The following is a 144,179-nucleotide window of genomic DNA, read 5'->3' as shown; positions in this document are numbered from 1 at the left end:
TATTGGAGGAAAGGTTAAATAACCTGTCTATATTCCCACAATGGATAAGTTTCCTCTCCCCCTGGGACTTGAACTTCAGTCTTCTGAGGTCACAATCAGTGATCTTGTCATTAAAACACAGGGTTCTTTTGAGAGCAATTCTAAAAATCTAAAAAAGTCATAACCTCAGAACAGATTCAGCTCTAGTTCTAAATCATAATTATTTGATAGGTGAATGCTGAATCTCTTAAAGTTCTATGAGTAAACAGTTGCCTTTTATAGATGATTAAAAACACTGCTGCTACATCATTAATTAAGTTTTGAAACTAACTATTCCACTGCAGTAATTGAGTATTTTTAGCAAGATTTTCCATGGTCTCTGTGTTTGTTACCAAAGAAATGAGTTATGGATACATCAATATGTAGTGGTCATTTTTATTGCTTTATGGGACTTCAGTCTTCTCATGGAAATTCATGTAGAACCAAAACAAGCCATTTTTAAAAGCACCAGCAGTCACACAAGATCTCTGAAGAGGGAAAATGTGATGGCTGGCTCTGATTTTTAAATCTTAGGTAAGGAAATGGGGATAGTAAATGCATGGACAAGCCCCTAGACTTCCTGAACAGCCTCACAAAGAAAATAGCTGGCGACATAGAAACAGACGTAAATAAAATATGCCGTGAAGAAAATGAGCTTCAAAATTGGAGCAAGCTCTCTAAAAGTTACAATGTGGGCTGCAAAAATAGAGCTCATATTTCAGCCTCAGAAGTTTGACATGCCCTGTGACCATCACTGCACGCAGGCAGGCAGGCAGCCAGGCAGGCTGTAACTTCACTCTCTGTAAAGTCAGTCTCTCAAAAGGAGAAAGAGCTCTGTTCTCCAGCGAGGTAGCATTTGGTGCTGCTTTCTTCTTGGCTGCCTTTCTTGGAAGTGGTGGGAGGCCTTCCCCTATCAGAGGTATCAGCAAAGACAGGACATAGAGCAGCTGAAACTTTAAGTTGGTCCCCATGTACAACTTGAGCCAGATCCAAGTCATGAGCTATAAATGTACAGACTGAAAACTGTAATTTGGGACAATTTTCACATGTAAAAATATATAATGGAAATATCTTAAAACGAGAATATTTAAGTAGGGTCCATGAATGCCCAAGGAATCAAAAAATAGATTTCATGGGTGCCTGAACTTGGATGACAAATAAAACAAAGTGTTTTAAAATTCCTTTTATCTTAACTTCAATCTAATTGGTTTCCTTTTAAATCTTTTGTATTTTATTTTAGGCTTTTAGAAACATCCTTCTGAGGAATCCATAGCCTTTCTAGACTACCAAATAGGCCCATGGCAAAAAACCATGAACCCCTGAAGTTTAGAGTTCATCTTGCTCACCCAATTCCTTCATTTTGCAGAGAGAAAAGTACATGAGGTCATGGAAAACATATTGCAAAGTCTAATTTCAGAAGACCTAGATTCAACTATTAGCTATGTCATTAACTAGCTCTATGCCTTAGTCAAAGAAGTCAACCTCTCTGAACATCAGAGGGAAAGATGGCTTGGTAATTTAACAACAAACAAGACACTCTTACATAAAATACCTCTTAGATAAAATTATAATTTCATTGTATTTTCATGTCCTGTAATTGTTAGCATTTTAGAGATTTCCTCAGAAAAAAAGGGAGAAACATATGGAGGGAGGAGATAAAATGATCACTTTAAAGAAGCAAAGATTTGAACTGTGAGTAAGATTAAGATAGCACAAGGAAAGAAGCCAAGTGAAAAGGGATGGGCTTGGATTGGTTTACCAAAGAAATTAGAATCCTCTTGGACTGATGGAAAAACTGAAGCTAGCCTCAGGGTAGTTGCTTTAACTGGGGAACATGTTTGAAAAAGACTCATCAATTTCTCAGTGTGGTTGATTAAGATCTTGTGAAATGTGAAAGCATAGAATGGTACAGCTAGAAGAGACTCTAGAAATGTTCTACAAAATCCAACTGTTTTAAAAATTATAATAATAGCTAATATTTATATAGTACCTATTAGATACTTTATAATTATTATCTCATTTGGTCCTCTGAACAAGTCTTTTTTTCTTTATTATAGCTTTTTTATTTACAAGATATATGCATAGGTAATTTTTCAGCACTGACAATTGCAAAACTTTTTGTTCCAATTTTTCCCCTCCTTCCCCCCATCCCTCCCCCAGATGGCAGGTAGACCAATACATGTTAAATATGTTAAAGTATATGTTAAATACAATATATATATATATGTGTATATATATATATATATATATATATATACACACATGTCCATCTAGTTATTTTGGTGCACAAGAAGAATTGGGCTTTGAAATAATGTACAATTAACCTGTGAAGGAAGTCAAAAATGCAAGCAGACAAAAACAGAGAGGTTAGGAATACTATGTAGTGGTTCACACTCATTTCCCAGAGTTCTTTCGCTGGGTATAGCTGGTTCTATTCATTATTGAACAAATGGAACTGATTTGGTTCATCTCATTACTCTGAACAAGTGTTCAAAGTAAGTGCTATTGTTTCCCCATTTTACAATTGAGGAAACTAAGGCAAACAGATAAGTGATGTGCCCAGGATCACACAGCTAGAAAGTGTCTGAGGCTGGATTTGAACTCAATTTTCCTATCTTCAGGTCTAGGGATCTATCTATTGTACACCTAACTATCTAGGTGTTACAACTAATGGCTAGAAAAAGAATGTTGCCAGTTTTTCTACAACACTCATTTTACTGATGGGGACATTGAAACAAACAGAGATTAAGTGACTTTCCTATGATCCATCATCCGAGGGTAGGGTTTAACTTAGATTTTTCTGATGGTAGGACCAACATCTTTATCCACTTCATCAACTGGCTAACTTTTATTTTGAATGCTGAATAACCTCTAGGGTAGATTTCAGAAGTGGGGTAAACAATGATTTCTTCTTTGCTTGGTCATTTGAAACCATGACTTGATCAGAGTTGGGGACTTGAGCATGCATATGGAAGAGGGTCTCCTGCAGAGGTGACAGAGAGACTTAGTCATTCCAAAGGGCTGGTGTCAAAAGCACAAGAGCAGATTATAAACTACTTTCCCTCATGGGTTAATTGTCAAGTGACATTTTATAATTTTTAAAGTGTGGTAAGGAAGGCAGAACTCAAACCAATGTGGGCTGCTGTTGTTCTTATAACATTTCATGGGTTAGCTAGGATATATGATACAAGCAGCTTGCATGATGGTCATTGAAAAGCGTGGCCAATAGATATAGATCATTGTACTTGATGGTGAGGAAGATACAAATTTTAAGTAAGATATAAATTCTACCCGCTTGGAGTTTATACTGTATAGGACACACCATCTCCAATAAATATGATACAAAGTATTTTGTAATAATCACATGAGATACAAATTGCTTTGTGAGGTTCAGGGATGGACAAATGGGAAAAATGTTACCAACGGTGGCAATCAGAGATAAGATATCACAGTGGAGATGACATTTGATTTGATCTTTACAAATCATATACCTTGGAAGTCAGTGAGAAAAGAGAGTAGAATGACTTCACAAGGACAGCATGAGAAGAGATGTGGAGATGAGAAAAGCCAGAGGGCATGGCTTCTCAAGACCAAAACCCCATCTCTACTCCCAATCACTAAGACAGTAACATCTGTAACTGTTTTTTTATAAAGTACCTTAAGACTCACAAAGGATTTTACATACAATATCTCATTTGAATCTTTGAGATAGATCTTACAAGTATGATTATCACTATCGTACAAAAGAAGAAATTGAGTCTCAGAGACATTGAGTGATTGCCTCTGTTTATGTAGTTGATCATTGTCAAAGATGGGATTTGAACGTTCGTCTGCCAGATGTCCAGTCCAGAATACTTCACAGCAAGTTCCACTGCCTTCTCTTTGTTTAAACAGATGAAGAATGAAATGAGCAGGAGAACGGTTTATATGACGACAACCCTGTAAAAATAAACAACTTTGAAAGAACTATAAGAATTCTGATCGTGATTCCAAAGGACTGTGATGAAATGTGCTATCCATTATGGAGAGGTGACAGATTTAAAGTGCAGAATGACACACATATTTTTGGGTGCAGCTGCTCAGGGAATTTATTTTGCTTGACTTTGTATATTTGTTAACAAGAAATTTGTTTTTTTCCTCCTAATGAATGGGGAATGCAGAGAGAAAATAGCTTTCTGTTAATTTTCAAAAATGGAGAAGGAAGGGGTGCTATAGATTTGGAAAATTGTCTGTACTTTTAGAGAAAGTCACTGTATTATTACTGTAATATTAGTTTTATTTAACTATTTTAATTTGTTGAGACCTCACAAGAAGTAGGAATAATCTGTAAATGTAATGTAAAAACAAAACACATCGACAAAAATATTTTTAAAAGAAAGAAATAAATAAATTGGATTCAGGCCATCTCAATATCGGCATTTTGGTTTCAGATTTGAACACTTCTGAGAAAGGTAGTTAAATGAGGGTCATTATTGAGGACATTATTAATCCATATTAAATAACAACAAAGTTGTCAGTATCAAAAATAATAGAGAAAAACTATTTTGAAAAAAAAACAATCATCTGTATCACAGAGACATCAGAAACACAGCTAATCGTTGATTCCCCCAGTGCTAAGGAAAGATCAATGTTCAATCAGAAGACATGAATTCAAACTTATCCTCTGATTCTCTATACCTATGCTACTTTGGGTCTGGTTCTAGATATATAATTTTTATGACTCTATGATATATGTATATTTGGCTTTGGGGAATTTCTAAACAAAATTAATTAAGCCAAAAGCGTAATTAATTAGGCATATGCCCATGCCACAAATTAAAATATTCTAGTGCTTATGAGCTGTAGGTAACACATGCGACTAGCTATCAAGAGATCCTCAGAATATTCTTAGCTTGGAAACCATGCTTTGTCATCTCTGTTTTGAGAAGAATGAAATAAACTATTTAATTTCTGAAACTTTAACTTGGGATAATCACCCATTAAATAGGTGTGTTACAAGCAAAGGGCATGTTTCAGCCTGATGAATGTTTTTCATCTTGTAGTTTGTAATTTCCCTGACATGCTCAACACTGGATGAGAAATTAAAGTAAATGAATCTTCTAAGTACTTAAAGTACAGAGATAGGAGTTTCATCTAGTTCAGCTTTGGGTTTGGGAAAGAGCATTGGATTTTGAGGTCATCAACCTATTAGTGGGAAAGTTGTTAAAAGAACATTAGAAACTCTGCCATTCATAGGCTGTGCAAGCTTATATGGTTATTGGCACATAGTAGGTGCCTGTTTGGTTGAATTAAAGTCATTTGGCTTCTCTAGACATAAGTTACCTCATTTCTTCCAAATTTCCTTATTTCTATATAGTTTATCACCATCCTTCCTGTCACTTTGGAATGACTTTCCAATCAGGAATCAATATTGACTCTTTTCTCTCCCTCTTCCCATTTATCTATTCAGTAAGCAAGTCTTTTTGCTTCTATATTTATATCTTCTTCATTTGACCTCAACTACACAGTCACCATCCTAATTCTCAAGCTATCATCATCTCTCACCTGAACAATGGCAAAAGATTCCTAAATGACTTTCCTGTCCTTTCTCTTTCTTTTCCAAACTACTCTTCACATGGTCTCTGAAACAATCATGTCACTCCCCTATGCAATAAACTCATACAGTATTCTCCCTTCCACACTCCACAATCCTACCAAATTGACCTTCCTTACATATATATATGGCAGCTTTTGTCCTTAACAAATGATTATTTTATTTCCCTTTCTCCCTCTTTCCCTCCTTCCTTCCCTTTCTTCCTTCCCTCCTTCCTTCCCATGGCTTTGTACATTATTTTTTTATCTCCACTGTCTTTGGCAAGGAAACTGAAAATGGGATCACAAAGAGTCAGATATGACTGAAAAAGACTAAGAAAAAATGGCACGGTACTGAAGGAAATACAAAACTTTCTATTAGCTGCTCTACTTGATTCAGATTCCATGAAACTTTCTGCTGCCCTCAAGTACTCTCCATCCCTAGACATTTAAATATGTCAGAGGCTGGATATGAACCCAGGCTTTCCAGATTCTTTATCCAACATTCTATATATTATGCCAAATTGCCTCACATACATGTATTTACACAACTGTAATACAAAATAATACATGTTAAGTAAATAAAAGGGATGGAAGTACTATGCCATGTTAGGTGGAGGTAGATGGAGGTAAGGAGAACCTTATCACCTCTTGGGTAAGCTATCTGCAAGACAGTAGGTTTGTGTTTTTGTTTTACAAATGTGCTTTTTAATTTTTGTTTCCCCTGTTACTTAAACTTGTGTGCACCTGACTTGTAAATGGCTAGAATAGAAAATGCACACTATTCTCTTAATGCTTATAACATGAGGCTTTTTTGGTAATGTGTTGTCTTTCCAAAAAGTTACCAAATCACAGAAACTCCGGTTTGCCAAGTATTGTTGAAGTTATGGAGTCCAACATATCCTTGAATAGTACCCAGCCAACCAAGTACTTATCTGGCCTTTTCTTAACAATTTCCAATGTGGGGAAACCCACTATCCCACTTCGGAACAGCTCTAATTGTTAAGAAATTTATCCTTAAGTCAAGCCTAAACCTGCCTTTTTACAGTTTCTACTCACTGCTCCTAGTTATGCCCTCTGGGAATAAGCAGAACATAGCTAAATTCTCTTCCAGCCTTTCATAGACAATTATCCTTTTCCCACTCAGTCTTGTCTTTTCTAGGCAAAATATCCTCATCAGTTTTAGCTGTTGCTTGTGAGCATGAATTCAAGGTATTCTACGGATCTGGTTTTCCTTCTCTGGAGAATCTCAAAAATTTATCATAATCAGTTCTGAAATTTGGTGCCCCAAATAGAATTAATTTTGCTTGATTTTGCATCATAGAATACAGCAAAACTATGATCTTTCTTCTGGAAATTATTCCTTTCTTTCTTTTTTTTAAATAGTATTTTATTTTTCCAAATACATACAAAAATAGTTTTCAACATTTACCTTTGCAAAATCTAGTGTCCCAAGTTTTTCTCCTCCTTTCCAAGGACTCCTCCCCATTTCCAAGACAGAAAATGACTAGATATAGATTAAATTTGCAATTCTTTTTTTACCAGATATAGGTTTTTTTAAGCTTTTTTATTTTGGAAATATATGCATAAATAGTTTTCAATATTCATCCTTGCAAAATGTTGTGTTCCAAATTTTTTTCTTCCTCCCTTCTCTCCACCCCCTCCCTTAGAAGTAATCCAATATATATTAAACATGTTCAATTCTTCTATATATGTTTGCACAGTTATCATGCTGCACAAGAAAAATCAGATCAAAAATAAAAAGAAAGAAAAAAGTGAGAAAGAAAACCAAAAGCAAGCAAACAACAAAGAAGGTGAAAAATACTATGTTGTGATCCACACTCAGCCCCACAGTCCTTTCACTAGTTGCAGATGATTCTCTCCATCACAAGTCTATTGGAATTGTCCTGACTCATCTCACTGTTGAAAAGAGACATGGCCATCAGAATTGATCATCACATAAAATTTGGCATAGTACTTCCATCCCTTTTATTTACTTAACATGTATTATTTTGTATTACAGTTGTGTAAATACGTGTATGTGAGGCAATTTGGCATAATATATAGAATGTTGGATAAAGAATCTGGAAAGCCTGGGTTCATATCCAGCCTCTGACATATTTAAATGTCTAGGGATGGAGAGTACTTGAGGGCAGCAGAAAGTTTCATGGAATCTGAATCAAGTAGAGCAGCTAATAGAAAGTTTTGTATTTCCTTCAGTACCGTGCCATTTTTTCTTAGTCTTTTTCAGTCATATCTGACTCTTTGTGATCCCATTTTCAGTTTCCTTGCCAAAGACAGTGGAGATAAAAAAAATAATGCACAAAGCCATGGGAAGGAAGGAGGGAAGGAAGAAAGGGAAGGAAAGAGGGAAAGAGGGAAAAAGGGAAATAAAATAATCATTTGTTAAGGACAAAAGCTGCCATATATATGTAAGGAAGGTCAATTTGGTAGGATTGTGGAGTGTGGAAGGGAGAATACTGTATGAGTTTATTGCATAGGGGAGTGACATGATTGTTTCAGAGACCATGTGAAGAGTAGTTTGGAAAAGAAAGAGAAAGGACAGGAAAGTCATTTAGGAATCTTTTGCCATTGTTCAGATGAGAGATGATGATAGCTTGAGAATTAGGATGGTGACTGTGTAGTTGAGGTCAAATGAAGAAGATATAAATATAGAAGCAAAAAGACTTGCTTACTGAATAGATAAATGGGAAGAGGGAGAGAAAAGAGTCAAGATTGATTCCTGATTGGAAAGTCATTCCAAAGTGACAGGAAGGATGGTGATAAACTATATAGAAATAAGGAAATTTGGAAGAAATGAGGTAACTTATGTCTAGAGAAGCCAAATGACTTTAATTCAACCAAACAGGCACCCACTATGTGCCAATAACCATACAAGCTTGCACAGCCTATGAATGGCAGAGTTTCTAATGTTCTTTTAACAGCTTTCCCACTAATAGGTTGATGACCTCAAAATCCAATGCTCTTTCCCAAACCCAAAGCTGAACTAGACGAAACTCCTATCTCTATACTTTAAGTGCTTAGAGGATTCATTTACTTTAATTTCTCATCCAGTGTTGAGCATGTCAGGGAAATTACAAACTACAAGATGATGGAAACTGAGGCCAGAGACATTAAGTGATATGCCTAACATTTATATATAAATATTTATGCAATATGATATATGCAATATATATGGAATGTGTATGCTAAATATACATAATATGTAATTATAACATATAACATATTCCTAATATACATGATATGCCTTATTGCACAGATAGTAAAGTACAAAGACAGTTTTCTAAACCCATTGAAATAGAATACTTTTATCTCTAACAATGCATTAATATTACCTGATAATAATAATAATTAATTGATATTATTTTATTGTCCATGACTTTCCTCATTAACTTCAGCTTTCTTGGAGCTTTTACACTTTACTTATTCTTAGAGTATTGAGCTGGGCTTTTGCATTAATCCTTCATTATCTGTCCTTGCTGCCACCTTTTATAATTGTCTTTTTAAAATTAATTTAAAATGTTTAATGTAATTAAATTTAAAAGCTTCTCAGGATGGACTCTCTTTGTCCATCAATATATTTCTCACCTAATCCAGGTTGGTAGAGTGGATGTTTGAGCTTGTTTTCAGGAGACCTGGGTTTGATTCATTACTCTAACACTTACCAATTGTGTGATCAGGAACAAACTATTTAACTCTTTGAGACCTCAGTTTCTTAAGCTATAAATTGGGGGTAATATTACAAGTACTACTTAATTTATAAGGATATTGTGAGGACAGTGTTATTTAAATGGGAGTTATTATTACCTATACCTTGATGATTCTTCATGATTCTCATCTATATCTTCACTTAAAACTTCCCTAGAAGACTTATATGACATTCAGAGAAGAGGGGAGAGTCTTCATTGCTCCTCAGGCTAGACTTCCGACTCACCAGACTTTGTCGACCATGCCACAGAAACTTCTTCACTCTGGAAGCTCATTCCAAACCTTGGAGTACTTTAAAAAAATCTTTAAAAATTATTTATAATAGCTTTTTATTTTTCCAAATACAAGCAAAGATAGTTTTCAGCATTTGCCTTTGTAAAACTTAGTGTTCCAAATTTTTCTTCTTTCATCTCCTCTCCTCCCCAGATAGCAAACAATCCAATATGTGTTAAACATGTGAATTCTTCTAAACATATTTCCATATTCGTCATATTGTACAAAAAAAATCAGATCAAAAGGGAAAAAAGAGAGGGGAAAAAACAATCAAACAACAACAAAAATCAAAATACTATGTTTTTATCCATATTCAATTTCCATAGTTTGCTCTCTGGATGAGGAAGGCTCTATCCATCACAGATCTTTTGGAATTGTCTTGAATTATCTCATTGCTGAAAAAAGCCACGTTCATCAGAATTGATCATCACATAATCTTGTTCTGCTGTATACAATGTTCCCTTGGTTCTATTCTTTGCACTTAGCATCAGTTCATGTAAGTCTCTCCAGGCCTCTCTGAAATCATCCTACTGGTTGTTTCTTTCAGAACAATGATATTCTATAACATTTATATACCATAATTTACTCAGCCATTCTCCAGCTGATGGGCATCCACTCAGTTTCCAGTTTTTTTCCACTACGAATAGGGCTGCCACAAACATTCTTCACATGTGGCTCCCTTTCCCTCCTTTAGCTCTTTTTGGGATACACAGTAGAGCCCCTGCTGGATGGAAGGGTATACACAATTTCATAGTCCTTTGGGCATAGTTTCCTGTATTACTTCTATTGGAAACATTATCTGCCCCTGCAGCCTCTCCCCCAATTGGCTGGTTCCTTCTAAAACTTCCATTTAAAGAAAAAGGCCCAGGCAGCCCTGATGACACATCAGATTTTCTCTATGCCTCCTCCCACAGCTGGTAAATTCACTTTCTCTTGTGTGTAAGTCTTTTCCTATTAAAATGTAAGCTCCTTGAGGGCAGAGTTCGTCTTTGTCTTTCTACTTGTATTTTTGATAACTAGAGAGAAAAGTATTTGGAGCAATTCGTTTTCATTACCTTCCATATGAAATTTTAAAGAAACTTAATTTTAAAAATATATTTGGAATAAGAAAATCTCTTTACATCTTTAATCATAGTAGGGATTATAATGGAAGAGATTTGTGTTATGTCCAAAATAATTGGTTTCCACAAGAATGATGGCTTTTGCTTATAAATGGTCTAGAATAGTCTGGTCAGTAAGAATTGATCTCTGGAAATTTATTGTGGTTTCTGTTTTTCTGGGACAGGAGGACAAACAACAACAAAAAAGTTGAAAACTGTCCAGAAAAAGACAACTAGAACATTGAAGGTCTCTTTCTGTGTCATATGAGAAATAGTTAAAGGAATTGGGAATTTGTAGCCTAGAGAAGAGGAGATTGGATAGGTGATGGCATGGAGCATGAAAGCTATCTTTAAAAACCTGTCATATGAAGAAAGGATTAGATTTATGTTGTTTGGCCCTAGAAGGGAGAACTTGGGAGCAGTGGCTAGAAATTCCAAAAAGGCCAAATCAGGCTGGACACCAGGCAACACTTCTTAGCAACTCAATATATCTCAGAGTCTAGTGGGTTGTCCAACTTAGAGAACTCTCTGTACAAGCTGGACAACCATTTGTCGGGTATCTTTTAGTGGGGATCCCTTTCCTACATGGTGGCTGAGTTCCTTTCCAACTCTTCAATCCTCTGATTCTGTTAAAACTACATCTCTATGTCTGTCTCTTTCTCCCTCTCTCTCCATCCTTCCTTCCCCTCCATCTTTTTGCACCATCTTTTCTTCATCCTCTTTATAATCAGAATACTTCTGATACTGGAAAGAAGTGGTTAGATTTGAGGGGTTTTATTTAGAGGTATAGAAGTATAGCCAGCATTAACAGCTAATTTCCCATGGGTCATAGGAGAGAATGAAAAATCAAAGTTTACTTTTAAGGTTTCAAGGTAAATGACTTGGGGAAAAGATGATGCTTATCAACAAAAATAAGGTAATTGGAAAAGGAGGCAGATTTTGGAGGGCAGATGATACATTCTGTTTTAGACATGTTAAATTTTAGCTGTCTCTGGAGATCCAAATGGAAACATCCAGCTGATACTTGGTGATGTGAGACTGGTATTCAGGGAAGACACACACACACACACACACACACACACACACACACACACACAGATAGAGGCAAAGAGATAAGAGAGGAGAAACAGAGAGACAGGGAGACAGGGGTCAGACAGAGAGACAGACCCAAAGAGAGAGCTAGACAAAGAAAGCATGCTATACATTTGGGAGAAATTCATAATAATGAAATTAATATGGAGAGAAGCATTGAGGAAAGGTAGGGGACAGGAAGGTAAGGGAAAAGAGATGAGATTAAAGAAGAGGAGAAAAGAAAGGAAAGAAGAGGAAAAGAGAGGGAAACTTCACATATGATATGGAAAAAGGAAGATGAACCAGGAAAGGAGATCAAGAGAGAGTAAACAGGTTATTTTCTTTTCTCTCAAACCAGATTTTCTTATTAACTTTCTTATTTTTCTTTCTTATTTTTTATTTATCTTCCTTATTTTTTTTTGTCAATAGCATGACCATCTTGCTTATCACCTCAAACTTATAACTGCAGCATATGGTTCAAAACCCAATTGCACAAAATTCTCCTCATTAGTGGAGGTTTATTATTGGATGTACAATGATTGGCCTTTAACCCTAACCTCCTATTTTCCCTCCTGGCAGGAATCAAAATCTCCCTCCAAGAAGGGTAGATAGAGGAGACTAAATAATGCTTCCCCACAAGCCATATTTTAGCAGACTAACATGGGCATACATAATCTACATAGTGCAATAATTAACTGGTCTCCCCAACTAAACTTTAGCTCCCATTTAATCTGTCCTATCCACTTAAAACACAACCCTATTCATGTCATTCCCCACCTCAAAAAGTTATCAAAGGCTCTTCATTGTTTACTGAATGAAATCTAAACTCTATATGCTGGCTTCCAAAGGTCTAGTCATTTTTACTCTCCTTATCTTCCATTAGAGACCAATACATATCCTGCTTTCCATCAAATTGGATTATTAGATGTGACCTAAACATATTATGCTCCTAGAATTCCAAACCTCAGAGGTCTTATTTAAAAAAAAAACTCTACCTATGAAAATTTTACTCTACCCCTCAAAATACAAAGACCACCTTCTTAATGAAACATTTTTTTTCTGATGTATCTTTCCTTTGCAAAACTCTATGGGAATTCACTTTTATATCAATCCTAGTAGCACTTGGGACCTCTTTTTGGAAACATCTCATATTCTCTGTATTGTGTTACAGTTATTTATTTACTTCATTCTCTTACTAGATTATAAGGTCTATAAAGGCAGAGAATATTTATTAGGGATTTTATTTTACTCTAGTGCTTAGTAGATTTCCTTGTGTAGATACTGAATTAAATGATGAAGATTTTAAACAGTCTATTATGTAGATATGATTTTAGAGTAACTGTGAAATAAAAACAGCAAATGAGCACAGATTTTTAATACTGAGCTGTAACCAGACTATGGTTATGATTTTCTTGGATTATTTTAGGCTTCATTGCACTTTCCTGCTTTTTAATGTAGACCAGTCATGGGTCAAAGTTGGAATTTATTTATGTATCTCTCTATCTGTGGACTGAAAAAATTCACTTACTTGCCCCTACTAGGTCCCCAAATGAAACAATTCACCATCCCAGGATCTTTGCATCTAGACTTGCTTGAGAGGAACAAAAAACTAAATTTATTAATTCTTTGAAAGGTTAGAATCTTATGACCTCAGTTTTATGTTATAGGAAAGTTCAGTCAAACGCCCCTTGTGTTTATTTTTTTAAGTTTCTGAGTGAATGTATATTTCTAGATGTTTAGAGATTGGCAGCCCTGGAAAATTAAGTTTATTTATCCCCAAGATATGTATCGGACAAACAGCTGCAAACTGCTTTCCCTCAGAATGGAGCTGGTTCATTCAACTCTGGCCTAGAAGGACCACCCTCCCTGAAACTGAAGGTAATTTAGTTTTCTGGCAAATTCTTTCTCAGCTTGGTATTGAGAAGACCCTGTTTGTGAGAAGTGCTGGGCAAATGGCCATTTACCACAAAGCATGTCATGGGTTGTATGTGTATCCTTTATCGTTCAAGGTAATAATGGAATAATTAGTAAAGGGAGAGCTTCCCTTGAGATGGACTCTCTTCTGGCTTGGATCTGTATACAGAGATTGACCAGCAACCTTTCTATCTGTAATGGGACCATCCATTCTTCTTCATTTAGAGGGAGCAGCTGGCTTCTCTCCTTGCTGTTCTGCTCCCATCTGCTGGGGCAGTCTACTTGATTATATTTCCGGAGATGGTTCCCTTTAGTCCTCTGATGCTAAGAAGAGGTCAGCATGCTAAGTTGTTTGGAAATTATCCTAGAGAAATTATCTCTGAGGCTTTCACTCTTTCCACTGATAATTTACCAGAACTGGGGGATTGCCCCTTGTTTCACACATGCTGTGATTTCTTGTTTGTAGAGGTACTTAAAACCCTAATGAAGAGCCCTGGACCACTTAGTGGACTTATCAATCCTTTGTGTTTTAAGGCTGGCCAAAAGAATGCTAATAAATACAAGATGATGTTAATCAGCCACTGCTCAGGGTGTTAAAAAAAACAAGCAAGAAATAAAATACAGCAATTGAAAGCTAAACTTGGCACAGGTTTTTAACTATTATTGTTTTGTTTCTGAGGATAGATCATGTTTATGAAGATGGATTGTTATTAGACTAGAACAGACTGAGTGCCTAGTTTTTCACTTAAGATTTTTTTCTCCTTTGAACTTTCTAAATGCTGCTGGAGAACCATGTTTTATCATCATTTCCTTCTGATATGGTTCAGGATTCTCTAAGTGAATTTCCTAACAAGACAGTTCAGTCTCCAAAGTGTCAAGCAGTATTTGCCTTGTGTGTTTTAGATATCATAGCTACTCTGCTCACCAAATTTTAATTGGCAGATCCTGACCTTGCATCCTAGAAGCAGACCCGACTCAAGTTAACAGAAATTTGAACTTTAAGGGTTGGAAGGATTTGGATGACAGTATTTAGGGTTGAAAAAGACTTTGGAGATCATATAGGCTGATACTTTAACTGGATAGTTAAGGAAACTGAGACTTGGAGATTGGAAAAGGTTTGCTTTGTATGGGGGACAAGGACCTGGCTAGACTAGAAAGCAGATGTATGGGAGTAGTGAGAGACACATTTGGACAGATAAGATAAAGTCAGGTTATATGAAATCTTGAACATACAGAGGATTCAGCTAAGAAGTGATTTAATAAGGCTATTTAACACTTGTTTTATTTGCTCACAAAAAGATAAATAAAAGTCAACTAAAAGAGAGGGAATAGAGCACAGCAGATAGAGAACCAGCAGAACAGAAAGAACTGGATTCAAATTCTCGGCTACAATCCATACTTGTGTGACCATGGGCAACTCATTCAATCTCTCTCAGGGTGCCTTGGGCTATTTTCTATTGTGCATATATACTATGTATTATGGACACATTGCTAATTTGTGGATTAGATTTCTTACTCAATGGATTGGAGTTCTCTATACCATTAAAAATAAGAGGTTTGTATACACACACATACACACACACACACAATACTAATGACATATAATTTGTAGGAAAATTTTAGTTACCCACAGGGAAGAGATTCTTGCCTATCAGAATGAGCAAATGAGCATTCAGGGAATGTTGGAAAGTCCTCATCCTTGAAAATTGTTCAGAGAAAAAATAAAGTCAAAGGTCCATCCATTAGAGTTAAAAATTTCAGGAAAAATTACTTTAATTTTTTAATTTATTTTTTTCCTCAGTAATATTTTATTTTTCCAAATATACATAAAGATAGGTTCCAATATTAATTTTTATAAGATTTCTTGTTCCAAATTTTTCCTCCCTCCTTCTATTTTCACCTCCTTCCTCAAGACAGCAAGCAATCTGATACAGGTTAAATCTGTGTAATCCTTTTAAACATATTTCCAAATTCATCATGTTGTACAAGAAAATTAGACTAAAAGAGAAAAATAAAAACAAGAAAAAAGCAAACAAACAAAAAGGTGAAACTACTTTACTTCAACTCATATTCAGTCTTCATAGTTCTTTCTCTAGATACAGATGGCATTTTCCATCCTAAGTCTATTGGAATTGTCTTGAATCACGATATTGCTGAGAAGAGCCAAGTCTATCACATTGATCAACATATAATCTTGTTGCTATGTACACTGTTATGATTCTACTCACTTTACTCAACCTCAGTTCATGTAGGTCCTTCCAGACTTTGCTGAAATCAGCCTGCTCATCATTTCTTCCAGAGTAATAATATTCCATTATATTCATAGACCATAACTTATTCAGCCATTCCCCAACTGATGGGCACCCACAAATTTCCACTTCCTTATCATCATAAAAAGAGCTGCTACAAACAAGAAATATATTTTAGTAATAGAAGGAGTCACTTCATTCAATGCTCTGATTTTTTTTTTTAGCTCATTCTATATAAAAGAAACTCATATTGGAGAAAGTCCCTTCATCAAAGTTGGCATGGTAATTGCTTTTTGAGAATTTCCTGGGAGATCGTTTCTACCTTTTGGTAACCAAATGAATTGTAGGCAGAAAGACATTTGTTGTTTTGACCTGGTGAGAATCTCACTATTATAGAATCAGGAGGAGTGTCACAGTGCAGAACATAACAAGGCATGGGGAGTATGCTCTTTGAATATGACTGCTTTTGGTTAGAGTTTTACAATATTTTTAGGATTAGTATGTCCTTTTATGGTTCTCAGTAAAAGTAAAATTAGCTCCCTCTTCCCTCTCCCAAGAAAAGAGAGAGTTTCCTGGGACACTGAGAGTTTAAGCAACTTGCCCAGAATCATAAAACTAGTATGTGTCACAGGTGAGACCAGAATCTCCGTCTTCCTGATTCCAAGTCCATATGTATATATGTATGTATGTGTGTGTGTGTGTGTGTACATATATATACATAAAATTGCTTTTATTTTTCAAAATACATATAAAGATAATTTTCAGCATTCACCCTTGCAAAATCTTGTGTTCCAAATTTTGCTCCCTCCCTCTCTACCTCCCTCTCCCCTAGACAACAAGCCATCCAATATAGGTTAAACATGTACAATTCTTTTAAACATATTTCCACATTAATTGACATTTTGTTTTTCTATTTTAATTTTGTGGAAGGGGAAACTAATGCTTAAAGCAACTGTGTTTAGTGGGCTTTATATAAATAAAGTTCACTGCAATTCTGTGATTCCATGACACATAAAAAGCATTGAACGTTATTACTGAGAGAGATTTTTAGAGATTGTCTAGCACTCAGTACACAGCACTTGGTACACAATAAGTGCTTAATAAACGCTTGATATTGATGTTAATTTGTCCAAAGGAGGAGACACATCATAAGATCATTAGACCCAGAAGGGATCTAAGAGGCCACCTACTCCATTTTACAGATGAGATAACTGAGACCCAGGGAAGTGAAATCTCTTTTCAGCTACACAGGAAACAAATGTTGAGAATGGGATTTGAACCCAGACCCCCTGGTTTGAGAGTCAGAACTCTTTGTTTCTTTACTTCCACTCCAGTACACAGGCTACCTCTGTGCACTCTGCTAAACCCTTGACAAACTTCTTTGGACATAAGGACAAATTCCACTTCTGACTGTGTCCAAATTCTAAAAGATAACCAAGGGTCTTAACTTTGGCGGGTGTGCAAAGGGTTTCCAGTAGGTCACGTTCGATTGTAGGCATTATGAAATGAAAGGAAGTTTGGAAATACGCTGACCTCCTCCTGAGGTAGGCTTGGAGAGGGCAGCTGCTGATTCATTCAGCAAATATTTCTTAGATTCCCACAATGTCAGAGCCAGGAGAGATCCTGAGGATGTAGGAAATTAGGGCTAGAAAGCACCTAAAGAAGAGGCCATTTACTCCAACCCCTCTGTTTTGCAAATGGATAAACTGAGGCCCAAAGGAATGAAATGACTTAGCTAAGATCCTGTGGCTAGTTACTGGTAGAGATGAGACTAGAACTCACAGTATAGAATTATAGATCCTGAGCAGGAAATCCCAGTTCAATACCCCTGTTTTTGCAGATGGAGAAACTAAGGCTTAGGTCATATGACTCCAGAGCCAGTGCTTTTTCCAGGTACTTCCAGGCAATATGGATGTATATGTAAAATGCAAATATATATGTGAGGCAGATGGTGCAGTGGGTAGTTTGGAATTAGGAACACTCTTCTTGAGTTCAAATCCTGATCTTAGACACTTACCAGCTGTGTGACCCTGGGCAAGTCACTTAATCTGGCTTGCCTAAGTTTCCTCAATTGTAAAATGGGCTAGAGAAGGAAATGGCAAACCACTCCAGCACCTCTGTCAGGAAACCCCAAATGAGATCACCAAGAGTCAGTCACAATGGAAACAACAAATAACAAATGACATATATGTATGTGTATTTATATATGCATTTATAAAATGTGTAAATATGCACCCATATATCCGCATATATGTGTACAATACACATATAGATATATACCACACATGTACATGCACACAACATATCTACCTATATATGTACAATACATGTATGTATATACATAATATATACATATTCAAAACACAAATATATATGTGTTGTGGATACAATATATATGACATGCATATATTTGTATTATATATGATATAAATTATAATAAATAACAGTGTTAGATAATTACATATAATAAATAATATAAATGAACACATTATAATATCACATATTATAATATGTGTTATGATGTTGAAGAATAATAAAATAAAATAAATATATATTTTAAAAATCAGCATGAGGTTGCTTAGAGAGGGATTGTCAGTTAGGAGGATCTTTCATGAAAAAGGTGGTGTGTGTGAGCTGAGCCTTAAAGGAATAAGAAATCCTAAAAAATGCTTTTTTGGTTGGGCAGTTCAGGGAAGGCCTCCTAGAAGAAGCTGATATTTGAAAGAGATCCAAGGATTTGTTGTGGTGGGGGAGGAGAGGGGATGGAAGCTCTCTAGGTGATGGAAATTGTATGAGCAAGAGTACCAAGATGGGCAGTGATAAACCAAGCAGTTCGGCTTGGCTGGAGGATAGATCATGTGTAATAACAATCGCTCACATTGATATCATGTTATGAGGTTTGCAAAGGACTTGGCATAAATTACTCACTTAATCTTACAACATCTGTGAGATAGTTATTATCAGCACTGCCATTTTATGGATGAAACTAGGTCACAGAGGTGCTCAAACACATTGTCAGTGTTTGATGCAGGAATCTGATCATGTTCTTTCTCACTCCAAGGCCTCTATGATATCCATTCTATAACTATAACTATATATAGCTATATATATATTAATGCAAAGAGAAATTCTGTATGAGGTGGGAAGATAAATTGGGGTTAGAAAGTAAGGATGAGGTTTTTGTACTTATTTCAGGGGAAAAGGAATAAAGACTGATTTTTTTTAAAACAAGAGAGTATTAAGATTGATAATAATACTTAATAATAGTAAGCTCTCACATTTATAAAGTGTTTTAAAATATACGAAGCCCATCCCTAACAATAGTTATGAGCTAGTCTGGTCAGATTTGGATCTTTGGAAGGGACTGAAGGTAGGGGTAGAAAGGTGAAGACCTTACCAAAATGATGGGTGAATCCCAAGCGGATAATCACTAGTATCTTTCCTGCTCCTTACCCCAGTTCCCCACAAGGGAATTATATTCTAATCTGTTTTAACTTGTGCCAGGCATATTCACAGGGACAGGAAGTTTAATCTTAATCTGGACTGACATTCTCAATACCTATCTGAGTAACTTGTCTACTCTCAAGTATAAAAGATTATCTCCTACAACTAGGCAGTGGGCACTTTGCTGTTGTTAGTCTGCAATCCTGAATGGGTTGGCTAGTTCTTGGTTGGACTCCTGGCAAAAATTTCCCAGGAGCCAAGACCAAATGCCTATGTCACCTTTGTTTCAGTTTCAGTAATTAAACCTAGATAAATTCTCTAAGAATAAGATGTGTCTTTTTCTCATTAAGTAAAAAAATGAATTGTTATGAGACTTGTGAATAAGATACCTATCTTAGAGATGCCCCAAATCACAGGGCTGAGGATCAGTCTCCAGATCTCCTAACTCCAGGGCTGATAGATTTTCTTATTGTACTATATTACCTCTAAAACAGAGGTTCTTAACCTATAGTCTATAGACTCCCCAAAGAATAGATTTCAGGTATCTGCAAACTTGGATGGGAAAATAAAAATGCAAAAATTTTTTGCATCTTTATTTTTACTAACGCTTAATTGTAGAATTTCCATCCATTATAATTTTAGGTAAGAAATATTATTATGAGAAGTGTACTCTAGTTTCACCAGATTGCCAAAGAGGTTTGTGACACAACAAAAATTGAGAACCCTTGGTCTAAAAGCTTTAGGAAAATAAATTGGTATGGGGGAGGAAACGAAGGTAGAGAGAAATGGATGGGAAGACAAGTAGTCCCAGATAGAAATAATTAGGACCTATGTTACGAGAGTGGCAATGGGAATAGAAAGGAATGATCAGATACAGGAAATGTTTCAAAATCAGACTTGGGGACTGATTAGATGAGAAGGGGAGGTGAATGGGGAAATCACAGATCAATATGGTAGAACCGTTTGAAAGCATTAGGAAATGCTGAAAAGAGACCGGCTGTGGAAGAGAGAACGGAGAAGAGAAAGCTGGATGCATTGTGTCTGAAGCATTGGCAGCATATCCAGGTGCAGATGTCCAGCACGGAGCCAGAAATATGAGTCTGACTTTTCGGGGCAGCTCCCAAGCATCAGCCCCCTAAGGCAAACCAACAACCCGAGTCAGCTCAGGTATCTTGTTGCAGCTGGCTCTCTTCCACCTTTCTAATCGTGCTTGTGATCATCTGTGGATTCAATATTCAAGACTGAAGCCGTTTCAAAAGCATTCCATCCGAGATGGGCTTTTGAAAGCATCTTATTTCCTGCTGAAGGCAAGCCCTAACATTGTCAGCTAATTGCCTTCGTGGCAGTAGGGAGGACGCCTAACCTTTGACTAGAGAAGCCTTGATTCACACCCAGGTGAGCCAGTGTGGGACCGCCGCTCACGGGCTGGCCGCACGGGAGAAGGAAGCACCCTTGTTGTGCGGGTCCGGGAACGCGCTTGGAGTGTGCCGACCACTAGAGGGCGTTGACAGCCGCGAGCACAGCCGCGATGTAGCTGGGGACAAACTAGTAGCAAGCAGGAGGAACAAAGGGGGAGCTTTGGAAACGTAGCTGGCTTATGTCTTACCTGTGCAAACATGTCTCTCCCTCTGTTTTATCCTCAGAGCCTTCTGCTGCCGCACGTTCACTCTGGGACGAGCTCGTTTTGCACAACGATTCGTTGCTCCCAGCAACTGGTGCAAAAATAACAGACCTCGGAGAGAAAAAAACACATCATTGAAAACAAACAAACAAACAAACACTAATTCTCTCTATTATCCATTTGCTATACTTGAATCTGTCAGGGTGATGGCGTCTCTTTCATGAATTCTTTAATGATTGAAGGATTTCATTTAACGAAATGAATCTTTATTCTGCCAAATTTAAAGAAATAATCTCTGATTTGTTCAAATCAAACTTTGTCATATTGAGATGCAGCCATCTCATTTTCTGGATGCTCTGCTAAAATCCAAACTGCACTAGATTTGTAGGCAGAAAGTCACGGGGCTTAGCAATGGAGAGGACCTCTGAGGCTTTCCAATCTCTCTGACTCCTTTTATTTGACAATAATAACAGTTGTGCCCTGATTCCTTGTAATTCCATTTGGGGTTGTCTTGGAAGAGACCACTGGAATAGTTTGCCATTTTTCTTCTCCCACACATTTTGCAGATGGGCAGTCTGAGGCAAACAGGGTGAAGTGACTTGGCCAGGGTCACACCACTAGTAAGTATCAAAAAGATGAGTCTTCCTGACTCCAGGCTCAGCATCCTATCCACTGAGCCACCTGGCTGCCCATGAGGGGGACTATAATAATAGTATTTATAATGTTGTAAAATTTACAAATAAGTACTATTGTTATCCCCATTTTATAGAGTAAGAAATTGAGGGATAGAGAAAAATCACCAAATGTGACTTGGTGAGGTCACACTGTTAGATTTTTGAGGCAGGATTAAAACTCAATGTCTTTCTGACTCCAATTCCCCTACTCTGAGTTCAATTCATTCTGACTTTTTTGGATAAGGCTCCTAAAATCTAGGCTAAGGAGCTCAGGATGTACCCAAGACACATAAATCATAAGTGTTTGGAAACTGGATTGAGTCCCACATATTCTCTGAGTGTAAACCTAATACCATGCTTCCTTTCCCTGGACATGAAGGCTACCTCTGACATTAACTCCCCTGAATCTTGTACATGATGTAGAGATGATAATATTAGCCCTATCAATCCCCCAAGGTCGATATAATTGAATGTATGTCTATAGACATACAGTGCTATATAAATCTGTGTTGGCAGTATTAGAATTATTAGAAACCCCTATGAACTGTTGCACTTAGAAAATGTCTAAAGCAGGCTAAGTTAAAAGTCATTATACACACATATGTATGGGAATATATGTACATAGACATGCATATATACTCAATGAGAATTTAGTATAGTAGTGGAATATTTTTGTTCCATTATTTCAGTCATGTCCAACTCTATGTGAGTCCATTTGGGGTTTTCTTGGCAAAGATACTGGGAATACTTTGTAAGTTCCTTCTCTAGCTCATTCTGCAGGAGAAAAAACTTGGAGGCAAACAGGGTTATGTGACTTATCTAGGGTCACACAGCTAGTAAGCTTCTGAGGTTAAATTTGAATTCAGGAAAAGACATCTTCCAGATCTCAGAGTCAGCACTCTACTACACCACCTATATTCCATATTTTGCTGGGCAATGTGTGTGAGGGATGGAGAAGCATAAGGTCCTGAGTTCATGGGTCTTGCAAACTTGTTGGGAAGTAATATTCATACAAATAACTTCAAATAACAGATACTATATGCCTCCAAGTCTTAATGAATTTTTAAGATTAAAGTTTAATAAATGTTTTAATAGCTTAAAATTATATTAAGACTTTTGTGACATATTATATAATTAATATGTTATCACATTCTTGTTTATGATGTATAATAAGTATCACTCATGTGAGTGATTTAAACAGTAAGGATTAAAAATATCCAAGGAATAAAGAAACTATTGCAGTTGACTAGAGGGATGCAGGAGGATGGGGGAATCAGGGAATGCTTCATAGAGAGGTTGGTCCTGAGTTAGGCCTTGAAAGATGCAAGGATAACATTTGGGTAGGTTGCAAGGAGGGCATTCTCAGCTGGGGAAACAGTACATCATTAATCTCTTTTCAACTGCTTGCACAGTACTGGCTAAAATAACAGGAATATTTTTTTTCTCTGCAGTGTGCTATGAGTGCTACTGCTGTTACTATAAATTGTACTTTGAATAGAAGTGGGCCAGGAAATAGAAGAAACTTTCAAATACCCAGAGCTATCAGTAAATAAGGAGCAAGCAGAAGTAGAGTGCCACTAGTCCCTTTAATGAGATGGTCCGAGAATACATTAAAATTAATAGCTAGGGGAAACAATGATTTTTGTACATAAGGAAGCTAAAAGATTTATGTTTGGTATTATGGAGAGTTATTAATAATACTGCAAATTTGGGCATTTTGACATAATTGACAGCTAAAAAGTGTATTTCCTTCCCTTGAAAACAATCAGATTTGTTGATCATGCTACCCAAACCCAATAAAAAATGATCACTAATATTTTTATATTATATAGAATATACTATATTACGTATAATTTGTAACATAGAGAATATATTATATTACCTATAATTTATATGACATAAAATATATTATATAGAATTTGTATTACATAGAATATATATACACTTTTTATTATATAAAATATATGTGGAAGCAGCATTTTCATGGGAGACAGGAGATCTGGGTTCTAGTCCCAACTGGACTGTTAACCAGTTTGGTGACCTTGGGTCTCTCACTGCTAGGGTGAGAGTATTTTCAAACCTTAACATGCCACATGAATCATTGCTCTCTTTTGAAATTCAAGGTCATTAGTCTATCAGCTAAAACAAGCTCTTTCATCTGCCTCTCCCCACCAATCATGTGCATTGGAATAGTGCCATCTGTGGCTTTTATTCAGTCATTTTCCAGGAAAATTGCTCTTCAGCAGAGGTGACCATTACTAGTGACCTAGGGCCTCCAGAAGGGAACTATCGGTGTCTTGCAGCTCCAGTCTGGGGCAGAGTTGGGGTGTCTGGCAGCTGCTGTTATTGATGTCAGAAACACCACCATTCAGTGGGTTTTCAGGGCCATTTTCTCAGTGTTTTTAATCACTTGGAGAGGTAGATGGAAGGAGGATATATTCATCTCTGGACAAAATGCCAATTGATCACATGTTAGCATAGGAAGAATTCTGGATTTAGAATCAGAGGAACAAGTTTCATCAGCCACTTTTTATATGATCGTAGGGGAGTTATATTAATCTCTGGGAGCCTCATTTTTGTCCTCATGACAATCAGGGGTTCACCTAAAAATGCTGACGGTTGAGTTAGTGAAATTATATCCATGTATAGCTACATGGCCTTAGGCAGGTCATAAAACCTACCTGAGTTCTTCCTCTGTAAAAGGAGGAGGTTGGACTAGATGGCCTCTAAGATAGTGTCCAGTTCTTTCAGGGCAGCTAAATGGAGTGAGGAAGACTCATCTCCCTGAGTTCAAATATGGTCTCAGACACTTAGCTGTGTAACTATGGGCAAATCACTCAACTTGTTTGCCTCAGTTTCCTCATCTGTAAAGTGAGCTGGAGAAGGAATGACTCCAGTATCTTTACCAAGAAAAACTCAACTGAAGAGTCAGACGCAACTAAAAAAACAAAAACAAAAACAAAAACAAACAGCAGCATCATCATTACTCCAGTGCCTTCAAGGTCTTGATCTATAAGCCTAAATGAGGGTTTTATTTTTATCTCTACAGTAAAAAACTTGAAAGTCATCACAACAGAATAATAGATAAACATTTATTAAGCACATACTATGTGCCAAATATTGTGCTAATGGGGAATACAAAAAGAGGCCCTCAAGGAGTTTACAATCTAATGGGGAGAGACAACATGGAAACCAACATATATAAAGTAATTTATATACAGGATAAATAGGAAATACAATAGTTAATAGAGGGAAGGCATTAGAATTAAAAGGGGTTGGGCAAGACTTTCAGCAAAATATGGGATTTTATTTGGGACTTAAAGGAAGCCAGAGAAATCAGTAGACCAAATTGAAAAGGAAAACATTCCAGACATGGACAGCCAGAGAAAATGCCTGGAGCTGAGAGATGGAGCCTGTTATTCATGGAATAACCAGAAGGCCAGTGTCCCTGGGTCCAAGAGTAAGGGATCTTAACTTTCTTCGTGCCATGAACTTCTTTGCTAGTCTGGTGGAGCCTACCAAATCCTTCTCAGAATGTTTTTAAAGATATAAAACAAAATAAATAGGATTACAGAGAATGCCAATTATACTAAAGTATAGTTATCCAAATATTTTTTAAAAATCATGATTACCAGGTGAAACACATTTGTTCTAAAAAAAAAAAAAAAAAAAACCCAATTTTTTGGGATAAAAAAATTTGATTTCAAAATTGCTTCTTTAATTCTATATTTATAATCAACAACATTGGGATTTAACAATAGGTAATTTTACTTTATTGAAATATCATGTCATTTCAAACCAGTTTTCCCCTACAATCCTCCTAATACTTAGCTGCTTAAATTACCCATCTTATGATTTCACACTTGAGTAAAACAAATCTAGAGATTAAATATCACAATATTTCTTGTCTTTTTGTTTTGATTTTATGGAGATTTTACTTGATGTTAGAAGATATATCAATGGAATTAAATATTGCTTAATGAGCTTATTAGGACATCATTCAACATTAATGTGTCTGTAATTTTTCCGGTAAATAACATCAAGTTATTTACCCCCCCCCTTAAGAGAAAATAGCCACAAAATAAATTGAGATTTTAAAAAAAAGCTTGACAGTTAAGGTCCCCTTTTCTCTGCCTTTCCCTTCTTTCTGTAGTCAGTACAGTAAAAGACAGAAGAATTTGCTTCTTAAAACTTAGAGTGCAGAGAAGTATTGGTGTCCTCATTTTCCTTCCTTTCTATTGAGGTATCATTACTAGAGAGGATAAAAAGAAGAAGGCGTCTCAAGAGCTTTTGAAAAAAAAAATGGGTGACTACTCAAGACACTTTGTAAAAGGGTAAAAACTGCAAAGAAAAAAGGGCTCAGTAGGGGGTAGAAGGATTCTGAATGTGGGCCTTGTCTGTCTTTTCTTTCAGCTGAAACCTGGAGCTGTTGTTCCTATTTCAGCACAAACTGTCACCTTTAGTTCTTGATGGCTTCACTGCCCTTGCTCCTGAACCTCAACAGATTGGGACTGATTTACCTATTCACACTCCTCTGTGGAACCTCATTAATAGGCTTATTAGCAGCACCATTCACAGGAGGCAGATTGAAAAAAAAAAAAAAAGTTCCAGCCACTTTAAGGAGAGGGAGAAAAAACTGTAAAGAGATTATTCTCTCATTCAGCAGCCTAACTGATGTGAAAGGTTCCCTAGACACACTGAGGTCACGTGAAGCCTAAATATGATGACAGAATTGATTTTTTTCTCCTTAAATTCCAAACATGCTTCTGTTCTTTCCCTCCTCCCAACCCCTAAACTTCTTAAAAGCTAAAGAGTTGATGTTGTGGACTTTCCTGTTAGTTTCACACACACACACACACACACACACACACACACACACACACACACACACACAACTAGTCACTTTAAAGTGAATAAGATACTATTGATAGAGGGGTATCTTTTCATCTGCAGAAAAAAATAAATTCTGAGAAATGCTTTGGGATGTTAAACTAGGTACCCTTATTTGTCATTTTTAGTGAAATATTTCCTTTCTATTCAGAACATATAAAGCTATTGATGAATGGATAATAGGCAGTGTAGCTTCCGGCGCCATTAATTTAGATGAGAATGTATTAACAGTATTTTCAATGATTGGTAGCTATACCTATGGATGGGAAAATATAAAAATAGAAATATAGCCCAAACACAACAGTATTTCCCTCTTAATCTGTGGAGAATGTAAAGAATTGTAGAATACAATTACACCCACATTTCTTTTGGAACAAATGTATTAGAATTTGGAAACCTATTGATAAAAGGAGACAGAAATACTAAGGTATCTTTTTGGAAGAAGAAGAAAAAGAAAAAAGGAGGAGGAAAAAAGGGGGGAAGAAAAAGAAAAGGAAAAAGAAGGAGGAAGAGAAAAAGGAGTAGCTTAAAGATTTCCTAGGTGAAAGGACTCCAATCATTCTATTTTCTGGATCCTGGTGATAGAGTATATTGACAAAAATTAGCAGAAAGTGTATGATCCTTCATGAAAAAAAATAATTTCCTCCATGTGTAGTGTTTGAAGTCTACATTTTCTAATGAATTCTGTATAGTGTATGTTTTTTAAGCTTGTGAAATATTTTAAGCATTTCTGAAACATCTATTAAGGGGTAAAAAATGACTACTAACTATTTGTTTTTTCTTCTTCACATATTCCATTGGCCTCAAAAACATTCCTTCCCTTAAAAAATAGGTTTCGAAGCAAAACACAGTAAATGAATTGGATGGGAATTAGGAAAAATAGAACCTTCCTCCTAGTAAGCAAAAGTAAAGTACCACATTTAGAGAGGCTGCTGAGAAATTAAGCCAAATGAGCCAGTGAAGAGCAAAATGAATTAATCATAGAAAGTTAGAGCTGGGAGGGTGATTAGAGACCACCTAGAACAACCTCTTAATCCAAGTCATTTGACTTGCCTAAAGTCCACTTAGCAAGTTAGTGACATGGCCTAAATAGGGAACTTAAATAAAAATTTACTTTCTTAATTAGTCTTGGGGATTAGAACGAGAGGAGGTAGAAGTACTATATGTAGGGATAATTTTGTTAGAGATTATTTCTTTTAACTTATTCCAAAGCCATTTCTTATTTCTTACAGGATAAAAATTGCAGTTCCTGGAGAAAAAATTCTCCCTCTTTATACCCTATCACTTTTTCAGTTCCGTTGATCCCCCCACCTCAATAATAGCATAGCAAATCATTAAGGGAATTAATTTTTTTTTCCGTGTAACGTTCACGTCGGAATCACCATCATGTTCTGACTTTAAAATAAAACGAGCCTCTAAACCTGACTGCCAATCATTACAATTCATTTAGGGAGGTAGGGCTGAGGTGTGGGAAGAGAAGGGCTACTCATTAGGAATACAAGATATTGTTTTATTTTCTGTCCAGATTTTATCAAGGCTCCCTTTTTCTTGCCTGCGAGTGAATTCGTGCCACTTGGAGGCGTTGTCAAAGAGAATGCTGAGAGTCCAACCCCGGAGCTGGGGCGTTCTTCGAGCATCCCCTCGGAGAGCACACAGTTAAACATTTGCAGGCGAGGAATCTGATTGGAAGAGCCGGGTAGAGCTGTCCAGGAAATGGCTCAGGTTTCAACAGAGGCGGGGAGTGACCTGATGAGGAGAAGGGAGGAGAGGAGAGAGTGAGAGAAAGAGAGAGAAGGGAGTGTGTGTATGTGTGTGCGTGTGTATGTGCCGGAGAAAAAGCGATCTTAGACTTGACAAAGCTTTCAAGATTCCAACGGGGAATTCTGCCTGAAGTCTACCTGGAGCCGAGACGTCTCTTTAGAGAGAGCGATGTTTTCGGCTGCAAGCTGCTCTTTGCTTTTCCAAGGCTGGATGTGTCGGACAAGCTTTAACTGTTCAGAAGTGGAAAAAAAGTTTTGTTGATGAAACTTAAGGGCTGATTTCTTTCTTTCTTTTTCTTTTTTTTTTTTTTTTTTCTTCCTTTTTCAATCTGAAGTCTGCCTGCGGATCACAGGAGTCATGTTTGCACTCTTCCATAACCTGAGTTTTGCATCTAACTTTTGAGTACCTCGAACTGGGGATAACCGAGGGACAATTGTTTTCTTCTGGTTGTTTTTCCCCCCTTGAGTTTTCCCCCAAAGGGACCCGGGGTTCGTCACTTTGATTCATCCGTACTTACGCGCCTGCTGCTGGGGCAAATCGCATTTTCTCGGAGCTTTGCCATTCAAGGTAATTGTACTGGGGCTGCCCAAATCAGACCCGAACCGATACGAATGGGAAATGTAGACGCCGGAGGGAGAGACACCGCGGCGGCCCGGAGAAGAACTCTGGTTGTGGGGCTGGGGGTGGGGAGCCCTACGGGAGGCTGATTCCCCACTCCCCTTAATTTTTGCTTCTCGTGCTTGCTTGCGAGGACTCGGGGCAGGCTGAGACGGTTCTGGCTCAGGAATTGGTGACTAAATGTAGTTGTCTGAAGCTAAGTAGCTCTTCGTCCAGCTCGCTCCTTCTTCAGGTTCCCCTCTTTCCCTCCTCCCCAAGCCTCCCCTGTCAAAGCTGAAGTCTGGCTTCTTCCCCAGTTCCCCCTTCCTGCTGGCGCCGCGCTTTAGACTCTGATTTAGCGAGCGGCGGTGCGCGGAGGCTGGAAAGGCAACGAGGATGCACCCAGACATCTCCTCCCCCCTCAAAGTGTTGCCGGCGGGAGCGCAGGACCAGGGCAGAGGCGGCGCTTTTGCTACGTTGGGATCCTTTTAGTTCTGTGGTTCCTGCACGTGAGATCCCCATCCAGGATCAATCGAGATGAACTTGCCGCCGCCACCCCCCCCCCCCCCCGCCCCACTATTTGTGCCCCGGCCGTAGGGATCACTTACTCTCTCCGCCCCCTCCCCGCCCCACATCCCCAGTTATTATCCAGCTAATTCTTTTCATCTGCGTTAGTTCTAATGTCCCAGTAAGTGTCCCTCGCTTGGGGTATAGAGAATTCAAAGATTTTCCCTTCGACTGCCTGGATTTCCCGGGAAACCTCAGCACCACTCCCTTGGACGATGAGGGCGATGGGGAGGACCGAACGGGAGCTAGACTTATTGGGACCGACTCTTTCCCTCCGCAGAGATGGGAAGGGACTGGAGGGCTCAACTCATTTATTCTTGCTTTCCCCCGCTAGCGTTAACGCAAAGGAGGGGAGGGGAGTGTGGTGAAATGGCAAACGTGAAAACTTGTGTATTAATCCTCTTCCCCGAGAGGGACACGCTCACCCAGCGCATGGAGTCTGAATTTACTCGCCAAAAGCCAGGGGTGCCAAAGGGGAGCAGCGGCGGTGGGGTTTAAAGGAGCTCTGGGAAAATTAGACACAAAAGTAACTTAGAGCCCCAGAGCCCAAGGTGGGCGGGAGCCTTCCGCGATCCTCCCTGTGTTTTCCTACAAACTTTTTTTTTTGAAAGCCCATAAATTTCCCTTTCTCAAATGAATAAAATGTATATTTAAAGCAAAAACTATCTTTTCACACAGTGACCCATTATGTGATTGGTGTGAAAAGCTATCAACATTTAAAACCCCATTGTCTGCTTTGTACCAAATCCCTGTAAATCTTCTACTAGCCTTTACTCATTTTCATCTGAAAAGCCTGTTTAGTTTGAATAGAAAGCAATCAGTAGCCCCTCCAGCTCTCCCTGGAATGTCAATTAATATGCAGATTTCCCCCCCCCCCCTTTAGCAGTGAAAGATTTGGAGAAAAACAGGATATTCCAGGCTAGCAAAAGAAAGACATCCCACAATGAAATTGTGAGAGAAAAAAAAAAATAAAGACCGGGGCTGCCTACAAATTCTCATTACGTCTACAAGAATTAACTTGTAGGGACTGCAGTACCAAGTCTGGGACTTTCTTGTTTTGAGATTAAAATGTGTGGAGGAATTTTATTTTTACATTAGCTGCTGCATTTTGTTAACGCCTGGTTCTCTGGGAGTCCCTTAGGCGAAGCTAAAAGGCGTGTATCTTAAGGTTTTTTTTTTTTAGGAGGTGATGGAAATCTGTCACGCTTTAGGTTTTCTGACTTGGTACATCACTACGTTGAGTTCTGTTGACTTTCTTGACGTAGTATCTACAAAAGCGAAATCTCTCAGGAGAATTGAGCATAATTAAATCAACAATGTCATAGAGGGGAAAAAAAAATTAAGGTAACTTTTATTAACACCAGTCCTTTACTAATACTTGTTTATATGTAGTGTGGGTTGTTTGTTTAGTTGTTTTTTTTTTTTTTAAAGTTCAGATGTGATTTGGATAACTAGGGCCATCTCTCCTGTATCCCAAGTTGCTTTCTCTTGCCCGTCTGTTTGGCCAAGTAATTTGGGCAGGTATGTGACGAGGTGAAAATTGACTTGATGAGGGGTGGCCAGGAGAACGATCAATCATTGGAGGCTGACAGCTCCTCCCCAAGTACAGGCTGAGAGAGAGACAGAGTTCCCTTTCAAGGGGAAAAATAAACACTACGTGCGGCTTTCACTGAGTTTGAGACTCCAGGAGGGATTATGGTATTGTAGTCAGGAAGCTGGGATTGTGGAGGCCAGAAGCATGCTGGGGCTGTGTTCCAAACATTGAAATAGAGGTACATAATTATCCAGTGTAGGAGGTCTTGCCATACATTGGAAACTCTGGCGGGGAACACTAGCAAAGAACTTGATTTCATTGAATGCTGTCATAGGCCTTGCCACTCTAAAATGAAGGAAAACCTCTTTGATGAGTGTTCAATCTGGAATCATTTAGGTACTGGATTGGTCCCTGGTTGAGAAGGTGATGGCATCTATGAATCTGAGCTTCAAGTTTGTGTTTAAGATACTGCTAGGTCAGAGGGATACTAGCCCCTTTTCATCATCTTAGAAGGTCTTCTGTAGAGATAATTGCATGAAAGAAATCGATTTTTGTTTAGAGCTCTGAAGGAATTTTGCTAGAAATGTCTTGTTTGTAGTGAAAGACTGTCAGAATGTTGTAAATACCAGAGTCCTGAAGGATCAGGAAGTCTTTTTTTTTTTTTTTAATCCACCTTGGGAACATTTGTGGTCATCAGTAAACAGGCTTATTTACCTTCCACTTTAAATGTGTGAATGTTTTAGAAATATATTTAGTTATAATTTGAAGACTGAAAATATGCCACAGAAAACACCAGGTATTTAAAAAGAGCAATTTTAAAAAATGAGACTAAATAAAAAAAAAAACAGGGTTTTGTATTCATATCTTCATAGCTTTCCAAGGTATATATATCTATCTCTATGTAAAACACTGATATGTGCATTTATCTGTACATATATTATATATACAAACCTATGGATATAGATATGTATATATGTATATGTGTGTGCATGTATTTGTGTATATATGTGTACACATATTGGGGGGCAGAATCTACAATTAACATAGAAAATCCTCCCAACTCCCTATAGTCTTTTGATTTCCCCTCATGAAAACAGTGTTGTATCCTCCTTAAAACTGTTTCTGGAAATTATTTTTACAGTGGCAATGTTTTTAGTTAAGGTCAGTGGGAGCAATTTGGAATATTATGTGAAAGCTCATGCAGTGTTGAAATATAATTTCATAACTGTATCATCAAGTTGATGAGAAATTTGGGGGAAAGCTCTGTAGTTTTGAAACCTTACTTTGAGGGTCATTATCTATAGAATGCAGAAAAAAGTGCACAGTGTATGTTCCAAGAGATTCACAGTCTCTAAACTCTGAAGTTGTGGTTAGCTCTAGCTCTAACGCTATAAACTTCTCCCTTTGTTGGACAACAATAATATTCTCTTATGTTTACATGACACTTTATAGTTTACAAAGCACTTTCTTGTACATTTGTTCTATATGACAACCCTGAGAGGTAGGTAGGGCAAAGATAATTCTGCACATTTTATGCATGAGGAAAAATGAGGCCCAGTGACTTCGATGACTTGTTTTAACTCTTTCAATTAACAATGGGGTCAGAGGCTTATTGGAAATCAGGTCCCTTACTCATCACCTAGCCTGTAAGGTCAATGCTGATATCATAATATAGATTTAGGGTTGAAAGAGATTGTAAAGTCTGTTGCGTCCAATTACTTCATTTTATAGATGAAGAAACTGAGGCATATAGAGTGCTGGGTTGTCTCCTACGAGGGATAGTCTGGTTCTAGGTTGAATATTTGAGAAGACTGCTTAAATGCAAAGTAATTTGTTAATATTTTACTCTTCCCTAAATATCCTACAGGAGAAGGTTAATATAGGACTGAGTGGAGTTCCTCTTTACAATTGCCATTTTGGAAGTTTCAGAAAACAGTTGCCAACCTTAAATTATTGATCAACTCCTAGATCAACATTGGTATCTCAGAAAAATAGAAATGATTTAGGGTTTTCTGTTTGTTTACTCTTTGGGCTTGATTTCTCTGTTATTTATATGTTTAGATTATGTCAGTCTGTCAATCTGTTTCATCCAGGTCAATGGTTTCTCCTGAGTAGGCTATTTTTGGTGAGAAGCAGTTAGTGAATGGAGAACTAGATTGGGCATCAGGACATTTGAGTTCAGAGACTATCTCTGAGACTATCTAAGTGACCATGGACAGCTTTATCAGATTGACTTGGGTCAAGTTTCTTAACCTCTATGTGCCTCAGTTTCTTTATCTGTAAAACAAGTTGGTTGGAATCAATGGACTCCACCTTCTTTTGCAGCTCTCAATCAGTCATTCTATGGTAATAATAGTATCTACTTACAGGGTGGGTGAGGAAGATCAAATGAAATAAAGAATGAAAGTATTTTGCAAATCCCAAACATTAAATAAATGTGAGCTACTGTTATCTGTGGTAGTGGGCATTGATTAACTCTTGATGGTGGAGTCAGATGGCTGGTTCCCTTATTCTTTTCACTAAGTAGCCAGTTTGAAGAAAGACTGAATTAAACATCTGCATTTGAAACTAATTTATGAATAATGGGAAACTGATAGAAATGTCTTCTCTGAGGTTTTCAAACATTTGTTTTTATTCGAAGGTGTTCTTACCTTTCCCTTTTCCTGAGTCCAAAGTGAAGGGCATTCTGTTCTTCTAGGCTGGTTGCTTGCCCAGCAGAAATGTGTCTGTAACCAGTGCCTTTCACATTTCCATTGTTACCAAGCACAAAGTTGAAGGAAGAATAGTTAACAAGTCCTATTATGCCAACTGGAGTATTTTTAACTTTCTTTTGTAGCTGCTGCTTGTACTGCCCTTGAAACTAAGGTCAGGATTGTTTCTCTTGTTCTAGGGAAGAGAGGTGTGATGGAGAAAGATCAAAATTTCCAAGTGATAAAAAGAATAAACCATGAATAACTGAAATACCTCTCTGCTTGTTTCTTCTCTTTTAGGATACCTATAGATGCTCTTTTATTTCAGATTTTTGGGGAGAAATAATCTAACTTTTAAATGATTGGTATAAATCCCACTCTTTTTTTTAGAACTGAATTATAAAAATACTGGGGGAACCTGAGGTGATGGTGGAAATAATTCATAGATAGTGAATGGTAACTCAGCTTTTTTTCATACTGGAGAAATCCTCCCACTCTAGGTTTAAGGTAAGATTTTCAGTTGGCATTCAGGATGATTTCACTGACACACCAAATCTCTTTCCTTCTGCAGAAGCAGCAGTAGCAGCAGCAGCAGCCACAATAGCAGCCACATTTCTGAGCCTTTTGAAGGCTGAAGACATTGCCTGTGGTCCATGCTTGTTTAGAGGTGTTCAGATGGGATTAATGTCCACATGGAACTATGGAAAAGGACCCGGGATTGGCACAGTGAAGATGGTCAGCTGGGGTCGATTCATGTGCCTGGTCTTGGTCACCATGGCAACCTTTTCCCTGGCCAGACCCTCGTTCAATTTAGTTGAGGACACCACCTTAGAACCTGAAGGTAAGTTATTTCTTTAGACTTCTTGGATCTCAAGTTTTGTTCCGATTTGCTCTCTGTGGAAATGTCATGGATCTTTGAAATTTCAATTTTGCGATTAACTGCTGCCTGTACATAATAATTGAAAATCCATCGAGAATGTTGGAATGGTCTTCAGATTTGTGATTGAAGGGGCTAGGAGGAAAGATATTTACTGGGAAGACACAAGCAGAAAGATATATCTTCATGATTTCTGGTATTCTGCAGCTCTTTATTCTATGGGGAAGCCAACAAAGAGTTTACTCTTAGGTATTCCTCTCCTGGTTCCTTGGAAAACTGTGAAGGATGAATGCTGTATTCATTATGTACATAATGCTGCTGCAGTAGTCCAGCTTGAGAGATACACCTGAATAAAGTACAAAGAGTTAATGCTTTGTAACAAAGGGAACTATCACCGAACCTCTGTGTTACTGTCATTTAAAAAAAAATTACCTTTGGAATACTTTATCCTTCTGAAGTTCAGAATGAAGAAGTTAGGCATTTTAACTGTCTTTTTGAACTGTAAGACAGTGTGATTTTCCTGAGTATAGATCACAAAAGCTTGGTATTTTTTTTTAATTAGTTCCGAAGTAAATTTTACCTACTCTTACTCATACATTTACCAGAACTGTCTCAAATTTCAAAATTTCATTTTAAAACAAGGTAGGACAATACGCCTTAGTACTGAGGTGGAATATGTTTAAATATACAGAATTGGGTCCTCTGGTAGTCTCTTTGGAAATAACATTAGCCAAGTCTTTAGTCAGCGTAAGACTGAAATCTGTCATCACGAAAGAATATCGGTAGCCGAGTTATTTTTCAAGTGGTAATCTGAGAATAAAAAAGGAAAAGCCAGACTCTCATCACCACTTAATGAACTTGTTTGTTGATTGCCCACCTGGTGCCCCATTGCTGTTTAGGAGCACTCCTCCATCATAAGTGATCCCTAGCTTCAGGTCAGCTGTTATGGGGAGGCATAAGAGTTATAGAGTTAAATGATCAGGAATGTGATTACATGAGGACAGGCTGGAGCAGTGAAGGCAGAACAAATATTTTTAGCTTTAGTTAGAAAAACGGTGGTGGTTTGTGATTTGGGTGGAGAAGAGAGGAAAGATTCAAATCAAATTCTTACATCAGGCAACTCAAGAATTTCAAAAAGAACACCAGAAATGTGACAGTTATTGAAGAACAAGGTCAAATCTTTTCCTTCACTGAGCCACTGTTAACCTGAAGCGATTGCGTAAGTCAAAATGCTGAACTTTTGTTAAGGAAAGGGAATGAAGACTTTATAATTAATTAATAGGTCTGAAAGCATAATAAAGGCTTTCATAGCCCTGAGAAGGGATATTGGTATGGGTTTGTAACTAAGATCAGAAAAGTTACAGATTTACTTCTTGGCATTCTTGTTACATATGTAATATAACAAAAACTTCATTTTATAAAATGAAGTGTATCTTTAAAATATTTATTTGAAGCCATTTGCATAAAAGTCCTTGGTTTTTGATGGATATGCTTGCATTTTTAAAGTTTGTCTTACCATGAGTTAAAATGGATTTTTTCCTAATTGTTCATTTTACCTTGAGTTTATGTCATAACACAAGTTTGGGGAAAAAATGCTGAGATTAAAAAAAAATACCTTCAGTAAATTGTATTTTTTTTTTTTTAAAAGAAAGTGGCCTTTTTTATCTGAATCTGTTTGCCTTTGTTGTAGCATGGTAGTGAATTTATTTGAACAATAGGTAGTCATGGAGGATTTAATTTACAATCCTATTAATTTATATGAGAAAGGTCATAGGATTTTAGGAGAAGTCATCTTAGTCATTTTTCAGGTGAGAAAACTGAGGCCCAAAGATGTTAATTGTTTTATTCAGAATTATCTGGGCAGTAAATGATAGTGCTGGAATTTGAACTCAGGTTTTTGGACTCTTGGATAGAGAGGGAAAGTAGAGCAAGGTCTATGTGGGTGGACATAAACAGTTTTCCAAAATTGTTCTTTGCGTAAAATTCCCAGTCATCCAATGTCTGGGAGATCATGAGAGAGTTGGGTGCTACTTCTGGTTTTATCACTAAATATCTGCCCATCATTAGGCAAATAGCAGCCTCTCTTAGACTCAGTTTGTTTATCTGTTAGTAAGTTCAGGATAAATGTTCTTTTAAAGTCCTACCCAGTTAAAAAATATTTACAATTATTTTTGTATTTAAGTCAAATATTTGATCTGAATAAGTATAAAATATCCATTTCCAATTCTGTAGACTATTGGTAGATGTGTTGGAAGTACATGTCAATGGTGTCCTTTTGAGGAGTTCTGGATACTGATCAACTACATTTTTCAATCAATCATATTTACAGATGCCCATAGTATTAACATGGATGCTTCTACACTGTTATATTCTACTAGAGTTTGATTTTCCATTGAAAGATTTTGTTGGTCAGAGGTTGTTACTCAAGAGAATCTAATTATATACAAGAAAATAGTTTAAACATGAATACTCATTAGTCTTAACAACTGGATTTGCTAGATGGGTTGTTTTCTTATTATCTACTTTTAACATCCCTGTTGCATAATCACTGAGTCATAGAGCAAGGTGTTAAAAAGTTTGATAAAGCTTTCCACTTAAAATTGAGATTGTTTTGGTGAACTATATTTAGTTTTAGTAAATAGCAATTTAAATTTGAACCTATCATAGCATTTATAGCTGAAAAGGACTTTTCTGGGCCAATGTTATCATTTTGCAGGAAAGAAATATGAAGCCTTGGATAAGTTAATTACTTTGCCGAAGATCATGTAGAAAGCAGTGTCAGGATCTGAACCCAAGCCCTCTGACTGCATTCAAAATCCTGCTAATACACTCTTGCTTCTTTCTCATAGGAAATTCTATCTTTGAAGATTTTTGGTGGTTAATTAACTAGGAAGTTCACTTTAATAATGTTTTATGGGATTAGACTAGAGGAAAAAGTATCCAGATGGAAAAATTTCTAAAAGAGTGATTCTGTTTGTGAAAGTTCATTCTAACCCTACAGAAAGATGAATGACCCTTTCCTCTACCATTTTGCTCTGTAGCGTAATTCTATCCCAGTGTCTTGACACCATTCTCCCATCCCCACCCCCTTTTTAAGTACAAAAACAAGCGGTATTTATATCCAGGTCTCTTAAAAATAGTTTGTTAATGACAGACCTCCAGAAGGCTTTAATTTTGTCAAAAAATACAACTTACCTTTGAAATGGGAATTTTTTTGTCTTCAGTAACCAAGTGCAGTTATTGGCTCCAGTAGGTTGTTGATTAATACTCTGATTATTTAAAGTACAGTCAACTCTTGGTATTACCCCTGGGAGGGGGCAGATCTTGCTTTCAAGTTGTTATTGACATTGTCACCTACTTTGCTTAATTAAGTCATTGTTGACATTAACGAGATCTTTGTTTATTCTAGCCCAGCTGGAGCTAGAATAAAAGTCCCTTTTTAAACCAAAACACTTAATTACTTTCCCACCCAGGAGAAAGTATGAACCTGAAAAAAGATACACACACACACACACACACACACACACACACACACAGAGCATAACTCCTTCACTTGAGTTGGGTTTGTACAAGATAGTGATGCTTTCACCAGGATGGAGTTTCAGGAGGGCGCAGGATGCCAAATCAGGTCTCCAAAGTATAGCTTCCTTGTGTTATCTTAAGTAGTGTATTAATAACTCACATTTGTGTCCCCTCCTAAGCACTTTCCTCACAACAATCTAATAAATTAGGCAATGCAAACACTATTGTTCCCATGTTCCAGATTTTAGGATGATAGGTCATAGATAAAATGAATATTCAAGGTCATTTAGTGTGACCTGCCTCTTCTCCCTTTTTATAAAAGAGCAAACTGAGGTTCAGGCAGGGTAAATGATTTATGCCTGCTTACACAGAGTAAGAGTCTGACACAGCAATCAAAGGCAGAATTTTGCCCCTGGATCTCTCACTCTTTGTCCTATGCCAGGAGGTTTTGTAAATTCCTGAAGTATCAAATACCGTCATATTTTAATGTAGATTTAAAAAATAACAATACACATCTCCAAGATAAAAAACATTTTAAAATTATTTATTGTTTTATATGATCTGCATCTTTGCTATTCTCCATTAGTGTTGATATGTAAGATTTGACTGTAACTTGATAGTCTACTAACAAAGACTTATTCTTGCCCAGTTAAACTAAATACAGGCTTATGAAGCTGAGCACACAAAGAAGTACACATCCTTTATTAGTATGTAAAATATTTCACAATTCATAGATATATCTGCATTTAATACTACATCTTGAAAACAAGGTTGGCAAAACAGAGTAATTTAAATTCTCTGTTTTGGGTAGAATTACCATGTTAGTTACCACCCCTCATCTTTTTACCTTAACTTCTAGGCTCTCATTTTACTGAAAGGGAAACTAAAGCACAAGGGAAAGAAGTGACTTTCATAAGGTCATAGTACTAGTAAGGAACACAATATATATTTGAACCCAGATCTGAGCCCAAATCCAGTGGCCTTTCACTACTACAGACCAATCACCTCTCAGTCCTCTTACAACCTTAAAATTCTACGGTCCTCTTCTCATCCCAGACAATTAGAGGGAGCCCTTAATTCCTGTGGATCTGTAAAATGAAAGGGTTTGGAATGGATAATTTCTAGGTTCTGTCCACCTTGAACTTTGTGTGACTGATTCCATGTCTTTACTACCTTGCTAGACACCAGAATCTAAATGTCTCTACAGCCCAGGGCAGAGATGCAGATGTCACATATAATGAATAATTAAAAGGACATGAGAAAACTGACAGTCCCATTTCATCAGGAAAGATTTTGTTTGCAATTCACATCTCCAAATAAAATCCAGGGAATAGCCATTCAACTTAGAGACAACTTTTTTTTTTCATGTTTACTTTGTAAGACCCATGGTGAAGCTATCCTTAATGCTGGTTAGGACATCATTGAAAGATTCTCTCCAAGCTAGTTTATTAATCTTAATAAGAACCTAGGAAATTTACTTTGGGATTCTAGCTTGTTAACCTAAGCATAAAACCAAGTCTGTGGTCTGTCTGTTTTCCTTGAGCTAGCTATTGCATGCATTACATGTTTGCATCTGTATAGATGACTGCTTTTAGCAGGGAGTTCAAGAATAACTTCTTCCACCCTACATTCTCAGATTTATGTTTCCATTTCCCTACCCAAGTGCTCCTGACTATGATAGGACATAGAAATTTGCTGAATCTTTTTTTCAAAAGGTGACTACTTTGCCCTTTATTGGGCATTCTTTTTAGCCTCTTAGGTTTAGGATAGATCTTCCTCACCTTTTTTTTTTTTTTTTTTTTCCATTGTCCCTCCATGTAAACTCATGTTTTTCAGACTTATCATGGGGCATTTTACAAGTAGTATGTAAAAGACCTGGAAGCAAAGTTCCTAATTTAAGCAATAGTTCACATCCAGGACTTTTGACACGAAGCTATCTTGTGTACCATTTATAATCACTATAATAGCTTCCATCTTTCTTTTCTGCAGGGAAAATTTCTTCCTGTTTCTTGTTAATAGATACTTCTTTTGGAACAACTGGGTCACCAGTCCATGTTGCTATCAGACCTGGGATGACCTTGTTGTTCTTGATTTCGAGTCTCCTATGAAATCTGAGGACAGTTTCTACATCTTGTTGACATGAGGGATAAGACCAGGATACTCTTGTATCCTTTGATAGCAGGTGAGGGATGAAGAGAGAAGGTCATGTAGCCATGCATTTCTAAACTGTTAGCAAAGTAAGATTCAGGAAGAGGCATTGGTGTTACCTGTTTGGTGATATTGTGGTGTTTGGGGTGTGTATATAGCTATCTTAATCTCTTATTCCAGGGATTACCTTAAGAATGTTTACATCTGAGATTTATGAAAGTGCCAGTTTCAAAATATTTACACTTCCCATCCTTCTCAACTGTAATGGTCAGTAAGTACTAAGAATCTAATTGATAATTATAGATCTAGATCTGGAAAAAAACTTTGGAGACCATCTAGTCCTTCTCTCTTCCCATTCTATTTTATAGATAAGGAAATCGGGGTCTCAGAAAAGTGACTTGTGGTAAGATCAGAGAAATATATATTTAAATGTCTCATTTTCCTCCCCAAAATTGTCTAGCTATAGAGAAAAATGGCAGCCACCAAAAGGAGAAGGCTCAGAGACAGAATGGAGCAGCATGTTATTTTCTTCATATGATCTTCCAGCTCCTAAATTATTTATTTATTAACTCATCAGGGTTTTGAGAAAGTAGATTAATGCTCTCATTTACATCTGTGATCAAGTTAAATATTTATGATAAGATGAAAAAAAGCATATTTTGGGGTAAAGGGAAAACCCTGTTTCTTAGCAGATTTTAAAACTTTGTCATCAACAGTTGCATTTATTCCATTTTGGAAAATAGTAAACAATTGTTCCACAATCAAGATTAATTGACCCTATAAGTATTAAAATTGCTTTTTCTTTCATTTCAGTCCTTCTGAATCAATCAAATTGGTGCAGCACTCTATACTTCTTGCACAAGTAGAAAGTAGTAATAATTCCCAAGTTATTTCTAAATAGAAATCAGATATATAGAATTGCAGTTTTGGATGACACTTTTTAGGTGGAAATTGAAAAATAGCTTATAATGAAAATGTTGATAAGCTCAGGAATGAAGTTACAGAACATATATGTTTATATGATTTATGTAGCACCTTCCCTTAAAAAAACTCAACTCAATTCCATAATATAACAGCAAAAACAAATGCTGCATAAATTTCATGAATATTTTCTGGCCCTCACTCTCCATTTCTATTACATGTGGATTAATTTTTACACATAATAGTCTACTGTTGAATTTTTTCCATACATAACCAATTGTTTATAGAAATATCTGAAAATTAAAAAAAAAAGCCAACTTTGTGTATGTGTGTGCAATGGATGTTACAAAATGATTCTAAAATCCTTAGAATTGGCAAGTTAAGAATTTAGACCCTTTGAAAGCTCTTCTGCTTTAAACTGGAAGTTGACAGTGGGTTAATCCCAAGGGAGTATTTCTGTCTTAGCAATGGCATTCTTCCCATCCTTCTAAATCTTCCAGATTTTCAACAAAATGGATATTACATTCTTGGTTGACACATGCTAGTTGCACAATTGAATCTATACTAGATGTTATAAATGTTTCAAATTTCAGATCAGTAAAATCTGAAAAAGACATAGCTCACAATCTTTATCTGGATTCTTGCATCAATAATCCTTTCTTTTGGGTATAAGTAAAACAATTATTTCCTTAAATGGCACTAGATATTTTATGATTTTATATCCAAAAAAATTCAATGAATATTTTAAAGGGACATTTGATAGAATAACTCAATGCCCAGTATAGTGTAAAAGCAAATGTCCCATAATAGGACACATTTACTTTTAATTTTAAATATCAGTTGTTTCAAACCTTGGTTCATTTCAATAAGTGTTTATTAAATGTCTGCCATGTATTGGGCACTGTGCCCATAGGCATTGACCTATAAGTTTTGTCATCTTGGGTCCCTGTGACAAAGTTTGTGAGCTTTAGAAATGTGTATAACTTGCTGTTTTCAGTCTAAATGTTTCAATGTTTTTTCTGTTAAAAGAAAAAAACCCTCAGCTTTTACAGCCATGCAATAACAAACCAGGGCATACACGTCATTAAGAAAAATATATTTTGGCAAGAAAAGGCTTTTCAGTTTTAGGCTTCCAAGGGACTGTCATTAAGGCCTGTGGAAAATTATGGGGGAAAAAGTTACAAAATTTGTGGGAAGTGTAACATGCTTTACTTACTTTTGCCCTGAAGTTGGGTTTTGAACTTTTGGTAACGTGTTGTGGTAATCAATCACATATTCGCTAATGGTTACTTCTGGGCTATGACTGCCATGCACATTGCTGCAATTGTTCTAGCCCATGGAAGCAATGGGCTTGAGTTTTAACTGGATTAGCCAGTTCGGGGAGGATGGTGAATATTTTCTGGTCAGTTGTGCATGGCAGCCTGAAAGAGTTAAATGGGTTGCCCACCTCCTCGATTGTATAAACCAAATGAGAGTCAGAGTTTATGATGTAATGCTTTTCTTTGCAGTAAGTGTAATGCTCTGTCCTGTCAAAAAAACGTTTGTGCTGGAAAGATTTTCTGGAAGATTCTTGGTTTGGATCTGGAACTTCTCTTGGGAATTCTCAGGTTTTCACCTAGATTATCTCGTATCTGACATTTAGCCCTTAACTAAAAAGATAAGGGCCTAGCCTGAGCGCATTCTATCTGTCTGTCTGTCTGTCTCTCCTACACATCTATTCTATTCAGGAATAACTTGTGTTTAAATAAAATATGTGTATGTCTTGATCAAAGTTGATACTTTATATACATCTCTCCTAGTTCAGAGCACCATATATTTAGAGCAGGAAAAAAAGACCTTTGAGATTATTGAGTTTAATCTCATTTTAAATATAAGGCAACTGTGACCCTAAGCACTTAAATAAATATCTTTCCCAAGGTCGTTTAGAAGGTAGTAAGTAGAATCAAGGATTCAAACCCAAGTGTTCTGATTTCCAATGAGAATAACTTTCTGCTGCATTACTATGCCATGTGCTAAATTTAACATGATTTCATAGAGATCTTTCTATACTTAGTATGTTCCTTGCATTTGTTATATATTGTGGTTTTACCACAAAATGTATCTAGGCATTGTATAGCTTTTGGACATTGAATTGTTCCAGATTTTCTGTATACAGGAAATACAGTTACTTGAAATATATTCTGATAGTGGGATTTCTAAGTGTAAAGGTTTGTTTGTCAATTAATTATTATTTTAAAGTAAATATTTTACAGATTTTTTAATATCTTGTTCACTTCCGAATGATTTCTCTTTTCACCCTGTCATTAGACACTCCCTTGTAACAAAGATATAAACTTAAAGAAAACAAACCAATATATTATCATTTCTGATAAGGTTTGCATCTTTTTGTAGTTTATCAACTCACTGCCACTGCAGAGAATTCAGGATTAGTGTTTATATTGGTCAAGGTCCTGTTATTTTTCAAGATTGTTTTTCTTTTGCTATTTTTGGTGATATATCATGTGTTATTCTTTTGGCTCTGCTTACTTTGCATCAATTCATACAAATCTTCTTATGTTTCTTTGAATTGGTCATGTTCATTGTTTCTTAGGGTTTAATAATATACCTTTGCATGTATATACCATAAGCTATTCAATCATTTCTTAATTGATGGACACTTGGTTTCTTTCTAGCTTGTTGCCACAAAAAAGCATAGAACCAATTTATTGCAATTAAGACAGAATTTTTCTTTTACATTTTTTAAACGCTCTTCTGATTTTTAAGGTTAGAATGGACAAGTTAGCAGGCACAATATAGGAAAGAATAAGGAAGGACTTGCCAATTTATCACATAGTATAGACAACCAAATAACAAAGAAACACATAGGCTTAAAGAAATAAATGCTGGTTCTAATTGTTCCTGAGAGAATCTGGGAGCCAGAATGAAAATGGAAAAAAAAAAATTCTAAGAATTAAGGCCAGAAATAACACCTATACAGGAAAAAAAAAAAAGTCTTTGGTGAGTTAGTGTATCCTGTGAGGAAAAGGGAAAAGAGGAGGAAAACCAGAACCAATTCTAAAATGAAGTAATGTTAAATTTGTTTTTATTTTTCAAATGTGGTCTGTGTTTTTTTTTTTTTATCCTATCTAGGCTTAGAGATGAATTGAATCTCCTTGGTTTGTTCAGCATATCCTGTGAATTTAAAATACCTAGATATATCATGTCTTTAAAGATGAGTGCTCAAGATTTGAAAAAAAACTATAAACACTTATGGGAGGAATGCTAATATTTCCAACTTTCCTGTACCTCCCTGGAAAAATTAAAAAAAATATTCTAACAGCTTTGAGAAAGGAAGTATAGTGTAATGAATCAAGGACTGGTTGGCCTTGGGAAGAAGTGGATTCAAATCCTTCTGATTCACACTCTCTGCATGACCCTTGGACCTTAAACTCTTAGTTCCCCAGGAAACTACCTAACACTCTGTAAGTCACAGATTAAGTTTCATGGATATGGAATGTTTCCAGATCAAGAATTCCTACACAAAAGAAATCAAAAGTCTGGACCAGAATTTTTTTTTAAAAGAGCTTTGAAAAAGGACTTTCCATATATGTCGACTTAGATTTTATATATTCACATATATGTATGTTCACATATATGTACATATTCACATATATGTTATATACGTGTATAAACCTATTGGGGAAGATAAGGTATTGACTATTGCTTTTAACTCATAGGTAGTGAGCAATCTTTGGGAGAAAGGAACACCACAACAGCATCTATTTTGAAAAGGCTCTTAAAGGCAAGGGGCATTTGAAGTGACCATCAACTGTTCCTTTCCTTTTAGTGTATTAGTTGCTGGGTGAGAGTCATTCCTAGCAAGTTGGGAGATCTCTGAGTCTTTTCTGAAGTGCAGTATTTTCATATTGTAGCATATAATTTCATTGTTTCTATAAAAGGAAACATGCATACTTTTAAAAGTAGAAATATTGATTTGCTTCTTCCTTTATAAAAAAGCACATATATATTCCAAAGCCAGAAGTGTCATACCCTATATACTACCATTCCCAAGTGGGCCAGAACTAGATTAAAGTGTAATTGGAAATATTTAACAAGTAAATAAAAACACAGTAGAACACATACACATATGTATACATACATATATGTACACATACATACACATATTTGGCTTTCTAAATGATTATACAGCCCACAGGGATCCTTATGTATAGTTTACTATCCCCATTTCTATTTGAATTTGACACCACTGTTCTAAACTATGAAATTAGAGGTAATTAGAAAGTTCTATTGACTTTTTTTGAGTACTATTGGGTTTGTTAGTTGGTGGTAGAGAAGAGGCCTGAATGCCTACAGTAGGATAATTAATTTATTGGTTGAAAGGTAGTAGATACTTAGAAAAGAAACCATTTGTGAGAAGGAATTAAAAAACTTAATATTCCGTGAAAATAAGAGACAGGATGTCATGGAGAAATAAGATGTGACGGTAATCTCAGTTTCGTGTTGTAGTTTGTAGTTAATTTAAATTTCCCCCCTTACCAAATTCTTTCCTGTCATGTCTATATTTCACAGATTTATGGAGTGTGCTGGAAAAGAAACAGCCAACATAAAGACAAAGATATAAATGAAGCAATGAACTCCTTGATTATTGAATGCATAACCCACATTTAGATAGCCTCTTAAAATTCACAAAATGCTTTCTTACAGCAAATCTAATAGCGGAAGGATTCTTTTTTTTTTTTTTTTTTCATTTCATGAAAGGGGAAATTGAGGCCCATGCAAGATAAGTGACTCAGTCATAGTCCATCCAGTTAGTCAATGGTAAAGGCAACACTTCAACTCAGTTTCTAATTCTGAAGTTCAATCTGCTTTGACTGTGCCCCAATATTACAAAAACAAATAAAAAAAAAAATCCTCAATTCAGTGTATGGGAAGCAAAAGTAAATAGAGATAGGAGGTGATTTGATGATACCTACTTTCTCATTCCCAGAAGTTAGTGAGGGTTTTAGGAAAAAGAACTCTAAATACATCCATAGACTTATCAAAGGACTTGTTTATTTGGGATTATTTTTTTTTATCAACTCCTATTTTTCTAGTATTTAGAGAAGCATCTATGGAGGAAAGATTAAATGTCATAATGGGTATCTTAATTTGGTATCCTTAATTAATTTGGGTTTAAATTTTCTGCCACAGGATTCCTCTGAGAGGGAGAGGAGAGAAAAAGGGTATTTTCTGTTTGTTAAAAGACAGCCCCAAATCATTCTCTATTACTCACCTTTTAATAAAAGCCAGCCTATCATCTCTCCCTCCTAAGTAACAGTCCCCTTCTTCCCCATCACAATGGAAGACAGTTTAAGGAAAACATCAAATATAGGTCATTCAAATCCAACTGCTTACTGTGGAATCATCCAGTTTAGTGATCTGTATCCTAGAGAAGCCCCAGCCCTCAAACAAACCATTCAAGTGCTAACCAAGCCCAAACTTGCTTAGCTTTGAACACTAGACAAGATCAAACCTATTCAAATGAGTAAGGCCATCTGTTTTCAGGCATCCAGCTGCTCACCCTCCATTTGCAAATTGCTGAGATGCTGCTCTTTGGGACCCGTCCCAGGACACAGGGATGCATCTGTAACATCAAAATGAGGTCATGCTGAGAGAAAGGCCCAAGCTCTTTATATAAACTTGCTGAATAAGACCCCCAAAAGATATTTAATGAAGGGAGCAAGACGGAGTGATACCTCAGTTCTTCCTTAATCTTTTAATAGTTGTGGAATTCCTGTTCTTCTTCAGTGGAAGAACACAGAGATAATATTCATAAAACCCGTGTTTCGTACGTGCATGTTCTCATAGGGTTTTAGTTTTGGGTCTAGACATGATTTCATTGTTGTAAGGAGCTCAGAATTGAAATTTTCTCCACTCTTGCACAGTTGGCGACTGGTTATGAGAATTGTCCAGGGACGTAGGGAGGTTAAGTTGATAGACTTGTCTGCCATCTTAAATCTGGAATGAGCCTCCCTCTAGTCTTGGTCTGAGATTTTAGTGGCCCGGGAATGCTCTGTGAGGAAATTGGTCTTAACACCCCAGATCTTCAGTCTTCCTAGCACTCTACCTGAGGCTCTGAAAGTGCTGGCCCAGAGTCACAGCCAGTCCAGTCAGAAGCCTTGACCCAAGTGGTCCTCATTCAGAGGCTGCTGCTCTCCCTCCTTGATGCTATTCTGCCTTTGGAAAACAGATTAAAACTAAACCTTTCTTGGAATGAGCTACTTACCCTCTCAGTACCCCCGGCAACTTTGTTAAGACAATGAAAGACCTCATGTGGTCTTTTCCTTTGGAGCATTCAGAACATTCTTCTGTGCCAGTGAAATCACAAAGTCTGAACTGAAGAAAGAAAGAGCTTTATGACCACTGGCCAATCATTAACCTCTCAGTGCCCCAAGCATCCATCCATCTGTCTATTTATCATCCATCCATTTATCTATTATCTGTCTATGTTCCAGCCATCCATCATCTATCTGTCCATAGACATACATACACACACCTATATGCATACATATATATGTACATATACATATACTTGCACACATAACTACATGTATTATATACATATACATACACCCATAGATATATAGATATATATATAGATATGTATATATACACACACATATATAGATATGTACGTACATATCTATATATGTGATACACACTTAAAGGGAAGTCATTTAACTCTATAGGGTCCCAGGCAACTCTAAGCCTCTTAAATTGTGCTGATTTGCCTCAGTAAAGAAAAGTTCTTCCCTAGAAGAAGATGTGGATATAAAATCAGAGGTCCAGTTAAATATCTGTCTGTCTGTCTGCCTGATCATAGCTCCAGTTTGTAAAGCATTTGCCAATTTACAGAGTCCTTTTCCTGTCACAAAGGATGAGGTGAATGGACTAACTGGAAGTGCCATCAGCATCCCTTGTGAAACATTTTTAACAATACATATTAAAAGACAAGGAAGACTTGCAACTAGCATCTCAATATCCAAGATTTTCTTTTTTTGGATAGTTTTTCTTGCAGTGAATGGAGAATGCTAGACTTGAGTCTAAAAGATATCTATCTTTAATTTTGCTTCAGACACTAGATGTGTGACTTTGGAGCTCTCTCAGCCTGTAAAATAGGGATAATAATAACATCTCCTTTGCAGGATTGTTCTGAGGATCAGTTGAGATTCCTCAATATGGAAAAAATGTTAGTGCCTGGAATACAATGAGACTTTAATAAATGCTTGTTGACTGACCGATGGAGTACTTTATGCCCTTCAGCTAAATTCGGAATGAGAGGCAGATCAACCTTACTATTCATCCAAGGGTATCTTTTTGAGACAGATTCATGTTCTAGACAGACTAACACTGAGAAGTATTATTGTAGTGTGGTCCTGGTGTAAAAGAAGATAGATGGTGAAAAGATGATATTCCAGAAATGTCTTCTCTACCTGCCTATTGTGATTTGGAAAAAGATTACTAACCTATTCTTAGCATAGTAGGGAATAAATTCTCTTAGCATGCATTGGAGCATAATGAAGTTGAAATCCCTGTACCTCTTGGATGGAGGTCACCAGAGTGTCTAGTGTAATGGATAATGTTTAAATAAACCAGCTCCCTTTCTCAGCTTCTCTCCACACAGGACAGAATAGCCAGTGATGATGTCATAGTTGAAAACTAGGTACCCAAAGGTGGTAGAGTGATGGGATTATTTGAGAATGGGTTCAGATGAAAAAGAAAATGTGAGGGAGACATCTTAAAGAGTCAGGTATGCACAGTGGAGGAGGAGGGATGAAACTTCAATGAGTAGTGAATTCCTTGAGGTACTTCAGCATGTGGTGGAAAATTAGAATTGATCTATTATGGGAGTTCTTAACCTTTTTGAATACTGGATTCTTTTGGTAAGTTGGCAAGTCTTATGAACCTTTTCTCGATATATTATTTTTAAATACAGAAAATGAAATACACAGGATTGCAGAGGAAACCAATTACAGTGAAATATACATATTAAAATATTTTCTAAAAAAATTCCATGCATCTCAAGGTAATAATACCCTGCATGAGTATTGGAAGTCAAAAGCTATTCTCACCATTTTTATAATGCTGAGGTACTGTATGCTTCCAGAAAGTCTTTTAATGTTTTTGTTCCTATTTTTTTTCATCCCATAGAGCACAGAGATGATATATATGTCATAAAAGTATCATTTAAATGAATTGTATTTAAAAAAAAACACATACAACTTGCCAGTTACCTAAACATTTATATGTCATTTAAAAAATTTAGATCTTTTGTTTTTGTATTATTTACATTTCTCTCTCCTCCACTTCTTTGAGAGTCATCCTTAAAGAAATAAATGTTTTTTAAAGAAAAATAAGAAAAAAGCAAAATTCATCAAAATCCATCAGTACACTGAAAGAAAAATTAGTCTATAAGTTTCTTGAGGACAAGAGACTTGTCTCTTTTTGCATCCCCAGCATTTAACACAATAACTGGGACATAGTAGGTATTTAATAAATGTTTATTGGTATTTTGATAAAAATCTGATATTACATGTAATGTGAACTCCCATCTCTGTAAAGGAGAGACAAAAGGGTTGGAATGTTTTCTTCTCTCTTCTTTGGAGCCAAGCTTATTCTTTGCAATTTTGTGTCATTTATTTTCAGTTGTTCTGTGATTGATGTTCTTTTCATTTACCTCATTGGAGTCACTGTGTATTAGGTGTCATTTTAAACACAGGCCATATGCCATTTCCTTAAAGGGTGTGAATGGATTTGAAACCAGAGGACCTGGGTTTGATTTCAGCTTTTAAATTTATTATTTGTGTAACCTTGGGGGAAGACACGTAATCTGTTTCTTCTTCTATAAAATGAAAAAATGGGACTAGATAATCTCTGAAGTCTGTGTAACACCACATCCCATGATTTTTTGAAAATCATGTGAGATTTATATAGCTATATCTATATCTACTTGTCTATCTATCTATCTATCTATCTGTAGTTTAGGAACATGTAAATTAAAAAATCTACTCAGTAATTTTTGCATTCATAACTGAAATAATTGACTATTCACTTAAAACAAAACTCTCTTTTTAAGTCAGGAAAGAACAAATTAACAGAAAAAAAATTGTAGCTTTAGAGCTAGAAAGAAACTTATTCGCCTCTCTTCATTTCACAAATGAAGATAGTGAGACCCAGGAAAGAGAATTCATTCTCCCAATGTTATGAATATATTTAATGGCAGAGTTCTTAGTTTATTTCCAAACTCAGTTTTCACTACTCCATACCACGCTCAGTCAACTGATATTGAGCAACTACTCAGTGTCCAATGCTGCACTAGGAAATTAGAAGTCATAGTCCTTCTTCCTCAGGAATTTGAAATCTAGTTGTGGAGCTAAGACTTAACACCTATGAAACTACAGCAAACAACATGAGACAACCTGTAATGAAGTTCTCAATTGTCGAGAAGAATATAAAAAAGATTCCCTTTAACTCTTATACATTCACATCTCTTGACCTCAAGTATATACAAGAAATGGGTCTTTAATGGGTTTTTTTCTTTTAAATGAAAGGATTTGTAATCTTCCCAGTAATGAAAGTGTTAAGAATTTCAATCTGAATACCTATTTTTTCTTTTTCTCCTGGTACAAGCAGTGTCCCTGCTCGTACACCTCCCTCCTCCTTTTTTCTTCTTAGAATAATTCATAAGAAGAATGGCAGCCTGACTTGGTGAATAAAGCACTAGCTTTTCTTTTCTTTTTTTTTTTTGAAAGACCTGGGTTCAAGTGTCATCTTCGAAGCAAAACAGTTGTGTGACCTTGGGCAAAATACTTATCCCCTCATAGTTTCTAAGATCCTAAATTGCCTAGAAGTTGCTAATCTTCATGGTAGGAGGTTTTTCCTTCTTCAGTTTGAACTCACTGGTCTGCTCCAAACTCTCTTCTCACCTCCAACAAACAAGCAAAAATCCCAAACATAGCAAAAGTGACTGAGAAAATAAGAATGAGACTGTTGCATTAACTATAGAATACCTAAATGACCTGGGAATAGAATGGAAGGTATTGAGGAAAGGGTAGGAGAGTAGCATTTATAAAGTACCTACTGTGTGCTAGACACTTTATTAGTATCATCTCATTTGATCCTAAGAACAATACAGGAAAGGATTATAGAAAAATCTGATGCAGAAAAAAATGGTTTAGAATTTATGAAATGAAGATGGTGGGAACTATGTTTTTTTTTTCTTTTTGGTATCTCAAATACAGTAATCTGATTTTTACAGGATAATTTATGAATTTTGCTGAATTCCTAAAGAAAAAAGTATATACTATTGAGTCAGGAGATACATTTTTGTGTTTCTTTGATTACTGTGATTATTATGCATCTTTTAGGAGAATTTATGTAGCCCTGTAAAATAGCCCATATTTCTATAATGCTTTAAAGTATATAAAAGCGCCTTCTTCACAACCAAGTGAATGAGATAGTGTATCATTACCCCCATATAACAGATGAGAAAAATGAGGGTGATGAATTTCCCTTGGTCACACAGCTAGTGAGTGCTCCAGGCAGGTTTTGAAACAGGTCTTCTGGGTTTTAAGCCGAGTACTCTTTAGAAATAATTATGATGATTGCTTATAATTATATGCTGCTTTACAGTACTTATGCACTTTACATATATTTTGCTATTTGATTCTCACAACAACTCTGCAAGTTAGGCAGCACAAGTATTTCTCTCCCCTTTTACAAGTGAAATTTAGAGTTTTGGATTTGTTTAAGGTCACAAAGTTGGTAAGACATCAACAAGCACTTAATAAGTGCTTACACTGCAAGTGTTGGAAATACCAGTATAAGCAAGACAGTTGCTGCCCTCAAGGAGCTTACATTCTGAAGAAGGAAAACAAATAAAGGAAATTGAAAGGGGCTAGAGTTAAATCTCAGTAAATGATGAGACCAAAATTTGAGCTTATTGGTACCTCTAGGGCTTACTCTGCTATAAGGCACTATCTTTTCTTTAAGGCTGATGGAGTGGATAAAAAGATGGGTTCATTCATTTAAATGTCATTTGTGATGTGTTTTGTCTATGTGACCCTAGGCAAGTGGCTTAGTCTCCCTTTCTAAATACTAATGCTGTAGAACAGGACCTGATCTGAATTAACAGATGGAATTCTCTATGCTGCTGAAATCACAGATCTGATGCAAAAAAGGAGGGGAAAGGTATTTATTTTTCCCAACACTGAATTTTGATGGATTGCTGATGTCTGCAAACAAAATATCTAATTTGGATACTTATCAAAATGTGTGGCCACTGAGGATTTACTTAATAGCTGCAAGAAAATTTTTTTTGTGATTTTGATAATCATTGGAAAACCCTGGTGAATTTCTTTTTTGGAACAATCATTTTGCCACTCATTTGGACACCCAACATCTCCATTCTAATTCAGGCTCTTGCACTTATCACCTTTCTAACCATGCCCTTGACCCTTCCCCTTGAACTTCAATTTCTTCATCTATAAAATGCAGATTTTAGTACCTGTCTTAACTACTCCACAAAGTTGCTAGGATCAAAGGAGGCAGTGTTTGTGAAAATGCTGTGTGCGCTCTGTAAAGACACATACGAAGGGCAACTTATTTGTTTAATATGGCAACACCTTTACAAAGCAACTTCTGTATGCACTGATTGCGTCAATAGAAGATCAGTACAAGTTGTGTGAATTCATTGTATGAACATTTTATCATTGAACCCTGCCATGCAATATACAACTCCTGTTCTGGTCATAGGATCATAGATTTGGAGCTAGAAGGAATCTCAGAACTCATCTAGCCTGATTTTAAAGACCTAAAAAGGTACCTGTGTGTGTTTATACACATGAAAATATGTATCACATATATATACATAGACATGTATACATACATATGTATATGTATGTCTGTTTCCCCATGGTGAATCCCAGCTGGGATGCATACCCAGGCTTTGAGAATTCAGAATGAGATTTCTTTTCTCCTTTTATAGTATCAGTTTATTGATATCACATTTCCCCTAAAAATGACCTACCTTAAGGGCCCTGAAGTTTAGGAAAATGTCACCATGTCTTAAAACAGTAAGAAATACTAACATCCTCTGATATTCCTGGCAAGTCTATTTTCCTGAAGGAGGCTCTAAATGACTAGGTTTATGGTATAACACATGGATCACACCATGCTGTGTACACAAAACTCTTCATTGTACACTGGAGGAAGGTGAATATTGGCTGATTTGACATAACTTGTTGTGCAAGTTTCTATTTCCTGACAAGAATAATCTAATGGTTTGTCTCTTGGGTTAATGTTTTTTGAACAGAGTTCAAATTTGAAGTTCTTACTCAAGCAAAGCTGCCAATACCTAGGGATTTTGTATGTGAACATCAGTATAACAATACCTGCATCATGTTGGTTGAGTGGAAATTTTGCTTGTGAGTAAAGGCTAGACTTGGACCTAAAATGCTGATTTTTAGGATTAATGTTCTGGTCTATTGCAGTAGTTGTGGGATTTAGGGAGGTTTTCACAAGAGTTAGGTAGGCTGGTAAATATTTAAAGCAACAAGCTATTATTAGCATGTGTTAACATAGAAGAGGAGGATCTGGACAACACTAAAGGCATTCAGGGGTAGGGCCATAGGGCAACAGGAAAAAAGGCAGAGGAGTCTAGGACAAAGGGCACTTCTAAGTTTCAGCTGAGGGGATCCCCAAGTCTCAAAGGTATTGGCTTTTATACCATAAGAGAAGGGAGGGAAGGAATCCTAAGAAAGGCTCAGGATCTTCCTGACAGAGATAGCCCTTGCACCTGGCACTTTCAGGTTCAGGGATGGATAACACTTAGATCACTGGCTATCTCTCCTTCTATCTACTTCAGTGGTGCAGCTAGAACTGTGAGTTTTACAGGGAAGTAGTAGGGTTCACTAAGGCTCCCCATTATTGATGGAAATTGCGAGTTTCTAGGTACAGAATATTTCAGAAAAGGGCCAAACAGCTGTATGTCCATTTGTTTGCAGAGGCAGCCTGATGCAAAGCAGTCAGAGCACATCTTGGGATAAATCTTTTCCTATTTGTTGTGTCTTTTTTGATGAATATCACTAGTAAATTATTTCAATTTTCCAGAAGAAAAGATAAAAAGTAAGTTGAGGTCAAAGTATGAGGGACAATTTCAGAGAACATTCTAATCATTTAGTCCTTTTCTTAAGGCATAAGGGCAGCTTTTGAACTTATACTTTTTTAGGCATAAGGACGTCTTTATAAATTTTAATTTCTAATAAATTCATTTTGCATTTTTCTTGGGCAACAACATATTTATCATATATTCATATATCCATAATACAAATGTATATGTACATAATGTATCATATATATATAAATAAAATATTCAGCTATGGAGTGTTATTCACTGTTGTGTTATTTACAATAAGCATAAGTAGTGTATATAAAGCACTTTGAATTTTGTGAAGTACTTTAACATATTTTAATTCATTTGATCTTTACAACAACCTTGATATAATTACTGCTATTGTCTTTATTATACAGATATGGAAACTGAGATCGACAGTAGGTAATTGACTTGTCCAGAGTCAAGTTGTAGAGAGTGTCTGAGGAAGAATTTTAACCCAGATATCCTTGACTATAAGTCTAGTGCTCTATCCACTGTATCATCTGGGTGCCATCAGTGAATAGTAACTCAAAGAGTATTAAGAAATGTCTAAAATAGCCCTTTTTAGTATCTCCAGGTACATGTTGCTTTGCTGAACCAAAAATATTATCACCACATGAACAATATCTGCCTTAATCATTTCAATTTGATGTGAAGAAAAACTTCCCAAAGGATGGGACTATCCCAGATGGAATTGGCTGCCTTAGGGGTAGTGAATTCCCCATTATTAGATGTTTTCAAGTGAAAGTTGAATGATCATCTTTTTTTTTGCAGATGTAATAAGGATTTCTATTCAAGAACATTTTGGATTGTGTGGCCTCTAGTCTCCTCCCCCCCCCAAGTCTGAGATATTATGATGATGAGAGCCTTCTGACTCTCAGATTGTATTTATAAGATACTACAAATAACTAACTGACAAAAAATCTCTTAGCCTGTTAGAATTCTTACTTTCTTTTATTGATTTGATTGCTCTTTGTGATATTGATCAGTTGGTTACAATTGTTGAGTTGAGGAATTATTCACTCCCATGTTTTTGTGTCAGTGTTGTTTGAGCGCAGTGTGTAGTTATGTTTTTAAGAACCCTATTAAGGTAATTAATACAAATATAATTTTTAAAACATAAGTTGATATTAGAAATGTGATGATTTGACAAAAGATTCACAGCTAGGAAAATGCTGGAGCTGGGATTTGAACTTGGGTCCCAAGCTAGCTATTCTACTGTAAAATACTGCTTCTGAAAAGTATTCTTGTTCAAAGAAATTCCTTGGTTAAAGGAACCAGGGATATTTAATATGGAGAAGAGAAGGCTCTGGGGCACATGATAATGGTCATGTATTAGATTTGTTCTATTGATTACAGAGCAACCAGAAGCAGTAAGTGGAAGTTGCAGAGACAAATTTAGGCTTTATAGGGAAAAAAAAATCAAAACTTTCTAAAACTTAAAGCTGATCTGAAGTATAATGGATGACCCAAGTGGTTGTGGGTTACTTTTTTCCCAACCCCCACAAAGGTAGGTATCTGGTAGGCTCTGGGCAGCCACTTGTCCTCAGTTCTGTTACACTAAAGACTTTCATTTATGGATTAGACCGCATGCTGTCTAAGGAGCCTTCCGACTCTCCAGTTCTGTGACTGATATTTGGATTTATAGCATATGACAAGTCACATATTGTCAAGAGGGAACTTTTATAGACTTTTAAGAATTTTTGAGTAGAAGTTGTATAACTGCAGCTGGAATAACTTTTGATTCTCTGCCACTTTGTGTGGTGTAGGGCAGTAGAATGTTTGCTTTTAATGCTGTTCATTAAGAATGATATCAAATCAATCAACCAATTGGCCATTTGTTAAACACCTACCGTGGCTCAAGCACTAGGTGCTGGGGAGACAAAGACAAAAAGTGGTTCTTTGAATTACCATGTTCTTATTCCAAGACCAAGAGTCTGTTGTACCAGTTGGAAGCTGCCTATGTGCTTTGCATTTCTAAATGGCCTAATGCTGCCAAAAACCTGCTTTGTTCCACTTCAGGTGACTATTTCTGTCTATGGCATGTCAGTGTAAGCTTGTAAATGATTTCAGGAATTTTTGGTATAGAAACATTGTGGAAAGTGCATTGTCCTCTATTATTTCAGTTTATATTAAAATCTAAATATTGATCAGTGAAAATTTTTCTTTATCACCCACCTATTGAAGTGAGCCAAAGGAAATAGTACTAGGGATAAAATGAGGGAAGATTAAGATTGCATTCAAACAGAAATAAGCAAAACCTGCTATCCCTTTCCATAATTTTGAAGGTTATACCTTTGGCTTCATGTCTAACATATAAAATTCCTGGTTCTTTCATTAAGACATTAGGTATTTCCAGATTATTTATTTCCCTTGCCCAAGGTGGCTGCAGGTCTGGTATAACTCATCCATCCAAGGTGCCAGGAGTGCATGGAGAAAAGTCCCAGAAACCTGGGCTGATCTTGTCCAGAATGCTTAAAAGCTCCCACAAGAACCTGAAACTATTCCCCGCAGGTAGACAGCTCATCTTGCAACCAACCGGGTTTTAGAGCAGCTGAATACGCAGGGCTTGCCTTTTGTGTTCATGGGCCACACTGGCATTTTCTCTTACAATTCAAGAACCTGAACAAGGGAGCTGCTGCATTTGCTTTATTGATGGGAGAGCAGGTTGATCACAGGGGGTGGAGTTCAGTACAAGTCTCTGTTATGTAATGGAGTCCAATGTGACATTACCGACCTCCACCTGAAGAAGTGATGCACTTTTTGACTGTAATTTTTAAGAGCATAAAACATACCTTCTTGGGGAAAGTACTAGAATGAGTTTCATTTCGGAATGCAATACCGTTTTCACATTGGCAGAAACTTTTTTTTTATAAACAGTTAAAATCTGTAGTCCGTACTCCGTGAAACGATTGGATAGGACAATACTTTGGTTTCCCATCTGTTCTCTGTTTGCTTTTGGGCACTATTTCAAAAACCACATTGGAAAAGTTTATGGGCAAACATTATAAAAAGTGACAGTCTGAAGTGCTGCTATAGTCTAGTCTGGCAACATAGTGTTACCTGAAATAGCTTACTGTTTCCAAATGCTCTTTAGCCATTTCAATTGTCTAAAGACATCCTCCTGATAATATTAGTGAAGAATTCACTGGGAAATATATGAAAACCATAATTTTTCTCTTCCAGACTTAGAAGTGAGACTAGAATCACATTGGAAGGTTTTATTCCAGCTTGTTTGCTTCTTTAGGGGTTTAGGATGAATGTATTAATTGTCTGTTTTATTAGTGGGGTGAAAGCATTGTAAGGTAGAAATGGAGTATTGAAAATTTGGCATCATGAAACCTGAGTTTTCATCATTTTTCTACCATTGATTTCTGGTGTACTTTAGGGAACTTATGGAAGCTCATTGGATCTCCCCTCCCTCGTCTGTTAAAAGGGGTCACTGAACGCAGTGATTTCTGATTTCTCTTCCATTGTTGGACAGTCTATTCTATAACAATGAAATGGGGAGTGTTTTAAAGGAAAGGAGAACAAATGTTTTCTTTGTAAATATGAGGACATTGTTATTCGCCACAAAAGTCAGAATCTTGAATGTATTTTTATGGATCAAAAAATAGAATTTTAACAAAAAATAATACCCATATTACTAATGCTTCTTGATTTTTCAAAGATGTTTGGAGGTTTTGGCTGAGTTGATGCTGATATAAATCCACAGAACAAAATCTTATAATACATCAAGAAGGTTATGGAATCAGTTGGAAAAAAGTATATCTCCTGTTCCCATAAAGTCCAATTTGTCACTTTATTTATTAAGCAATTTCAGGTAATATTGAAAAAGAATGTCAAATACCGAAATGTTTGTTCCAGCTCTCTTGCTTTTTGAATTTTTATTTCTATTTTGTGCAGACATATTTTCCATCTGTGGGAGGCTACTGAAATAACATTTGGTACATAATATAACACCTGTCTCATGTATCAATCCACCCATTATGTGTTGGCATGAATAAATGAGGGAAGCATTGTTATACTGTAGACTCCTTGTAGACTTTTTCTACTTTTGAAAGGTTAAAAGTATACGATAGCAGGAGAAAAATAAATCCAGGAAATGTTAATATTACTATAAAAGGTATTGTTTAAATTTCACAGGGAACATTTTGCCCTATGTAAGCTGTCATATTTTACAAAGAGTCACCTGAAGTCTGGTGGATTCAGAAGCAACGGTCTGGTCTAGTTTATGTCAAAGAAACATGTTCTGAGTCAGGGAAGAAACTTAACAGGTATCACAGAGATCATGTTAATGTTCTTAGGGAAGTAGGAACTATGTTAGTCTTTAAAGTAAATGATGAAAAATAAATGATGATAAAAGAGAAGACTCAAGAGTCCAAATTGTTGCAGGGAATATGGACAGAGATCCCTAAAGGCAAGTACTTGTTTAAGAGAAATAGAGGAATGATGAACCCCAGAAAAAAAAATAACACAACACAATTGTCTCAAGGGTAGGAGCAGTGCTGAGAAAGTCTCTTCCAGAAAGCCAGATGTTTAGATTCCACCTCAGTCTCTCCTGGTGCAGCCTTGGCAGCCTGACCAGAAAGGTCTTTGATGTGCTTTCTGTGTGGGGAGGCTTGTGGCGATGGGCCACTTGAGTGGCATCTGGGACAGTTGTCATTGGCACTCTGACCAGTCCCTAAAATAAGCACTCTTTCTCCTTTTTCTTCTCTTCATATCTCATCTCCATTTTCCTTTCCTTTCATCCTTGTCTACCCTACTACTCCCACCCCCACCCCCTACATCCACTTCCCTTTCTTCTCTTTTATTTCCTTCTATTTCCTTCTCCACCTGTGCTATAAACCCTGCTGTCGACTATGAATGTTATTGATAGCACTGTTAGGGATATTGAGGGCCAGAGAGGTTGCTGACCTGCAATGAAAACATTTCTTAGAATTCTTAATATGAGGTGGTGACAGGCTTTAAATATTTATTAATAGAGTTTTCATTTCATGGACTTCAAAGTCATGAGGTATTGATTTGGGGGTAGTTATTTTATTATCTTGGAGATACTTTATAGTTTAATACTATGTACATAAGGAAAATTATTAGCTTTGACCTTTGGTTGTATTAGTCTTATATATTATATTGACTAAACATTACTTTCAGGGATATGGTAATTTTAATCATCTGTACAGTATAGATTTATGTAAAAACAACTTTTGTGACTGAAAAATCAGACTAGTCACCCGATAAAGAGGCATTTATTAATCACTTACTTTATATTTACACAATCAGGTTAAGTGATTCAGGTAGTACTAATCAATCAGTTAGCATTTATTAAATACCTACTTTATTTATACTTTCTATTCTCGATAGAATATTGAGGACAGACACAGTAAATTTTTATCTTTCTATTACCAGCACACAATCCATTGGCTGGAACTTAGTAATTAATTGCTTGTTTATTGATTGATAAATAATCCTAATTGCCATGGGAAAGAAGCAGAGCTCACTCTCAGGGATAAAGATTTTCAGTCAAGGACCTTCCAAAGGGAACAGTTTAGGGCACTTTTTGGGGGTGATATTGGCCCTTTGTCTTCACATGTATCGTGTTACCAGTTTCTGTGAATCCTTGAGGTACAGCCACTGAGTTCTAATAGATTTTAAAATAAGAATTAACTTTATTAAAGAAGGACAAAGTCTTCATCAACAGTTGCAATTTTTTGAGAACAAAGCTCAATGTATGTCACAGTTGGGCATTCTTCAACTTTCTTTTATTTTTCTTAAATCTCAGAATTCTCTACCAAACTCTTAAGGATGGGTATCTTTCCTTACTTATGTCTCTAAAAGAGAAAGATCTTGATCTCTGCAGCTTCATGTGTCCAAATTGTAGTTCCTTTCCTTTTTTCTTCTATAGGTAATTTTTTTTACATTTGGTGTTATTTAGTTGTCTCTTATTTAATTATAGATATTATTTTCTCTAACAATGGAGATCATAGGTCTTCTATGACTTACTAGAAAGTCTTCAAGAATTGCTGTGACTTTGAACATCACTAGCCCTCTGAACTTGACTCAACCCAGTGGGTTGATGACAGACATAGATCATTGTTGGTACCTTACTCAAAACTTTTCTAGTTTTTCAGGACCTGTCAGAACTTGTACTTGTTCACCCCATATCACAGTGAAGCATCGGAGCAGGGCTTGCATGGAGTTGTCTCTGTGCTCATTACATTAATGTGGAACAATTTCTGTTTTCTTTGGAAAAAGTTTCACAGAATTCTCAGTGATGGTCATTGGCCTTTATGGTTGTCAGAGTTTACAGCTGTGTCCATTTAATACTTATAAAAGCCATGGGGACCAAGCTTCATTGTTTACTGTTTGTATTGGTCTTTAGACTTTCTTTCCTAACTTTTGATTTTCTTCCAGTAGAGCTTTTCTGAGTCTGCCATGATTTACTGGTTTTCTTTGTAGCATGGCCTGTTTTGAGGACTGCCCTTATATTCTCTCCCTACCTAGAGGAAAGAGGCAGAAATTTCTAGTATTTTTGAACTCTAGTCCAGTTAAAGGCTTTGGAATATGCTTCCATTTTTGCCACAGCTTATTAAATCTTGTCTGATGAACATACCCATTGAACCTCATAGTAATACGTTCTCATGTATAGATTCTACTTTTTTCCCAATTTCTAGGTCAATAAAAGAAAGATTATTAAGGAATTGACAGTGTACAACATAGAGACTAGATTGGGAAGGTTTTAAATATATTAGGAAGGAGGCAGATAAAAAAAGAAATGGTGGCCTAGGTAGTGAAGAAATAAGTATAAAGAAACCTTCAAAAGCCAGGCCTAATAATGCTCAACATATAATAGCTTCTTCATTAATGTTTGTGGAATTGATTCAAATTAAAATAAGCGAATTAACATCCTGTACAGTGATCTGGGGGGAGACTGGGAGGGAAGAATCTGTAAAAGGGTAGGAAGAGGATACTGAAATAGAGATTCAGGAGGAAGTCAAAGATAGACTTCAATTATTTCAGAACCCTTAAAAGGGGAAAGACATTATTCTTTTTCTTACTGCTGCACACTGTACCATGTTCTCAGGAAGGATGTAGAGCTAGGTTATTATTACCACCTTTCTACTTCGGCTATATTATGGAATCATTATTTAAAGGAATTTGGAGCAGTTTGAGGGAGAGATTGGGCCAATTCCTACCTTTACTCCATCATCTTGGCTCTGCCTCCTTCAGCTAAATTATAATTACATATTCAGCTATAATTTCTTTGAGGAGGCTCTGAAATAATATAATCCTAATCTCTTATTTATAAGCAACTTTCTGGAATATACTTTCCCCCCTTAAGTTTAAGACAGTCTTGAGTGGATCATCTGGAAGCTCAAGTTTCATTTGACATTGGAGATATAACCCCCTGTTTTTTCTTCTCTTTTAAACCATGTTTTGTCTCCCCAATTTGATCCTTTGAAGACAAAGGATCAGGACTTAGAAAGGGATCTTCAGTGCCATTTGGTCCAACCATCTCATTTTACTAATGAGGAAACTGATCCTGAGCAACTGTGACCCTCTCACACCAGTAGGAAATAACCGAGCCAAGAACTAGAGTTCCTCTGATTTCAAGTCTAGGAGTCTCACTGTACCACGTATACATTCTACATCCCCTTAACCTAACACAACAGACACACATGTGGCAAAGGTTCAGTAAGTGTATGATGACGGTGGTGATTTATAAAGAGACACGCATGAGCCAGCTGTGTTCCTTTAGGAATGAAACCGACTCTATGATGAGAGTGTATTTGAATCTTTTGAAATAGTGTTGTGCTTTCATTGAGAATTTGGAAACAGCAATTGCCTTGTGATGCTTGAACAAATTTGCATCCATTCTCAAAGCTGTGATTGTTTTTTTCCCTGTCACGGGATACGTGGCACAATTCGTGGTATTCATACTGAACACTTTTCAAAGCTCATTGCATAAAATATGCTTTCCCATTGCTTTTCTCCCAGGTTAGGCTCATCATTGATGATAGGTTCATGGATTTAGAGCCAGAAGGGAGATGCATTTGTTCAACTCCTTAAATTTACAAATGGGAAAACCGAGGTCCAGGGAAATTAAATAACTCTCTCAAAGTCACATGGAGCAGTAATGTTAATAACAATAATGACTGATGTATAGAGTGCTTTAAGGTTTGCAAAGCTCCATACAAATATCATCTCATTTTATCCTCATATCATCCCTGTTGTACAGATGAGAAAAGTAAGGTTGAGAAAATAAAGGTTAAATGATTTGGCCAGAGTCCCACAGAGTGGGAGAGTTCTTGTGATACTAGGTTCAACTCTCTCCACTTGCCACCTATCTGGCAGAGTCACCATTTAAATCCAGATTTTCTGATTTCAAATCCAACTCTCCCTCAGATATTCTATTCTGCTTCTCATTAAAGATGTGTAACAATTTCATTTTGTGGAATTGAAAGTGCTTGGTGATAACCTCCAATAACCTTTGTCCAGATACTGCATAATTATATACCAACTGCCATGTTCATTCAGTGTCCTTATTAACTATTTTTTTTTTTAAGGCTATCAACATTCCATGAGGGAACTGTAGTCAGAACTGCTTCTGCTGGGTTCTTTCTTTGGGTTCACACTTTAAATAATAAATCTACTATTTGATGAACTATTTTCTAACTTTGACTCCTGTGGGATGCTGGGAGAGGCAGTGTGATTGACAGCTGGTGGGAATTAGCAAGACAATAATCACAACTCTTGGGATGACACGGGCCTCCACTGACCTTTGTTGGAAATTCTCTCCTTTCCCTCCTTCTTCTTTCTATCTCCTTTCTCCCACTTTTGCAGAGCCGCCAACCAAATACCAAATTTCTCAGCCAGATGTATATGCTGTTCTGCCAGGAGAGCCCCTTGAGTTGCGCTGCCCGTTGAAAGACGCCATCATGATCAGTTGGACTAAAGATGGGGTACAATTGGGGCCCAACAATAGGACAGTTCTTTTTGGGGAATACTTACAGATTAAAGGCGCCATTCCTAGAGATTCCGGCCTCTATGCTTGCACTGCTGCTAGGACTATAGACAGTGAAACCTTGTACTTCATGGTCAATGTTACAGGTGAGTGAGTTGAACCCTAGATGATGTTTTTTAAAAAAAACAAAAACTAAAACTAAAAACACACATAGACAACTTTGCTGTAAAATTTCATTGAGGAAGGAACAAAGTCAGATTTCAGTGAGATCTTTGGTAATTAGAAGCTGTGTACATATACAGCTTGACAGATTAACAAAAATCCTGCTTTGAAGTACTTCAGTGTGATAAACACAATGTCTTCAACACAGTAGGTGCCTGACCAGTGTTTGATGAATTGAATAGAATGGAGGAGTCAACATGTAAAAAAGTTAATTAAGAATTTTCTGTTATGAAAATCATTAGCAGCATAAACATTTCCACACTCAAAAAAGGCTAAACAATGGGGATTATATGTGAAACATTTAAGCCTTTATGAGCAGCTTTTTCCAAAGAGAAAATTCTTTTAAAATTATTAAACTCATGCACACTAAGTAAGTTCCTCAAGACCAACCATTTTCACATGAATGCTATTATATATGTATGTAGAGGCATATGTATATACTCATCCCACTATATATATACATACATATGTGTGTATAGGTATATACACATATACACTTGTACATATACATTCATAAAAGCATTCATCTGAAAGTGGATGGTCTTGAAAAAATATATGTGCATACATATATATATATATATATACATATAACACATATATACATATACATATATATCTATATAACTATATAAATGTTTATATCCATAAGCATATACATTTATATATGTAATTTAAATAATTGCCATTCCTGGTTTTTAAAGTATAGTTTAGAAATATATCTACTTTAGAAATTCTTAACCTTAATTCTTTCTTTCTTTAATTTTAATTTAATTCTTTCTTTTCTTTAATTCTTAATTCTTTCCTTCTACAAAATCTAGCTCAGTTCAATTCAATTCAACAAACACTCAAAAGCATCTACTATGGAGAAAGGACTTTGCTGGACTCTGAGAGACATAGAAATAAAGATAAATAAGACTCTGTCCTCAAAGATTTTATAATTTAAAAGACAGATAAGATGTTTACAAACAGCTTAATGCAAAATAGAATATAAGTACAGAAAAGAAACCCAAAAGTTTATGAACAGTTAAAGTGTGAGTTTTCAAATCAACTCATTATAAGTATTGTTTTCTTATTAAGTAGTGTGAGGGTTGCAAATAGAACATTATTTTATTAGAGACTATTACCATAATACTTTCCTAAGAAAGTAACCATCTAAAAGTCATGTTAGGAAAAACATGCCTCAATTTTATATTATTCATAAATTCACCAACATATTTTAATACTATTTGATTCTTAAAATCTTTTTGTATTACTCTATTAACATAATAATTCATACTTATATGGAACTTTGAGGTTGCCAAAGTTCTTTCTTCCAAACAAATGTATAGACTAGTATAAATACTAATATCTTTATGTTATAGATGAGTAAAGTTTTTGAATTGAATAAAATTAGAGAAAATCAAAGCTCATAATGTAGACTAAGTGATATTACAAATAGAAAATTTAAATCCTTCATCACTACTCTGTATTAGGTATTTTATTTTTTTGTTTTTTTTGCTATTTCTTTTGACCCTCAAGGATATAAAATGTAGAAAAACCTGACGTGTTACTAGATAAAATGTATAGGTAAACATGTTCTTTTGACTACAGATGCAATTGCCTCAGGAGATGATGAAGATGACAATGAAGGCTCTGAGGATTTTGTCAATGATAACAATAACATGCGTAAGTAACAACAAACCTCTGGAGGTGACTACAGTCACGTGGGAAAAGCATGATTCTAACCTTTCTTAATACCAACTGTTAACATCCACAATGTCCTTTCCCCAACTGTATGTCTGTTTTCTTGACTTTGAAACTTGAAAATAAACTAAGTGTATTGTCTACCTTTCTCTCTCGTTTGTCCTTTCTTTTGGTGTGAGTAGCTATTTTCCTTCCTATTGAAAACCCCTCATTTTCTTCTGTTTGATTCCTTCTTTTCTATGACTTTGTGAATTTGAAGTTTCACTAAGCAAGAAAGCAAAAGAAAGCATGAAAAAATATGGGGTTATCATTGATCTTTGTTGTAATTGGAGCTTATTTTATACTTTACTTGTATTTCATTTGATATAGGGAATTAATGACAAGTCAACCCTCTCTTACTTTATCAATATGTGTATTAGCACCTGCTTTAAAGTTTTAGACAGTTGCTTGGGGCACTGAAGGTTAGGGTCACACAACTAGTCTATGTTAGAAGCAGCTTTGTTTAAAAGTGGATATAAATAGATTAACTTGGAAGGAGAGAGATAAATAGATGAAATTTGATTTTTTTTCATGGAAACATGAAACCATTTTAAAAACTAGACAGCTAGATTTTCCCCTGCTTACTTTAAATTTAACATACTTTAGAAATATTAGTAGCATAATAATTTAATCTATTTGGTTTTATTTTTAGTAATTTTACTCCATTTTCTTAAAAGATAGTTTTAATGTTATATTCAATGCAAAATGAGAATAAAAAAGAACAGAGATAGAGAGCATTTGAAGAAATCAGGGGAAATAGACCCCCTACTCAAGATAGATCCCTTATATAAGGGATGTGTAATAATTTAACCTATTGTACAATCAAGAGTACCTTCAACTACAGTTTTACAAAAGATACAGAAAATCACAAAAGATAATTTTTCTTTCTGTTTTCTTTATAAAGGCAAAAAGCATAACATAAAATTAAATCAATTTTTTTTTCTTAACAGAAACTTTTTGGAACTCCATCTGTTCATTCAAGCTTTTCAAAAAACCATGCCTATAATGCAGTACTATAATATTATGACCATGGTTCTGAATTACAATAAGATTAACTAAAGAGTGTGGTGTACTGGATAGGGAGCAGGCTTAGGAGTAAGAAAGACCTAGACTCAATTTAAAAAGCAAAATAGGAAATTAAAGCATAACATTGAAATCTTTGTACTTATTAGCATTCTAGATTCTTAAGATAAATCAAAATCAAATACAATAAACTGTTCTATAGGGGATAGAGTCGGATTAATCATATTTAGCTTGATAGGACATTTTCACATATTCAGGATTGCCATAAGTAGAATATAATTAAGAACAATTAACATTAATACCATATTGAAGGAATATTACCCACCTTTGACCAATTTATGAGACATATCAGTATTTTTTAGTTCTTTAAAGTCATCATTATGACCATCAATTATCATATGATTGATGCTAAAAGACCTAATTGGTAGAGAATTCTATTAAATAGAATGATTTATATTACAGTGTTTATTGAACTATTTATTTTTCTTGCAAATGATGTTATTGAAAGTTACTGCTGGATATGTTTATGAAATGTGCCTACTTGGTTGATGGGCACTGGTGTTAGGTAGTTGTAAGTTAGACATGGTTGTATGCAAATTCTCATATTTTGTGCTTGAGATGCTATTTAAGATGATATAAGTTTTTAGCTGACTATTTGGCCCCTGCCATCTGCTAGTGTGATTAACCAGCCTGATTCACAGGTGCAGTCTGAAGTGTTTGAGATTGAGCAGCTGTAGGCTATACTGACAAAGGAATGTGATAGCAAGGATAATTGACAAGACCGGGAAAAGGATGTTGCCATTAAAACAGATTTTCAGCACCTTCAGTGGTCAACGCACCTCCTAATTAATAGTGAAAGCCACAGAAAAGGCATAATTCCTTGCATTTTTGGACACCAGGATACACCCAGACACCCCAATTGAATTCTTGAAAATTTTCGAATTGTTTTAAAATACATCCAGTTTTGGTTTTTCCTCCTCTTTCCTACATAGATGAAATGAGACAGCAAAATCTTGAGATAGGAATCATTTGGTTTCCTTTTTGGTGGATGAACTGAAACTCAGTAGTTTACCTTCAGGTTTGAATATTGTGTAATATTTTCTTTTCTTATTATCATATTAAGTCCATTTAAAGTCATTTAGATGTTTAATTATCAGAGAAGGCTATCTAGTATAATCTAGTTTAATTATTAGAGAAGACAATCGAGGATAAAAAATGTCTGCCTAGTAGAATTTTATTTCAAAGTCTGAGTTTCTTTCAGAGAGAATAACTTATCTTTTAAAAGCATACTTGCTACATCAAGGATAACAGTATCAGAGTCCAAATGTGGTGATAGCAATATAACTATTGATGAAAACAGTTTGTTATTAAAAGAATTTTACAAATGACTTCAAAAACTTTAAAAAGCACACTTGCCAGATACTTATTAAAAAATCTCATAGATCAGTCAATATATTAAGTACTTACTGGGCAATGGAGAGACACAGAAAAAAATGAAACAGTTCCTGATGTAAAAAAGTTTATGACTTGTGAGGGTTGTGAAGATTTCAATGATGTGGGCATTCCCTTTATTTACAAGTGCAGATTTCTATTAAGTTATAGGGGCTTTAGTAGAGCATCTGTGATCTTTTTGAGGTCCTATGAATATTAAACGAGGCCATGTGATGCTGCACTATAAATTTAGGCTGAACCTTGAGTGATTGACCTATAGTTCACTAGTAGGCCTGTATGTAAAATCTTTCTTATTTAAGAAAACCTGTTAGATCTTATGTTCCTTTATCCTTAAGAACCAAGTATCATCTGTGTACTCTAATGTGTCATCATTGGAGCAATATCTCAATCAAAACTCCTCACTCTCATAACAAAAGTCAAATTCTTGATGAGATTTTGATTTTGTACACAAGTTCAATAGTCTTGAATGATTTAAACTATTCTTATAGAAAATTATAATTGAACAGAAGAAATATTTATGGGCAAGTCTGTTCATTGTAGAAATCACAATGTTCAGATTTGTGTTCATCATATGAAACAGGTTACGTTGATTACCCAATTTATTTTTAAATCACTATTATAGCTGCAAAGGATAAGGGCATTCTTAGGTCTTTTTCTAGCTGTTCAATAGTTTATGACTTCATATTTTAACTAGTTTCTCTCTCTCTCTCTCTCACTGAATAACCCTGTGATGTCATTACCATATTTTCTGCCAGAAAATCATTCTTTCTGTATATGCTTATAGTGGAACAGAATCTTTTGGCCTGAAACTCACAATTTCATTTACTGATTTCTGAAATATGTCAAGTTAAAAAGATTGGAAGTTCAGGGTTCATTTTGTGCTTTTTGAAAGGATGACTCCTAAAAAAATGTTTATCTTTTATCATGAGCTAGGTATCTTAATAGGTTACCCATCAGCAAACAAGGAAACATTCTTTCTTGTTTGTTTCATATGGTGATCTGAGAATGATTTTTTAAAATTACTTCCAGTTTTTATTTAAGTGATTAGTATTTCCAAAGGGTCCCAGGCTTAGTTTTTTAAGGACATAATTGACAAAAACTAAAATTGACTGCTTAAACACCAAGGAATAATGCTATAAATATGAAAATGTCAATCCTTTGAGCTTTACAGTATCACTGAGGAACAAAGTTTTTCATTTTTAACTTACGTTTAGGTCACCATAACTACTACCAGTCCAGAAAGATGAGGAAAAGGATTTGTTTTTTTTTGGTTTATGAATAAGATAGATCCAATATCTATATTGAGATCCCAATTGTATTTCATTGGTCAATCATTTCATTATTCAACAATATATTCAGACAACTTTTTGCTAATTGAGATATTAACTTGGTTAGGAATTTCTTAATACTATCTACTTTTTCTTTTAAAAATATGGCACAATATTATTTATTTGAAATTTTTTACATAATTAACATTTTGCTTTGTTGTTTCATGAGAAAGCTCATTGATGAAGTTCAAGTAAATGAATAGACATTAATGTCCTTTATTGTAGTCCTCATTTTTAATCACACTGCAGAGATAACTTGTAGATTTTTCCCTATGGGGGCAGACATTGATAAGTCCCTAGGGGGAATTAGTGGGCAAGTTGGTTTATTATACTTCACAGAGAAAAAAAAAACTTAACTGATTAGTTTTAATGCATCTTTAATCACGTCTCACTGATCAGCAAGATATTTTAAAAGTAGTCTTCTAAAACAAGATATAACTCATTGTATGTGCTGTGTTCTTGCTTCTTCCTGCTCTTCCTATGTAGAGATGGGTATAAAGATAACTGATAAATCTTGAAAGCATGTGACTAATTCACAAAGAATGGGTTTTCCTTATGAATCAAAGGGTTCTCAGTACCAATTATTGCAAAATTTTAAAATGGGTTCATTATGAACTTTGCTAAACACAGAAGAATTGGTAATGTTCCTGGGGGTTTGAGAACTTGATCCAGGAACGGAGATTTGTGACTTTTTTGTTTTTGTTTTTGTTTTGTTTTGTTTTTTGCATCAATTGAAGAAAAAGAGTTGGCAGACACTGACGTATAGCAGACATAAATCTGAAAGTTTTGACTTAATTACCCTGGGAGAGTTCAAGGGGCAATGTGGATTGGTGGAAGAGCACTGGGCAGAGAATCAGGAGAGCATAGAATTTCAAGCTGGAAGAGACATTAAACATCATTTAGTCTGACCTCTTTGTTTTATAGTAGAAACCAATCAATCAATCAACAGGTTTTTATTAAGCCCCTGGTATGTCCCAGGCATCGTGCTATGTGCTGGAATTTGAGGTTCAGTGATTTGCCCAAAAACCTTCAATTAGTGGAACTGGAGTACATGTCTATATTCAGTGGTCTGCCCATTTCATTCTGCTGCCTCCGTTTTCCTAATTCCAGTTCTGTAACTAACTAGACTTGTGCGATCTCCCTTTAGCCTTTTTTGAACTTCATCTGTAAAATATGGGTGTTGGAATAGAAAATCCCTTTGGCCTTTTACAGACTTAACATTCTCTGAACCTGCATTTTGGTATAAACTACTAGGCTTTTCCCCACCCCACTCTGCTGAGTCTAGTAGACAAGCTGAATCCTTAGGATAGAATATAAAAACTAAAATGCAGGATTGCCCAGTATGTAAGGGCATACTGTTGAGGCAGTTACAATGGCCTATACACTTATTATGTGTAAGTACATGTTTTATTTTATAGGTCAGGAAAAAAAATATATATATATATATAACTGGTGCTGGATGACTGAACAAAACCTTGCATCATAGGCCAACCATGTAATGGCAGGTTTTTATTATATGTAATTGTTACGTTTCAAAGGTTGTTTTGGCCTGTGGTGTATCCAAATATGTGTGTTTAAGAAACTGAATTTTAGGAAGGCTTTTGCTATGGAACCTAAAAACAAAACCTAATGTCACACATCCCTCTTGACGCAAAAGATATCAATGGACTGAATATAGATAAGGATATTAACTACTTTCATATGTGTTTTTTAACTTGTTCATTATTATTTTAATGGTCAAAAGAACATGATTTTGAACTACCAAATGCCTTATTATACATTTTTAATTTCATATCATATAAGAAGCAGTGTGGTTAAGTGGAGAAGGAACTAGGTTTGGAGCCAGGAAGACCTGAGTTCAAAAGTTTCACCTCCAGTATACATTGGATGGGTGACCTTGGGAAAGCTCATTGCTATCTTACTGCTCTGGACAATTTTGAGGCAATAAGTCACAGAGGATACGCCTACCTGTCTCTTCTTTGTGTTCCTTCTATTAATGAAATTATAAGTCTAGGCTTTATTCCTGATAAATTATGGGAAAGTGGTCTGGCTTTTTGATGATGGAAAAAATATTTAACTTCTCTGAAGAATCTTAGAAAAATTACAAAATTATCTTATATTCTGGTTTTAATCTATATTAGAGGAGGGGATTTCTATACTCATGAAATTATAGATTATTGTTATAAATTTATACTCTCTTTTCTCCTGCTAAATGAATTCAGAATACCCTTTCCCCATGAAAGTACTATTAACTTAGGGAAAGCAATACTATAAAAGATGCTTCTGGCTCATTTCAAACAAACTGTCATTTTCTTAGTCTATTTTCATTTTAACAGGGTTATCTGTCAATCAATATGTGAGAACCTACTATGTGGAAGTTTTTTTCTTTTAATCTATTGAAAATCGTTAATGCTTTTATAATTCATTGACTTTCAAATCAAGTTGCTTTTTCATAAAATAAAAAAAAAAGTCAATTAAATACACTGTGCCCATGACTTAGTTGTGAACCATTTTCTTTAGTTAGTAAAAGGAGCTAGTGAAGGGATCTGTTCTGTTTTTTTTCCCAGCTGTACTTTAATTCAGTGGGGGCCCCCTGGATTTTTGCATGGGTTGACTACAAGAATTGCTATAAATATTTGAAGAATGAAAGAGTTTATAGTGGAGTATTAGGCTGCTAATGAAGGAAAGGAAACCAGGGCTAAGCTTAAAGTACAATTATTTTTCTGGACCCTTAGAGTACTAAAAATTCCACATTAATCTGATTTATTTCAGGAAGGAGGCATTGCAAAATGATCAAATGCTTCCTTTCTCTTGATATCTTACTTGTAAAAAGCCAGTGAGCTTTGACATCTGAAGGAAAAAAAACCTCATCAGAAAAACACATAGTTTTTATAGATTTGCATGTTCCTTGTAGGAGGATCACATTTAAGGTGGGTCAGAATCTGAGTGTTTGGATCTAACTGTGTAAAAGGCACCGTGGCTCTACCTTTGTGAATTGCTGAGGCACTTGCATCACCCAAAATTCAGGGTTTAGTTTCTTTGTTTCCACAGTGCTTTAGAATCATGTGTGGAAGGAAAGAAGGCATTGGATTTGGCAAGGAAAAGGAGAAGTTTATAGTTCATGTCCTTGATGTAATTGCTGAGGTCTTGAGCTGTAGGCTTCCTCTCTTTCTACTAAAATGTATTTCCTGAGTCTACTCTTTTTACCTGTGTGAACTTGGGGTGGAAGTCTTTTGACCCTAGGTGAGTCCCAGTTTTCCCCTCTTTAAAATAGGGGTTTTGGACTAGCTCATCTTGACAAACCCCTTCCTAAGCTAAGTATCATCTTATGAAAATTCCAGTAAGTTAGTTTGTAATCACTTTGAATTAAGTCATGAATTTCAAGTTGCCAGGATTGGGGGGAGGTTAACATTTTGATTACGGTTTCTATTTCTATTGATCATATTTTGTTTTATTCTCTACCCCTTATCCCAAGAAAACTTACTGTCTCTAAGATTATAAGTAGAGTATGTTACACATATGCAATGGATACATATAAATGTCTGTTTTGCATGAACAGATTTTATGGGTACAGTTTAGATGGTATTTGAAATTTTACTCTAGGGCAATGGCTTCCTGCCAGGAGTTCCAAAGGAATTCTTTCAACCTGGTCCTTAAATCATCCCTTGAGTGCCAACACAAAGGAATGTATTACTAGGGTCTATATAGACATCCTTTGCATGTATGGTTCAAGCACGATTTACAGTGATTGTGAACAATTATTTTATGCAATGATAAAGTTCTTTGCATGATGAGTAGGAAGTAGATAATCACTCTTGGTTCTGTCCATTAAATCCTCCATGTAGCCATTTTTACTGAAGATTCCAGAGCATTTTGAGCAGGGTACTACTTTAGCATGTTCTTAATAGGCAAACCTTTTGAAGGAGCAGCTCCATAATAACTGAAGTCCAGTGGGAGAACAACCTTGTGAATTTTACTAATTCAAGGAATAGGATTCTGTACATTCAAATTATTAGCACTGAGACCATTGTTTTTCCATTCTGGTAGATTTAAAAATTATTCATTTCATTCTTGCAATAACCTCTCCTCCAAATATTGAGACCTTTATTGGTCTAGAGATGAAGAAGGTCTGAGATCAGGATGGCTACCCCTGCTAATAAAAAAAAAAAATAGAGATGAAGAAGGATTTGTAAATAGAAAATAAATAAGGTTCCTAAAATGATAGATCAATGGAATTGTTTTATTGTACTCTTGAAGCCCCTGGACTCTTGTAATAAATAGTAATTAAATGCCCTTTGATCAGCTCTTGAAATATGCAGTACCAAGAGAACATCCAAAACCCAGAGTCAAAGAGTTTTCAATGGGGAAAAAATCAGTTCAATTATCACTTGCTTTTGTGTACAAGAAACCAAACAAACAATGGGCAAGACACACATAATGTTCATATATATATATATATATATATATATATATATATATATATGTATATATATATCAATAGATAAAAAGAAGATATATGTTAAAAAAAACCCATATAAATAAATATCGTTTATGCCATATTTCAAGAGCAATAGTGAAATAGGGCATTTTGAATACTGAATGTTTCCTGATCTTGAAGCAGAGGAATGATAAGAATGCTCAGGTAATCATTGCACAACCATCCACATAGAACAAGATATAACTTAGAGAAGAGCTCTTTACCTACTGCCATCACTGTTCCTGGGTAAGCCCCTTGTGTATTTAATATTGGACTTTAACCGACTCCCACTTACTAACTGGGGCTATGTACACTGTGGATAACTCATGTTCTTTTCAGTAGCAATAACAAACAAACAAATTGGTTCTCTACTATGAATGTAGGAAGAAGTTGATATAGGGCAGCAAATAAGAGAAGAGTCTTTGGGGTATAGGGAAGTATGAATTAGCCCCTGTCTTCAAAGAGTCTATATTCATGAAAGAAGGTATAAACAGATAAAAAAGGTAAATAATAATATGAAAATTAAAAAACAATGCAAGATAATATTAAAAGCACCATTACATGGCATTGGCCAAAGCTAGCACTATCATAAATTTCCTCATGAAAGGCATTTGTTTATGTTGGCTATGGTGATGGGATTAAATTATTAGAATAAAACCTACTTTTAATCTATTATCATTAGACATGAAGGTCTTAGCTCTAATTTTATAACTTGAAAAAAAGAAAGCTCAGTGTGCTAAAATGCCATTATTTTTATTCAAATAATATTCAGATTGGTCTAATCAAAAAGCAATTACAAGTTGGGGGGGGTTTCAAAAATAATTTGTGGAATGATCATATGGCTTTAGCAGAAAGTTGAATACATTGATCACTTTTTGATTTTGTATTTAACAGGTGCTAGATAAAGATCTCATTTGCAATTATATATGTTGCATTATTGTACATGAATCATGTCATATAAAATATTTTCTGCCTCTTAGAATCTCTTGACTTCCTTCAAGTCTTTGCTCAAAAGTTATCTTCTGCAAGAAACCTCTCCCACTTCTAGCTACTATTGCCTTCTCCTTTGAAGTACTTATTTTCTAGTTCTTTTCTATTAGTGTCTTCTTCCTTTGCATCTATTCTCTATATATCTTGAAAATAATTATATATCTATATATATCTATATCTATCTATCTATCTATCTATCTATATATGTTGTCTTCTCTATTTGAATATAAGCTCCTTGAGGGTGGGGACTATTTTATTATTTTTTCTTGTTATCTACTGCACTTAGCACAGCATGTGGCACATAATGCTTGTTTGATTGATTGGTCGATGGATTGATACTTGAACTCAAAATGTCTTTTTGGCAATAAAAGAAAAAAAATCTTGGAAACAAGTATTTTGAAATGTGTTTTAAACCAATAAATAATATAATTAGAGATGCTTCTCTTTTATTCTGATGAGTAGATTTTTGAAAATCCTTTCCTAAGGTAAATATCACACAATTGTTTTTCATTTTTAAAAAGATTTCATAAATATTAAGACATTTGTAGGTGAGTTACATTTTTTGGTAGAGTTTTCAGGATTGTTGATGAGAAATCTTTTTTATGATTATTTTTGGAAATAGGAGCACCATATTGGACCCATACAGAGAAGATGGAAAAACGGTTACATGCTGTTCCAGCAGCTAATACGGTGAAATTTCGTTGTCCTGCTGGAGGAAACCCAGTACCAAGTATGAGATGGTTAAAGAATGGAAAAGAATTCAAGCAAGAGCACCGAATTGGTGGATATAAGGTAATTAATCTTTATTATTTGTGCTTTTGTACAAGTAACAATTAAAGAATATATTTGTGAGTATGACCTCCTCTTCTCTATTATTTTTCTTTATTATTGAAAAATTAATTGTAGTTTTTTTTGTTTGCATTAATATTTCAGACTAAGTTCAGTACTTTTTTGGGGGGTACATAAGCATTAAAGTGAGTTAGAATAGGAAAATTCAGTGACTTAAAAAAGGCTCAAAAAAATACCTCAGTTCACACATCTCCATTTCTGTCTGATGAAAATAATGGGAATTGATGACTTATACTGCTGTAAAGTTTACAAAATGTGCTATGTATTTTATTTGCTATACATGCTTAATTCCCACAACCCCAAACATTGACTTCTAAACCAAATTCAAATTCTACAGATCTGACTAATTTGACTCATTATAAAACAAATATAAATAGTCTAACAAGAAGGAACTGCATATATGATTAGCCACATTTTGTAGACTAGAAAGTTAATGAAAGTTATGGATAAAGTCATATCATTATTAATTATTAAGGTCCAAGGCAGAATTTGAACCCTGCTCTTCCTTTTCAGAATGGTTTCCCCTTTACCACATTACCTTAATAAAATCCTAGCTCTGACTTAAAAAGAAATAATAAAAACATCAAATATCATCAGTTCTTATGAGAGTTCTGTAGACTTTAAATTATATATGGGATATCAAAATTATTTATTCAGCTTTCAGAAATTCTTGGGCTGTAGAAGTAGGATTTCAGAACATAAACAACAGCAACAAAATGGAAATTTTAGTTCTTTATAACCTGGGCTACACAGCCACCACTTACATTGTTCTTTCTAAGGAGTTTAGCAAAAGAAAGGTCAAAAGTTGAGAGCCAGTTTTCTCTGCAGTTTATGGTCTATAAAACCTGAAACATACATAGAGTAGAATTTGAGAAATATATGAATAATCCCTGTACTATGAATAGTAGATGAGCTAGGAGGAAGGATTTGAGTGTAAATATTTTCTAGCTTATTAGGAAATATCAGAGAAGTCAGAGTTAATAAACTTCCCTCATTTTCAGAGATTCTTATGAAATTAGAGTGAGATGAAGTTTGATTCCATGACTCACTTGAGATGATTAAAATTTGGTGATCTTTTCATTTGAGATGTTTTCAGATGAATACAGTGGGCCAATTTGAAAAGTTAACAGTGAATTTGAACCAGAAGTGTGTTAATTAGGGTCTGTGCTTAGGTGCCAGATAGTAGTGGTTGATTTGGCCCAAAAGATCTTGCAGAAAAGAATTTTGTTTAGATATTGGCACTGATAGGATGGAGAAGGATGTCACTGCTTTGGTTCCAACAAAGTGTTTTTTATTTCAGGATCACAATGGTGATTTCAGCTGCCTGTGGGCTTCTTTTTAACTCTTTCTTTAGCTGTTGTTTCTGAGAGTTTCTTTTGCTTAAAGGCAGTTAAACTTGAGAGCACAGAGGCAACAGTGGGTATCTGTGGATCTGGCTAATGTTATTAGAAAGCAAATATTTGTTCCAGGAGAGTCAAAAAGTCATTAAGCAAGGAGTGTTGGCAAACATGGGGACTTTTGATTCAGGGGCTATATATATATATAGAGAGATATATCTATATCTATATCTCTCTCTCTATATATATATATATAATTTTAAGTTTTTAATTTATGGAATAAAATAAGCATTTCAATAACATAATACCAGATCTTATTGTGGGTATTTATTAAATATCTGATATGAGCCAGCATGGTATAGTAGAAAGATCTTGAAGTCTCAGGAAGATTTGAGTTTGTCTCTCTGCTAACATATATTGATTGTATACTCTAGCTTGCTCTATGAAACTCTAAGACTAGAAGTTAGAAATAAGTGCCAACCTGTATTAGTAAAATGAGTAAAGGAATTCAATTAGGAGTTTCTTATACCAAAGAAATCAAGAGATCCAGTCTCTATCCATACCCATGTGCAAAATTCTGTGCTGGGTTCCAAAGAGAATTCCAAGATGAATAAAAACATGATTCCTTTTTTCTGAACAACTAATAGAGAGGAAAATTTCAGTGACAAGTTAAAGTACAAAAGGCTGAGAGGTGCTGTGATCTAAGGAAGGGAGATCACTTCTTATTAGGGGTCACCATAAGACATTTTGTACAGGGGTATTGGTTTAGATCTTGTAAGCTGAATGCAGTTATGTTCAGATACCCAATATTAGAGATTACTGAAGGTTTGTAGCTTCTAAACCATAGGTAAATGCACAAGGAAACAATGTTCCTATCTTCTGAAAAAATAGTATTATTTAAAGTAGAATCATTCCTAATAATTTATTAAACTAAGTAAGAAATGTAATTGAAGCAAAAGATGTATCTATTGTGTTAGTACTTGAGTTGTTTGATAGGGGAGCTTTGAGCCTTTACTCTTTCACCTGTGATTTGAGTTACGTGGGGCAAAATACCTATGTACCTTGGAGAGCAGAATTAAAAAAAAGTTATTTGACCAAAAAGTAGAAATGAAAAGAGACTTGTTCTGCCTTCTTGTGAATTGTGTTCTAGTTAACTGTCTGTCTCTAGATGTAGCTCTGTTTTTGCTTAATTATTGCTCTTCCAAAAATGCCATTTAATGAAAAGTGTACTTTAGAATCTGACCTGAACAAAGTCTTAGAAGCCATTTACAGACAGGGAAACTGAGACTTATAATGGTTAATTGACTTGCCCAAGGTGACACTCACAAAAAATTTAGGGTTTTTCATTCTTGAGGGATCTTTCAGACTAGCAGGCTGAGTGTAAGCACTGAGCAAAAACAAAAAAAAAAAACCACACAAAAAACCCTCTCACATACAATATTAACTGCTCACTTCACAGTCTCCTCACACAGTTGCTCTTTCTTTTCCATTTTCTCTTAATGAGGAAAGAAAGTGTCAAGTTTTCCAAAATGTAAATTTGTAGAAAGTAACTTCTAGAAAGTTTCCATAAAAAACACTGGTTGTTTCTGTGAGTGTTTCTTTATAAATTTGCTTACTTCATAAACTGTGGTTGAGCTCTAGCAGCACAGCTGCCTAGCACCTTCCACCTTTTTATGAGTGGGGTAGCTTGGCCACCGTCCATCGATTTACAACTTCTTTTGAGATGTTAGGAAAAGGAGGCCTGCTAAGGGAAGGGAAGGAAAAAAAACCCAAATAAAACCTAGCTTACAAATATGGCAGGAACCTTATTTTGCAGAAAATACCTAGTAAAATATACTTGCTTTTTATTTCACTTGTGTTGACTAAAGAAACAGACCAACCTATGATTAAGGAACAAATCATTTAAAACTATATGTTCTATCAACAAAGATGTAACTGTGGGTGGTTTGCTGTAGTATAGTTGATTTGAGGAATTGTTATCCATGGATGTTTTATTTAACATAGAGGAAATTTCATCTCTTGGGGATTAGATGAGTGTCTTTAACCTGAACTGATATGGGAGAAAAAATCCACTCTTATTTTTACCAACCTTTAGTTGAAAATTACATTTCCTTGAATTATGAATTTCAAAAAATTATTATTCTGAGGAATCCATGGGTTTCACCAGCTAAAAGGGCCCATGAGACAAAAATGTTTAAGAAATTCTGAATTTCTGGGGGCAGTTAGATGGTGCAGTGGATAGAGCACCAGCCCTGAAGTCAGGAGGATCTGAGTTCAAATTTGGCCTCAGACACTTAACATTGCCTAGCTGTGTGATCTTAAGCAAGTCACTTAACCCCAATTGCCACAGCAAAAAAAAAAAAAAAAAAAAATCTGAATTTCTCTTATTTTTGGCTCTAACACTGGATGATTTCAGTAATTTATATAATTGCATTCAAAGTTTGAGAAATTTTTACATTTTAAATGTAAAATTTAAAGCCTTATATTTTTTTAGACAATTCTAGTGCTTAGATTCCCAATTTGAGCAGAAGCTGAATGACCTCTTTTTTGAAGTATTTTAGGGCACATTCTTATTCATGTATGTTTTGGATCAGAGGGCCAATGATATCTTGTATTTGATTTTAGGTTTCTGGGGGGGAAAAGGTTGAATGATTATAATGTATTAGCAAAAAATCAAGAAATTGGCTGAATTGCTAAAACTTCTAATTTCCCAATGTCTTGCTAGGTAATGCCTGAGACAAAGGGAAGAAAAAGATTTTCATACATACTCAGGCATATAACCTTTTATGATGCTTAAATATACACACACACATACACACAACCTGTTAATGACCTATTAGACAAAAGTGTTTATATACATGTGTGTATGTATGACCTATAAGGCTTATAAATTAGCTTTGTCCTCCAAAACTAGGGTTGAAAAATGCTTTGTTAAAATACTTGAGGTATTCCTTAATAATATAAAACAGCCGGAAACAATTTTTCCCATATTTATTTCAGACATAAAAGAGGAAAATCCACTCATTATGCCATCTTTTCCTATTAATCACAGTTAAACCCATTTATTGCCTTGTGGGCAGATTAATCTGAACTACATTTTTGAGGTTATTGAAATACTATTCTAAAACCTTTCTAATGCAAATTTCAGTTCTGAATTCCAAGTGCATAATAAATCTAGTTATAAAATTATTAGGACTCATACTAGCATGCTATAGTCTCCTTGGCTTTTTCTATCTTTCAATTATCATCATATATCTAACTCTCTGTGATCAGGAACAAGAGAAATAAAAAAGGATGTCTTTGCCTTTCCCATTCTGATTTTGCTCTTTCAGTTAATAATGCTATTAACATCAGTGATAAACCTTTACATACTTTTTGCTTTCCCTCCAGTGAGTTCAGATGCCAATTAATCCTAGGATTAACTGGGAGTTGAGCTGAAAATTTTAGGATAGTTTCTCAACCTTAAATAAAAATCAGGATGGGAATCAATGAATAGAAAAATAAATTCCACTCACTTGTTTAACATAGCACAGTTTTATATAGGTGTAAGGCTTTGCGCAGACTTTGAGAAAGCCTTTGAGAAAGGAAGGGGCTAAAGCCTAAGGAAACTGACTCTCCATGAAGAGGACCAATGTATTGTATGGCTTTGTGATCCACAGTCCCTTACCTAGACTCTCTTGGAACAAGGAGAGGGCTGTTTTCCAAATGGAATAAAGACTTTCTCTCATTGTTAGCATCAAGGATCCCCAGGGCCAAGCTCTCAATATATCTCCTGAAAAGCAAAACCACTACTATCAATCTTACTGTTTAAGCATTAACCTGCGTTTGTTTCTACATCTACATTTTGATAAGCTGACTTGTCCCAGCCCTCTTTATACACTAAAAGTTCAGGTCATTTAAACACATTGAAAATGGGGGTAATTTCTATTCTGTAGGATTTGTAAAGGCTTACAATTGAACCTTCCACAAAATGGCTTATTTATGAATGCCATATAATGGATTAGTGTCACTTCAATAATACTATATTTGTTGTAGTGCCGATAAGGGTTGAATTATATCTTAGTTTCTGTGATTCTGACTGTTAGATGGAAATGTGAATATCATAGAGCTTCTCAAGTTTTATGCTAACAGCTTATTAGCCTCTGATTCAAAAAAAAAACAAAAAACCAGGATGAAGAGGGGAAATATGCAGCACTAAGACACATTAAATTGCTTCTAACACAGCAAGAAAACCTCCAGATGAAAAGTGATAGTCATTTGAATGTTTTTTGTCTATATACAACCAGTACTGGATATATTTCATGTTATATAGACCAAGTATTGTAAGAGTGACTAATCATGGACTTTTCATCCAAGTGTTTTTATGTTACAGCATTATAGTTACATAGAGGGAATCCAACCTGAGATTCCATCCAGTTCAGCCCCCTCACAGGATCATAGACAGACTCCGAGATTTAAAGTTGAAAGGGACTTTGAATCCAAACTCCTCATTTTTCAAGAAAAAAAAAATTGAGGCCTAGGGAGGTGAACTGATTTATCATAGAGTTTAACTCTTAAAAAGAGCTGGTTAAGGGACTGTCAGGATTTGATATCAGGTCTTTTCATACTGACTCAGTTCAAACATATCCTTTATTTTTCTCTGGAGGGCCCATTGATGTGACCCAAGAAGCAGAGGGAGGAAAGTAAGCAGAGGAATTTAGAAAAAACCCACTTCTGACTCAGATTTTGTATTTTAGTTGAAAAGGTATAGTTTGTTTGGTAAAATTCTATATTTGTGTTTGGTTAAGAAGACAAAAATAAGTTTTTTTCCCTTTCATTTCAGCATGAAAATTGTTGCAAACATGCTTCTTGAGAGCACTATTTAAATTCCTGTGCTTTTCAGTCCAGTTCTTCTGGCTGATGTAGAATAAAGATAACATGCCCTAAGGCTTGGAGGGGGGTAGGGAAGACCAAGTGGGGACTCCTGTAGATTCTGGGCCTGCTGGAGTATGCCTGCCTGTTGTGAAGGCCTGTGGCTGAAAAGTGAGTGCCAGAAGGCTTTCCTAATAACAACCCCTCCCTGTAGAATGCTTTAAAATGCAGAGGTCTTTTAAAATGTACCTTACTTATCCTTCATAAGGTATTTAGACCCAAAAAAGGAAGAAGAATAATTCAGAAAAACCTGCTTGGACCACATATTTTGTCTTCAAGTTGAAAGAATTCGCACAACTAGGACAGGTTAGCTTTGTTTGTAGTTGTTTTTAAAATGCCTTTGTTTTTCTATTTTCCTGAGTTAATAGGAACTTCATTCTCTAAGGCCCTTAGGAATGACCAGTTAAAATAGTGTGGTACTTGCTTAACAGGAATGATAATTATTGTTTGGGATTTATAGGGGGATCCATTTGGGGAAATATCATCGCTTACTAAATTGATGATTTGTATTGAATAAAATTTAAGATTTGTATAAACAAAATGCATCTAGGATAAGAAGGTAAGCAGTTGACTAAAAGGAAAAACTGGAGATAGTTCAAGGAATCAAAAATTGGGTCATTGAAAGGAGAAAGTAAAAATCATTGGTATTATAGGTAGTATTGATTACCAAATGTAGAAATATCCAGCTTTTGTAAATGTGCTCATCATCTTAATAAGAAATTTGCGAATATTAACTTATTAATTGTCACAGTGCTGCTCTAGGAAATAAACTGTGCGTGTGTGCTCTAGGAGGGAGGGACTGGTGAGGAATGCAATCACACCCAGGGAGAGCTTGATGTAATAATGGATAGCAGGCTACATGCAAGCTTACCATATGCTCTGATGTTAAAAAAAAGGCAATGATCTACTAAGCTGTAGATGCCAAGGTTCAGTGTCTTGGACTGGGGAAAATAATATTCTCTTCCTTAGCAGTTTGGGTTCAACTCCATTTGGAATACATGATGCCAAATTTGGATCTAAGCGCAAGAAAGACATTGACAGTTTGGATGGAGTCCAGGGAAGGGCACTAGGGATGATTAAAGGCTTAGGGGAGTGACATTTGAGTGAGGGCTCAAAGAACTGAATATTTACAGCATGGCTAAATGATGGATTACATGACTTGGTGACGTAGTGCTTATGGCTTCATCACTGAACTATGCCCCATGCAATCGACTCTGGTGGCTAGGGGGAACCCTTTTCAGGGAGGAGAATTCTGACTCTGGTCTCTTTAGAACTGTAGTTCTCTCACTTCCCTTTCCCAGAGAACTGTACTATATAGCAAAAAAAAATTTTTTTTAGCAAAATCTATGAATACAACAGTAAAATTTGGCTTAATATGCAATATTCAACATCAATGATCTATTTCTCCCCCACAACCTCTATAGTAGAAGGAGGTAGCTTCTTTTATCTCTTACTTGAGCCCAAATTCATTTTTTATTTTTTTTATGATGGTTGTTCCTTTCATTTATGTCGCTGTAGTCATTTTTGGCTCTGCACATTTTACTTTGCATCAGTTCATAGAACTTTTTCCATGCTTGTCAATGGTTGTTGTTGTTGTTGAGTTGTTTTACCTGTGTCTGTCTCTACATGATTCCATTTGGAGTTCTCTTGACAAAAGTATTGGATTGGTTTGTCATTTCCCCCTCCAGTTCATTTTACAGATATGGAACCGAGGCAAATCTATTTATTAGGTGACTTGCCCAGGATCTCACAGCTATTAAGTATCTGATGCTGGATTTGAATTCAGGGAAATTGGTCTTCCTGATTCCAGGCACCTTATCCATTGTGCCCCTTAGCTCGCAGCTCAGTATTTAAGATTTTCATTATTTCTTCTAACATAGAACTCTGCTACATTTATTTGTCACAATTTGTTTAGACATTCCCCAGTCAACAGATATCTACTTTGTTTCTAGGTGGGGGCTACTATTTTTAAAAAGTACTCACATATTCTATGTATATGGAGACTTTCATTTTATCAACCACTTCTTGGGGAGTTATATGCTTGGCAATATGGTTCAAAGGTTATGAACAGTTAGTCACTTAATTTGCATAACTCCAAATCAATTCCTACAATTGTTCTAATTCACAGTTCCACCAACAATGCATTAGTCTGTCTGCATTACCAATTTACTGGCAAATTGGGTGGGAGGTGAAAAACTCAGTTGTTTTGATTTACATTTCTCTTATTAATGACTTGAAGTTTTCTGTGGTTGTTGGCAATTTGACATTCCTTTTTTGAGAACTATTTGTTTATGTCTTGTGTATTCAGGAAAAACTTTTTGGTCATATATTTTGGTTTCTTGTCCTCTTTTATCTCAAGTACTTGATACAAAGATTTTCCTTTTAGACAATTGCTTACCTTCTTATCCTAGATGCATTTTGTTTATGCAAATCTTAAATTTTATTTAATACAAATCATCAACTTTCATTTAAAAATATGAACTATCCTCCCTTATTTGGTTAAAAATTCATCTCTTACTCGAAGCTGTAAAAGGAAAATGTATATTTCTCTTTAATTTTTTAATAGTGTGATTTTTAATATTCAGATCAAGTATACATTTTTAATTTTTATGGAATATGAGGTAAGATATTAGTCTAATTTTTCCCAGATTATTCTCAGCAAATATTTAAAAATGCCTACAATGTACAAAAGCTCTATGCTATGTTCTTTCCTTGCTCTCTGGATCTTGCAGTCCTCAGCCTCTTGGCATTTATAGGCATTCACACAGATAAGTATAATGTGAGAGCCATAATGGGAAAAGTTCTGTAAGAGAGGTCTGGAGTACTAAGGAAATTAAGAGAAGGCATAGATTCCTTTAAGTTTAGGAAACTTAAAGAAATCATCAGTGAGAAAATGGCATTTCAGATGGGATTGGAAAGATATGCAAACATTTAGAGGTGAGCATTAACAGAAGGAATGCCCAAGAAGTCGTCCCCCCCCCCACAGCTCCAGACTACAACTGCAACTTAAGGAAAATTGGGTGTGAAGTACAGGAGAGGGACTAATGATGGTAACGGCAGCAATAGTAGCCCACATTTATTGATCATGTTAATGCAACATTAGATTACAGATTTTGGTCCATGTTTATTATGATCAGACTCTGTCATGCCATAGTACTATTTATCTGGTGCATAACCTGTGAGCCCATTTTTACCATTCTGCATCCTAAATCTGCCAAGTATCTGTTCTTGGCACTCTAAATACATGCCCTTTGGCTCAACCATGAAACATTTACATGAGTTAAAATGCCTACCCCTTTCGTTGCTCTGAGTCATTGAATGATAGAATGATTCTAAAGTCATGCCAGTTCCCAGTGAACTCTTGTTAATCATGCTAATGATTATCCTTTGGCTGCCTCATTTCTGCACACTTGATTTGAAAGTAAACATAGCATTTAAGTATTTCATGATTTCCCTTCCTTCCTTCCTTCCTTCCTTCCTTCCTTCCTTCCTTCTTTCCTTCCTTCCTTCCTTCCTTCCTTCTTTCCTTCCTTCCTTCCTTCCTTCCTTCCTTCTTTCCATATAATGTGCAATACTACGAATTTTAGTAACTTTTATTGTCATTATTTTAGGTACGAAACCAGCACTGGAGTCTTATCATGGAGAGTGTGGTTCCATCTGACAAAGGGAATTATACCTGTATAGTTGAAAATGAATATGGATCCATCAATCACACATACCACCTTGATGTTGTTGGTAAGTACATTACCACCCATGGATAACTCTCTATCATTCTTTTTATCTCTCCTTTTTATTATCTTTCAAGACTTGTTTTGGATTGTTTTTAGGGTTGTTGTTCTTGCCATTCACATTGTTGCAATCCTTCTTGGATCTGTATATTTTACTTTGCATCAATTTATAGAACTCTCTCCGTGCTTCTCAATGTTGATCACGTTCATTATTTTTTTTTAGCCAGCAGAATTCCATTACATTCACTTCCCACAATTTATTTAGACATTCCTCAATCAATAGATATCTATTTTGTTTCCAGGTCTTGGCTACCACAAATTTATGCTGACGTATATATTTTAGTGTTTGTGGAGCCTTTCATTTGATGAATGTTTGACTACTTTAAAAGCATAAAGGATGCCTAGTTTTATATATGACTTAAAGAAAAATGATAATTTTTTACTGTTTCCAAATGCAGCATCTTATTTAAGAATACTTCAGTTTTTTAGACAATTCCCCATTCATAGACTAGTCAGGTTTTATGTGCCACATGATCTATTCTTAATTCCCATAAGTCATCTTGTGTAAGGTGAATGTAAGAGTAAAAGGTACTGACAGTTTGGAAACAAAAATATCAGTTTCCAATATTAGGTAGATAAATGTTACAAGGATGTCAGGAATAATACAAGGGTATAATTCACTGTGTTAGAATAAAAGATACAACAGAAAAAATATCACCGTGTCTGAGTAAAGAAAGATACTGTGGTAACTGCTGATGGATAAGATTGCTACAGAAATCTACCAAAAGATAGCAGTTAGGAAGGAAACTTAGACAAAATCTTGTTCAACTTCTTCATTTTATTGATAAGAAAATTGTTGCTCTGGAATCAAATGACTTGGCCAAAGAGTGGCAGAGCTGCAACTCACACATAGATCTCTTGATTCCTGGTCCACTGCCCATCTACTGCAAAAACGACTCTGAGAGTTAACATTTCTTTCCGCGAATGGGGGCAATTACATTTTTTTGTTAGAAATAGTCTGAAAGATGGAGGATTGGAATTCTAAACCATGTTAGTATGCAAATGATTTTAGACTTTGTTAAGGATGTAACATTCAATACTATTCAATTTTTAGGTTGCTTTACTAAATATTTGCATTTTTCTTCCCCAGTTATTTACCCTAGTAATTTGTTTGAAATGAAGAACCATATTTTATATGTTAGTACTATAGTCCAAGATCTTGCAGATTAAATGAGAATTAAATAGAATTACTTTGTTTTAGCCATTGTTGAAAATTATGGAAGTCAAGTTGATTCTAAAATGTATGATTATGAATTTCTATATTGAGAAGTATAGTCTATTGATCAGTTTCATCTTGAATAACCCATAACTAATTGCCAGAAGATTGCCATGAAAGTAGAAGGTATAGGAGTTTGGGCTTCCATCCATAACAAGGAAACTTTTTAAGATTTGGTGATTGTTTTACAATTAAAATCAAGATAACAGCTTCTGATTTTGGTTTTTTGACTATGCTCAGCAGTAGGCACGTGATAAATATTTACTAAACTTAACTATCCACAAGTGATAGCATGGTAAATAATCCAAAGTATACCATCTGCTATTTGAAAAGCCCACCTCATAGAACACTGGATCCTTGTGATCAGAAACTAATTAGATAACTAAACTGAAAAAAAAAATGTTTTTATCCCATTGCCATGTTTTGACACACCAGAAAATTCCTACCAATGGCCAAGGCCAAGGAGCTAGCATTTTTTTTTAAATGAAATGAAGTGAAATTATGTATGGTGTTGGTTTCTGTCTTCAGACAGATGTGGCTTGTGTTTGCAAAGTGGGTAATATGTCAATATAAAATATGCTCCAGGTGTATTCTAACCTCCCATCCTAACTCAATACTTACCAACACATATACATTGTCTAAGTTAAAAGGGGGGAGAGGGAGGAGATACAGGTAGCCCCAGTTTGATAGTTTTTTTTTTTTCTTTTTGGCTGCCCTGAGACTTAAAGTGGAGTGTCATGTTTTCACATCATTTTGACCACTTACATGTTGATAAGGGAATAAATTTCTGAAACACAGGTTCCTTCTCTCCCCCTCACACATTCCCATCCCCAGATCTGTGTAGAACTTGGCTTACTGATGTTTAATTTTGATGAACTGAAAGAGGATCAACCAGCATTTAATTAGGTTGCCCCAGGGCAAATGACTTAGACCTTATTTTGGCATGAAGACTGAAAGAAAAGAAATAAGTAATTAGAAAATTTTGGAATTAACCATTTTGGATTCTAATAAGATATGTTAGGTGTGAAAATCAAATGTTTATTTCTTATTAACTTAAATTAATAGGTGGTGGTATGTAATAGGTGGTATGTAATAACCAACCATTTAAAAAAAAAAATGAACTCTATCGAGAGAGCCAAATATTCATAGGAGAGCAGTTCTTCAAAATTGTATTTTCTCATGAACCTGCCAGTCCTTGGTTAATTGAAATCAGGGTTTTCATGGGAGTTACCAGTTAACATTATCCTGTGCATTTCAGCCATTATGTAAACTTCATAGGCAAGCTTTAGGTTATTTTGTAAAATGTTCAAAAGGATTTTACCCCTCTTTCTTCATAAAATTCTGACAGCTGTTTCATGAGACGCTGAGAAATTTCTTCTTGTTTTAGTATTTGTATTTGATTTGGGCTGCTGAATAATGGGATCGTTCACTTCAGAGTTAATCCATAGCAATCTGTCTTGTAGAAAAGAACATGTGATTCTGTGGCATAATTCTGTGGTATAATGTAGAGGGAGTTGTGAGTCTAGGGAGTAAAGTAGAGAAAGGTCTGATGATGTCACAAACTTGGGAGATGTCCCAGCTAAACATGGGCCAATAATGACACAATTCTGGTTGGGAATATCCATTAAAGCTCAACTCAAATAATTTTCCAAATCTTGAACCTTCTTTACATGTAGAAGCCAAATGTCACTGGAGTATAAGACGTTTTCAGTAAAGATGGAGGTGTGAAATACTCTCATCTTTGCTCAAAACCCTAGTAATTGCTTTGAGAGGCACTAATAAAATAAGGATTGAGTCAGCTAAATATTCTCATCTAGACTTTCAAAATTGGCAGTCCATCATCTGAGAATCTAAGTGAGTGGGGACAAAAAGGAGTCAAGTTCAAACAGCCAATTACTAGCAGTCCCCTTTGCCCATGTGGATAGAGCCCAAATTTAATATATCCCCATGTTGGGATGGCTTTTTCAGCTACCTCTCTGTTTCACAGAAGGTCAGGGCCCTTTCCCAGTGAAAATGACAGTCCATTTTCAACCCTGGTCCTTAAGTTTTGTTTTTGTTGCTATGATACTAAGATTTCCTATTCAGTTATCATATGCCATCAGAATGGTGAGATCTTTTTATTGAAATTCTTCCTTGGAAAAGCATTTACATCAGCAGTGTACTGTAAAAGTTGTGTAATTTAAGTGACATTATCCTGTCCTGCCATTGAATTGAATAGTCTGCAATTGTTGAGGATAAGGGATTAGTTTGTAGAAATTATTTTTAATAGACTCACTTGAGCCTCATTAAAATGGACACTATCACTATATTCAGCCATTTACTTATAAGAGGAAATTATTGTGATCCAGGTTTCAGAAATTATGGTAATTCTTAGAAATAATTATCTCCTCAAATGGGAGGCCATTTCTTTAATCAGATAGCCAGTGTATTATACAGTCTAGTAAAACACTGTACTGAGAGTCAGGGAGCTTGGATTCTAGGTTGCTGGTTTCTCTCACTAATTAGAGGTAATAACAATGTTTATTATTATTACTACTATAGCTAACATAGTGCTTTCCTATGTGCCGGGCACTATGCCATCCTCTTTTCAATTATCGTCTCATTTGATACTCACAAAACCCCAGGAGGTGGGTACTGTTATTACCCTCATTTTACAAATGAGGAAACTGAGGCAAAAAATTAAATGATTTGTCAAGCTTACTGCATAGGTGGGAAGTGTTGGTAATCAAATTTGAACTCAACTCTTGGGATAGCAGCTTATGAACTGTGCCACACTTTGAAGAAATCATTTAATCTCTTCGGGGCTCATTTTCCTCATCTGTAAAAAAAAATCAGCAAGATGTTCCAGGTGATGATGGGATCCCTTTGCACTCTAAAATTCTGTGCTCATATAAGTTTTACAAGACAGTTTTATAGCAATTGTTAGATTCAGTCAAAGGAACCACAATAAAATGAACCAGATCTCATATTCATGGGTTGTATTATCATTATTTATGAACATCTTTATTTCCCCCCTTACTAGACTAGAATGTCTTTGAGGCTATGGAGTGTGACATGTGTCACGCTTGTTTCCTTAGTGCAGAGCACAGTGTATAATATATAGTTAATGTTTAGTGACTTCAGCGCAGATGCCTTCTTGTTCCCAGGCTTTGTCCTGTCAGGTCACCTAGTTAGTTACCTGGATTTACTTAGTGAAAAATGGATGATCCTCTTTGAAAGTCCATGCTGTTGATGATTTTTAATTTTAAAATAATTTTTATTTTAAATTATTTAAATGCGTCATATCATTAATATTATAGTAACCATATAATTATATGAAATAATTGTATAGCTACAAATATTCTAGAAATAAAATAAATAATATATTAATATTGAATTGTGATGTTATGTTATATTGTATTATATTACATCTACTTCAAGATGGATTTGACTCGTGAAGTTAGACAATGACAACATATTAGAACTTTAAGGGATCTGGAAGATCTAATCCAACATCCTTATGCTATAGCTACAGAAACCAATCACATAAGCCACATAATAGAGCAGGATGAGAAGAGGATTCTAGAGTACTTTGTCCAATGTTTGTTCTATTTCACCACATTATTTTATTTTGCTGTGTTACTTGGGTTGAGATAGTTTCACAGATATGAGAAGAAGGTATTCCTGTCTGCTTTGATATCAGCATAAATTATTGCAAGAAGCAATTGGTGAATTGTTCCAAAGGCTTGTTGCAACTAGCAGGTTGTTTTGACTTGGGAGTTAAGAGCTTCCTTTCCTTCCCCTTCTCTCCCCTCCCTTCCTTTCCTCTCCCTTTCCCCTTTTTTTCTTCCCCCCCTCTCCCTTCCCTTCTCCCTTCTCTGCCTTCCCTTCCCTTCCTCTCCTTTCCCCCCTTTTTTTTTCTTTTCCCCTCCTCTCCTTAACCTTCGCCTTCTCTCCCCTCCCTTCCCTTCCTCTCCCTTTCCCCTTTTTTTTCCTTTTCCCCCTCCTTCCCTTTCCCTTCTCCTTCCCTCTCCTTCCCTTTCCTTCTTTTCCTATCCACACTGCTAAAGCTACTGTGACTTCAAGGAATTCCCCTTCTCTTTGACATCCTTATAAGCTTGGGGAAAAAAAAGGAGGGAAGCAAAACCTTTTTTTTTTTTTTTTTTTTTTTTTTGGCATAAAGTCAGTGGGTTTGTCAAAGCCAGTCACTTTTGGGACCTGTAATGGTTCACTTTTCTAGAAATTCATTTTCATCTGGAGAGATTTATTAAGTGACAGACATTGTCTTAATAGATACCTTAGGCAGTGCCTCATTTATGGCTGGGTGGAGGTTCACTGAGGCGTTACTGCCAGCCCCAACTTGCAGGCTGGCAGACCAGTATGTGGCTGTTGACTAGCCCTTGACATAAATATGCTAGAACTTGACATATTTACCTGAGTGCTGAGAGCCTGGACATGATAGGGCAAAGCCCGAGAGCATGAAGGAATCCGCACTGATGCTTGCCCTCAGGTATTTGTTAGGTTAAGAATGAGGAGCTTTTATTCGGAGCACTGATAAGCCTGACTGTAGATTTTACATCTGGCATTGGACTTTTGGCAACACCCTGAGAGGGAGAAGAAATTACGCAAATTGTTTAGTGCTTGGGGCAGCCTCACCTAGGGAAACAAAGACTTTAGTGTGGTCCTTCAGCAGGAGAAAATGGAGAGGAGTTACTAAAGTCAGGATATCCCCAACTCGTAACTTTTTTTAAGGAAGTGAAGGAATCCCGGTGTTACTAGTTCATCAGTGGGTTGACTGGATAGAGAATTTGTTAGAAGGAGGATCCTTGCTCTTGATTGCTTTGGATTAAGGAATGGATTCTTTTCCTGCTATCCACTATGGCACTACCTCTGGACATGGCTTTTTGTTTTCCTTTTGGCTAATGATGAACATGATAATGTGGTTTTAGTTGTTTTGGAGAAAAACTTTACAATTATTCATTTCAAATGCATTAAAAAACAACAACAACAACTAGAGACCCATAGCATACATACTGGTGGGGGGGAAAAGTGGGATGTAATTGATTTTTCTTATTATGGAAAGTTCACTATAAAGAAAAATGGAATAGTCAGAACCAGGAAATCTGGAATAAACTCTTCATCAAATTTGTAAAATTATGTCAGCAGTGGATAATAACAATAGCTAGCTTGTATATGATGCTTCATGTTTTGCAAAGTACTTTGCAAATAGTAATTCATCAAGAAACCTGGGAAGTAGATCATATTATTAAATCCATTTTGTGGATGGGGAAACTGAGGCCAACACAAGTTAAGTGAAATTATTCAGGGTCACATAGTAAGTATCTGAGGCCATGTTTGAACTCAGGTCTTCTAACTCCAGGGCCAGTGCTCTGTTTATCATGGGATATAGAAGCCTCATGGATGAGTCATGTATTTATTTTATATATGACCCTTGAGTTTTCAAGGAAAGGGGGCAAGGTAGAGGTAAGGGGGTAAAGGGTAAAGGGCTTCATCAATGTTTGTCAAATTTATTGAATAATTAGGCATTTTATTTTAGACTTTTAGTGTAAAAAAGCACGTCTCTAGTATATAAACTTCAGTCTGAAGTTCTGCAGATGCATTTATGCTCAGTGTTTCAGTTGATATTATCACTTTTATGATCAAAAGAGTTTCTAAGATGACAATGAATAAACTCCTTTTAGAACACAAGACGTGGTGGAAATATCTTACTGTTTACAGTCTCATTTGATAGAGTTGTTATTTTTCTTTTCAGGACCATTGTAAAATATATAGTAGATATTTCCCAGAAAAATTTGATTTAGCCTTTATCACAACAAACTGTCTTCTAATTTGTTCATCATATGACAAGATGAGATGCTAGGGTATGGGATGGAGTTTTGTAGTAAGCAGCTTCAACAATTGAGTTCTTATATGGGGGATAAAGAGAAACAATGAATCAAGGCAGAGCCTGAACGATAATTTGACTCTACTCTGCCACTTTGGGACTCATCACACATAACACTTTCAAAATACTTTCTTTTCACTAGACCTATGAAGTAAAAATCATTAATATTATTCTCCCCATTTTACAAATCAAGCAAGTGAGAATCACAAAGATTCTTTAATTTGCTTGTGACTTAAATGCATCTTCAGATGAGACCCTCAGTATCCTTACCACTGTATTTCTCAATACAGAGAGGAGAATAGTGAAGTTGATAGTGAGTCATGGGTCACTGTTGGACTCTTATTTTTCCATTCTTTTATGGAATTACCATTGAAGTCTGTAGAAATTCTTTGCATCCAAGAGATGTGCTTGTATCAATAAATCAGACTTTGCTCCTGCCACCATAGCTCCTAAGCTCCCCCCATAGGAATTTATTGATCTTTGGGGAGTGATAAATAATAGCTTTTATTCAGGCATGCATTATCTCAAAATTGGTTTCCCACTACTATCTTTAGAAAAATTTTTTTGGAGTTCAGCACCATTATACATGGTTTGAGGAGTCTGTAGGTTTTGATACAGTGAGGAGATAAAAATGACTTCTTTAATAATTGCTGAAAAAAGTTGCTGAAAAAAAGAACAAAACTAGACAACATTAACATTAATAATATTGACAAAACTCCAACTATGTGTACCATAAGAGTGATGACTGGTCCAATGCAGCCCAGTTAGGTCCAGAAATTTCAACAAAAAAGATTCATTTTTGTTATTATCTTTAGATTTTCTAGTGAATATCTTGAAGCTTGAACTTCAATCCAGCTAATTAAACATTTATTAAGCTTGTAAGTTGTAGAAAGCTAGTGTTAAGGGCTGGGGAAGATTGAAAATTCTGATAAAACACTTTGCCTTTGCTCATGGAATTTATTATTGAGTTAGGGAGGGTTAGTGAATGGAAATAGAAAAACTTATCATGAAAACTAACCACAATATTACAAGTGAGTGATAAAGACATCCAATATCTTTTAGGTTGGTGGCAGAGGGGAGGACAGAAAGGAGGGGATAGATATGAGACAGAATTGCTGAGGTAGAATCAGCAGAATTTTGTAATGAATTGGAATTTCACCAATCTGATTTGATCTCCTCACAATTTCTGAAAATGGAAGGCAGGATTATTAACTCTGATGTCCCTGAAGAAGCTTTTTATTTAATAAATTGGAAATACTTCAGACTCAGACTTCTATTCCTAATCTAGAGAAGGACTAAATTATTGTCAGGATATTAGTGATGAAGAGGGAGTCTCAAAGAGAGGACTGAAGCCTCAAAGTCCAAATTCTCACTTTGAGATTTCATAAAGAGTAAGAAGGCTTTAGTACAAAAGCATGGTTTATTTTCAAGGTTCAAATTTTGTCTTTAAGAAAAAAAAGAGGGGGGAGGGGCTTGCAGGTTCTTATCCTTTTTATTTCAGTCATTTTCTTAAAAAGCTTTCCATTGTTCTTTTTACTTCCTCCTCCCCCCACTTCTCACCAAAGGGAGGCATTTCTTGTTTGCTCAGATGTGCTTAAAGCTTTTACCTATACATTTGCCATATCAGGGATAAAACAAGTTATCTGAGAGATTAGTGTGACAGACATTCCAGTCTTCCCTAAGCAAAGTAGCTTTTACAGTGGGGAAAGTGATGAAATGCACGGGGTGGCAGTTAATAATAGGCTGTGTTGAGAATATTAGTCATTCTCTTGTATTGAAAGCAGAGAATTGAATACAAAAAAACATTCATGTTGTATGATGCTGGCCACGATCGGTGGCGCCTCTGTGGTTTGGTTTTAAGCCTTTTCTTTACAAATTGTTTTAAAGAAGAAAAAAAAAAAACTTTTCATCTTGTAACTCGGGTTGTGTTTAGTTTCAAATAAATGTTAGCTTTTCAACCTTCTCCCTTCCTTGAATGGAACAACTCTGCAAACTCCAGTCCATAATCCTGCCATTCTCAAAAATGTTTCATTTCAGAAGCAGGTGAGTAGTTAGCTCATGAATTAGCTATCATGATGTTATTGCTCTCAGCTGTGTTTACCAGTGTCTCCCTCCTCCAAAAGAGGGATGGACAGAGTGACGTCCGACTTTTACGTCAGAATCAATCTGAAGGATGTCACAGGAGGAAAATGTGTGCAGTCTTTGCATCACAGAGGAGTAAAGCCCTTGTTTTGTCAACGAACCAGGAGGGCTGTGGCAAGGTTGAGTTTTTGAAGATTCAAGTAATTCTGTTTCCTGCTTTTGCTAAATGAAACTTCAAATGGTCCTTGCGTTAATTTTTTTTGGGGGGGAAAGAAAAGAAAGGCAACTTTCAGCATAAACCATGAAAGACTTAATGGTCATCAAGCACTCCACAAGTACTCATTTGATCTCATTGAAAAATCAAAACAAAACAAAAAAGAATGGGAAAGGAGGATAGCTTTGGAGCATTTTGACCCTTTGTGGTATAAATAACATGCAGTCCTATCACCCTCACAAGGAAAAAAAAAAACCAAACAGATTCAACTGGTAGAAGTTATTTAATCCCCCACTAAAGAATATCATTGATGATGATAATTTGGAGAGGCACTTTGCCTACACCTGTTTCTTTCCAGTCTCTTGGAGACACCATCACCACATCACTTTGCTTTTGCACATCATTGAACAAGCACAAAAGGATTAGTGGTGTTTTCCTTCTAGCATTTCATGTGGTGCGGCCTCTCGAAGTCATTTGGTTACTTTGGGGCTGGAGGCTTTAGTTTTCAGGAAAAAAATTACCCCCATAACCTCTTTTGCTTCTTCCTCTCCCTAACCAACCTCTCATCTTTAATTTAGGTCCCTTAGATATTCTCTCTGTGAAGAATATATGTGTGTATATGTGTGTATATGCATATATATTTGTATATACGCACAACTACATAGTTATACATATATACATACATAGATATAGATATATCTATATCTATCTATCTATATATAAGAGTATGTTGGAAAGTACCAAGTTTCTTTAAGGATTAAAAGGATTAAAAAGATTAAAAAAGGGGGAGTCAGAAATTAAAATTTAGAACTGATGAGACAGAACCACATGATCATGTTTCTCTTCTTCAGAATCAGTTTTCTTCTGGTGGTTTTTGGATGGCTTTTGGGTAGAAATTCACAGTTCAAATGCAGAATCAAGGGACAGTAGTTGGAGCACTGGCCCTGGAGTCAAGAGAACCTAAGTTCAAATGTGGCTGTATGACCTTGGGTAAGGCACTTAACCCCAATTGCCTCCTCCAAAAATGTAGAACTAGATAATCTAGTCCAAAATAAATATGTAGCTGAGGGCTGTTTAGTAGCCCATGGATCTTCTTTGAAAAAACTTAATATCTTTTATTTTTACATTATCTTCAGTTCTGAACTATCACTCTTCTTCCTCTACTCATTAAGCCATCCCTTGTAAAAGAGGATTAAAGAGAAGGGTGGGAGTGGGGCAGACGTTTAGCAAAACTAGGATATCCATTGATTCTCATAGTATGTGCTCTTCCATCTCTGCAAGAAAGGATAGGGAGAGAGGTGCCTTTTCTTGTTCTTTTAATCATGTATTATGTCTTTTGGAAGGTTCATATAGTTTTCCTTTCTGTTCTCATTTCATCTTCTTACCTTCCCTGCATCCCCTGCGGATTCTCCTTCCCCCCTCACCCCGCAATGCTCCTAAATGAGCCTGGTATGTCCCGAATAGGTGGAAAGTCTGCGAAGACTGAACTTGTCCACTTAAAGCACATGAGGCAGAACCTTGAAAAGGCAGTGAACTCATTCTGCTAATTGTAATTAGCGTGCGGTATTTAGCAGGTTATTGGCCTCCTTAAAACTTCAAAGTGTTTTGTTAGCCCTTCTCCTAATGGCAGTACTTAATTCTAACTGGGTTAGTGCCCCCTTTTCGGCTGCAAAAACAACAGCCACCTACTCTTTAGAGAAAACTAGGTGGAGCCTTTAAAAAAAAAAAAATCCAGGTTGTTTTCACTTATCCTCCGATCTTGAAACGTTCTTTTCTCTCCGTCTTCTTTTAGTTGCTAAGAAACTGCCATTTCGAGAGAACTGTAATTAAATTTTGATTTTAATTTCAGGATCGAGCAGGAAATGTAACACATGCTCGCTGAAATGAATGGATGATTGATAGCATTAAGCCTGTCTGTTTCCAAATCAATGTGGAGAACTCAATGTGATTAGTGGCCCTAGGTATTTCTCTGTCACCGGGACACAGCTTTTGAAATGTTCTTTTCCAACAAACCCAGCTTAACTTGTTAGAAATACGAAGGCGCCCTGGCTATGCTGGGAAGCTAGTTACCCTGAGCTAGGTTAATTTATAGGTGTAATTTAAGAACCCCCTTATTCTTCTGGTCTCAGGATTCAGTGTAGTGTTTACTGACCTTGAAGATATTAAGCAACCTTGCCGTGATGTACCTCGGGCAAAAGTCAGGAAAGTATTATAAGCAAATGTTACTATGTACAGAGTAGGAACGCGATGTAAGACAATTCCAGTAGCCAGTTCATAAAGATGTCTTCTTGGTCGGTCACTCAGGTATTTTCCCTCTCAATAATTACTCCTTGGCATGGAACCAATAATGGTGGTTTTCCCCAGCTGCACTATTTAGATTTGATTATGACATCCAGTGGCAATACTCAATTTTTCTTTCTAGATACTCTCTCCTCACTTAAAATGAAACTTCCTGACAGCTAAAACAAAATACCCAGAAAACACGTGCTCAAGAATGAGCCCCTAACATCTTCAATCTGTGTCTACTACAGATTGAGTTGAGCTTCATTCCAGTAGAACAGCCAGCCCTCCAATTAGTGATAGCTGCCTACCACTTTTGGACTTCTTTTAATTGCTGATCTTAACTTGGAATTCTCACAAATGACTCAGTAGTCTTTAAAGGTGTAAACACTCACTATTTTTATGCTCAGTGGCAGCTCATTTGCAACTGATTTTGAACGTTAATTTTTTTTTTTTTTTTAACTGCAAGTCATGGGTGAACCAATTGTTAATAGCTCTGATTTTTTTTTTTTTTTTTGGATGATTCTTCCAGGACCCTCCTTAAAAGTTTTTTTTTTTTTAAATTTAATAGTAAATTATTATAGACAAATAGTAAAAATAGTAGCTAGTTGAAACTAAAATTTAAAAATATATATAAAATAGCAATTTTGTGATTAAATAAACAAACTAATACGGAACCAGAAATTACACTTCACTTTTTAGTAAGGAGTAATCAATCCTTATAAAATATAAGTTCTTTGAAGGCAGGGACCGTTTAGTTTTTTTTTTTTTCTTTATAACTTCAGTGCCCAGAATTCAATAAATGTTGAGTGATTTATTCATTTGCATCTCTCCCCCACCCTTTTTCTTGACTCCTATAGTACCTTTCATCTAAGATCTTATTAGATGATGACTCATCATCATCATTACATTTATTAGACACCATGAATTCAGAGCAGTACTAGGTGCTGGAATTATCCATGGAAGCTCTCATTAAGGTCTCTTCCAGTGGCTCATGTGAGCAGGCAACTCAATTTAATTGCTCAATAGAATTATTAAGCAGTAGGAGAGTAATGAAATTTTCCATTTGTCTTTCTTCCCAACTCTTCAGATCTAGAACAAGGATTAACAAAACAAAAAATCCGTAATTATCCAAATCATGAAGCTGTTTCTTAGAGGGAATGAGTTTGATAGACATTACTGGAAGGTAGATTGAGAGAAACAAAATACATTTCTCTGCTGAAGCTGGCATACTAGGCCCAATTCCAAGATGTTTCAGACCTCATTCTCTAACTTGTTTAAGGGCAGAGAATAAGGTTGCAAAGGAAATCAAAGCCTGATGTGGAGAAATGAAACATGAGGCCTACTGACTTTTAAAAAACATTTTAAATAACATTCTCTAAGGTTTCATTTTATACTGAAGGCAGCTGTAATAAGTTTTGGGAGATGGTGTAAGGTTTCTATTAAAGAGAGATCATGCTTGCAGTTTTTGTACCCAAAGTGAGAAAGGGTGTGTGTATTGGGGAGGGGGCAGCGGGAGGAGAGGATTAGATATTATTTTCTATAAGGTGAGAATGTTTGAAAAGTGAATTAAAGCCTTTAAGGAATAATATATTTGGCATGCTGTAATTCACATATGAAATAATATTGAACCATTCCTGAGTAAAAATAGCCTGTGTAGTGCTGGAATAACTTAATAGCTACAACCCAAGCATGTTTGCTCTAAGTAAAATAAGACTGCTGCTTTGTAGTGACCTGTCGGTGCTGCTTTAGTGACTAAATTCCCAGTAGATGTTTGGAACATGCCAGATATATTGGACTGTATGAAAGATCCCATTGTTTGTTGAGCATCATTATTTGCTCTTACACTCACAATGTTTGCTTGTGAAATAATTTATTGGAAACAAGCATGTTGAAGAAAGGGCACTTGATTTGAAATTCAGTTGATCTGGCTCAGAATATTTAAGCTTTCTAGTGCTTTTGCTCCCAAGAATAAATATTTAGGTTCACTGTACTTAAAACACTTAGCTTAAAAAAGAGAGAGAGAGGGAGAGAGAGAAGTGGGAAATAAACCACCTGCCTCAACACTTTCAGGAGCGTGGAGTAAATGATCTGATGGGCAGGCATCCTTCAGCTTTGGATCACTGGTTCACATGTGAAGGGAGCCAATAGGGACGGAAATGATTTAATATTTGACAGGCATGAAAAAGCGTACTTTGTGAGAGGAGAAGTATGGGTATCTAGCCAGGGGGCAATTTTTTGTCTAGCAGAGGACATCTTCATAATTCATGTCAACTGAAACTCTTGGTCATGGGGTGAAGGGGGAACCTCTGAAGGAGCAATGAACGGGGAGGATTAACTCTATCATTACCACCTAGGCAGGATGCTAGCCAAGGATTCTTCTACGAGACTTCATGTCTGAGTGATGAAAGGGCTTAATTCTCCACAGATGCCAAGGTTTTAGGATGCACAAATCATTGTCCTACTTGCCAGGCATTTACTGAATGATTATTTGCATGTGATTGTGTTGGGTGCTTTGCAAGACTTGTAATAGCATGATGGTTTCTTTGAGAGTTTACAACCTAAGACAAGCATCTTTGGTGATTTTTTCCAGAGGGATTACAAATTTTGCCATGTACGTTTTTCTGAAATATTCCGAATTTGAGAACCAGAACTTTGAACTTCTTTACTTAAGTGACATGTGTGATATTGGACAAATTGAACAACTTTTTGGTGCTTTGGGATCTCTATGATTACATTTTGCATTGGCAAAGTGGCTGGAGATCCTTAAGTAAAAGGTGGCTAAATATAATTACCAGTTCCTAATTTTTTAGTTCTTAGAGATCAACAGAGAGTTATGTAATAACACTCATTTATCCATGGTTTGGTTTTTGTACCTCTTCTCCTGACCCCAAAATCCTGTTTATGATGGCTTATTATTGATGTCCCTAACATGAAAAGTCTCAGTGGATTAATTGGTTTCCTCACTTTTCCTTTTTCAATTTTTTTCAGTCAGGTAGAAACTAGCGGTGTCAGTACCTATGGTGTAGAGGGAAATAGTGTGGTTCTATGTTTCTGTGACCATAATTTTACATTTAAATAATATGGTTGGAGATACAGTGGATAGTGTTGGGTCTGGGGTCGGGAAAACTCATCTTCCTGAGTTCAAAACTAACTTCAGTATGACTCTGAGCAAGTCACTTATTCCTATTTGCCATAGTTCTTCATTTGTTAAATGATCTGGACGAAGAAATGGCAAAACACTCTAGTATCTTTGCCAAGAAATCTCCAAATGGGATCACAAAGAGTCAGTCATGATTGAAAAAAGTGAACAAAAATAAAATTTGGTTAGGGATATGGGGATATGAATTAATGGCAGGACATGCGGGTGTAGGACATGGTTTCCAGTTCTTTTCCTATCAATGTAGAATAGTATAGTGTGAGATCTAATTTTGTGAACATCTCTCTGCTTAGTAGTTTAGTATTTTCGACTAAGGAGCTGAAGAAAAATATTTGGGAACGTTGAGATCTATGCAAGTAAATTTCAATTTTCCCAAGCTTCCTTTTGGAAGACCCTTTCCCTTGGAGCAAGAGACAGGAGTGAAGAGTATAAGATCATTGATGTGTCTCATCACTCAGGAAAGCATCTTTCAAGAAAAACAAAACGCTGCCAGGACTTTTGGTTCCAGTGTCACTTATAAGACAGTGGAGGATTTTTCCTTGTCTCTTGTATTTTAACCTTGCCAGGATAACCTTGAAGTCAAAAGTAAATTTCATGGTGAATATAAATTATACTGAATTTAGTAAGGGAGGGGATATGTTGGATGGACCAGGAAGGATTTGGGATTTAGACTAATGTGGTTGTCACATTTCTCAGAGCCTTATTTTCCACTTTATAAATATATATAACGTAATACCGTCTTTGGAACTACCATTCTTAGTATTCATTTTGTCTCAACTGATGTCCAGCCTAAGTTTAAATTCAGGGTGAATTGTTTGATGAGTTGCCTCCATGCATATTCATGGCTTCTGGCCCTGGACTAAACGGACTAAAAGAAAAGAAATCACAATTTCTCTGTCAAAATGTCAAAAGAAAACCCTTTCCCAGGCTCATTAGGTGGCGTGTACCTCATCCTATGATCTCGCAAACTCGAGTTTTAACAGGAATTTTTTTTCTTCCATCCATTTTCTAAATGAGTATTCTTTACACAAGTGCAGTGCTCCAGTGGTGTCCTTTGAAGTGTGGTTTTTGTTAAACGTTTGTCTGTGGTGTTATTTTTGAGGAGTCAGCCAACAGGCTTAGAGGCCTCTGGCACAATTTCACTAATAGTTTTTTTGGCAACATAGCTTATTTATGCATCTTTTCTCCCTCTCTTTCCTTCCTCTAAATCTTCTTCTCCCACCCTACCCCCTTCTTTTGCTCTTCTTCCTTTAGAACGATCTCCCCACCGGCCCATCCTCCAAGCAGGACTGCCAGCAAATGCTTCTACAGTGGTTGGGGGGGATGTGGAGTTTGTCTGCAAAGTCTACAGTGATGCTCAGCCCCACATTCAATGGATCAAACATGTGGAAAAGAACGGCAGTAAATATGGGCCAGATGGATTACCCTACCTTAAGGTTCTGAAGGTGAGAACGTTCTGAATCTGCCAATCTCTATCACACTTACCTGAAAATGGAATAGTCCTAGTGCATAGAGATACATAATCTAATTTATTTTTCAACCTAAGAAAAGCTTAGATCTCTGACCGTTAGAATTTAGCATAATTAAGATACTGATGACTGCTTGTGTTTATTAACAGATTTTTGAAGTTAGAATTAAATCCTGGTTAATTATAGGTCATCTTTTAGGAAATCCTTGTAGGTTGTTTCTTATTCTTTAATCCTCTTTTTTTTTTTTTTTTTTTACCACTGAAATTCATTCCCAGGGTTTTCTAAATGACAATCTAGAAATGTTTTCTGTATTAATGTGAAGTATTGGATCTTTGTGGATCTAATACTGTGAGATCTTTGTGAATAGCTTATTTCATGTTTAATCACTGAAAATGCCCCATTTTACAAGCAATGTATAGGGACACATATATAGATCTCTATATATCTATATCTATCTTTTATATATGTATCTATCTACATATCTATCTATATGACTGTAGATCATTGTGCAAATGTAAATTATTTTATCATCTGATAAAGGACATGTTCCATACCCAGTATCTGTCATAGGATGTGTAGGTTCTTCATAAATGTTTGTTGATTTGTTGTTGAATACCAGGCTGAATCTAATGACCATTATTCTAAAGAATTATCTTTCAAGAGAACTTTGGGCAGATTACTTTTTAAAATGTTATTGACAGCTTTTGTTGATCATACATTTGATTTCCAAATATATCCCTTCACCCTTTCCTGCCCATTAAGCCATCATGTTTGAAAAAGAATGAAAAAAAAAAAAAGGTAATTCAGTGAAACTAACCAATACAACAATGGAATCTGTCAGTATATGTCATGCTTGACAACCATGTGCCCCCATCTCTGCAAAGAAGGGAATGAGGTAGTTTTTTTTTTTTTTTTTTTATCTCTTCTTTGGACAAGCAGATTCTTTAAAGAAAAGTTTCCCCTAATGAGAATTGTTCAGCCAGCAATACCAAGAGTGAGCGAAGCTGGTGGAATATTACAAAGCCACTGGGATCTGAAACCCATTCAGTTAAGAGGACCTGTTTAGATGTTCTCTCCCCTTCTCCTTTCCCCCTTTAACAATCACCTTATTGTGTTCTTTCTTAAAACCACAGCCTTTTGGACATCGGTGTTTAGGCTAAATGGAGGAAGTATGATAATGGACTGTTGGTGGTGGGACCATAGAGAGCGTGAAGTCCTTTCTGGACTGTAGTTACAATGTTCTCCTATGTTATTGGTCTATTCTAGCATTCGGGGATTAATAGTTCCAATGCAGAAGTGCTGACTCTGTACAATGTGACTGAGGCGGACGCTGGAGAATATATTTGTAAGGTCTCCAATTATATAGGGGAGGCCAACCAGTCTGCCTGGCTCACTGTTCTGCCAAATAAACAAGGTAACACTGTTTTTTAAAGAAAGCTGGATGTAGAAGAGAATTGGTGCTTTGGGAGACTGCAGGCAGCTTATAGGATAACTCTTGTGGCCTTGGTACATTGACAATAATTCTCTTTGGTGATGCAACTGGGATCATGCCAGCAGCCATGGAAAAATACCCACAATGTTCATTTTGTTTGAAATTATTGATTCCAAAGATATTGTTCCCTACTCTCTTTCTCTCTCTCTCACCCTCTAACTGGAAGCTGTTCTTTCTGGTCAATCATATTGACGCTGTTTTCCCCTACCGATACCACACGCATTTAGATTTTAAAACACATTTGAGTAGATCTTGAATCCAAAGTCTTTGCATAGAACCATATAATTGCAGTTGACTTCTCTTCAATCACAAATTTAGATATACATTTTTATAACCATATGATGGAGTTTGTCCAGTACATGCAGATTTCTTGCTTAGATGCTTGATATTCATGACTTACTCCTTTAGGATTTGTTTTTGTATATTTAGTTAATCTCAGGATAGTTTCAATTATTAAACCAAGTCCCTATCTATTGCCTTTGATGATCGAGCACTGAATTTTTCTCCACTTTTAATTTGTCACTCTAAATTTTCAAGTTTATGTCAATAGTAAAAGTTCATCTAGACCTTAAAGGTTTTTGAAGAACCTCATATATATTGTATCATTTTTCTACCCTCCTCCATGATTATGAAATCTTTGCACTCTCTTTGTCATAGAATCACAAGTGGAGAGCTGGAAAGCACCTCAAAGGCTATCTAGTTTACCTCCTCATCTTATGGATGAGGAAATGGAAGCCTGGACATATGAAATGATTTGTTCCCACTCACACAGGTAATAAGTGCCGGAGGTGGCGTTTGAACCCAGGTCCAGGCTCTGACACTTAATCCTGTGTGATCTTGGGCAAGTCACTTAAGCAGCCTTGTTTGCCATGTCTTCAAAAATAAGGCAGTTGAGATTAGATGACCTTTAAATCCCCTTCTGGCTCAAAATCTATCATACTATGAGATTTCAGCATCATGTAACTGGAAAAATTGCAGTGGAGAAACTGATTGAACCTAGAAGTACATTTTTTAGGCTTTTGTGGAACCCAGTGGATGCCTCGGAGGCTCTCCTCTGAGTTTTTGTTACATTTCACTCCACAGTACATACCATTTTTATCATTAATAATAATAACAATGGCATTTATATAGATTATAAAACATTTCACATGCAGCATTTCAGTTGATTCACAATAGTCATGTGGGATAAGTGACACAGGGCTATTCCTTAGTGTTCAGATGATGAAAGAACCACTGAGGAAGTTAAGAAACTTGTATAGGGTCACACAGCTAATTAGTGCCTGAGCTAAACTTCAAAATCAGGTCTTCTTGACTCCAAATTTAATCCTTTATGCCATTTCTTTCTTCACAATGGGGAACTGTAGTCAAGAGCACCACAAATAAGTCTCACTTTGGGGGCTGAGTTTGCTCTATGACCACCTTTATCCAAAATGAGAAAAAAGAAAAAAAGAACTTTTGTGGGTTGATTTTTCCATGTCATTTGATTGCATGCATGTTTAGGTGGTGAGGTTAGGTTTGGTGATGGTTGTTTGGTGATTCCTCTTGGAGGTGAGCTGGGATCTCTTGGTAAACATCTTCACCTTTTGGTTGTGGGCTTTGTGGATGGGGTCAAGTCGGAATCTCCTGGTGACCGAGCACCCGCTGAAGACAGGGGCAGCCAGTGCCTTGTGGTTCCATAACCCCTTCTACAATCATTCCTATGTTGTCTAGCCTTTTTTCTTGCTTCCCTTGTTTTCTAGGCCGCCGGTGTTAACACCACGGACAAAGAGATTGAGGTTCTCTATATTCGGAATGTAACTTTTGAGGATGCTGGGGAGTATACGTGCTTGGCGGGTAATTCTATTGGGATATCCTTTCACTCTGCATGGTTGACAGTTCTGCCAGGTATATACTGCTTTCTCTCCTTTCAGTGGTTTTTCCTCTTTTCTTGGTTGATTGCTACAAAATTAACACAGCTTCTGTCTCAGAAATGGCCCTTTTTATTCCTTCACAATGATGAATACCTTAGGGGAAATATCTATATATCTATATTTGTATCTACACACACACATACTCATACTTTTTTTGATTGGAGGGGAGAAAGTTGCCATAATAATTCTCTTACAAACATGTCATGGCATTTATGATCAAGTAAATGTCATACCTGAAATCTGAAATGATTTTTTGTGCTTCTAGTGAGCTATCAAGTCAGTGTTTAAATTCACACCCACACCCACGCACCCCTCTTTCCCTTAAGGAAGAATTAGAAATGATTTTGAAAATTTTTAAATCATTTTTCTCATTTTGGGGGAAATTTCCCTATAACTCCTAATCTCTGTAAGTTGCTTTGAATTGGTTTTCCTTTAAACCTCTTCAATGAAACAAAACCAGATCTGTGTATTTTGAGGTGCCCTGTGGAAAAGGGCCTCTTTGTAGAGGGCGTACAGAAGCAGTGTGTTACCTACCTTTGGGAATCTGCTCAGTGCATGTTTTAATAAAATGAATCTTTAATTTGCTTTTACTGCAAAGCATGCTCTTGCCATCTTGGGAATGATGTTATTTCTAACCTGCAAAGAAATCAACATCAATTATGCTTTACTGCTTAAAAATTGTTGCCTGTCTGAATATTTAATCTGAGTATGTCTCTATCCTATCAAACTTTCTTGATAATAACTGTTTGCTCAAATGCACCTGCCTTGGTATTTCTTTTTTGAAAAACTGAACAGTCTATGGTTTGCTAGCTCCTGACATACTACTCTAGTTATTAATTTCTTGTTATTAGATGAAGGTTACCTAGCTGCATGTTTATATTACATACAGCAAATGAATTGATGGTTAAGTTATGTGCTGGCTGTTGAGAGTTCTATCTTATCTTGTAGGCTGTTTTTTTTCCCTGATTAAAATTTATTAAATAATTCCATTGCATCTATCATCTCTTTCGTGAATCTACAATGTAAACATTTGCTTCTAAACAGTGAAACACTGCTAATTTGAGCTTGCTTTTCCATGCAGTGCTTGAGTTCTGCAATGCATTAAATGTCCTTTCTTAACCGATCTGCTTGACTATGATATAATATTAACTAAGAAATTATGGGACAAATTCTACTTGGGAATACTCTGCTTGTAGTTTGACCAGTGATTGCCCTGGAATGTAAAATTTTGAAAGGAGGAAGCAAATGTAATATAAAGCTTATATGAGAAAAATAGTAAAACAAAATAATAAAACCCCACATTTGACTATAAAGAATCAACTTTGAATGTTCCTTCTTTAAGAGAAAGGCTATATTGACATCAGGATGTCTTCCTTCCTCTACCTTTATTAAGTAGAGTTTATCTAAACCAGGAATTGATAAAGTATTCTAAACTTTTATATTTTCATGGATATTGCAGAAAATTTAGTCTTTATATTAACTCTATTTGTTTATTCAGTTGGGTAATATTCTGGATTATATTTAGGAATTCAAAAATTTTAGGCCAGTTTAACTAGATGAATATTTATTCACTTCTTCATACATACTTGTATTCATCTGGAATAAATTATCTGTCAATTTTTTCTTTTGAAAAAGCCTATCCAAATACATATAAGACTAAAGTCTTCTCTCTACCTCCTAAACACAAAACGAACATAGTTCAAAATTTAGAATTTCTATTTTTAATAGTTCATTAGACACTCTCATGCCAGAAGAATTTTTGTATATGTGTGTTTGCAAAGTGATGGTTTGATGATGCTGTAAATGCTTAAGAAGCAATAATTGTTCAGAAAATATGGCCTAGTAACTCATCCTGGGTAACTCAGAGACAGTTTTCAGGAAACCTACCCACTGCAGTTACACAGGAAGATGACCTGGGCCTCCTTTGGTGAAATGGGAAACTCATGAGGGTTCAACTTCATTATGAATAAATGATAGAATAGGAGAATATTTCAAGAGCTTTCGGGTGGCCTGGGATGTTGGTAAATCTGACTTAAAGCCTCTCTAAGTCTGTGTCTTTTAGGGAGCACAGACATTTTTTGGGAATGATTCCTTTAGTTGCATTTTTATATGTCTGTACCGTGTTCTAACTGTGTGGCCTGCTTATTCCTCCTCTGTGATTTGCAATCTAGCACCTGTAAGAGAAAAGGAGATTACAGCTTCCCCAGAGTACCTGGAGATAGCCATTTACTGCATAGGGGTCTTCTTAATTGCCTGTATGGTGGTGACGGTTGTGTTATGTCGCATGAAGACAACCACTAAGAAGCCGGACTTCAGTAGCCAACCAGCTGTGCACAAGCTGACCAAGCGCATCCCCCTGCGGAGACAGGTAACAGAAAGTAGATAAAGAGTTTAAAGAAATTTACTCTCTCCCAAACTACTCAGCCAGCATTTGCGGTTTTTCTTCTCTTTTTCTCTGATTTATGCCCCTGAGATTCATGGCGGGATGTTTAGAAATAAGGTCTGATGGAAGGTAGCGTTGTGCGATGGGACTTAAAGCCATGCTTTCTCCCTTGATTAAGCCTATTCTAAGGCTTTTCTAGGGCAACAAGGTGGCTCAGTGGGTAAAGTGCCCGGTCTAGAGTCAGGAAGGCAAGAATTCAATCTAGCCCTCTACACTTACTCACTATATACCACGAGGCAAGTCACTAACCTTGTTTTCCTTAGTTTCCTTATCTGACAAATAATCTGGAAAAGCAAATGGGAAACCACACCAGTGTCTTTGCCAAAAAATTCTCAAATGGGATAAAAAAAAATGGGATGTGACTAAACACATCACGACTAGCCTCCTGACTTCAGGGCTGGTGCTCTATCCACTGCACTACCTAGCTGCCCCCTCTTTTTATTTTTAGACATAAATTTGTTCATTTATTTTAAACATTCATTTAAAATTTTTTGAGTTTCAAATTCCCTCCCTCTTCCTAATCCCTCCCCTATAACTAAGTTCCAGTCTCCTCTCCTCCTCACATGTCATACTGAGGCCTGTGGCCCCATTTCTTGGTGCTTTGCTTCCTTTCTGTTTTGCTTTACTGGAGGAGTTATCCCAGCTCCTGTAAAGTAGAAAATTAAATCTTTGAGCTCCAGGTGATTGCATGTTGTTATTTCTCTTGTTCTTTCCTGCAATTATATTTTTACAAAATAACCACTCTGAATTTGGTCTCTGCTCTGTGAAAGAGAAAGTTGTATTCAGAGTTATAGATTTCTTCTGTCGAGGGATATGGGATTTGGAGCAGTCAGGCCATTTCCCTCCCTTATGCCATCTTATTCATGTTATTCTTGAATTTCCTCTTGTGGGCGTATGTATGTATATATTGGTGGGTAGTGACAGGCCTAGAGAGTTGTCCTATTGGTTCCCAGCCCCCCTTTTTGCCTCTGACACTTCCCCTCTCAGATTTTGTCCACTTTGCTTGCTCTGCTTCATGAGGGATGGAAGGAGGAGATGGGGGACATTTGGGGCCATTCTCTTGCTTCACAATGCGCCCTCTTGTTTTATTTGGAATATAATTGCCCTGTCTTTAAATATAGTTGAATAATTTGTGCAGACCAAAGGACACTCTGGTGTGATGATCCTGGCCATACCAATCCCCATCCCCCCAAATTAAAACCTCTGGGAGATTGTTAATTTATCAGAGGTAATGGTGACATACCTCTGCTCACCATATATATTAAAATATAATACATCAATTGTTCTTCACAAAGAGTTTTTCAGGCAGAGCCACTTAGCCTGAGAAGGAGATGGGTATCAGGTCCCTAGATAAAAGAAGTTTATTGGACTGTGGCCTGAATGAAAAACACCAGAATGGCCTGCAGATATGCCGATGACAGAGAAAATACCACGGGCATGCCGAGCATGCCTTGCTCCCCTCTCCAGGTTAGTTTTTAATCAAGTGACACTAAGCCCTACTCTCTCCAATGGGTTGATTGCTTGTAAAGGATTTCTTTTTTATGTGTCCACCCACAGCAACCATTTACCTAAAGGGGCCTTATAGCATCCTTAATGCAGGGGGCATAGCCAAAAGCTTAATGGGTGATGATCACATTGCCTTTTGTCACGAAGAGCCTCTTCTTCCATCTTCCCCTCTCGAAGAATGCATTGACTTTCCCTGTTTAGAACAACAGAATGTATTTGTTATCCTCTTTTGAATTTTGCTTTCTTATAGTTCATTTATATGCATTGGATTTATTGAAATAAGGCAAACCATTGTCAATTTCTGGAATTTTTGAAAGGGAAATATTTATTTCTTCCACATTCTATGGAGAGACTTTTTGTAATCATTCTCAGATTTCTAAATATTCTCTCTCACTTTTGAATGTCGGATGCTATAGGAAGGGGGGAGAGAGAGATAGACAGACAGACAGGGAAGAGAGACAAAAAAGAGAGAGAGAGACAGACAGACAGACAGACAGACAAAGAAGAAAGACACGCAGAGAGAGACGGTGGGGGGGGAAGGGGGGAGAAGGAGAAGCGGGGAGGGAAAGACAGAGATAAAGAGACACCATTGAGAGGTAGAAGAGAAGAGTGAGGGTGCATTTTTTGATATCAGCTGCCTCTCCTTTCTCTTTACCCTCTCTGGAATTTTTGTTACACACATTAAATGAAAATAACAAGAGCCATCCTGAAGCTGGGAATCAGTCTGGCAATTTTATTAAGCTCAGCTGCTGGTTCTCCTAGATTCGGGATGGAGGGAGCCAAGTTGCCTGGTTGTTCCTGTCACTGACAGCCAGCCAGTAGTCATTGTTGGGTAGTCTCTGTACATCTATGTGTTAAAGAAGAAAAAAAAAAGGCTTGGATTTCTGAGCATTTTCCACAAATCATTTGAAAGAAGAAAACAGAGGATATTTGTTAAGGAGGCATGTGGTGCTGGTGGATTAGTTGAACAGGCTTTTTTTCAGTGGGGACATCAGGTTCGCTTTTGGCTGCCAAGACCCTATGTGGAAATGGGAGAGAGATTTTAAACACCTCACTCTTTGTATCTTTACATAAATTTCTTTAAGAACAACATACACAATGCCCTCAAAGGAATGATTCTTTCTTCCTCTCTCTCTCCCTTCTTCCTTCCCTTCTCTCTTTCCTTCCATTCCTCCACTCCCTCTTCCTTCCTCCTTACCTTTCCCCTCTTTTCTTCTCCCTCCTCCTCCCCCTCTCTGTCTCCGTCTCTGTCTCTCTCTCTGTCTCTGTCTCTGTGTCTCTGTCTCTTTGTCTCTCTCTGTGTGTTTCTTTCTCCCTCTCTTCCTCCCTCCCCTCCTCTTTCTTCTTTCCTCCTTCCCTTCCTCTTTCTCCTTCTCTCTCTGACTCTCTTCCCCCCATTTTTTTCCAACTGAAAAAGTGCTATATTTATGGATAGGTTATGCAGTGGGGGTCAGGTTATCAGAGACTTTCAAGCTGAAGTGCTCTCAGAAGTGGACAGGGTTTTTCTTGAAATACACATGAAGGATTAAAGTGAGAGGAGGTTATAAAGTATAAGTGAAGATTTAGGTAACAAAGGCATGTGGCCTAGGGATTATTTCATTTATTATTTTTCTATCTCCAGTGCCTAGCACAGTGTCTGACACATTAAGTGTATTAATAAATGCTTGTTGATTAATTGATTGATGGTTGATTAATAATCAAATGTATTATGTTAAAAATGAAACTTCTTTTAAGAAAATTCATTTCTGAAACATGCTGGGCACCACATGATCTTGAGGCCTTCTTTTATTTGGGTGAGCCAAACAGTCAAAAAAAAAAATCTAACTTGAGCTAAGAAGAATCTCATTGGTTCTAGAAAATATTTTGGTAGTTAAGAGTTTTCATGGGTCATTTAACTGGAATCTGTCCTTCAGATTGAGCCCCTTGACTGCCCCCATCCCCCAGCCTCCATGTACTTTCCCCTCCCCAAGCCTGCAAGGGAGGGCTTGGTGACTTGGCCTTCCAGCCTGATTTTGGACTGGTTAGAAATTATAAGTCAGCACAGCAAGGACTGGGTGGCTATTTCCGCAGATTAGCAGTTTTCCCAACAAAACAGGGTCGGGGGAAGGAAGCCAGGCTGATGAGAACCTGTTGGTTTGCTCGGTTTTGTTGTTTTCTTGAATTTTGTTTTGGAACCAAAAGAAACTCCTGAACTTTTATCTCCAGTCTTTATCTTAGCCACCTGCCTAGAGGGAGTAAAAACATTCATTTGGGGGGTTTGGTCTCAGATCAAAAGAAGCTCTGTTTTGTTTCCTGATTAGGAATGGAGGGAAAGCTCCCATTTTATATAAGTTGGGGGGATTTTCTTGGACAGACCCATGAAAAAAAATTTCTTCTCAAACAGATGGTAAAAATTTCATTTTTTTCTTCCTTTCTTTCCATGGTCCCATTTAGCAGTTCTTTCCTCCTCCCCTTTTGTTCTTTCTCTCTCTCTCTCCCTTTCTCTCTCCTCTTGTTCTTCATCTGGTTGTTAAATCTTAATATAATAGTTAACTCTTTCACTTCACATGACCCTTTAAAATAAAAACCAAAAACAACAACAACAACAACAACCCAAATCTTGCTTAATCTCCCACATGTACTTTGGAAAAGTATAGAGGAGAATAGTATCATGTGAAAAACTTGATTTATTATGGCACATGGCAAAGAGATTCTGGAAAGTGAGGAAGTTGTATTTGAAAATAAATACCAAAATATACTTGTCCAAATCAAGGGACAGGAAAACAATTTACAAGAGCTGCATCTTTGATTATTTAGAAATTGCTTGAATGATACTATTACAAAAAGATTCTACTGTAGGATATGTTCAGATTGAAAAAAAAATCCAAATAAATCTAACACAAAATGATCATAATCTTTCTGAGGAAAATAGGAAATCTAACTGGACAAGAGAAATGGAATTTATTAAAGTAGGCAAGCAGAAGCAACATCCTAGGAATTAGGAAAATGGGATCAACGATGAAATTCCTTGTAATCAACTGTAAATGAAAATGATCTCCCCAAATCTGTAACTTCAAAGTAAATATAGGTGAATAAAAAGGTGATCCTTTCTATGTGTGTGAACAAAAAGAAAATTTAAAGTCAGAGTTCATTAGGAGGAAAATTCAAAATCGGTTTGGTTAGTCCCTTCATTAGGTGCTCTACAAACCTTAAAGCACTATGTAAATGTGAGATATTATCATTATTATTATTTTACTAGAAAGTAAACTGAGGCTCAAAGTGAGGGAGTAAATTGCTAATCATACAGCAAGGTACTGACATATCAAGAACTGGACCCCTTGGTGTCTTCATTCCTTGGTCAGTGTTCTGAACTAGCATATCTCGTTAAAAAAAACATGCTTCAAAAATAAATAGAAGAGATAGACTTTAAAATATACATTAGTAGGTATACTGATAGAAATCCATACCTCTTCCCTCTTGAGTCAAATCAAAGTAACACAAATTTATCAAATACCTACTATGTGCAGACATAAACTAAGCATTGAAAATATAGACAGTTCCTTTCTTCCCTCTTAAACTCTCCCCACCAAAACAAACAAAAAAAAACACAACACAACCAAATCAAACCAAAACTCAGTTTCTGCTCTTAAGGAGATTATAGGCTAATAAGAGGAACGGTAAATAATTAAGTTCACACAATAACACACAGGCTAAACTGGAAGCACCTGGGCTCAAGTCCCTTCCTTTCCAGGGGTCCTCAAATTTTTTAAATAGGGGGCCAATTCACTGTCCCTCAGACTGTTGGAGGGCCGGACTATAGTAAAAACAAAAACTTTGTTTTGTGGGCCTTTAAATAAAAAAAACTTCATCGCCCTGGGTAAGGGGGATAAACATCTTCAGCTGATGCATCTGGCACGCGGCCATAGTTTGAGGACCCCTGCAACTGTGTGATTATGATTGGGCATCTCTCAAGACATAAATTTCAGGAAGATACCAGACTGTATTAATAGAGGGAATTTTCCTCATCTGGCACTAGTGTTTACCAGAGAAATCATAATTCTAGTTCATCTTTCCCTTTATGTTATCTATGTTGTGGTTGTTTGGTTGATTAGTCATATCTGCCTTTTTGTGACCCCATTTGGGTTTTCTTGACAAAGATACTGAAATGGTTTGCCATTTCCTTCTCCAGCCCATTTTATAGATGAGAAAATTGAGGCATATAAGGTAAAGTGACTTGCCCAAGATCTCACAACTAGTAAATATCTGATGTCAAATTTGAACTCAAATCCTCCTGGATTCCAGTCCATCATATCACTCAGCTGCCCATATTTTGTCTTAGTCCTATGATTTAATTGGTGTAGGTTACTTCCAGTTTCTAAGCTACTTCCACCATACAGATCCATGACTATCTATAACTTCTAATCTTGGAAACTAGCCTGATGTCTCTGAATAATGTGGTGACACATATTATGTGTGTATATGTAAGATGATGAGATTAAATAGAGGTTTTTTTTTTTTTAATATACAGTGAGATCCGTATTAATTAACAGTCTAATATGACAGCCCAACAAAAAGGTATTGTGATCTTAGGACAGAGGCTAAACATCCAGAATGAGAAACGTTCTAATGAGAAAAGCAATAGTACCTGATGGTTACAGAGAACTTTAAGGCTCATGTTGCTCTTAGGTTTGCTGTGCTTGACTCTTAGTCAAAGTGTTGGGTTCAATCCTGGATTACATGTAGGAAGAACATGATTAAGGGGAAGTATGTCCAGAGTGGGGCTGGCAGGATGGCGAGGGATGGACTGTAAAGAGGCAGATCTCGTGATTATATGGGGAAATAGTCTAATAGAATAGGCTGCCTTGGGGGAATGAGTTTCTTAGCTCAGGATGATTTCTAGTGCAGATTGAAGAACCAGATTCTGGGGGAAAAGAGGGAATTCCCGTCTAGGGGAAGTTGGACAAGATGACCTTGAAGATCTCCTTTTACCTCAACATTCTGTTTTTGTTTTGTGTATCTTATAGGAAGCACTGATATGTATTTATCTATTTAGATATCGATATCTATATCATTTATATAGATAGCCATGTGCAAAGATACATGTCTACTTCAATGATAAAGCCCAGTGATTTCTTTAGTATGAATACTTACTACAATAATATAGACTATATAAAGTGAGGCTTCTCTTACCCCTTGGTATGTGGTATTCATGAGTTATGGCCAAGAAAATTCTGATGACCAACTCTTTTTTAGTTATAATAATGATGCTCATAATTATAATAAAATTAATAATAGTAATTATTATAATAACAACCACTATAATAGTCAACATCTATGTAGTGCTTTAACTTTTACATATACTTACATGTCTATAGAGTGCTTTACATGCATTATTATAATTTGACTAACCTCTCTAGTAAGCTAGTCTGGTCCTTAATAGAAATCATTACTAGGATAGTAATCAATATTGCCAATAACACAAATTTTTTTTTAAAAAGAAAATACTGCAATGTGACTTTTATTACTGAAATGTCTATACACATATAGCTATATGCATATATTCATGTATTTATGCACTTATATATATACACCTTATATATTTGTGTTGTACATGTGTATTTTTAATTATGTATCTATTTAGACATCTATATATTATATACAGACAAATAGAGCTATGTCTAAATTTGTTATTCATCATATATGTAATATGCACAAAATATAAACATATTTACATATTAATTTACACATTTTAGTTTTTTATATACATATATAGTAGATATTTATCATTGTTTGTAGGGAACAGGGGATATAGTAGGGAATAAATAACAGATTTTTAAAGAAATTCATATCCTGAATCATTAAGCAAGAAAATAAAAATCAGAAGTGAAATCATGAACGATGTAAGTCAGTTGTCACAGGCAATCATCCTTACTATGACGATATGCTGGCATTTTATGTCATATGAACCAGACCAACGACATAGTTGTTGTAGTCTGAGTTCTAGATCATGGGGCCAAATTCAGTGTTTAGAAAATACTGAAAGTTTCCAGTGAATTGTTAGTCTCAAGATGTAATTGACAAAGTCAGGTAATGAGGAAAATGATGGCAAAAGCACCGAGAATAAGAAAATATTGGAAGGAGGAAGGGAAGTAGAAGGGAAAGAAGTAAATTTTTTAAAATGCAAGTTAAACTATCATTAATCTGGCCACATTAGTCTAAATTGATCAGTTGGAACCAGGAAAATTAACTATGTCACTGCAAAATGAATCATTATATAATTGCGCTATTTAATGAACACTCGTCAATGTTTTTTGAACTGAGGAAAGAATAGCCTTCTCTTATTTCTCCTTTCCTCTTCAAATTCTTTGTCTTATTCTGCTTAATCTTTCTATCATAGTCCAGTTTTTACAACTTGTATACATATCTCCTATACCCATTATTTATGGGAGGAAACTGTAAATTTTTTTATCTTTTTTTTCACACTGCTTAGCATATTGTCTTGTACTCTAGGCAGGATTTTAATAAATATTTGTTGTTTGTTGAATTGAATTCTTGTTAATAAATTCTAGCAGACTGCATAATCTTTTTATAGCCAACTCCTCCAACTGCAGAATGTCAAAATACAATAACTGCAAAAAATTCTTCATAGGAAATCCCAACAGACTACATTTTGTTTTTATTTAATAACCATAACAGAATATGATGCAAGATGGCCAATATAAGAACAATGAAAAAAAGCATAAAAAATTGAGGTCTTACGTAGCTAAGCTAAAGATTTCAATCTTTAATATTTGGAATTAGGGACCGAGGCCTTATGATTTGGAAGGGCAGTTGGGGAGATATATTGTTCATGCTCTACAATCTTTAGTAAAAGAATGATAATAGCAGGTAGCAGTACATGACATGAAAGCAATGACATGGACAGACTTTGGGAGATAATGGAGCATAAAAGGATTTCTTATTCTCTGTCTGTTGGGTCATGAAGACTCAATGACAATAGAGTAGATGAATGTCTTTGTCTCTTTCATTACTTAACTACCAAAATCTCTTCCCATTAAGTGTTACTAGGAAATTCCTTCTTGTTCTAGGTTCCTATGTCTCTTATTCTTCTCCAGGACTTGGAAAGCACAACACCCTGTCCTCTCTATATCATCTCCTCCCCCTCCATACAGTCACCACCTTATTACTGGCCCTCATCACCTCTCACAAGGGCTTTTAGAATAGCCTTCTCACTGGGCTCCCTACTTCAAGTCTCTTCTCTTCAATCCATCTTCCTTTCAGCTGCCAGTGATTCATAAAGCGCATGTTTATCATATTATCTCCTGGAACTCAATAAATTCCAAAGACTTCTTATTATTTCCAGGATCAAATGTAAAGCATTGAAAGCTTTCACAGCCCTTTGTCTTCCTAGCTTCCTAGTTTTATACTTTACACTTTACTTTGTAATCTATGAGCCAGGGATAACAATAGTCCTGTCCCTCAGCTCTGTGGGATATCTCTGCTCACCTCCCCAATTTAGCTCCCATTGCTTCTTTTAAGATTCAGCTCCAGGACCACCTTTTAGTCAGCCTTTTTAGAATCCCTTCTTTGCTTATACTTCAGATGTTTTTCTTGTATGTCCTTCATAGAGATCGTGTGTATACCGATGTCTCTTATGTTAGAATATGAGCCACTTGAAAACAGTATCTGTGTTTTTATTTTTCTTTGTATCTCCAGCATTTAGCACAGTTTTTGCTGCCATTGAGTAAGTGCTTAATAAAGGTTTATGGCTGACTTACCACCTAGTTCTGCTGCATCTCATCTCTGATATACTTGTATTTTTTATTATGATGTCATGGTCACACATGGTTACTTTTGGTTGGAGGTGCTGATGGCAATGACTCCTGGTGGATATGGCAGAAAAACATGGCTCCAACACTCTCTTCAGGCAATGATGGCGGTTCTGCATTTCACTGTGTTTATTCAATCATCAGCTCTGCAGTCTGCAGTCTGTCTCCTCCTGGAGGAGAAATTAGCTTTATCCTTTTTTTAGCCACAGGTCCAAATCTTATGATTTGTAGCCATCTTTTTTACAGTGTGATCTAAGAAAACGTGATTGATTTAAATTCACGTTTCATGTTACCCTATGAAGATGGTGTTGATAATTACTAATGGATAATATAACTTTGAAATAGGCTTGAAGAATGATGTTTATTTTGCCCCGTATATTCTTGACTGGTGTTCTCTGATTTCTATGGCCATAAAGACCATGAAAATAGTCATATTAAGTAAGAGTAGCTCAGGTCCTTATAATGCCATATAGTCTTGTATTTTCTGGCTGATCAAATCAAATGTGATTGAAACAAAGGCTCTTTCACTTAGCTTAGACAAGTGGGATATGGCATATAATTTTAATTTCTTTGGTCTAAGGAAGATATTTCTTGACTAAATAGCATTTTTAATTTTGTAAATAAGTAATTTGAATTTTATAAATACAGCTAATTAAGGGGACCACACATACAGGGAAAAAAGGTCTTTAAATGGGAACTATGAGAAATGAAAACTGCAGCATGGTTTAATGAAAAAAGCATTTGACTTGGGAGTCTCTGAAGATCTGTATTCCACTCTTAGCTCTTCCATTTTCTAGTTATTTGGTTGGGACAGAAGGATGATAATTGTATTCCTTGAATCAGGGTGGTTTTGAGAAGAGGGCCTTTCTAATAGCAAAGTATTATGTTTGCTGAATAACCAAATAAACATAAATATAAGCTATTTTTAATAAACCTTTATTATTGAATGCTACAATAATGTTCTAATCTTATGACTTTTAATGGCCAAGAGGTAGTATTGGTTTCTCATGTCAGCAGAGAACAGATTCTCTCAGAGTGCACCAACCTGAAAAGTCAGGTCGCTAGATATGGGTCTAGAGACAGACCTGTATATCTGTTGTATAAGGTCTAGTTTAGTTAAATTAGTAGGGGCAGGCTTCTCGTTGTCCTAGAACTTATGTATTTTTCACTGTAGCAACTTTCAGAAGAACATCTTACAAACTGAGGGGATGCTACCTGTACCAGTGGAGGGAATATAATATCAATAAAATCACAGATCTTGAAGTATTATTTTTGTGAGTGACACGGCCATGCTCTAATTATACCTGAGGCACTTGAGTTTGGAGTAAATGTTTTCAGCAGTTTGTCACAAAGGAAAACATCCATTTGTCTACATGGTAAAACAAATTAGTTGTTTACTTTCAGCTAAGTCATTGTCTCAAACTTTTTAATTAGGATATTAAAATGTATCTTTAAAATGGGAATCCCTTTTGAATAAGCCTGCAGTGCAAAGAATACTAGTTCTGGATTAAGACAACTTGGTTCTAATTCCATTTTGGATGCTGCCTTTGAGGTCTGGACAAGTCATATCACCTTTCTGAACCTTGTTTTCCTTATCTCCAAAATGATAAGTTTGGACTAGTTGGTCCATATGTTTCTTCCACTTCTATATTATGCTAGGAACTTGAAAACCTCAACTTATCAGTGTAAAGAGAAGCAAAGTAGCCTGTTCAGGATTCAAAGATTTTATGACATTTTAGCCACTCTGCAAAACCATTTTCTTTCTGTCATCTTCTTAATATTTTTTTGTTGAGTCACTTCAGTTGTCTCTGACTCTTTGTGCCCCATTTGGTTTTTTTTGTGGCAAAAAGTGGCTTATCATTTCCTTTCTGGCACATTTTACAGATAAGGAAACTGAGGCAAACTGAATGAAGTAACTTGTCCAGGGTCCACAGCTAATGATATCAGAGGCCAGATTTGAACTCAGGAAGATGAGTCCTCTTTAATCCAGGTCTAATGCTCTATCTATTGTTGCTCCTTCCTTCAATAATACTTTATGTATATTGACAATTTAAAAACAATTAAGAAAACCATTGAATGTTTCCATCATTGTATCCCCCCCTCAAATGCTACCAAAGAAAATCCCAACTACTTAACTAAAAGCCAGGAAATACATGTTTTGGTCCTATTCTACCAGCATCCAGTATCTTCTCCCCCCGCCCCCCACTTTAAATTTTAGTTTATCTATAAATTAAAGAGATTGAACTTGAAAGTTCATTCAAGCGCTAAAATTTTGTATTATAAGGTGAAGCCTCTTTTAATTTCAAAAATAAACATAAAAATAACCCATAACTAAAAAGTGGCCTTATATAAATAAAATCTAGTTATTCTAGCAATCTTAATAATCTCTAATCTAATTTTAATTTTAATATTTTCTATCTTTTAACTATGCATCTAGAAGTAAAAAGATTGCTTGTGTGCTATTTGTATGTTATTCAAGTTATAAAATCTTTAAAGTGATGGAGAATTCTTCCTGCCAAATATTAATGTAGAAACGTATAAAAGTTAGCAATTTGCATTTGAAACGATAAAAAATCAGTACTATTAACAAGTGTCCATCCTTTGAACTGAATGTTTTAACTACTGTCTTTTCCTTCAAAATAGGTTTCTTTCTGATCTTATATAAATCTCAAGTTATTATGAGCAACCAAAGGTCATCTACTTTTACCGAGTCATGTCAAAGTTTAGTTAATAGGAAGTAGTAGGGGATGAATAAGAGCATTAGGTCCTCTGTACTGGAAATAGTACAGGTTCCAGATTTGGAAAAAAAAATATCTCTTTGCCAAAATCTGTATAGGCAGGGTTTGTCTTTGAAGTAATTTTTTTCTCTTGAAAGCATAGCTCTAAATAATTAAAAAGCTGGAAAATGCCAACATGAAACATACCTGAGATGAATTCCTGTGAAGCTCTGGTGTAAATGTTTAATCTCTTTTTCTAGCTCTTGGGTATCTGTTATAAGGCTGCTGGCTCACAGTCATAACTCCAACACTAAATAAACTGACTGAAGTCATGCACTGTCCTCAGCAGAACATTCACATTTAGAAGTGACCACCCAGCAAGTTCTTAACATTATTTTTATTTCTAGCAATGAAATCAAGGGAAAGCATTGATTATATTGCATGAAAAATCAGTAACAACAACACAATATTCATCCAAGAGGCATCCAGAAAGTGGTTTGATAAAAATTAAATTCATTCATACAGAATCAGGATTAGTTTCTCCTGTGTGATTGAAAGAAAGCTGAATTTTTGTGTATAATCTGCTGGTTTCTGAAATGGAAGTTGACAAGTGACAACCCATTTTCATTTAATGGCACCTATGTCATCAAGTTCCAAGAAGGAATGGTGGGATGAAGCAAGAAAGGTTGCATTTCACGGTTGGAAGCATTTGGTATGATTAATCTGAGAATATCTCACAACACATGGCTCTCAGATTACCTTGAATAAAGGGAGTTAAAGAAAACCGATCAGCCATCTATCTTTCCCATTTCAAATCCTAAGGCTTTCTCTGAGATGTTTTGGTTTGTGTTTCAAAAACACAGAAGGAACTCTGAGATAAATGATTTGACTATATCAAAAGCAGTCCATGAAAATTATAAAATACCCATTTTGTGGCCAGGTTAAGAATGCTTTAATGATGATGGTAAGGAAGGCATTGCAAATATACATGAGAACATTAATAGGTGGGAGACAAATTTACTAAAGCTTGAACAGCTTTTCTGTAAAAAAAAAAAAAAGTCTTTTGAAATCTGTCCTATATGTATTAGTAATGTGATTTTAGTGAAACAGAGTACTAATTTGGGAGGGAAACAAGAGGCCTGTATACTGGAAAAAAAAGTTTTTGTGGCTGCCTTAATTTGGAGGTTTCATTATCTTTCAGTTTCTTTATAACAGTACAGTCTGGCTGGGCTAGTGAATCCTGTAGTACCATATTCCAAGGTTGGAACAGAATTACATCTATTTCTTTTGCATCTTGTATTCCAATAACAGGTGTCCGCTGACTCCAGCTCTTCCATGAACTCCAATACACCGTTGGTGAGAATAACAACTCGCTTGTCTTCAGCACCTGATGCCCCAATGTTGGCAGGGGTCTCTGAATACGAATTGCCTGAGGACCCAAAATGGGAATTTCCAAGAGACAAGTTAGTATTTCTACTGAAAAAGACACATATGAAACAAGCTTATTCTTTCCAAAGCTATCTTTTGGAACAAAGGTTTTATATTATATAATATACATATGTGTATATATATATATATATATGATATTCATTTGAAATATTTTCATTAAGCACCTACTATGTACAAGATTTTGTGCTCATTATAATTGATAGCACAAACAGGTTCAAGTTCCCAGATACCATAGATTGATATCTTCAGAAAAGATCGTGGGCCTGCTAATTTAGAATCTTACAGACATATTATGGCCAAGATTATAAATCAAGTACAGACTGAAATGGAATGGTAAAATCAGAAGACAAATTGAGGAGTTTAGCAAATCTCTCTTTTGAGTCTTTCATGGGTGTTAGAGTTTGAGTGATGTTAGAAATAAAATAAGCAAAGATATTGACTCCATTTCTGGGCTGAATGAACAATTTCCCGTAATGAAATTCCTGGTTTTGGAAGGTGAACAGATTCTTCCAAAACAACATGAAATATTCAGATAGTTATTTCACTAACTCTTACCTAGAAATCCTTGAAGAATTGAATTTATCTCCCAAAAGTCATATACAATTATATATTTATAATATATATTATAATAATATATAATTAGATATATATATATATATATATTTTCAAACAATCTTCACCACATTTAACTTGACCACATGGTTTTATTAGTTATCTCATTTTTATTTTCATGATGACAGCTGAACTCATTCATGGCTGAGCACAGTTGAGAAAAAAATGAGAGGCACAATGGGCAAGTTTATATACACAAAAAGGAAGAAAATACCTGTAAAAGTATTCATGAATCTGCCCCAGAAAAATGCTAAAGTAACCTCTCAAATGCTCAATGATAGATCTGACAAAAATGGAAAAGAGGCTAAGTTTGCAGATAAATGAAATGGTGGTCATCCCTGCCTGCTCACTGGTAGAGGGTCCTAGCTGCTGCTGTTTTCTTGGACCCAAGCAACTGGCCTGAGTTCTGCGCTTGGAGATCCAACCCGAAGCATCTGCTTTTCATGGGGAACAGTTCAATCCCAGATGATGGGGTTTTGACCTTGAGGCTTTTTCTGACATCATTGCCCCTGTAACTCCTCCCATCCTAGATGGCTTCTCCCCTCCCCTGACTTTTATGGGTTATTTGATGATTATTTTGTTAGGAAAAGTGCATATTATCAGAATTAATGTTTTCTTCTAAAGAATTATTTGCAGAAAAGTATATTTTCAGCCATTACAGTTTTTGATGATGGTGGGAACCTAAGCCCCTTTTTCTGATAGATTCATTGTATCAGTATTTGTGTGATTTTCTTGCCATTCTCTAGGAAAGTTAACCCCACAAAAGTTGAGGATTGATTGTACATATACATATGCATTTACATATATAAGCACATATATGTATATAATATAATGTTATTTTTTTGAGAGCAGCCCATAGATACTATATGGCATTTAGCAACCATAACATTACAAACATAATTTAAAATAAGCACTTATGAATTATTCATCTAAAAAGTGAAGAAAATCTTTGTTAGTTTTCTTGTTATGGACAGGAATTTCTTTAAATATGCATAGATTTTGTGATATAATTAAAAGAGTTCTGAAAGACTGATCCAAATCTTGGTCCTAATCCTAAACAGGCCATTGATTGCCAGTGTTACCTTGCTCCAGGCATTAAATCTCTGTTTTTGTTTGTTCTCCGAGGTTCCTCCCCTCAGCTCAAAAATTTCATGTATGATATGGTATACACAATATAATTCTTCAGTTAAACATTAGTTCACTATTTTGTCATTGTAACTGTCACCTATAATATAGTCAATAGTAGAGGTTCAAACCTATGACTTGGTTTGTTCTTATAGAAGGATTATACCAAAACAGAGAAAATCCAGTCCTGGAGGTTTAAAAGCAGAATTCAATGAAAATGTAGGTGGAGCTGATCTCTAATGAAAGAAGGCTAGTTAGAAACCGTTTATTAGATTGGAGCCACACTTACACAATGAGGGGATTGTTATACTTACATCCATAGTGCAATAGGGCATAAATTAGCCATTTTCCAATGCAAATGTTTATTTTCTGCCAAAATGTTAAATTCAATTTTAATTCTGGACAGAGAAAATAGAATAACACACTGCCTTTCAGGCTTTATGCTGATCCTTTTCAAAGTAGTGTCTACTTAACTTAAAGACTATTTACTATTGGTAGCTAGATTCTTTACCGCACTATACTCAACTTACAAAACCATATTCCTAGGTATTCCAAAGGCTTCTCCATTAGGGAATATCTATTTCTGTTGCTTTTCCTGTAAGGCCTAAGGACAATATAAAACTATCTGCATGGAGTACAGAAAGCTTCCAAACCTGGAAATTTAAGATGTTTGTTGGTCCCAGTTTGGAGTATCTTAGTTATTTTTCTGTCGTCTAAGATTTTTCTGGATTATTGTGTCAAAACAAAATTACTTCCCCTTTCTCCCCCCACTCTGTTTTTGTTTTTTCCCTAGCTAGAGAGTTAGACAGACACAGTTGAAATTTGTTTAAGATGTGCATTTTAAACAAGCTGGCAAGTGGAATTTGAGACACACATGACCACAAAGCTTCCAGTCTCTCTGTGTTTGAATCATCCTAATTTAAAGCAACCTTGATTTGCTGGGGAGTCAAAACGGGGGAAAAAAACCAAAAACGTCTAAAGCTTGTCTTTTTCTAGGACATTCTCAACATTCTAGGACATTCTCTAAAACTGAACTGGATCAGGATATAAGACTCCTTAATCAGACCTGACCAGCTCACTAACAAGGATACCCTCCATAATAAATTAAGAGCTTGAATCCTCAATTTAATAGCCTTGCCCACAGTAATTGACATTTACTTAAAACGTCACTAAGAAAATACTAAACCTAGTGTGTACCCTATGTCTCATTAGTTCCATATGATAAATGCTCCGTGCTCTAGCAAGCTGTTGAAAGATTTTTATATTTAGTTCTGGAATTTCACTAGCTCCATCCCTTCACCAGATGCTGTGTGCTAATCCGCTCTTTACACGTTTAGGCTGACGCTGGGCAAACCCCTTGGGGAAGGTTGTTTTGGGCAAGTTGTAATGGCAGAAGCAGTGGGGATTGACAAAGACAAGCCTAAGGAAGCAGTTACCGTGGCAGTGAAGATGTTGAAAGGTAAGTTGAGGGAAGGGGGTTAGCCTTGGGAAGGGGGTAGAGTGGGGAGGAGAGGGGCAAAGCAAGTTCTATCAAGAATGTTTCCTTTGTAGCATCTGAACTCTATCATACTAGGAGGTCAGAGAGCACATAGCTGACCTAGAGGTTGAGAAGTTTTCAGTATAAATCAATGTCTTTGACAGCCTATTTATCTTGAGAAGTGTATATTTACAAGTAAAGCATAGCCTTGTTAGAATTTGGTGGTTCTTTACCTCAGCCATTTTAGAATATCCAGATGATAATAATTCTTTATTTTCCTTCATTAAAAAAAATTAAGTGCACAATTTATATGTGCATTTGTATATACATACACATTCATATGTTTATATTTGTATAAATAAAATTAGACAATGGATAGACAATTTGTAACTTACCCAAGGATAAGTTTTGATACTGTATTTATCTTTGAAGTCAAAGCAAAAGAGAAAGGTTGTTAGAACATTTAGCCTAACTCCACAGATTCAACTATTCAAGACACTTAAACTGCAGCCATAAATAGGATGTTAGGATGAAGAGCTGGGAAAGGTACACTGGACCAACTAGTGTAGGTTTTGTTTTGCTTTAGAAACAAAGAGAAATGAAGCTGGCTGGGGAAATCACTTAAAAAGTCAGAAATGAGCTTAAATGAACACCAGTGCTAGTAGTGTATATCCTTCTGGGACATTTAAACAATTACCCAAAAATGTAAACGCTGAGCTGCTTAATGGGAGTTTGAACATTTATGCATTAACCTTCCAACCTTACTATATGCTTTCATCTGCGGCACTCGACTGTCACCCATTAAGTTCACTCCTGGCTCCCCTTGTATTCTGTTGGAACTGAAATTAGAGAAAAGTGCCCTGGATTATTCTAGCCTCCTTTGCTTCCACATATGCTGCTGAATAGAGCAGGACAGAATTAGGACTGAGTCCACCTCTCACTTGGGTTATCCATTCTCAGCTGAGCCTTGCTGCAGCAAGACAATCCTATATCTTTTTTTTTTTTTTTTTTTTTTTTAACCACTGTGATTGTCCCAAATTTTCTCTCCTTTCCTCTGCTTTATTCTCTCTGCTGGGGACTTTCTGGCTTCATATTTCCCTTTTTAAAAATGGAGGCCAACTTCAGAGAGCTTCTCCCTATCTAACATGGTTCTTCCATCCTCCCCGACTGCCTTCCTATAGATTGCCTCTGGTAACACATTCTTCTTTTAATCTTCATTTTCTTGTTATCTAATATCTTCTCTGTGGCCTAGAACATGCCCATGTCTCTTTTGTTCTTAAAAAAAAAAAAATCCCAAATTCCTTCTGCCATTTACATTACTTATTGTCTTATATCTCCCCTTCTCAACTAAACTTCCTGAAAAAACATATTTACTCATTTCTGTTCCTCATTCTTTTCTATACCATTCTGGCTTCTAATCTCATTGTTCAAATGAGATTAGGAAATACCATACCATGCTTTCCCCATAATTACCAATGATGTCTTAATTGCTAAATAAAATAGACTTTTCTCATCTTTATTCTACATAATTTCTCTGCAGTATTTGACTTTTGATCATTTTCTGGATATTCTTTCTGGGTTTTTGTGAACTTGTTCTCTTTTATTTTCCTCCCAACTCTTTATCTGCTCAGTCTTCTTTGCTAGATCTTCATTCATGTCAAGTCCAGTAACTGTGGGTGTCCCCCAAGGCTCTGTTTTGGGCCTTTTTTTTTTTTTAATAGTCTCTCATTTGGTGATCTCACCAACTCCTATGGGTTTAATTAACATCTCTATGTGGACAACTCCCAGAGTCCTTATCTTTCCTTCCAGCTCTACTTATCAGTTTCCTATTTGACATTTCAAAGTGAATTTCCAAGGAAACACTACATCCCTATAAGGTTATTGAAGTAAAAAATCCTCAGTTTCCTTTCTAATATGCCTTACTTTACATGTGAAAATTACTACCTTTTCTGAAACTTGTTATCTTAGGAAATTTCCTGGAAGACTGAAAGATTAATTTATTTTCCAGGGCCATGGAACCTGGTCTTGCTGCTTTCTACTCATTATGTAATGCTGCCTCCTATTTTTTTGTGTGTGTGTGTGTGTGTGTGTATTTATATGGGTATATATGCACAATTTACATGTGCATTTGTATATACATGCACATTCACATGTTTATATTTGTATAAATAAAACCAGATAGACTAATGGATGAACAATTTGTAACTTACTCAAGGATTTGTTTTGATACTGTATTTATCTTTGAAGTTGAAGCAAAAGAGAAAAAAAACCCCTCCTCCTAAATGTCCTTTGGTTCTACTAGAATGCTCAGTTGGTTAGATCAAGGGCAATGTCAATATGACCCCTCTCCCATGTACTCATATGAGCTGTTGTGTCCCCCTCGTTCCTAAGCTGCACAGCTTCAAATGCAGGATTACTGGGGATCAACCTGACTGCCATCACCTGACAACAATCTTTGGCAGTGCTGCAGCCCAGGAGCATTTGTTCTAATGCATCTGCAGAGACCAAGGGATACACTTAATTTTGCTTCACTTTTTATCCCTCTGCAACTGCCATGAGTTTAGCTTCCATGAAAGGAAGTAGATCCCCTTCTCCCCCATCAAGATCTAGAAAGATAGCAGTCCAAGAACCCAGTTGGCTTGCCTTGCCCTAGGACCCCAAAGTAGAATACAGGACACTTGGTGAACAAAAGGAATTCTCAGTTCTCCTGTCTCTTATAGAGACCAGACTTGACTCACTTTGTGACAGAAAGTAAAAAGTTCTATGTAAACAAAATTATATTTCAAGCAATTAGGTAATCTATTTAAATATACATGAAACTCTTCATGAAACCAGTTATTTTCTTTGTAAAACCCAAGTTTTATGTATTGGATTGGCTTACAGCAATGTATGTCTATAATGCTTTCATCCTTAATAATGTCTTATACTTGCTAAGAGCTGACTATGAAACTTTTTATTTAAGACAAACTTTTCCAATTTAAAGTTCTAAGAAGGTTTATTGTGTTTTGAAAAATGTTCTGTTCCTACTTAGATTCTTTCTATTCTGGAGGTAAAGAGTTTTTTAAAAATAGGTTTTTATTAATTTTTTTTGTTTTTAAATCAGTTTTTTCTCTGTATCTCTTCCCCTACCTCTCAGATGATGCTACAGAGAAAGATCTTTCTGACCTAGTATCAGAGATGGAGATGATGAAGATGATTGGAAAACACAAAAATATTATAAATCTTCTTGGAGCCTGTACCCAGGATGGTGAGTTATAATGTGTTTTTTTTCCTGAGGCATTTGGGGTTGTTTCTTGCCTAGGGTCACATAGCCATTGTTAAGTGCCTGAGTCCGGATTTGAATTCATATACTCATGACTTTAGGGCTGGTACTCTATCCACTACACCAACTAGCTCTTACCTCCTCCCCCTCCCCAATTTTTTTTTACTAAGCCATGTTTTGGTTTTCATATTGTTATGCTCATCATCAGATTTTTTAAAAATAAATGTCTAAGCTGTATTATGATTTAAAATGCACTCAGTATTTGTAATATGGTTCTTAAGAGTGACTTGATATCATAAGAAAATTGTTTTATAACCTTAACACAAAAAGGAACTCTGGAACATTTAAATTCTTTGACACCCCATAAAAAGAGTGGGTTGTGGTATAGTTTTATTTTAGGCAGTAAGATTATATGATACTGCTAGTATTCAGGAATCTACATTTTGAAAGACAGTTTCCATAGTTGTGTAATTTTAACAAAAGGTAGACTTCAAAGTATGGTTCTATATTTTAGTTGAGAAAATTTTGCTGACCCTGTAAAAATTGGAATTGATGTTTTTACTAATCATATAGTCCCCTGAATTAGATCAGGGAGGGGAAAAAAAATAAAAGAGTCCCTTCCTGAGTCAAAATTGGAACTCTCTTATCCACTGAAAAGCTGTTTTGGGGGAACCATGACTGAAATCTATTTGCTTAACATTACCAAAGGATTCCTCTTATTTTATAGGTCCATTGTATGTGATTGTTGAGTATGCTTCTAAAGGAAACCTACGAGAATACCTCCGAGCCCGGAGACCCCCTGGTATGGAATATTCATTTGACATTAACCGGGTACCAGAAGAACAGATGACTTTCAAAGACTTGGTATCCTGCACATACCAACTAGCAAGAGGCATGGAATACTTAGCATCACAAAAAGTAAGTTATTTCTTTAAAGTACTTGATGAAACCAAGCTAAAATGTCTTTGAAGAAAATAGATTAATTGAAAGACCCTATTTTTTAAAAAATCAAATTCTTCTTTGTGTTTTACTACTTGGAAGTTTTTTCAATGCATTAGTCATATTAAGATATACTAGTAAAAGTGTTAAGAACAAAATCTGCCTTGCTAATGTAATGTACCATTATAGTATCAGAACCAGAAGTAACTAAAGTTTCTTGGAAATAAAATGGGCTTGAAGAGACAGAATTTTTATTGAATCTTTCACTGTGCTGTTTTATAAAATTTGGGGAGATTGACACTGCTTAAATGTATTCCTTCCTGATGATTATTTTGCATTTGTGGGTCTTGTTGTTAGGGGTAACATGGCATAGTGGGTAGAGTTCTAGACACACCCATGGAAAGATATAGGTTCATATACTTCCTCTGAACTACCAGCTGTGTGGCCCTGGTCAAACAGACATTTAACTTCTCTATGTTTCAGACAGTTCCCCATGTCTTATCTTCAAAGTCTGCAATCTGATCTTTGCTGAAGATACCTCAACTCTTTTGAGTATTTCAGAATTATTTTGATAGAGAATCTTTTCAAAACAGACTTTGAATGTTGGGTTCAGGATTTCAGGGATCTTGGAGGACAATTGAGAGTTTTAGAGGTATAAATAGTCTAGGAAAGTCACTTGTATCTCTGAGTATAATTCCAATTCAAGGGGAAGAAATGAACATTAAGTATCTATTTGTAATACCATTAATGATACATAAATGATAATAATGTGACTCTATAAAGTTAAATTTTGCCAATCTTATACACATTATAGCCATGCTTGCTGTGGTGAAAGTATGAACATTTTAAACCATTTCCAAACCAATTGGAGAGGCAGGTTTTCAAATATTCTACCAAACTTGGCAAAGTTTTCTATAAAAACATATATATTCTTCTGAGTCACTTTAGTTTCCCCAATGAGGGGAAGAGAAAAGGGTGAATTAACTGCCTGTGTTTTATCAACAAAATTCCCTAGCAGTATCGGGCCTCTGTAGGACTTAACAGGAATATGGCCTAGTCTTGAGAGAGCTTTAATAATTCTTTATTTTCCTTGATTTGCTCATTCAGAATTACAGTTGTAAGATTATAGCCAGATATCTCCATTCACCCTGACTAGTAGTCTAGGTTTACATATAGTAAATACTTACCAGATACTTGTTAAATTGAATTAATATACTGCTTTAAATCATTAAATCATAGAGGGAAGAAATGGAAGAGATGGGTCACACAGGAAATTTTGAGTGAGTTGTCCCTAGCATCTCTCTTGCATCAGAACTAGAGAAGAGAAACTTCTGTATTTACATTGCTGTTAATTATGCCTCAAAACATGTAAACCCTGACTCCTACCAAGTTTGAGCTATCCATGTAATCCTTTGCCTCCCAAGTGTTCCCCTGTTTTTTTTGCTTCATTTTGTGCAATATGCATATTCTTGGCAATGAACACAGTCTTACCAGTTTTACAAAAGAAGAGACTGAAAAAGAAGGTACAAATTAATGTTATACTAGCACATGGCTTAAAGCCATTTAGGAACTATGGTTCTAAAGATAAGATATCCAGGGACAGGATTGGAAATGAATGACAGAGAGAGATTGTAATGATTACTTTAGGTGATAACTATCATGCTGGAATGGAGAGGAAGAATTCTGGGTCTCTTGGAGAGAGGGGAACCCAGGTAGTTCAAGGATAGAGTGACCTCAGGGGATTATTATTGTATAAATTGAGCCTCTGTTTCTCTCTTGACCAAAGATTAAACTGAGAATGAACTGGGATTTCTGTCAACAACAGTATGGATCATTTTAAAGTTTTAGAAAGGAAATAAAAGTATTCAAAGTAGTTGTGCAGTGTGATTGTTGGCTGATTTTTAACAAAAAAATAAATATCTAAGCCTTAGATCTATTTGCCAAAGCCATGCTGATTTTAGGTCAGTTTCACAAAGTGGTTGGGTTTCTTTTTGATGAAACCCTAAGCATCCTTAGTATATAGCTTCCCAGTTGACCCTTGAAGGTTTATAGCATGCTCTTTGCCCTTTATACCCCATTGGCTTTCACTCAATACAGAAGAGAAAATAAAAACGATCCAACTCCCCTAGTTAACTATTTGTAGTTGACAACTTTGACTTTCTCAAGGGAATACCAGAAATCTCTAGGAAGGGAAGGGGCTTTGTTTTAGATTCTTAGTTTCAAACTTATATTTTATTAGCCTAAGGAGATATCACTTCACTTGTGTGTTTAAGAGCTCTGGTATATCAAATGACTAAAGCCTGCAAAGAAGTCTGCAGAACCTCTGTCTTAATAGTTAGTCAGTGTTAAGCAAGGTACCTGGTTGTTCTGTGTGGCTTTCTTTCCAGATGCAAACAAATGTTCTATCTGTCGGGAGATATACAACCGACAGTTTCACCCAAGGTATGGAGATTTAGTTTACAGAGGAATCAAAACTCAGTAATAATTATCCAGTTCTAAGCCATACTGATGACATTCTAATTGGGTTCTCAAGAATGTTCTAGCTCCCAGTTTGATTAGAAATGGCTGCCATTAGTTTGTTCCTTTGTTTGTTTTCCCATTTTCTGATCTAAGCCTACTTTTAAACTGATAGAAATATGTGAAGATGAAGAATAATTAGGAAAGTAAAAATAATAAAATTGGGTTGTTTAATGGAATGGTTCATGGAAAAATAGCCTTATTTAACTTGCATGGAGAGAATTAGGGATTCTCCGAGGTAGATATCCTATTACCTATGGCATGTAATAATTTTGTTTAATTAGTTAATCAAGGGACAGCCAGATGGTGTAGTAGATAAAGCACTGGCCCTGAAGTCAGGAGTTCCTGAGACCAAATTCAGCCTCAGAAATGTAATACTCCCTAACTGTGTGAACCTGGGCAAGTCACTTAACTCCAGTTGCCTCAGCAAAAAAATAAAATAAAATAAATTAGTTAATCAGCCATCCCACAAATAAGTATTTATTAAGTATTTTCTATGTGCTAAACACTCTGCTACTTAGCTAGGGGCTTAGGATACAAATACCAAAAAGATAACTTGCATTATAAAAGTGAAGACAAGAATTTATGTGTGTGTAGATGTTATATTTGTAAGTATATACAGAAAAATATAGAGAGAATATATGCATATAAATTCAGAGCAGTTAAATAAAAGGAAGTTTTGGAAGGTCACTGGCAGTTCTGGCACCAGGAAAAACTTCATATAAAACAGAGGTGGGGAACATCTGGCACGCAGCTATATGAGGCCTGCAAAATCATTTGGTAAGGCAATAACAGGTGATGATGAATTGAAAGCTAGATACAACAACCTCCCATTGCTTGAATTCTATAAGTTGATAATTTTGTATGGCCCACAAATGATGTTATAAATATCCAAATAGCCCTGGGCAGAAAAACAATTCTCCACCCCTGAATATGATATCTGTTGGTAATAATGTTTAACTTTAGATAAAAATTTTTATCCCCAGTTATTACTAAGACAATCTATTGTTTTTGGGTATAAATAATGTACCAAAACATATATAAAATTGTAAAACAGCTATTCTACTTGTTTTGAAGAAGGAAAAAGAGCAATAATAACAAAATCACTAGGTTTGGCTCTTATGAGTTAGTTTTTATTTAAACTATAAATTACTATTTTCAAAGATATAAAAAAAAGACTTAAATAATTGGAAAAATGCTCACTGCTCATGGTTAGGCTGTGCCAAAGTAATAACATAAAATATAACATAAAAATAAATTTATAGATTTAGTATTTTTGAATAAAATTTTTAAGATAATAATTCTAAAATTAGACAAAATGAATGAGAATTAATAAGAAATAATGAATGAAGAGGAATCATATTATCAGACTCAAACTATCATATCAATTAATAGTAATCAAAAGTACTTTGTACTGTTGCAAAAAAGTAAAGTAGATCAGGGAAAACAAATTCAATAAGTAATAAAAGCAATTGAAAATAGTAATCTAGAACTTAAAAAAATACAAAAATATAAATTATCATAGCTGAACTTCTTTTTAATAAAATTGCTGAGAAAACTGGAAAGTAGGTTGATATAAATCAAATAATAATAATAACTTTAAAAGAGGCTCACATTTACTTAGCACTTTAAGGTTTGCAAATCACTTTACATGTTTTCTCATTTGATTGTTAACAACAATTCCACGAGATAGGTGTTATTATTAATCCCTGCTTTATAGATGAGGAAGTGGAGACCAAGAAAAGTTAAATAATGTATTGAAAGTATAACTAATAAATATCTGAAAAAGAATTTGAACTTAGATTGTCCTGATTTTAAGTCCAACACTATACACTGCGCTATTATGTCCTATTTAGACAAATATCTTATACCCTATATTGGAATAAGAGCAAAATGGATACTTGACTTTTCTATAGGTCACATTAATTTTTTTTTTAAAGTTTAAGTTGAGACCAAAGGGTGGTGCCTTTAACAACTATAGCTAAGGAGGAAAATCTTAACCAAATGAATAATGAAGGACATTATAAAAGACAAACTTGATTTTTTTAGAAAAGAAGTTGGGACAACCTGAACAGAATGTTCACTTATGTTAGATATATGTGCTTAATTGTATTTCTTCTTTGGTAAGAGTTTCTCTCCATTCTTCCTCTTACCCTAATGATTGTGAAAACATTCACAATGATAGAAAATAGAATGATGGATAAAAATGATAAAAAACGTCAATAAAACATTAAAAAAACAAATCTGATAGTGATGACTTATCTTTGGCTAGAAAGAAAACATCTTCACATTCTCTGTGATGTAAAAATAACTTACTTTCTCACTAATGTGAGATAGGTTGCTTTAAATTATTTCTCTCCATTTCTTTTCAGTGCATTCACCGAGACTTAGCAGCCAGAAATGTTTTGGTGACAGAAAATAATGTGATGAAAATAGCAGATTTTGGCTTGGCCAGAGATATCAACAACATAGATTACTATAAAAAAACCACAAATGTAAGTATGTGGCAATAACGATCCAATTCTATAATTCTATAATAAATTATAGAATTCCCAAACTCAAATAAATCTTAATGATTTCTTTCTTCAAGAGTGGTACATTAGCTATGAAGTCAGAGGACTTAGTTTTAATACCTGTGCTAATTTAGGCAAGACACATCTTTCCTGGGCCTTAGGGTACTCATGCACAAGACAACAAAGTTGACCCAAATGATTTCTAAAGTCTCTTCCAACTCTACTGCTATTTTAATGTTCTTATCACAGTCCCCCTTTCTTCAGATTTGTCATATTTGACCTTGCCCACTTCTGAACATGCTTCACTAGGGACAGGAAATAAATCCAACTGTTATATATGCTTTGAAGATTAATCCAGTACCACATTTTTACTTACTTCCTTCATTCTGGAGCCTATTGTGGGTGGACACTGGAGCAGCACATTATAATCCCAGACCAATACAGATACCTAATACCACATACCATGATACCTTTGCAAAAAAAAAGGCTTTTGGATTTAAGAATTCTACCACCTTTCTTATCCTGAGCCAATCTCCTGAGGATCCATTTCTGATTTCTTACCACACACCTTTTCATTACTAAGTATAAGCCTGTTTCAGCAAAGCTCCATTTCATTCCTCTTACCTAGTTGCCTTAAATTCCTCAAGGCAAAGGGCAATACAATCAGCTGCTATTTAGGTTAGGGATTTCCCATGGCATTAACACTTTCTAAGGGGACTTTCTAGTAGGGACTTTTTCCTGCTCTTCCTTTCATCTTTAGCTACTCCCTGTTCCACACTGTCTCCTACTCTCCTTCCTATATTTTTTTTAAAAAGGGAAGAATGGTTAAAGATTGAAAATGACAATAGGTACCTCATATTAGAATTTGCTGAAGAGGTAACCTTGGTGTAGAGCAATCAAACCATGGTCCCCAGTGTTGCTTAAATCATATTAAAATGTAATTGATAACTGTTCAGCAAAATAAATATAATTAATACATATTAATTACATTAACCAGATTAACATGTAATTGGTAAATGTTTAGCAAAGTAAATGCAATTCATTGTAAGTAATGGTAATTTGTGGGTTCCAAACAGATCCACAGGGATATGCTTCTATCTGGCTTTGGTACTTCTGACATAATGAAAAGAAACTGGCCTTGAAAGCCAGGAAGACCTCAAATTTTACTTTTGACCCATATGGACAATGTAATGTTGGACAAGTCTCTTAGCAGCTTTCTAATAATAGTTGCATAAAAATGCTAACTTGCAAGGATGGAAGGAGCTTACTTCTCCAGAATTCTACTATGTCATTGGAGTCTCAAAACTAGTTCCATTACTTAAATAAATGATAAGCATTTTGTTATAATCGATCTTTCTATATGAGCTCTTTTAGAGAGGTAGAAAGGTATATTGGGGGCAGCTAGGTAGCACGGTAGCCAGAGTGTTAGCTCCCACATGAGGAAGCCTTGAATTCAAATCTGGCCTTGGACACTTAGTAGCTGTGTGACCCTGGGCATGTCACTTAACCCTGCTGCCTCAATCTCCACATCTGTCAAATGAGCTGGAGAAGGAGCTGGGAAACTATTGCAAGATCTTTGGTAATAAAACCCCAAATGGGATCACAAATAATCAGTCATGACTGAACAAGAACAACAATGATATATTGGTAAGGAGGAACTGGGTTAAAATCTTGCTACTGATGTTTAAACTTGTATGATTTGGGGCAAGTCTCTTAACCCCTCTTTTAAAATAGGAGGATTATCCTAGGTGGCTCTGAGGCCTTTCTAACTGGAACTTCAATCATGATTCCTCATTCCTCAACAGGGAGGCTTCTCAGAAGAAAGATTAAGGACATAAAATTTTTGCTTTTCAGTTATAAGAAAAATGAGATATGAATACAATGACTCTCCTTGTTTGGGCTGAGAAATGTCTTTTTAAAGAGGGTTATCTGTGTATGACTAAAAAGTGGTGAAACATTTAAGTCCAGATCTGTATCGTAATCCAAACTGGTGGTGACTTCTACTCTGTGTAACAGATGGGCAACATCAAAATATATTTATTACAAACCAAATAGAATGTGTCCAGGTTGAAACAACTTAAGGTAAACTCCCTTTCATTATGTGACTTCTTATTTTTTCCCTCCAATATCTGTAGGGACGACTCCCTGTCAAGTGGATGGCTCCTGAGGCCCTTTTTGATCGGGTGTACACACATCAAAGTGACGTGTAAGTATGGCTCCCTTCCCTTCTGCTGCTTCCCTGGATTGAGGCTTGGGATTATTGAACATTCATAGCTTTCCTCATCTTTTAAGTGTTTGCTGCATTTCACACATTAATAGAAGGTGCAGGAGGAGTCAGCCTTAGAAAGTGAGGATTTTATGGTAGACTGGTAACCAATGCTCTGTCACTAATCTGCCTGGCTTCAAAGCACATGAAAGGTGGAAAATGCTAACCTCCTTCTGGCAGTACGGAAGTTTCCCCTCTTGAACTTATTTACGGATGTGCGGCGACAAAGCACCTATCTAATTTGCCAGACTCTTGGCATATCCTTAACTTCCTTTAAAAAAATAATCCTAAAACTTTTCCCATTCCATTTCGGTTTTCTTTAATTAGTCTTTTTCTGCCTTGTTTTGAACAAGGCATGTTTGTGTGAGATGGGAGTTAGCTTATATGATTTCCAGAAATCCCGCCTGCTATATTTACTGTGTCACAGGTTTCCTGGTGTATAATCTTAGCATCTCTGATAAAATGTCACAGAGGATGGCAATGAAGATTATGTGGCAAAATCAGCATTCTACTAAAGGGGTGTGTGTGTGTGTGTGTGTGTGTGTGTGTGTGTGTGTGTGTTTAAAGTGTCAAGCACTCATGTGACTTACAGAATTCCAATATGGAAATTTGGAAAATATTCCTGGCTTTCTGTTAAAAGCAACTCTGCCATCTCTTCTTGTGAAACGTCATCAGCCAGCTTTACTTCTCTATACTAAGATGCGGCACAAATGACTATGATTTCACAGCTATAATTACTCGGGTCATTTCAGTCACATTCTTCTTCTTCTTTCTCTTCTTCTTCTTCTTATTCCTCCTCCTTTTCTTCTTCCTCCTCCTCCTCTTCTTCTTCTTCCGCCTCCTCTTCTTCTTCTCCTCCTCCCCTCCTTTTCCTCCTTCTTCTCCTCCCTTCTTTCTCCTCCTTCTTCTCTTCCTTCTCCTCTTCCTCCTCCTCCTCTTCTTCCTCCTCCTCCTCCTCCTTCTCCTTCTCCTTCTTCTTCTTCTTCTTCTCCTTCTCCTCCTTTTTCTTCTCCTTCTCCTTCTTCTCCCTTCTCCTTTTTCTTCTCCTTCTCCTCCTTCTTCTCCTTCTCCTCCTCCTCTTTCTTTCTTTTTTTCTCCTCCTCTTCCTCCTCCTCTTTCTCCTCCTTCTCTTCCTTTTCCACCTTTTCCTCCTCATCGTCCTCTTCCTTCTTTCTTCCTTGTTATTGTTCTTCTTTTTTCTGAATCATCTTGGAAATTGAGATCTTTCTGCATGATTATCTTAACAGTGGTGGCTGTACTGCTCTAGTCCTAGTAATAACCTTAGAGACTACCAATATGAATATAGGTATTTCCCCTTAAAATAATTTTAAAACTTTATTTTTACTTTGTGAAACTCTCCTGACATGTTGAGTAGACCTCTGAGTAATTGGACTGGAGGCACTGAATTCTTAACTTCTAATCCAGGCTGTATGCTAACTCTCTCTGTGACCTTTGCAAGTCACGTAACCCCTGTGCCTCATATTCTCCACCTGTCAAATGGGGATAATGTTAACTCACAGGGCTCTCTGCAAGAATTAGTTAGCTGGCCCCATTCTGTCATATGCCTATAATGGTACAGAACTACTCTTGTGGCCAGTCATGTGGGGAGATAGAAGAATTAGGCTGAACATAGAAAAAGGGCTTTGAAGATAAAGAGGGTTTAGCCCTTTAAACTGGTAACTCTATCCATTAAAAAATTAATTGCTGGGTGTTTTATTTGTTTAAATTGGTTTGGATACTCAAAGGAAAATTCCATCAGAACACCCATGTGTCATCATTCAGTGTCTGTATAAATATTGGGCCATATTCATTGTAGAAGTAAAAGAGCATGTGAAGATTAATTGCTGAGACAATCTATTCACTTGTTTTTCAAAAGGAAGATAGGGCTGGGTGGTTCCTCATTTTTAATGGACCATTTTTAAGGTTTTTTTTTTTTTATTATTTCTACCAATCTGTTCATATATTTTTCTTTTTTCCTACAGCTGGTCATTTGGGGTATTAATGTGGGAGATCTTCACTTTAGGAGGGTCACCCTATCCAGGAATCCCAGTGGAGGAACTCTTTAAGCTGCTTAAGGAAGGCCACAGGATGGATAAACCAGCCAACTGCACCAATGAGCTGTAAGGACCAATTTGTACTCTGAGGGTGGTGCTACACACATTCAAACTGCATCTCCTGATTTATTTAAGTTCCATAAGCCACTTGATTATCTAAACATGCTATAAGAAAGAATAATTGCTGAAGCTTTCTGGGCTCAGTCCCAGAGCCAAGATTGATGATTATACTGACAACCATTACTTGCTCACAAAAGAAAGAGTTATCATCCTTAGGTTTATGGAATAAGACTTGGACCTGTTGTATTTAAATTATGCTACAAGCTTTGTTTCCTTTCAAAGGACTCCCTTTTTCTAATATTCTATCTTTTCACTGAGTTGCCATGAGTAGTTTTTTTTTTTTTTTTTTTTTTATCCTGTTCCTATTTCATTAGAAATATCAGAATGATATTCCTAAGGCATGATAGACATGGTTCTTATCCTCTTGGGTTCTCAAGATGAACCCCCTTGCTTCAGGGTTATGTATGGTTCTTGCCCAATTAAAGGAAAATAGATCTATTGAAGAGTCATAGATGGTGTGGCACTGGTTAATACAGACTCCCTTTACTAAAAGCTGAATGGATCAATATGTGATTGACAGCTAGGCTCAGAGATAAAAATGAGTTACAGATCCTGTCTTTAGAGGACCAAACATAATTACAAGGCTGTTAGAGCTGGTTTTAATGTATACTTTACTTAAATACAAACTTAAGTGAATTAGTGATATGTGTGCCTTCTATGTAATGTGATCAGTCTTTGGAAAGAATAAGTCTCCTAAATAGAGAGGCATAAAATAACCAAAGCATAGGATTAACTAAGAATAAATGTGATTTTACAAGAGATTATAGTCTCTATGATATGCTGTTTTATCAAGATTTCTTATAATTAATCTTATGAGTCCTTTTCTGCAAGGCAGACTTTTAATGAATGACTATATTATATAAAAAACATTTATTGTATTTTTTACTATTCTCTTCAGTATAATAAATATGATCAAAACTATAATCATGATAAGGCCCATGAATCTAGGCCTTAATACATGAATGATCAGACTATTAGGAATGACTCTAATTAACAAGATATTTATACAAGGTGGCCTCTTGGGTATCAATGTAGAATGCAGACTATCTTCTGGATTATTCTTAATAGGAGTGCTCCTATGGAATTATTTATCTCTTGTGGCATTATTTCACCTAAAATTCGACTGTGAAGGAATGTTAATAATTTCTCCTTGTATCTTTAATACTTTGCACAAGGATTACAATCAGACAAGAAGCATTTTTTAAAAAGTGCTTCTATGTATTAAACACTTTAATAAATACTGGCATATAGAAAATGCTTGATACTTTTTTCATTCACACACTCAAAGTAATATACATGTGCCTTTTTTGATACAATAAATGTTCTTAAAAAGTTTTATATAATTGTTTTAGGGGTAATTTAAATCACAATTCAGAATAACCTAAGTGTGAATTATTATATTAAATAAACTGCTACTACTTTAGCTGTTTGGAAAATGCTGATTAAGTTTTCTTAAAATCAGATACTTGGGTGTTGTACATGCTAGCAAGAAGTTAACTTACTGAGGAAATTGAATATTTTTTCAGGTATATGATGATGCGGGATTGTTGGCATGCGGTACCCTCTCAAAGACCAACATTTAAGCAGTTGGTAGAAGACTTAGATCGAATTCTCACTCTTACAACTAATGAGGTAAGTTGACTCTAGAGAGAAGTCATCATTTAGGAATCAAGGAATGAATATAATTCTTTAGAATACAAAACTCTACTGTCTGGTTTTGTAGTGGAGTTTATCATTTTTCCGGCTGGGGTCAGACAGAGTTAAACTATGTGTTTTAATCAAATCATGGTTTTTCTTGGAGCTGCCTTACTTGGGTTGTGATTTATTAAATCCAAAAGAAAGTCACAACTGAAGGTGGACTTTATCATGTTTTTAGTTTCCCCTGCATTCTTAAAATGGTTTATTTGTATATATTTTTGTTTTCTTCTGGATGAGAGAAGGGGAGGGGAACCAGTGCACAATGTTTGAACTAATTTCACATATGGAAGGAGCTGGAGTTAACACACAAATTGGATTTTGCATTAAAAAGAAAGAGCATACAGCAAATTTCAGGGTAATGTGAATGTTTTTGGTGAAGTAATTATTTTTTTTTCTTCTGACCATCACCATTAGAGTAAAACATAAATTCTTTTGTGGGCCAAGAATGAGTAGCTTCTGTGAAAAGAACAAAATGATAAACCATGCTATTTATTTTTAGACCAACAAAAGAAACATTTTAATATCTCTCACTGCCTAAATTCACCCCCAGCAAATCCCAGCAGGTGTAGCCACATCATAGTAGACATGAAAATGAGATGGGAGATGGGAAAGTAGTGGAGGTGATTATCTAAAATGTGGAGACCTCATGGACAGAGAAAAGCCATGGTCCCATCAAAAAGCTTATAAACGTCTCAATTTTATGCTTGCCCTGAAAAATGTTTAATAAGAGAATTCTCTGTAAACCATTCCAGATATAAAGTGCTTAACTTAATTTAGGATACAATCATAAAACTTCTAAATGGATGCACTGAAACCCCAATCATTTAAAAATAATTTCTAAAGTTGGATACCTGATCTTTTAAGAAGAAAAGGGAGCCTTTCTAAATTTTGATTTAGAAAATAATTTGAGAGTGATTTTTAAAAATAATTAAATGTAGTAGTATCAAATCTCAAAGCAGGGTTTATCTTGTGAGTCTGATTATGCCTTGTGGTTGAATAAAGGGAGTAGCTACATTTAAATAAGTACAGCTGACCATCATAAGTTGAAAGGGAAGGAACATCTCAAGAAAAAAAAAAAAAAAGAACTTTATTCTGTTGCCAAGATTGTTGAGTCTAGTATAAGTTCCTTTCCCCCAAACTTGGAATCTACAGATATACTTCCCTTTAATATCAGATGTAAAAAGTGATGGTTGCTTTAGGAAAACAGAAGTGCTAAAGAGATGCTTGAATGAACCAACCACTGTCTTTACTTTTGTTATTTATTTATTTGCATTATAAGTAGTTCCATTCATTTCAAAAATAAATTTTAATATTCTAAAATAAAAAGCAGATAGTCATATTGACCAAAGGAATATATAAAAAAAAATTGAAGTAGCTTTCCTTCTGGAAATCATTACCATATGCTAGAGAAAAATGGTTCCATTTAGGACCAAGTTTCATTTTTATCATTGTAAGCGAAAAATTCCCTTTTGATGTGGTAGGTGTGTTTGTTTCCAGTTGTGCGGTTAATGCTGATGTTGTTGGAACTGACACATCCACCATCTCAAATGGGGATTTTTCTTCTTGCCAACCGTCCTGATGAATTATTGTTCCTTCTTTTTTTAAATGCATAGTTGCCAGCCTTTTTTTGCCCTGTTTCTTAATAAAGTTGAGGTCCTTTGTACCCTCACTATTTTCCACAAAATCTGCTTCTTCCTCAGCAGAGTCCAGTGAAACATAAATGTGTAGGAGAGTAGCCCCGTGATTTACTTGGGTGTGGGTAATGACACCAAAGCATAGTTTGTTTCTGTAGCAACTCAGGTTTTGGCTCATTGGCTGCCCCGGTGCTTGTTTTTCACTGAACCAGACAAAGCTACTTGCTCTGTTTTAACAAAAGAATTGCCATGCAGGTCTAAACCAATGATCTCTTCTCCTTTCTCATTCCTGTAGTCTGTCTGATAGTTACACAATGGAATATTTTGTGAGAAAACATTGACCCCCTCAAAGTTTAGGAATAAAACCTACACAATACCATATTCTCTTTGATAATTCATTATGGATCTATCATGTATGAATTTGTCTTGATATTTATTTATTTTCTCTTCATGTACCATGACAAGGTAATGAATTTTGTGTTAAATCTCTACTATAGAATAGCTAACTTTTTAAAACTAAATATGCTATATATTATTATAATATTTTAATGTAAACATGACTTTTTTTTACACAATATAATTATACTAAAAATGTCTCCATGTTTCATGATGTTGCCACCTGATTCTGACCCACACATAATTTCTATCACCATTTGAAATCACTAGTCCAATCTTAAGTGCCTTTTTTTCTCTCTCTCTCTCTTTTTTTTTTTTTTTTTTTTTTTTTTTTTTTTTTTTTTAGGAATACTTGGACCTGAGTGGACCTCTGGAACAGTATTCACCTAGTTATCCTGACACAAGAAGCTCATGTTCTTCAGGAGATGACTCTGTATTTTCTCCAGATCCTATGCCTTATGAACCATGCCTTCCCAAGTATCAACACATAAATGGCACTGTTAAAACATGAAAAAAAAAAAATTGAGTTCTCACTTCTTCAAAGAGAAGGACACTTGGGAACCTAAAACACCAACCTACCTACAAAGAGCAGGGAGATGTTTTCTCCAGGAATGTGTTGTTTCGACTTGTATATATGAATAATAAGGAGTAAATAATACTTGGAGGAAAGAAATGGTCGGGACACGTGTAAGGATTTATACATTTTGAAGCTCTTAACCTTCACCAGGAAAAGATGAATGTTTATGGGGAGTGGACAGCACCGGCTAGCACACCACATCAACTTTCTGGCCTGCTGGAAGCAGCAACTGGAAATTTACTGGCAACGGACTATTTGGACTTAAGGCAAACACAAGTTCTGCCTATCTTGTTTATTTTGTAATATTTGGAGAAAATATATGTCAGCACACACTTACAGAGCACAAATGCAGTATATAGTGCTGGATGTATGTAAATATATTCAAAGTATGTATAAATATATATATATTATATATTTACAATGAATTATTTTTTGTATTGATTTAAAAATGGATGTCCCAATGCACCTAGAAAATTAGTCTCTTTTTTTAAACAGCTATTTGATAAATGCTGTTCTACACAGAATTTCTTAATTTTCACCCAAAGGAGGTGGAAAAAGACTTTGCTTTCAGGGAAAATGGTATAACATTAATTTATTAACTAATTGGTAATGTACAAAACAATTAATCTTTTATTTTTTTGTAATTTAAATGGCATTTCTATGCAGGCAGCACAGAGAACTAGTTGACATATTGCTCAGACTTTACTAGCTATCAGATCCTTTGGAAAAAAAAGAAATATTTACATTATATAACTAATTTGGGGGAATTAAGCTTTGATTTATTTGTGTTTAAACTATAGTGTCAGATGATTATTCTTATCCAACCCAAAATGTCCATATTAAAAGAATCCTTTAACAAGAAGGTATTATATTTTTTGTATCCTTGGTAACTATCAGTGGAAACTATGTGATATTTAATTGTTCTTCCCAGGACAAAGAGTACCATCATTCTCTTAAGAAGATGCCTTAATCCATTCCTAGAGGATGTTTCTGACTTGTAATGATAGCAGAATGTATTTCTCTCCTGGCAGCTGGGCTTCTGTCCCAAAGTTGCACATTAATCAGATTAGCTAGTATTCTCTTCAGTGAGTTCTGATAATAGGTTCCAGATTCTTTGGCCTTAAAAGAAGTCTTTTAGGATCTTCAAATATTACAAATAAAAATTAAAATGCAAAAGTTATTCTGCTGATTGAAGAATACTACCATCTTTTTAAGGGATTGCTTCACCCTATCTCCAACAGGACCTCACCCCAAAATCAGACATAGTTCTGATGACAGAGGAAAGATCACTGTATTAATCATTTTGTATTAAAGTATTGTGTTTTGTTTTCAAAACACCCACTCACTTTGTTATAGCCATGCGATATGAATGCAGATTACACTGATTTTACGTATTAAAAATTGGAGAAAGTATTAAAAAAATTGTTAACTTTTGTACTGACAATAAAATGTTTCTACAGATATTAATGTTAACATGACAAAATAAATGTCACGCAGCATATTTTTCTAATTCTTGTGTCTTACCAAATGGTTTGCTCTCTTTGGCGGTATTGGCCCTAATGTTGATCATAATGATTGTCTTTGGAGAGGCAAAAGGCATAGAGGAAGCTATCAGGAAGTGATCTGTTGCAAGAAAATCACTGTTAGAATATCCCTTCTAGGAAGGAGATCATGAAGGATGAAGATGTCTATTGGACAGTCTCTGAGCTGTCAAACCATTTTGAAAAAAATCTGATGAATAGCCTGTGGGATGGGTTTTAAATTGTAATTCACAGGTTTAAAAAATTTAAAAGATACCCAGAGGATAGTACAATTTCCATCAAAAACTACTTCACAAAATGAAAAGATGTAGGCTTTTTATTTTTTGGTCCATCTACCAATATAGATTATATGACTCTTAGACATTTTTCATATTCCCTTTCAAATCTTTCC

General features: G+C 35.8%; 1 protein-coding gene across 7 annotated transcripts; it reads left to right on the top strand.

Moving 5' to 3' along the window:
- Nucleotides 1-28,222: 28,222 nt before the first annotated feature.
- Nucleotides 28,223-143,757, top strand: FGFR2 (fibroblast growth factor receptor 2). Of its 7 annotated transcripts, none has more exons than XM_023495525.2 (18): nucleotides 28,231-28,882; nucleotides 34,275-34,544; nucleotides 63,208-63,474; nucleotides 65,141-65,215; nucleotides 75,165-75,334; nucleotides 85,251-85,374; nucleotides 101,518-101,708; nucleotides 102,999-103,146; nucleotides 107,306-107,502; nucleotides 120,920-121,071; nucleotides 124,132-124,253; nucleotides 127,408-127,518; nucleotides 128,261-128,451; nucleotides 133,362-133,484; nucleotides 135,638-135,708; nucleotides 137,751-137,888; nucleotides 139,469-139,574; nucleotides 142,017-142,181. In XM_023495525.2, the coding sequence occupies exons 2-18, from the start codon at nucleotides 34,379-34,381 to the stop codon at nucleotides 142,179-142,181; spliced, it is 2,517 nt and encodes an 838-aa protein (XP_023351293.1). In that variant the 5' UTR covers nucleotides 28,231-28,882; nucleotides 34,275-34,378. The 7 variants fall into 7 exon arrangements, with proteins under 7 accessions (XP_023351301.1, XP_023351304.1, XP_023351293.1 ...); XM_023495520.2 differs by having other exon boundaries at nucleotides 28,232-28,882; nucleotides 107,306-107,508; nucleotides 142,017-143,757; XM_003755310.4 differs by lacking the exon at nucleotides 102,999-103,146 and adding an exon at nucleotides 104,964-105,108 and having other exon boundaries at nucleotides 28,234-28,882.
- The last annotated feature ends 422 nt before the right edge of the window (nucleotides 143,758-144,179 follow it).

The sequence above is a fragment of the Sarcophilus harrisii genome, chromosome 2, assembly GCF_902635505.1.
Source record: "Sarcophilus harrisii chromosome 2, mSarHar1.11, whole genome shotgun sequence".
Lineage (NCBI taxonomy): Eukaryota > Metazoa > Chordata > Mammalia > Dasyuromorphia > Dasyuridae > Sarcophilus > Sarcophilus harrisii.
This window is presented reverse-complemented; position numbering and strand designations above follow the sequence as displayed.

Excerpts from the sequence above, each read along its gene's own strand:
- FGFR2 (XM_023495520.2), top strand. The coding sequence starts at position 34,379 with ATGGGATTAATGTCCACATGGAACTATGGAAAAGGACCCGGGATTGGC. Across the intron at positions 34,545-63,207 it reads CACCACCTTAGAACCTGAAG|AGCCGCCAACCAAATACCAA; the intron begins GTAAGTTATTTC and ends CCACTTTTGCAG. Across the intron at positions 127,519-128,260 it reads TGGAGCCTGTACCCAGGATG|GTCCATTGTATGTGATTGTT; the intron begins GTGAGTTATAAT and ends CTTATTTTATAG.